The sequence below is a fragment of the Rhopalosiphum padi genome, chromosome 2 (genome assembly GCF_020882245.1).
Source record: "Rhopalosiphum padi isolate XX-2018 chromosome 2, ASM2088224v1, whole genome shotgun sequence".
Lineage (NCBI taxonomy): Eukaryota > Metazoa > Arthropoda > Insecta > Hemiptera > Aphididae > Rhopalosiphum > Rhopalosiphum padi.
Genome location: NC_083598.1, coordinates 47,431,541 through 47,546,101, shown reverse-complemented (window position 1 = coordinate 47,546,101; position 114,561 = coordinate 47,431,541). Strand labels below are relative to the sequence as shown.

At 27.1% G+C, this 114,561-nt stretch overlaps 6 protein-coding genes across 6 annotated transcripts in view; 3 read left to right on the top strand and 3 right to left on the bottom strand.

The window, feature by feature from the left end:
- The first annotated feature begins 2,231 nt into the window (after positions 1–2,231).
- LOC132918978 (uncharacterized) lies at positions 2,232–4,045 on the top strand. The gene is made up of 2 exons (XM_060980331.1): positions 2,232–2,267; positions 3,713–4,045. The coding sequence occupies exons 1-2, from the start codon at positions 2,232–2,234 to the stop codon at positions 4,043–4,045; spliced, it is 369 nt and encodes a 122-aa protein (XP_060836314.1).
- Positions 4,046–31,155: 27,110 nt separating this feature from the next.
- On the top strand, positions 31,156–47,485 carry LOC132923459 (uncharacterized). The gene is made up of 4 exons (XM_060987457.1): positions 31,156–31,459; positions 31,571–31,722; positions 42,315–42,545; positions 47,102–47,485. Exons 2-4 carry the CDS (start codon positions 31,653–31,655, stop codon positions 47,239–47,241), a joined length of 441 nt encoding a protein of 146 aa, XP_060843440.1. The 5' UTR covers positions 31,156–31,459; positions 31,571–31,652; the 3' UTR covers positions 47,242–47,485.
- A 1,176-nt stretch (positions 47,486–48,661) lies between these two features.
- Positions 48,662–84,197, bottom strand: LOC132923458 (uncharacterized). The gene is made up of 12 exons (XM_060987456.1): positions 83,829–84,197; positions 62,519–62,639; positions 60,279–62,345; positions 59,414–60,209; positions 59,166–59,352; positions 58,845–58,979; positions 58,591–58,758; positions 55,942–56,181; positions 55,728–55,865; positions 52,689–52,817; positions 51,165–51,482; positions 48,662–49,489 (listed from the first exon to the last, which is right to left on the bottom strand). Exons 2-12 carry the CDS (start codon positions 62,541–62,543, stop codon positions 49,436–49,438), a joined length of 4,257 nt encoding a protein of 1,418 aa, XP_060843439.1. The 5' UTR covers positions 62,544–62,639; positions 83,829–84,197; the 3' UTR covers positions 48,662–49,435.
- Positions 84,198–100,692: 16,495 nt separating this feature from the next.
- LOC132919355 (solute carrier family 12 member 3) lies at positions 100,693–108,909 on the bottom strand. The gene is made up of 19 exons (XM_060980916.1): positions 108,399–108,909; positions 107,317–107,592; positions 107,103–107,256; positions 106,685–107,034; positions 106,475–106,589; positions 106,251–106,387; positions 105,771–105,917; positions 105,454–105,694; positions 105,273–105,394; positions 105,049–105,184; positions 104,778–104,989; positions 104,458–104,699; positions 104,202–104,377; positions 103,710–103,842; positions 103,500–103,609; positions 103,320–103,434; positions 103,107–103,252; positions 102,942–103,053; positions 100,693–102,137 (listed from the first exon to the last, which is right to left on the bottom strand). Exons 2-19 carry the CDS (start codon positions 107,584–107,586, stop codon positions 102,002–102,004), a joined length of 3,054 nt encoding a protein of 1,017 aa, XP_060836899.1. The 5' UTR covers positions 107,587–107,592; positions 108,399–108,909; the 3' UTR covers positions 100,693–102,001.
- Positions 108,910–109,082: 173 nt separating this feature from the next.
- LOC132919358 (immediate early response 3-interacting protein 1) lies at positions 109,083–112,676 on the top strand. Its single transcript, XM_060980919.1, has 3 exons — positions 109,083–109,304; positions 109,399–109,494; positions 112,431–112,676. The coding sequence occupies exons 1-3, from the start codon at positions 109,214–109,216 to the stop codon at positions 112,484–112,486; spliced, it is 243 nt and encodes an 80-aa protein (XP_060836902.1). The 5' UTR covers positions 109,083–109,213; the 3' UTR covers positions 112,487–112,676.
- Positions 112,677–114,512: 1,836 nt separating this feature from the next.
- The window catches only part of LOC132919356 (loricrin-like), a 2,504-nt gene continuing 2,455 nt past the window's right edge, over positions 114,513–114,561 (bottom strand). The window contains exon 2 of the mRNA XM_060980917.1: positions 114,513–114,561. This exon is cut by the window's right edge and continues 1,282 nt beyond it. The gene's annotated coding sequence lies outside the window, so the exon portion shown is untranslated.

Sequence of the window (114,561 nt, the reverse complement as noted above, 5' to 3'; positions counted from 1 at the left end):
CAAATTACGAACCAGATTATAGAATAGAAAGATTGAAGAATACTTTTAAGTTACTGGTAAATGGGTATAAAATATAACATTACAAAATATAATGACGACGAGTTTATACAACTTGACTTATTAGTTATTAGTTATTATGAACTTGCACAATTTGAATCATATTTATAATTATAATGATTTACACCTAATAATATTAAATAATGATTAAATATTTTGTTAGAGTACCTATGGGCCTATGGCGCCTTTCGCGTTAAATTTTTAAAACACAATATCGCACGTATTTTATATTATTTGTATGTTATATTTAAATAACGAAAATAGGAGATATTATACCTATCAAATATTACTGCTATTAAAAAACTTTAGATTATCAACGCATATTGAATATGATCAAAGCCTAAAACCATAATCATTTGACAGTTTGACACTATAATATATATATATATATAAAAAAATTAGACCAACTACCAAGGTACCTTCTAAACCAATATACATATTTTCCAGGATGATACAATTAAAAAAATGTTACGTGCCAACTCAATCGAAATATAAATAAATATTTATCGACAGTTTTGTACAAATAAATACGTAGACACCGGACAAGTGACGACAGCAAACGTGTATAAAATGAAATCATTATTTTTTTGTAATATATATTTTACATGGGCAAATACTTATTATGTACTTTTATTTACTTTGTCTACATTTATCTGATTTTAATTAATTTTTGAAATTATTTTTTTTACCGGTCAAAAAAAAAACATCACCAGGGACATTCGTGTCACGTTTTTTTATAACCCCAAACTTCTGATATAGGGAATTCCCTAAAAATATACAATTTAAAATATTTTATACGTGTGTATTCATTCTCAAAGTAAAATTCACTAGATTGGTATGAAATATATGTTTTAGTCAGGTGTCTTGATAATATTGTCATATTAAATGTAAATTCCGATAAAAATTGCGTTTTTAAATAGTTTTTAAATAAACAGTCTGAAACATACACATAAAAACTTATAATTTATACTTTTATAGTGATACGTATTTAGCAATATTTTTTGAACGATTGGTTTTATGATTTTCCTGTCAAATAAAGATACTACCAAACACGGTTATTTCTGTAGGTATTAAATATTGATTATTATTATAATAACGCAAATTTAAAATCTAATGAATCATATTTTCATATTACTATTTTTTATAATAATTATTAGCGAAATATACTATTCGAGGATAGAACATATTCACGCCAATACTCGGTGTCAATGACCATATATTATATATAATATTATCGAGACGGGAAGTTATAACGTTTGATTAATGGTATATAATATCCAGTGACAAACTAATTATTATTGGTGAAAATGTCTGTTTCTGAAATAATTATCTTACGGGGTGGATCAAACAAGTAAATTTAGACGACTTTTGTGTACGATTTAAACAACTGTTTGAAGTAGATCTAACAATACAATTAATATACAATAAACATTAATACCGTAATAATTGTTCGAATTTCTAGGGCAGATTAAAATGCACGTATATTAATAATAATATCAACTATGATGGTAAGTATATTATATTGTTACGTTCTATAAATATGTAGGTACGTCAATTTATGACACTAACGAGGGTTGTTTTAGACGGGTGACCTAATGACATAAAAGATAAAATTGGCAAAGTAAGCGAAAAGACATAAATCCCAAGACCCTAATAATCCTACACGAAAGATTATATCTGAATAATTAACATTCAAAATTTCAAATGGAATTGTAGGAGTACAATAATATTATTACGATAATATTAATTTAAGATTGAATCAACGCGGTAATTGTTTAACATGGTTGTCTCGATTATTTCATAGTCAGTATTAGGTATATGTTATTATTAATTAATTAAACATAGCTAATTTATCTGATGAATTGTACCACAATCGAGCGTATGCCAATGTTTTAAATATTATGTTAAAAATGATAAAATACAAAATAATATGTACAATTGCTTTTCGGTTGTTACATATGGAATGTTTCTCATTAATTGGTACAATAATCTATAGATTGTTTAGTGTAATATTTATTGATTTTTTTTTACTCGGTAAACGTTTTATTCGATAAACAAGATAATACACCTACTAAAATAATTATATAATATTTGATTACAGTAAAATCAAGACGCAATCATTTGTAATCATCTCTCAGAATTCTCGATCAAGTTTTAATAAGAACAAAGCAATTATGAACGATTTGGGTGATATGAATCTAGAAGACGAGGTATTTAAGGAAATGCACTTCTATAGAAATTAATACTGTTTTCCCAAATAGTATTTTTGGATATAACCATTTGTCACAGCGATGTAATAACAAATAACTCACCTCCGTACACCGTTTTAATTAATTCCCTTATGAATAGATGTTCCGTACACATGAGTAGTTTTTACAGTGAGACAGGTCCCCAAAGCGTGAATTACTGTTTAGTATCAATAGGTATATGAAATTACTAATTTTACCAACAGAACACTCCAGTAAACTTAAATACGTCGAATTACATTGAAATTGAATAAATTAATTTTTAGTTATGAATTTAAAATTTAGTTAGGAAAGGAATGTTTTAACGACAACTGTGTCACGTTATTTATGCTTTTTATCTTGCCAAAATATTAATTTAAAGACCAAAGACGTTGAATAAACATTAACTAGTCGAATCATTTTATTATTTCAAAAACCGTGAGCACGAGGGCATGCTCATCTGTTTTTATATTTTTTACAAATCGTTCATAATACAATTATAAATACCTATCTATAAAAAATAAAACAATAAACGTTACTATATATTATTTTAGACTTGCAAATGTTTAGCAACATTTCGTGTTTTATTAGGCCTCGACGTGACCAACTATATTATATATATAACTTATAATATGTATAGTTTATTCAATCCTTTACAATACAATTTTATCAAACGTAAGTTTATAATTATAGTATACAATATTCACAAAATCACGAAATGCACATTGAACGTTTAGATTTATTCAGATAGATAATATTATAATCCATGTGACCAAGTTTATATTATATAGAATAGTGTTCCTATAATAATTATTTAACAGTGTTTCAAATTTTTTTTTCAAATACATTAAATCTATACGCTTCAGGGCAATATTTGTGCTTTAAAAAACCCAACTAAAATCATGCGAAATAGCTGTATTAATTGTAAAAACCTGAATACAAAGCTGATTGTCTGCAGATATGATATTTCTCATGCAAAAAAATAAATATGTTATAAAAGAGTATAAATTTATTAAAAATGAATTGCATTAAACTGTCACATAGCACGTTAATATTTTTGTGTAATATGTTTAGGTGCTACCAATACATATATTATAATACCTATGTATGCATGCAATGGACGCAGCTAACATGCCGTACGCGACGTATATATAATAATATAATAATTATAATATATATAGTGTCTCGTTGTTGTATTTGTTGCAATAAGTTTACAATTATTCTGACCAGGTGCCGCTGCTGGCGCAATAATTTTAATCATGTATGTGTGCACAGGTGTATGTACCTACCTGAAAGTTATAAAAATAATAACAACCTAAATATGAGCGATATTGCAAAATCTTCCGGGCACACACTATGTACATACTCCCAGATGCATATCCTACATAAATGTTATGATATGAATGATGTATGCTATATGTATTAAATAGATGATCCATATCGTGGAGATACCGGCGGCGGCAGGGGATGCAACCCTCTCGGCTTTCCTCGGACTGACAACGCTAGCGGGTCACCCGTTGGATGCTGTCGATGAGCCCGTATTGATCATGAAAAAGAACTCAATTTTCAAAGTACTTCACCGGGGATTTGGCATCCGACGAAGTGTGTACATGGTGGATGAAACGTATTACTGCCAAGTCGACGGCCCGGAGCGACATGTCTGGATTATTTATGAACGGCTACCGCGATTGGCAAAGGTCAAAAGTACAGGAACTGCGATTTTATTCGAGCTAGAACGGCATTTCTGCCGAGTGGGTCGATAGCCCGTCTCGAAAATAATCTGAATGACGGTTGACAAACAATTTGAAATAAATTTTAGAATATTTTAACATAATATGAGTCTACTGTCCATCATAGTCTCGATAATATATTATATTAATAATCAATAACATATTATTACATGTTTTTATAACATCCTCAGTCTGACACATTATTGCATTATAATATATGATATTATTTTAATTATTTTATATTGAACAAACAAAAAGCAAATCGAACTGAATACCGTGTATGAATACATTCCATGACAAATTCTATTATCTTCTTCACATTTGTTTCTGTGGAAAAATATGTAAGGTTGCCAAGAACATACCACTGCCACAGACAATAACTAAAACTATGTAGCGTGTGCCCAACGAGAAACGGCATTTACTAATAATAAAATATGCAGTAATATTATGGAAGTTTCAATTACATCATGCAACACACCGTAAAGTTCCATCGAACAAAGATTAGGTATTTAATAGAAAATATTTTAATAAGTGCATTTATAATCCAAATTGGTATTACACTTAACCGAGTTAATAAAATAGTTTTATAATTCCAGGAAAAAAACTGAACGCAAGTCCTATTTTAAGATTTTCTCAGCACATACTTACTCAAGATAAAATTAATAAAATAAATTTTAAATGTAGTTTTAATAAAATATAAAACAATTTAAAATATTTACTATCTAATCCATAATTATGTTAAAAATCATTATAGGTACTTATTTCTATGTAAATCGATTTTTTTCATAAAATTAAAACTTTGCATTCAATGTTCATTACAATATCATAAAATATTATTGTATTTAATAATAATAATAATAATAACTCGTGTTAATATAAATCTAAAGCTTCAATCATTTTGAATCTTTTGAATAATTCATGTTTCATCTTAAATCAATATTTTTTTTATTTTCAAACTACCTAAAATTAATTTATGTATGTCAATTTTCAAAACTTTTTTTTACGACCTATTTAAAATATATTTAAAAAAATAATTTATTTTGTGGTTCTGAAAATGAGTGTGTTTGTGACATTTTATTTTAATTTCACAACTAAAACTTCTAAACAAACTACATATTTTTTAAAAGAAAATAATTTATTAAACACCGATAAAATAAGTAACACTATGCTTTATAGCATACAACATTATTTAATTCGTGATACTATAATAAAAATTAATATGTATCTCTTTAGATTCTCAATGTGATAGGTATGAGTAGGTATGCGTATTAATTTCACAATGATGTGTGTTTTTTAGTTTTTATTTTTATTTCTACCTATATCTAAAATAATTTTCTAATAGAAAATATGCTTTGATCATCAACCTAGATGAAGATTTCTTGTAGCAGATTGGGTATTTGGTACATTAATAGGTCAAAATTGAAAATTCTCAACACTTTTTTTTTAATAACCGGGAAAAACTAAAAAAAAATAAGAACATAAGTTAAAATGTGAATTCTACTGTTAAAATCATCTTTTGATAGAAATCGAACTCAGAATCATTTTCCATCACATACAATGGTGTAGAATTGAATTAAAATTTTAAATATTGAATATTGTCTATTAGGTAAGTATAAAGTATAACACTAAATGACGAATTACACTAATTATTTAATATGATGTACCTACCTGTATAGTGTTAAGTCGTTAAGTGGTATAACTATAAAAATGCAAAATTGTATTTAAACAATATTTAGTTTCTATCTACAACTACGAAGACCAGGATCAAATATAATATTATACCAATGCAAACCTCTTGATTCTAAGCAATTTAAAGTTCTGTTACTCGCATACACCCTTTCGAATTAAAAATTGTAATTAAACGTGATATTTAAACTAATACATAAAGAACTATCAAATAAGTTAATCAGATAAGTCCGTCTTGAATATTAGATACTTAAAACAAGATTATGTAGAACAAATATAAAAAACATTCAATAATGTTTTTTAATACGATCGTCCTTGATATTTATTTTGTTTCAAACAACTGAACTAACTTTATATTATACCTACTGCGATATCTAAGTCATAATATTAAGAATTGTTTTTCAATAACATGATAGATAGAAATACAAGTAATTTAAAATGTATAAAATATTTTTATAAAGCAAAAATTATTTCACCACGTTTGTTAAATAAATATTTTAGAGAATACTTACCATCTATGTTATTTTACTGCAAATTTGTTTTACAGATTTTTTGTTTTATATTTCATTTTATATTTTGTTATTTATTTTTGGTGGTATAAAATTCTTACATTATTTTTTTTATAAAATATATCACGTGTATAAAAACGGTATGCATTATAGGCCGTATAGGTTAGGTTAGGTTCGGTACCCCTCATAAATTAGTTACCTATTATGTGTTTAATTACTATGCGTTTATATAATTTATATTTACTGTAGAGTTTCTACCTACATCCAATGCGTATTTTCGTCCGGTTTCTCGTATTTTAATTTATCTGTAGACCTATAATATTGAAGGTACAGAAAATTTAGAATAATACTTAACAATTATAAAACCTTTGTTTGACCATTTATAAACGCACAATATTAAGTGAATATTTCAAAGCTTAACCAACATGACACACGTTATATCATTTCCACCAACATATTGATTAAGATATAATTACTATTTTAGTTTAAATACGATGCCGGTTTATAAATAATAATTGTGTATAATACAATAATATTATATTATTAAGATTAAAAACAATGTAACAAATAATTAAATAATTTTAACTACGTGGAAATCCTTATTAAATATTCAAACGCTTGTCGTAAAAGCACAACGTAGAGTTGACTAATAATGTCATCTGTTCAAAATAAACCTTTACTCCAGTATACTGTTTTAGATGTTAACATCACGCTTCTTTCACGTCATCGTCATATTCTTGAACATAACATTACGTTATGTAAAGGTAATTAAAAATCATGAGGTTAAGAAGTTATAAGGTAATTTTAATTTGAATGACTTATTAACTTCTTATTCACCACAAAGTACTGCTTACTCTAAATAATATGTCATTTTGACACCGTTCGCGGGCGTTTAATCAAGTCTCTAAATTACACTTTTTTCGTCGAAAATTCTATTTTTAATACTTAACATCGTTCAAAATATTATTTTTAAAACTGTAGAATTTCTGTTTTACAACTTCATGTTGATTAAATATATAAGTAATAATCCAAAACATCAAATGCGCGTTCGTAAAAATAAAGTATTTTTTTTTTTACTCTGCAGCGTAGTACATATCAAAAAAAGCGTATAATTATAGAATAATAATGTACATAGGTATTTATATTTTATTTGAATATCGGAATATAAATTATGGAGCAAAAAATCGTTAGTAAAACGCCGAAAATTACAAGAGGTACCACAAGAGGTGTGTCCTGGTCAACAAACATATTTTAATATCATCGCTTAAAATATCAGTAGGAATAATAAAATGGTATTACAGTTATAACTAATAAGTAACTAAAATTTGAGGCTGTAATTAGAAAGTATCTTCTTTTATTTTTTTTAAGAGTATAGATAAACACAATAAAATAGACAAAAAAAAATAAAATACGTAAGCATAATTATATAATACCTGATAGTGCAATGTATTTTATTATTTACGTAGTACTAACTATGCAGACTGCAGAGTAAATATCTGTATAATGCAAATACTATAATAAATTAACAACGGTTTTATTAAATGGTATAAAATATTACGAGTAGTAATTTAGTGTATTAAATATGTATGATGGATTCATTGGGTTCCATTTGGTTTCTCATGATAAATATTACTTCATACAGATTCACCAATAACTAAACCATTAATCTCGTATATACGTTGGTACTACACTGCAATAATCATTATGTATAATGTGTACGATGTCGAACGATCGAGAATATATTAGTATATATAGTAATATATATACGTACCTATAGCAGGTACCCATGATGTGATAAAACGCGTTTGAGTAAAAAGTGAAAATAAATAAAATATATTCTCTAATGTTTATGAGTATATTCGAGTATGACCGAGGGGTAAGGCTGTGTACTAGAGAATCTTATTTAATGAATACAATATATTATTATACGTACATAAGAGATTTTTTCCAAGTATAAGAGCTTCCCACGCAAATTCCTCCGAGACTGACAGGTTTCAAATGCGTGGGTGCGAGTGCGTGAAAATTTCCACTCCATAATGATGATTAATTTGATAAATCAAATGAACCGTACACGGCCAAAACGATTGAAATCAATAGCACGTGGTATAGGATCAAACGACCATAGTGCAAACGGTTACTCGCGCACAGAGAAACAACGACCGCTTTAATATGCATACGTCAAAACCACGGATATGTTCAAGCCTATATTATAGTTTGATGCGCGATAAAAGGAAATCTGGTTTCACATTATTAATTTATTGACGATTAATATTAATTTATAGGTACACGTTTTATTTTTTTACGTGGGAGCGATGAACAAAATAAAAATCACCAAAGGCGTTTTATTTGTTGGAAAGTTTTAATTTTACGCAAGAATTCGGACAAACATTTTCATCTTTGAATAAATGTAAAGGAAATCGAAGCGTTTGCAAAGGTGCACGTATCAAAAATAATTTCTGAAATCTAAACCAAAGTTCAAACTTCAATTTTCATTCCAGAAATATTTAAGTATTAAATGCGTGATATAGTATGGTATCAACTAATCATCTAAAATGTCACTAATGATTAATATTTTGTCTATGTGCCACGTCTAACGATAATCTAGTGAAAATTATACATTATGTAAAAATATTTAAAGTTAGAATGAACAAAACACATTATTAAGCAAAAACTAAAAAAAAAAAAATTGCTTAGATATGTATTGACTTTTGAATAATTGTATTCAGAAAATGTCTAGGAAAGGTATGCCTGAGAATTATCTGAATTCTATACTATACCAAACTCAAATGATTATGAATTAACTACAGCATTATTATATTATGGTCTATTTTTATAGAAATGTATTAAATAATCTACATTATAAATTATATTATGACAAAAAAAAAAACAGATCAAAGTTTGGACATGTTACGGCTATCTGAAATTTGGATCGACCAATATTTAAAACAAATGCATTACAAGTTATGATTTGTTTTTATAATTGCCATTTTATTGGTAAAACAGTTTTTACAATAAAAAATAGTATTTGCTGAATATTTTGTGTAAAATGCATAATACTATAATTAAATCTAACCTTATTATATTATATACAAATAATTTACATTGTACGTATTGAAGGGATACACCCATATCTGACACGGTGTGACATGATAAATCAGTTAATGTACGCGTAGGTATATTAATTAGGGATAGGGATCGTGGAAGTTTTCCGGGAAAGCTGGAATAATGTGTAACGATATATTTTAAAGACAAATTACATTATAATATTATATTATGTCGTCCGGCTGTCGTGCTGATTATAATATTGAAAAATATGGTTTAATTAATATTTTTTTTTTTTTAAATTAAACAAAAAGAGCTAAGAACAACAACTACAGCAATTTACTTGGTTAATGGTTTAGATCGTTTTAATTGGATTATTTACATTATACGTCATCGTATTACTTTGTCTTTACATAAACCCGACAGCGTTTATTAAACAATATTAAATATTAAACACGGCTAGCACAAACGCGCATCTATACTATGCATACCTAACCTATGGGGCGATTTTGCGGTTAGGGCGATTTTTAATTTTATTTTAATATATAAAAAGCGAAATGTCACCGCGACGGTTTGTCAGCACCGCCGCCGACGTTTTAAACGCCTCGCGGCGGCAATGTCGGTCGGCCGAAAATTGTTTAAAGAATATATAATATTATAATATTTATCATAATATTTTATACTATACGTTGTACGCGAGAATAGGTCAACGATCTCCACAGCGCGACGCCGTTCGATAGTCGGACGCAAAAATGGTCGATAAAGGCGTTGGTATACAGCTGCTGCAGTATCGTCACACACACACAATCAATGGCCGTCGTTGTGTGCGATGTGTAAGTCAGTTTTGTTTCGGACACATGATATCATTACCATTAAGACCGTTCGCGCTGTAATTTGGTAAGTTTTTAATTGCCGAAAAGCCATCATTAGCAAATCCGGCCGCCGCCCGTTACACTTAAATTGCTATATCCGCGAGATAATATTATATCGCCGGATCCGTATAAGAGACTTAATAATGTAATATTATGTTCGACACCCGATGACGCGCACACATAATTTATTACACAATACGATCCGTCTGTATAGTGTTAATGTCGAGAACTCTGCGCAAACGACCTGCGGAAGTCTAATAAATCTGATTCGAATGGTTTACCGAACACAAAAACGGATCTTTTTTTTAAAACGTCATGTCGACGCGTCTCACGAACGTTTTCGAGTCGCGTAAACCTAATAACCTACGAGGGAGGAGGTTTTGATTTTACGCGCGAAACCCGGACGCAGACCTGAGCCGATTTTACTGTCCGTGAAAAATACGCTGATCAGTGATGACGGTGTCGTGTATAAATATATTATTTTACATATAGTTACTCATTATTACACGGCACACTGATATCACCCGAAATCGGTATAGACCACGACAGTTATTACAGCCGGACTCGATTTATACATCGTGTTTTTTTTCTTCTAAAAATCTCGTATTGTAATCTGAAAACGTATATGAACAAAATAATGAGTGCAGTTCGAGTGGAAAAAAATTACACGCGTTCAGATGTAATGATATATCGTCTACCGCGATCGGAAATAACGAGCTACTTTATTTGTAGTTATTATAATGTAATAGCGTTGCTGATTCCGCGGTATATAATGGTATATTATATACACCCTACACAGCGCCTATATATACGATCCACCGAAATAGGTACTATAGAGCACGGAAGAAATTACCTTAGAGGAAGTTGTCACTACCTACAACCTTATTATGTTGTATCACAAATGACAAATATTATATTAAAAGATGTTCATGTTTTATTTATACGACAGTATCTATACGGTTTAAAAATAATAATATCTGTATATTATGTATAGGCTAATTATTAATATCGCTTGCGGTTAAAATACTGAAGAATACGTATATAGATAGTAGATGCGTATACCTACTATGTGTCTGTAATATATACTATTATAGTACCCAGTGGCGTACCCAGGTATTTTCAATGGTGTGATTGGGGGAGAGAATATTATAAGTAATAAATGATAATACATTTTAATTTATTGTGGTGATCCAAAGACACAAATAAGAAGCTTTTTGGCTTTGAGTCAATAATTTATAAAATTGTAAGTATAATTATTATTTATATTTTATTTATGCATTTACCAAATTATAATAAGTACCTAGACACTTATAGTATTTATTTTTTTTATATTATAACAATTTTAAAATCTACCCTATGGATAACGGTTCGTAAAAAAAGTGTTCGCGGTCCGCCAGTTGGTGATCCCTGCTTTATGATAACTCCAATATCTAATAAGTTGTTTTCTGAAAGTCAGCAAAAAAAAAAAGTCAATAGGAGACATTTTAACCTCATTGAAAAGTGGCCAAGGCGGACGTCACTGTATAATACTATACGAGTGTATTGTGCACACAATAAATATATTATATACACACACAGATACGCAGTGTAATTGATAGTATAACATTAATGTACACTCATATTACGGGAGTGGTGTAACGATTAATGAAATACAATAAGTCTGTAGATTAGCTATTGTTTCGACATATTATTATTATTATTTTGTTAAACGAATGGTTAAAATAAAATAATAATTAAATTGAAAACACGAGTAGTTAATGTTTGTGACGTAATATTCTTATATTTGTTTTATTTTTATTAGCATTTAATTTAACGTCTGTACATACAGTTCTGAATGAAACTCACAGGAAGCAATTAAACCATAGACAATAAATATGCAAAGATCAAGAGTTATTTTACCACGTTCGCCGACAAAGCTTTAATCGCCAAAAGTGTAGACATTTTAAATACAATGTGCGCATAACATACAGTCCGTTTATTGTATTATACTATAATATTTTGAGTCAAATTAATTGTTAAATTTCACATATTGTTATCACCTACACAATAATGATGTTTACAACAACAAAAATAAAACATTATTATTAATTAAAAAGCTATTTTTCATTCTTATCTGATATTACATTTTTGGCAAATTATATTAAAACATACCAAAATAAATGTGTATGAAATTCGTAACTGGCGCGGTATAAATTAAATTAAACCGTGTCGTTAACAAGACCGATAATAGAAAGAAATACAATACAAAAGTCCAATGCTTACTTCGTTCAAATCTTTATGTTTGTTTGCATTCCTGTATAATATTATTTTAGAATGATTGACGTTGTTCTTAAAAATGACCGAAAAATTCAAAGTATCTTCTTCGAGATTTCTTCGTAGGTACAGTAGGTACTTGATAGATGTCGATCCCACCGAGATACAATTATGCGAGGAAAATATATGGTCCTTATGACACACTTACTCTTATCAATGTATATAAGACTTCGTCATAAGAAATTACGCCATACCATCAATTAGGGGGACTGTGGTTCAAAGTGGTTATATTATTTCGATGAAATAATTGACAAATGACCACACAAATATCATTCACAAACTGTGGCTATAGCCTATATTTATTAAATATGATGCACAGTGAAAAAAATCTCCCAGTCCATAGAAAAAACTCATTTGTGAAAGGATCATAATCATTCACCGTCTATATTTCTATAATGCGAGAATTTAGTAAAAAAAAAAAAAATTAAATAACCATTAATAAATATTTAACCTAAAAAAAACTTCAAATTTTGAATACATACATATTCATTTTAATTAAATTTTAATATTTTAAATAATTATTCCCTTATTCGTCACTTGACCTTCCCCAAAAATAATATCGAAAGCCCTTGACTTCAATTGATTCATTAATTAAGCCACTTGCTTCAATATTGTTTGAAATAATAGAGCTATTTATTAGTATATGTGAGAAAAAAACTTGGGCACGCACCTAATAAAGTAATAACAATTAATTATTTTCTGACAAACGTTTATGTTTGCCAACATAAATTAACAACAAATTTTACATAAACACCTTTATAATACAAATATTATACAATTGCATAGTATTAACGAACGACTTTGATGAACAAAAATTTATGTCATGGAATTACAATGTATTATGTATATGATACAAAATGTAAAGATTTGATAGACATATTTATGTATTAATAATTGTTCGGTTTCTCGAGTAACAACCGATAATGAGAATAGTATGATTTACGGCGATCTGTATAGGCAAGTTCGCGGTATCCATGCATTATTGTATGTTTAAATTTTATAAAAACCACTTAAATAAATCCTAAAATTACTTAAATATAAAAGAAAATGAAGGTTTATGTATTATAATATAAATTTAAATAATTAACTATTATTTGCACAGCTTTAAAATATTATTAGATGTTAGATAATAATTACTTTAATTAGTTTAATTAATATAATACATTCAATTTATCATGTATATCATTCACTGCAATCACATAAGAATAAAAAATTATATCAGGTATACTTTATACTGTATTGTATTTAATAAACGATTATTAAGAAATTTACAAATACGCGTCTATGAGTTCAGTGTAAAACCTATAAGTTAATATTATGACCACTCGCATAATATAATAGACCCAAAAAATATAATTACCATGCTAGGAAGTATATAATATTATGTGTATCGTATAGGTGTACCATATTATTGTTACATAAGAAACGTTTGTTATGATAAGTGGCATAAACGAATATGTTGGAATTTTTTTTTAGGCACATGTAAACTATCCCGAAAAATTTACTAAATTGCACATATCATATAGGCTCTCCGACGATATTGTTCTTGGTACGCCACTGTATCTAGTAATATAAACATAATGAAATACGCCTATAACGTATTCAATTATGCATTCTCAGGGAAACACTTTCTAGAGATATGTTATTACAATTAAAACTGTTAATATTAACTATATACTGAATCACAATCATTGACTATTTGAAAACTGCGTGTTAAACAAATAACAAAACTTATTATCTTTATATTTAAATCAATAATTCAATATAAAAATGAAGAAATAACTAAAAAACAATATAAAACCATCATTTGTTCTATTTTTATATACATTCATGATAAATCACAATATCGAAAGTAATCGAATCCTATAAAAGTATACAATATTCATTATATTCATAAAAGATTTTTATTGCTCGTTAAAATATTTGTGTAAAAGAAAAAAAACGTATAAAAATGCAAACGCTTTACGGCATGGTTTTCAATGGGCCAGTATATGATGGAGACACTGTCATATCCTTACTATAATAGCTGTTTCACAACCTTTTTCGATAATTCAATTTAGGTTTTAGTATATTGCTTGTAAAATTTTACATCTGAATAATAAAACTCGCATTTCCCCAAGCGAAAATTTTCATTTTAACGGACATGTTTGAAATGAATATATTAATTTTTATTTTCTATTTTTTCCAATATGTATTTTGGTTGATAAGATATTAAGTTTCGAGCAAAATGTGAACACAATTGATTAAGTGCACATTTCTCCTAACCGTACAAAATGTAACAGTGTTTATTCTTCTGAAAAATGCCGAAGTTATAATTACTGGAGATTTGATATTTTTACCATTAATAAGGAGGATCGATACCGATCAGACTTTTTCGAAAATATACCTATAATAATAATTTATTTTTCTAATGTATACATTTGGTGTATGATGAAATATGAAAAATAATTTGAGACTTATTTAAATTAATTATAAAATTAATGTAAGACCGTTATTTAAAATATTGACTCTCATGAGTGATGCATTTACCCTTATTTGTTTTCTTTATTATTAAAATAATTATAAAATCTGTACAGAATACCACAATAAGTATTTGTGAAGAAAGTAAAAAATAAAATAACATGGCATTACTTGATTAAGACGTTACCCAATAGTAACACATAATTTGGAGAATCTATTTTTAAATTTAATTTTAATAATATAACAAAATATATTATAGGTATGTTTTTGTTAAGAAAAAAAGTAATAGACTAGCTCGTGATATCAAATCCCCTTAAATAAAAATATTTAAAATGTAAAGTAAAAATAATATTATATACGAGGCGTAGGTAAAAGAGTAAAAAATATTGCCACTTAAGAGTAATAAAAATCGTTTTTTCAACAATTGTAACTTATTATTAATGTTTATATGTAAATAATTATTACACTCGAGAGTCCAGAGTGCTTACTGTTATATGAAGTCAGTTCCACATCAGTAATTATTTAAAAGGGGTTTCAAATAGGCAATTCATTTGGATAACTACTATAATAATATATAGAAAAACACGAGTATTCTCAGTAGGACCCAGTATTTCATTATATGAAATTAAATGAAATATTTAATAAATTATGGTAGATGATAAAAGATAGGCAGATAATATAATTCATAATATTTTAATGTACAAACTGCGTATCACCATTTTCTTTCAAAAATAAGACTTGTGTTAACAAATTATAAAACACATAAATAATTTTCAAAAGTGTTGAGGTATAACGACTTGTGTTAAAATATATTAATAACTATTTACAGTATTTTAATGTATATCATTTCATGGTTGTTATGAAATCATCATATTTTCATAATCTAAAATTGTACGGTAATACATGAACGGTAAAATATGATCAAGAGTATGATTCAACTACATGCGTTTATTATTTTGCATGATTGGCGGAAAATGGTAACGTTTTGATTAAAAACATAAAACGAATAAGTGGTTTTCATTAATTGTTTAATTTTTTTGATGAAAAATATCCATTAAATAAATGTTTCAAAGAAATAATGATTTACTTGATTATAAAGTAGGTTAATATAATAATGTAATAGTATGATAAAGGAATATAATTCTGGTTATTATTTTAATAATTTAAATAATGTATATTAATTATTCTTATGTGGTAAAACGGTACAACTGATATTAGCATACTTTATTCCCATATAATTATTATAATTTGAAACCAAAATTGAATGTAAGTAAAAATAGAAACCAAACAAAAATGTATTCAAAATATTTAAATATTTGCGATATTTATAGTTTCGACGCGATTAGGTAACTATTTTTTTTTTTATAACATAAAAATAATTATCTTAAAATATAAAAAATACCAAATATTCATAATTCAAATTTTAACTACATAAGAACAGTGTTTTTAAATTATAAGCAGGTATTGATTATTACTTATTAATTAGATTGAAATTTTGTGTACAAAAAAATAAAAATAAATAAGTTTATACTTTATATTACACGAATAGTACATCTATTAATATTGATACATGTTTCTTTATAAGTTTTTAACTAATAGAATATATAAAATAAAAATTATATTTATAATTTTAGTTTATACGTATTTAAAATTAGAATTTTGATGAAATTCATCAAAATCGAACGTAATTGCAAAGTATTTTTAGATATAAATTCAAAAACACTTTTCTTTTTATATTTAAGTTTTTAAAATTTAATAATAATAATAATTTCTCGTAAGTAGCTCATATACTGAAACCATAAAATATAATATATATAAAATACGCCATAAAGGCAATTATTTTTTTATAGACATTTTAAGTTTCCCAGTTAGTATAAGTAAATATAGATATAAATTAGATATAAGTAGTTAATATTTATATATAGTAAAGTAAAGTTGTATTATACAAAAAAGTATACCTTTTTTACAAATTTATTACATTTCCTTTGTCTATGTGCGACACTGCAGTAGCTGACGATACTTAATTATACGGCCATAATGTTGTAAGTTAAAGGTGTATAATGTATTATAAATCATAATAAATTGTGCACTTGACATAATAGAACGGACGGTAGAGACTATAGAGATTAAAGAAAGACACCGCGGTGTACCGTTTGTTCGTGAATATAATAAATTCGAAGATGAATAAATTAGTTAAAAGTAAAACTGTATTTGCGAACACTATCACCGCACCTACAAAACGTTCATACCGCGTTCGCGACTTTATAATTCGATTATGCAAACTGTCTGACGACCGACCACTGTAACCGGCTCGGTCTGTCCTTCGGTGCAGTCGTGGTAAGCGAGCACTAAAGTTCTATAGTCCGCCACGGGAGATTCGCCGACGTCAGCGGATATTACAACAAAAGCAGCAGCAATAATAATAATAATTAAATAAACTATACGAGTAATATCCATTTTTAAAATGTTCCGGTGGCTTACTCCCTGCAGTGGGGAGATACGATCACCGGCGTAACGCAAAATGCGATCGTAATAATATATTATGTTATCTAAGTACCTGCGCAGGTACATTTTGTTGAATATAATGTGTACCTATATAGAAATCATACGCCATTGCGGGGCACGATACACGACTGCAGCTGTTAAGACAAACGAGACCGAAAAATTAATTATACATTTATATATACACACACCGTAGTGCTCCGATCTACTGGCAAAAACAATTATTTTAATCCCTAGACTTAAACGCCGGGAAAGCGGTTTTAATTAAAATTCCACGTGCGAAGATCGCGCGGGCGAGGACACAGTCGCAAAGCTACTGTTGGTGGGCGGACGCCACAGGAAAAAAAAAGTTTTCACGCTGGTTCGAATTATTTATTGTCCTGCAGCTTCGACGAGATGTATTTTGATCTTGAAACTTTTTCAATCCACATTACTGCAATTTGTTTCACCGTCTTCATACCACGCAGGTTTAATTACGACTGCAATACACTATGTTTTATATTGGTAGGTAACTCCTTCTGCTTGCTAGTGGGAGGTTCCAATTAGCAGTCCACTTGTATGATATTCAGACTTGCATAGCGAAAAGCAGCGTGCTGTCATTGGTTTATTAATTATTTGGTTTATATTTCCAAAAGAGATTATACCTACCTACTTTTCGAGTACTTATTACAAAAAACTGTTATTAATATATTGTGTTCTAATTATAGATAGGTTATTTATTATATACTATACTACATTTACTTTGCTGACAAACTGGTATATCTCACATTTCGTATAATAATAATTATAATTATTATTGATTATTGAATGTTATTATAGCAATACAAAAAAAATATATATATATAATATAACATGATAGTATAATGATACTAAGAATTAAAAACATATTTTGAGCAAATGCAACTTAGCAAATGTGCGTTCATTAGAACTAATTTGGTATTTTATGGCTCTAATATTAGATTGAATGTGAAACACACATATGATGTTAGAAAACCATATCACTCAATTCACTCTAATATTATAAAGCTAGTATACAAGTGTACATATAGTGTAATTTGAACTCAATGATTTAGACAGCTTATTGGCCATTGCTGTTTCTACCAATCTTCGTCGGTACTCTTCCATAGTTGGTGGTATTTTGCAAGATTTATCGCCAAATCATAAAGATCACGAAGTAAGTAAACTACTCGATTATGAACTATTTTATAAACAATGAAGAATTTACCCCTCTCTTCTTTTTCAAACCTGAAAACTAAGACTCTTTGGATGTTTATATTAAACACAGAAAAGACAAATAAACCGAAAAAAAAAATAATGAAAATATCATCCCTACATATAGATTTCCCCTCAATACTATTGAGAAGATTGTGAGAAAATGGTGTTAGTATTGTCATTGATTATAAAATACACAAATAAACAATGATTTCAACCAAGGTGGATATATTTAACTCTGACTTAAGTGGAGTAACCGAGCTAAATGAAAAACTTAAGGAGGACATTGGCGATTATGTTCTAAAATTGGTAAATAATTCAGATTTTAGTAATTTTTACTTAAAGATATTAGCTAACACACATTGAAGTAGCAGCAGTAAATATGTCTGACGGTTTTATATCTCGACTGCTGCTGCCACAACATGAGTGAGCTTTAATACACCTATTATGAAATGTTTCTACAGTTTTTGAAAACTCGCTTTCTTTAAACATATCTAACAAGTGACATTAAAAAAAAAATTAACATTTTAATTATTAAAACTATCGTATACCAACTTTAGAAACTAAATATTTAATTACTAGTTACTACAGGATGATGTGAAGAAGAAACATATGGCCTTACAACATAAATATGACGCCATGCATATGGAAAACGAACATCTAAAACAAAAAGTTGTGAAAATCTTTGAAAATAATGGTTTTATTTCTTAAAATTCCTAAAATCCTTGAAATTCAGTGTGTAATAGCCAATATTCCTTGAAAATCATGGTGTAAGAGCCATAAATCGTTAAATATCATAGTCCAAATACTCAATATTGGTATAGTACCAATATTGTTCAAAGGTAATTATTCTTATATCGTTTAATATAAACATACATATGTGTATAAATATCACAAACCATAAACTTAAATTTTGTTCACTGTACTCGTAGGTCGTAGGTTGATCATTATATGAGATATATTTTAGTCGGTACTCTGTCCATAATAAAATACCATCACTTATATGCATATTGATTAGTTTTGTATACTATGCCTTGTATTAACTATACATATTAATTACGAATATTATTTACGTTTATATCTATATAAAAATTACTTTTAATTTGTATATAGATCTATTGAAAACTTTCAATTTTAAATAATTATGAACTATAGTATTGATAGGCAAACTGTGTCGTAAGGCAGCTCGTATAGAGTGAGCAGTCCGCTTAATTTAATATTATTTAATACTAATATATATACATTTTTGTTTATATATTTATATATCTATTAAACTGGTATGTGGGTAGTTTACATGAATTAAGCATGTGGATTTTTATAGTAATGAAAGTTATTAATCGCCTATATTATATTCATAGAAATTTTTTTTAATTTCATATACTGATTTACAGAACGAACTAACTGTAAAATATCCTGGCTGTAATTTATAGCGTAATAATTGGAAGATTTTCTTATATGTTGCAGTTAATGATATTATGAAATTCACTTAAGAAATTTATGAATATTTCTTGCAGTTTTCAAGTGCATAGGTTTAAAACTATATTATACCAGTTAAGTCGACTTTGAAAGCTTACCATAGTAACCAGGAAATAAACTTATAACTAGTTTTTAGCCCAGCGATATCGGCATTTATATCGAATCTTCTGTTTAAATTAATTTCCCATTAATAAAAAATTATGGTAATGCATACTGTAACGTTAAAAACGAAAACCACTTATTTTTTTTTACTTCATATAATTTTATTTTATGCCTTATATTATTTTATAGGCATACACTATAATAATAAAATTTTACTCATACCGTTTTTAATCTGCGTTATTTACAACAATGTGGCACAAAATTCCAACAATATTAAAAAATAGTATATACAATTAACCGATAAGAAACCTGATGCTATCCATATCTAAATTTATCATTATATTATTATACCTCAGTACCTCACTAGTCACTAGTCACTACACGTCTTTTCTATCGTCTTATTATTGTTTATTATAATATCATATTATTATGTACGAGCATGTCTATTACAACGCTGAAACAGAGTGCAACTAGTACCTATGTACACAATTTAATCGCACTACCACATACTTTAACCGAGTTTGGTCAACTTTATATTAAATCTTTAGGCTACAGCTTATATAAGTGTGCAATGATAAATAACAGTGAAATACTCGTATTTACGCGCTCGTATTTTATTACTGTATTATTACAGTATAGAGGAATATTTCAATAAGCTAAAATATATATACAGCTCTGAGAGGATCAGAAAAAAAATAAAAAAAATACAAAATACCAAAATAATTAGAATTACCTGCAATAAAATATTGTACCTAGAACCTACATAAAGATAATATTTAGTACACCGTATGCGATCATATTCATAAAAATATTATGCGATCCAATAAGTTACACGCGTGATGATTTAGGATATTTGCGCTGGTCGTACATTTAGGTATATACTACTAAATGTAGATTATTCATGTATGACGTAGGTACACGAACGCATAATGAGAATGATAATTATTATTTTGTCGACGACAAGCAGTTTTTACAAATGTTATAGTTTTAAAAGACCCACATACACAAAATGTCTTCATAAAATAGTCGTCTTACTGCAGATGGCATTTATTAATTCTTACGAAATTCAACTTATACGCGCGTTTCTATTCACCGCGGTATCACTCGAGTGTACATACCTCGGGAACGTATTTCGTCGGCGTGGAAGAATTCACATATGTATATGGTTTATTATTATTATTATTTCTGAATACCGACGTGATCATATTATTATTATTATTATATACATTAGAGTTTACAGTATACGCGCCGTTGAACTCATATTAAATATTAATGTATTGTAATTACATCGTATCGAATTGTACGTAAACAATATATTATATTATAATATTACTGTATTTGGTGGATACATTTTACGTGGCTTTGATAGTTTGATATCATAATAATAATAACGCCGCATAATAACATTACAAACGAGATAAAACCGTCTACAAAGAAATAATCGTGTTTCGTGCACACAGACACTACGCGCACTGTCACGTCGAGTGATAAGTTCCCTGGAAGACCGATGTATAGTTCCTCCACCACCAACGTACGGGACGACTGCCGCCCGTATACGCTGTTCGCTAAATAATAATAATTATAAATACATAATATTATTTTATCGTTGATATTAATCGCCGATTAAAACAAAACAACATCGAATGCGAGCTTATGCTATGCTTTTGAGACGTACTTACAATAAGTATTATAATGCGTTCCGGTCGTGTATCCCGTGGCTGTTTGTCTGTCTATCTGAAGGCGTGTTTATTATTTATCTGCAGTCTGTACTGTATAATATATACTTTGTAGACTGTAGTCATACCCGTTCAACCGCACGAAGCACTACGTCAAAAACAATAAAGGACAAAATATTATTAATGCGATCATCGTCTGCAGTGCGCGTCATCTCCTGCAACATCGTATATTATAGTTATACCACATGTGCAACGTTTCCTACAAAACGTATATTTTTCTTAGAATAATTATTAATTTTATGACGATTCTATTTCGGTTCAACAACGGTATAATCCGAAAAAATATATTTCTTAAATCGACAGATTGTTTTTTTTTTTAAAGTATTTTTAGCCGTAATTATAATATTAACGATAGGTGCGGTGATCTATTTATCATATATAGTTAATATTGTACCTACATTACGTTTTATAATTGATAAGAAAAAAACCTTTGAATCGTTTTATTTTATGCGTCGAATAGAATACGTAATTTGCTCCCAGTTCAAAGTAATATATATATATTATATTTATTAGACGTATTCGTCCAGATTAATTTGAAGGTTGTCCGGTTTGTCACCAATTATTTTGAATCGAACTAGATATCCAGTAGTATCTACAAATTGTATGCTCATTAAAATAAATGAGACGACCGTGAAATAGGTACAATATAAAGTCAAAACATGTCGGAAATGAATGTTTGTTGTGTAACATTTCGTGTATATAGAACTATAAAAAAATCTAGAAAAACGTGGGTATTATATTCGGTTTTGCGTCTTTTTATGAGTACATATTTCTAACGATAAATTATCGTGATCCTCGGGAATAATGATTTGACAATAATGCACTTCAAAATGCAAATTCGATAAGGCAGTTTTGAGTTATGCATAAACTTTTGACATTAATAAACTCACACTTGTTATGATTTATGGATTCAAAACGTAAGGTTTTTAGTAGGTATTTCATTTTTTTACTATACAATATACATATACATATATACTTATTTAGTTGATCAAAAAAAAAAAAAATATACAAACGTCAACTAAGACAAATTAATAACAACCAACGGAAATCCTTGTAATATACTAAGCAATCCCGTTATACAGGGATAATCTCTTGGGAACTGGATGTGTGATATTGTTATTTTAAATAAGAGACTGACAGTATTAAGTACGTCGTACGTATTTCACGCACATGGTAAGATGCTGAAATCGTGAATGTGAATATTATGCCGATGTTTTGCTTCTCAGACAAGTTTTAACTTTAAAATGATATATTATAATATTTAGTATTTTCTTATAATATGAGTAATATGACTAATGGCTTCTTAATTTTACTGCGTGTGATAAAAATGTCATTTATTATTATATAGTTGTAAGTCGCTGTTTTTGATTATTATTATTTAAATATACCTATTATGATATATCATTAATAAAAATTAAAAATCTTAGAATTTATTGTAATGAAAATGTAGTTATGAACACTTCGAGCAACACAAAAAAAATGTATTTCAAAATCGCAATAAGCGACTAAGTAAATTATTGTTATCAGTTAGTATACCGGCTGTACAAATATTATATTACAGTTAACGTAGTTTCGTATTATTGATGGCTGAGATATATATCAAACAAATATCTAAAAAATGGTACCCACTTAAAATATTATATTATAATAATATAATAAATGTGAGTACCACACCAATGTGATTATGACACCATGTGACATGAGTGATATGTGTATTTTAACAGTAAATATATTATACATATTATATACATTTCTTGAAATCACATACGCTATACGTTAATTGAAATTCGATCTTTGGGAATTATAAAAGGGTATTTTGTTTATAAAAAAACACCCGAGATTGTCAATCGACATTTAAAATAGGTCAATAATGTATAATAATATATACAATCACGTGTATATTGTATAACGGTTGTGTGCTTGTACAGACATTCAACACCAGTTACTTTACAATGGATAAAATTTGATATCTAAAATTATCAGAAATACAATGAAATATAATTTATATTCCATATTTTCAACCCATCAAAAAACTCGATAACCGGAGAGAATATAAAAACCAATACTTGAACTCAACACTATTTTTTAATTAAGATGTATACCAACAAGAAATAAATTTTTTTTAAAAATATAATAAAATTATTAGAAAATGTACGTGGAAAACAGTACCTAATATGCTTGGGTGTAGTATTATATTATTATTATAGCTTATTAGCGATTGCCAACACTTCATATTATTGTTATATATTTTTATCGAATCAGCAATTAAAGGATAATCTAATAAAGTGGAATGTTATGTGTATGATTTAAAATTAAAAGCTTTTGATAATCACAGCAATACGGTCATATTTTATAGAAGTCACTATTCTATATAATATTACAGGATGATTTTTTTTTTACATAAATATTTCGTCAGCCAAGATCACCGTACGTGTTACTATTAGGATTAAACGAATAGCTTATGAGCAGATTCTGCAGCAATTTTTACTATTTTAACTGTAAAGACAAAGTTTTTCAACCGTTTTTTGTATGCAATGACTTTTTTTTTTTAATTTAAATTTAACGCATGCATTATAGTGATTTATTCAATTTCCAGGTAGGTATATCTATCACTAATTAGTCACTATACAGCAAAGTGGTTATTTAAATGCCTTATTGTTTTTTGAACATGAACAGGTGTTAAATTTTTATACATTTAAAAAATATATATATCACGAGAGAATCTGAACCCCAAAATTTCCCACTTGGTATACACCCCTGTTATTTAAACTATAAATAAAATATCATTATTAAATCAAATACAATATAGCTAAATAAACACATAAAAATACAATAAAACTGATAAAAGGGTCTTTTTACAGGACTATAAGAATGGGTAGGTGTATAATACATATTATTTTATATTCTTCAAAGTATTTTAAGGATAGCAATTATAGCGTATTTGGTAAGTTCAAAAACAAGGATAAATATATTTACGAGTGCATTAATGTCTACAAAAATATCATAAACTTGGCAGAAAAATTTCATTAACAGAATGACGTAAATCTAATCTAACGTGCACTGCAATCCATAAAATAACTTCACGATACTATTACTATATTATAATTGTATGAACACAGAGTTATTACTAGTATTAGATATATAATGGTGTTACGAGTAATAATAAGTATACTATAGGTAGTAGAAGTATCCTATTTGCCTTATTAAAAAAGACAAAAAAACAAAAACGATCGCTCTTCAACATGAAAATATACGCTACTGAAGTACTGACATATATTAAATCATTCAATATAGATTGATATATTCAAGTGCTACAACAGCGATCGGAAAAAGTTTTTCTAAATCAGATCAATATACATTTATAAATAAAAATAAGCCCTTTCATACTTTTTTCGAGTATTTCGAATACTAGCTGGTTGGTTATAAGTTATCCACTTTATACCCACTATAAATTCCATTTTGTTTTTGAATATGGAAAATAAGGGAAAATAATATTATGTGGTTAAAATTATTTTAATATGAAAATATATTGATGGTTTTAATTTTTATAATTTAAAATTAAAAAAAAAAAATATAGACACAATTGTTATGGGAACTAAATAAGTAAAACATATAACCTACATTAATAATTTATAGAATGAATTTAATGGAGTTAACCATGCTAGTACGCGACAGGCAAACGCAAGTGCGATGATGTGATGTTATTGTTTATAGTATACACAATATAGCTGTATTTTCTAAATTTAATGATCCCGTAGGACCTCAGAACCCAGAGGTAACCGCCATCACCACCACTGCTTCGCGGTATGTTGATGGGTATACAAATAACACACAACACAGATTCACATAAAATAATACGAAAAGCGCATGCGTAACTCTGTATGAGAGACAGCACATAACTTATTTACGTTTATTTGTTATTGTCTACTTAGCCCCTGCCAGATTTTCCACGAAAAAATATGTTTTTTTAAACATGGGTGTTTGGGGTTTTTCACATCTACTTGTTTAGAAGGATACCAATCTGTTGCTTCCACAAAAATGTAATGCCAAAATTGCTACTTATTACCATTATATCGGTAGATGGTGCAACGAAGGCAGCGAAAGCGAGACAAAAAATAGTATTTGTGGCTTATGCGAAATGGCAATATTTCAGTCTTGGAAATTTCAGCCTTTGCCTTTGGATGTCATCCGTAACTGAACTAGCTCACTTTTCACCCTTGCTACAAAATATTATATAAGTACTGTATTTCCGAGTTGATTCATAAAAAATGTATAATATCATACGAATAGTAAATTAGTTATAAACATTTAAAGTTAAGATGAGCAGAGTAGTGAACCAACTTTTACGGTGTACTCCTATGAGTCCTATGCCACTATTCCACTCATAAAAAACTTTGACACGTATACAATCGTTAAAAATTTGATTTGTTAAACTTGATTCTACTTTAGAATATTAAATTAAAATGTGTGGTGTCATTCAAAAAAATAAGAAATTCTAAACACAAGACGATAAAATCTTATAGAAAATATAATTTTATTTTGAAAATGCTGTTTTAGAATAGAATCAAAGAAAGCTTAAGACATTCTAAAGGATATAAATTATAAATTATAAATCCAGTTAACCGGATGCATATATATATATATCAAATTTTATTTTTCCCAAAATTATAATGTTATTTATCATTATTTTTGGTTAAAAATTCTAACGTTTACATCAACAATAATGTAAATACAGTATTTTATCGAACCAAAACCATGTCTTGGTAAATATTAATACCACAATTATTGTCAATTGTCAGTTATAATATAGGTTTAACTAATAATGTTACATAATCAGATTCACAACTTTGACGCCTTAATCAGGTGGGCATTTTAAATGTAACGTTAATTGCATAAAATTAAAGTATCAACATTAGGTAACCATCAACGACAATAAGACGGACTCACTAACATAATAACTATATTATTATAAAATATATATAGTACACCATCTACACTCTACAAATCTAGTCTACAATCTACAAATGTTTAAACATGTATAAGAAAAATTAAAATTATTTGTATCGTGTATGTATATATGTATTATGCAATGTTATTATATCATACTGTAAAATCAATAAAACAGTCTAAGAAAAAAATAAGTATTTTATTTAAACATACTACGTCACCCACCGAATGAGAAAAAAACTTCTAGTAGTATCCACTATTATTTTTGTTTAGTGATAATATAATCATGTTGAAATTGAATCGGAAACTATTTGAACACGTAGCTGTTTTTGAAACTTATGAAACAGTTTTGTGCCCATTTTAAAAATGGAAAAAGAAATATCTTGATTGCAAAAATCACGAGACTAAAACTCGGGTAATAAAAATCAAACTTGTCATAAAATTATTAGAATTACATTTCGGATCAAAGGTTATGATAATGTTATACAGCGACGCTATATCTGCAAGCATAAAAGTTATAACTTATAATTATTATACAACACGCCAAGTCATTCGAAATTCAGAAATACAAACTAAATTTTTTCTATTAATATTACATCGATGTCAATGCGATATTTAACTATTGCATATGGATACTGACGTAAATATTATAATTTTGTTTAAATTGTGCACTTCCGATGCTGCAAAAATTGTTCTATGACGGTTTAATATTTATTATTAACTCACGTGCAAGCGATACTAAGACAACGAAATATTTGTTCTACGATTCAACGTACTTAGAACAAAATAAATGGTGTGATAAATGAGACAAAAGCTGACCAACTCTTAAACAAAAAAATGTTCCAAAAAGAAGAAAACTGGGGAATTTATTGAAAGATTAAATATATTATTTTCCAATGTTCACTTCATGTAAAAATAATATCGTTTTTAAATTATATTTGAAGTAATAATTAACACGCAACGTGTAATATTATAACATTATTATTGTATTTGTAGATGTAAACATTAATAATAATTAGGTTGAGGTAGGTAATATTAAGTTAAACGTGATGATTAATTCAACGTTTATCAATTAATATCATTACAACAAAGATAATTATTAAAATACATTATATACTATTGGTCCAAATAGTTACATATCCATTATATTATTATACGTATTATTAATCTGCATTAATAGCTGGTGACAACTGTGTCAAGAATACCTCGCCCATGATTATTACACTTCTGTTTCTGCAAGATAAATTCTTGAGAAACTTCGTCAAGTTTTAGTGTTAGTATTTTAATTACAAAATAATTTGACAATTTTCATGAATATGAAGAATTTAATCAACAATTTAACATAAAAGCTTTTAAGTTATTACATATAATATTGGACCAATATATTTTTGATATTTTTAAATTTCTGTAAGTTTTACTTATGCGAAATCTTGTACAAGAATTTCAAGCATTTTACTCGAATATAAACATTTTCATCAACATAATATGTATATAGAAAAAATATTAAAATAATTCGAAAAATTCAAATGCTTATATGTATATTTAATATACATATCATAAAATTAATCTTAATATTTTGAAAATTTTAATGTTTATAGAAATTGATAATAGAAATAATAATAGAAATTCAATTTTTATAGTTGGCTTTTTTTTAATTACAACAAAATAACAATGGTCGTTTCTAAAGAAATTGTTATTATTTTACAATTGAGTTTTGTTATTCGTCTACCTATAAAGTTCTAAATTCAACTGGGTTAAACTTTGAACTAGAAATTTTTTGAATGACAGCTAAATTTCATTCACTTTATCAGCACCAGAAAAAAATATTAATGTTGTCCATATTCGCTTGTCTCTATATTGACTAATGGTCGTATGCGTCAGACCTGCCGTCAGTTATACGCATGGGAAGCAATTTCTTTGATAATTCCAGGACTAAATAAGAAGCTCAATAATTTAATCATACGCGTTTAACTCGAAATCAGATACTTATTTCATCAATATTTTAACTATATTTTAACTTCATAACATTCATAAAAAAATGTTTGTGCTTAAATTTTTATTTGTACTTTCAGTAAAAAAAACTTATGAGGAATTATTACATTTTTAAGCTATCGAAATTGAAAATTGTATACATATTTAACTATAATAAATAATTCACGATTTTCAAGAATTTCAAGAATTTAGAAAACATTTTAAACTTCTAAAACTAATATTGGCTTATATACTCAACTTTTAATCCTTTAGTAAGAACCACTTATGAGAAACTTAATCCAATGCTAAGACAAAATTCAATGTTAAAGTATTTTTAATTAGAAACAAAAATTTTGCCATACAGAAATCGGAGAAATACTAAAAAAAATTAAAATATTTACAAAGTTTATTTCATGCCTAAAAATTTTAATAATGTTTCTATGTTTATTGAATTTAAAATTACAGTTAAACAAAATCGATTTAAACTAGTTTTATAAAAATTACGATTTTCTTGATTTTTTTTTTAACTATTATTTTGATTTCGTATCCAATCGTAATAATTCTAAACAACAATATTATACCATATGATTTCATAGGTCGTAACTATATCCAATACAATTTAATATTACTTGTAATTTATAGTTTAAAAATAATAACAAAGTTACTTGATGATTATTGTTTAGTTAGTCATAACTCTTATATGTATTGAAAAAAATTGATTTTCCGATATGTCACGATTGCGAATTTGTCGAAAGCTTATCCGTTATCTCGTCATAAATTATTGTATTATATTAATTGATAAATCGGTTATTTTTTGTTTTTGTTTTTCCTTAGACATCACAATAATCGAAGAAAAGAAAGTGTCAACTAGGTACATGGAATTTAGTCCCTGTACACGATTTCTCTACAAGATGAGTTTCTCTCGGCTTAACGAAAGGTTTCTCTAACCATATCAGCTTACCAAATGTTTTGAATTTACTAAGTGTGTAATGCAACGCCGACAGAACAACCACTATTTCTGTAATAATAACATAATGTATAACTACATAACGAATAGTTTACGCCGCATCGCTATTTATGCGAATAATAATATAACAGCGAGACATTTTAAAAGGACGAGACATTTTTATTTACGTTTTGTGTTTTCACGGTGGCGCGTTAAGACTATATTATTTAATTCTGTATAACCGGTCGATCGTTATTATAATTTATAATATCGTATAGTATGAAAACCGATTTCGACGAGTTTAATTCGGATGATTATGCACGATCTCTCTCCCCCCGTAGGAAAAATTAAATTATATTATAATGCGAGATAACGTGGACGGTCGGCCGAAGTCATACTCTCGGGCCGCGCATCGTAATAGGCATATTATTTTGTACAATACCGTCGGCGTCATTACTATTATTATTATTATTATTATTATTATTTGTTATATTATAACGTCGTTGTGCGGTGTAACGACCGTGATCGGTGGCCGCCCGCAGTATCCCGCAGCCACCGCGGTCCAGGAGAACACCTCCGCATGTATATATATATATCACACAACAACAGCACAACAGGTAACTCAATTATCCCGCAGCCAGCTACCCCGCACGCACACACACAACAGGTACCACGCCGACGGACAAAATATATATTATTATGTATTTATCTATTATGATATTGGCGCATCGGTTTATTTTATAGGCACTGCACTAATAATAACAATATACACGGTCTGCCGCGGCCGTCCCGAACCGGTAACGGCCCCAAACAATAACAATAATAATAATTGTTACCGTCGTTTCGCCGTAACGACGGGACGCCGCCGCGACGATAGACGCGAAGCGTCAAACACGTCATAATTTCATCGGCCGCGTCCGCCTACGCGCGACACCCCGACCTTTCGCGACGGCGGGGCACTAACCCGCCTCTGTACGTTATACAAAACTGCGGCGATATCGGCTGTTCAAAAAGCGCCGTTCGCTCGTTTCGGTCGCGCGAGATTATCGCCGCCGTCGTCTTTTCGTCACCACCGCCGTGTCATCACAACACCCGCGTATACGTATAATAACACAACCGCTGTTTTGATTATATTTCGCGGCCGTACCGCCCCCCTCCCGACGTCGAGTCTCGCGCACTTTTCCGCCCTACCCTCTCCTCACCCGGTCGTCTGGTCAGCAGCGTCTCGCGCGCCGTACACGGCCGATACGCAGCGCGTACACACGCGACGCCGCGCTCTCTCTCACACCTGCGCCGCGGGCACGCACGCGTTTTTCCGGACCGCCGCCGCCGCCGCCACCGGCACACACACACACACACACACACACCGCACCGGATAGGCCGACCGCGAACACCCGCGCTCGAGGAAAAACTCCCGCAGACGGAAAGTATATCACAGCGAGTCCGCCGACGAGGCGCAACACTCGTAATAATATTGCGGCGAGCGGCTGACGTCGTGAGACCATCACCGAATAACATCGTTTCTGCAGTTGTTATACCCACCACCTGTAGAGGCGCGCGACGGCATTCGCACACACGGCGACGACGATATCGTCATAATATAAATAACGCTCTGCCCGCGATATCCGTCGACACTTGTACAATATCGTATTGCCGTATTATATTATTAGGAGGTACACCTATTTGCGACTTGTTTTTATTATGAGCGTTAATATTGCCATATTATTGTTGTTGTTGTTGTTATTATTAATATTATTATTAAAAGTTAATAACTGTTATTATAGATTATTGTTGTATTCGTCGTCGTTACGCGCCGTCGTCATTTCGCGCCGACCGCATCATCACCGACTAACGCCGCGCGACAACATGGTACACTTGACGTTGGTCGCCAGCCTGGTTTTCGGCTTTGTCGCCGCGTCCGCCGCCGGCATCACCGGTAAGAATTCCGTATAAATATTATTATTATTTATTTTTTTTTTTTTTTTTAATAATCTCGCACGCGATGATGGATTTTCCACATCGCAGTAAAAATCGTACCCGCCATAATAACATAATATAGGTATATGAACCTCATAGGGTATATACCGTGTTTTCGTTAAACCTATAAACGTTACTGTCGTTCTGTTGAGATACGAGAACTGCACGTTGCGACATCATTAAAACTGCTTTTTAAAACATTTGTAATTAATACACACTATAATATTACACGCAACGTATTAATGAACGCTTAATTTACTTTTAAAATAGGTATATCGTTATTCCGACAAACCAAAAATAAGTAATTTTTTTTCAATACTTTTATTTTGTTTATATTTTCACTTAACAAAAATCGATCGATCACGAGTAATTTAACAGTCGAGTTTTATATAATATTCTGTACCTATTGCAATTTGAGAGTAATAATTTGTTTGCTTATTCAACTACATAAGTGTTTTTAATAATATTGAACATTGAAATATAATATTTACATAGATTTTAAAAAAAGATTCAAAAGCTATTCTAAACAATTTAGATATAACTGATGTAAGCATATAATATACTATAATCTAAATAGATATATACTCGTACATTACTTGTATGTTTCTTTGGTGATTAACTTTGCTCTCAAAGTTAGCGCAATATAGGCAATATAGCTTTGTCGGATTGGATTATTTATTGCTTTATTATTTTTTTTTATCGAATATGAAGTAATAGAAACACTTGCAATGTTTAATGATATAACTAATTTTTTAACAAAAATCATTAGGTATTATAGTTTTAATATTATTGAGTACCTATATTTATGTTTATTTGAACATGATTATTTTAGTATATATTATAACTATCATAAACACACGCTTTCAAATTATTTAACGTGAAATATTTTTAATTAATTAGAAATATGTGCATGAAACTATATTAATTAATTCTTAATTAGTAGTTATATTTAGTGGTATTATGCATAATATATTAATATAATATGTACTACGATTATATATTAGTATACAAATAAATGTTCATGTTATATCAATATGGCAATCAATTAGTTACCTGAAACTGTTGACTAATTATTATAATAATAAAATGAATGCGTCCGACATCAATAGCAAATTACACGTTGTTATAAATATTATAGTCATATAATTCATAAATTATAATAGTATCACAAATACCAAACTCTATTGATATACCTACCTAATAATCGTATAACATCGTTATTTGTTAGCAAATTTTTAAATTTTTAATGTTTCTAAATTATAATCAAACATTTCGTTTATGGCATATAACATATTTCATATTAATTGTTTAAATTAAGATGAAAATATGATTTACATCTAGAAATAGATATATTGTTTGTTTTTATTTTATTTGACCGATAAGTCAAACAAAACGAGTATAAAATTAATCTCAGTTAAATTCATAAACAAACAATTATACTTGTAATAGGAAAAAATACCATATATTGTAATAATAGACACAACTACACAAGACATCACAATTATTATTATGTTGCGAAAAAATCCAAGCGGTCGTTACTCGAACATCTATTAATTGATGTCTAACGTCGCATAATTTTTGGGCATTTACTAGAAATTCACAATATATAAATGACAATACTTATTTATTCATAATGTTCTAAATTTAAAAATATTTCTACTTTTTAATAGGTTTCGAGTGTATCACAGTATTGAGTAGGTCACTTTAATACATACCTTAAATTTTAATTCAATATAAAATTATTGCATAATACATAATATTATGATTATTAGTAGAATTGTGTGGGTGTATCAAATTCTATTTGTAAATATTTTATAATTTATTTATATTACTATTGGTTAGGTATTTATTTTTCTATGTTAGTAATACTAAAACCTATATAACAAATTGAACTTATTTTTGCTACAAATTTACGAATATTATAAAATAATTATTACCATATTGTAAATTAATATTTTTGTTATTAACTTATAAGTCAACACCAAACGGTATAAAAAGTTCGTAACTCATCGTAACACAAATAACATAAAATAAGTCTTTTAAAATATTTTAAAAGTTTTAATATGTACAGAAAATACCAATTGGTTATAATGGCAAAACGTTTAAACTAGTTTCAAGTCTCTGCGACTAATATTTATTGAATTACAACAAAATAACTAAAATTGTTAGTAGAAATATCATTATCTTTTGTTAAAATAACAATTTTGTCAACAAACAAATGTTTGGCTTAAAATATCTATGAAAAAAAAAATTATGAATTAAATGTATTTTTTGATTTTTAATTTCGATAAAAACTTTTTGTGAGGAATCTTGTACTCATAAAATTGTCAAATTTTTTTGCTTAAAAAAACAACTGACATAAATTTAATAAAAAAATAAACATTTCAAATGTCTGTAAAAATGTAAAAATGAGTCAAACAATTTTGACATTTATAATAAACATTTTACTATTTAATTATTATTATAATAATTTTTGAACTACAACAAAATTACAAAATTGATATTACGTATCTAAATATTTCTGCCTTTTAGTATTTTTTTTTCGTGTTAACAATTATTTTGAAAATTAACTATTTAAATTATGTTCCATTGAATCCCTCGCCCTTGGAGAAACTGTTGTCAATTTTATTTAGATATAATCCTAAGACCACCTCTCAAATTAACTACAACTACAAAATAATTAACGTTTTGTGGACAAATTATTTTAGTTTTTTTTAAATTTCACTTAGACACAAACTCATTAATATCAAAGTACCCATAAGATTTTGGAAATTTTTACTGAATTCTCAAAAATTGTTTTGTTAATAGTAGCTTTTAGTTAATAACTATAATATTATAAAATATACCTATTTTATATAGATAAAAATAGTAAATGTATAACGATTAACAAATCTAATTATTTGTTAAGCTTGAACTCTGCAGAAGTTATATTTAAAATTCATTATAGTATATACTATTGGTTATAATTCTGTATATCATGTTCAATTAAAGTTTTAGCAGTATAAAAAAGTAACATTACGAGTGTAAAGGTATTTTAATTATAATATTAATTTAGTTATTATAATAAGTTGAAGACTTAGTTGATGAAAGTTGTCCACAACTATATTAGTCGTGTCTCATGAATATATCAAAACTATTTTTGGAGTCACAATATTAAGATGATGCTGCACCCGCATATGTCTATATCTTACAAACATACAATATTGCTAATTTTCTTTCAGTAAAACTCATATTATGTGGTTATTTTTAATCTTAAAATATATAAATCTTAATTCATAATGTTCTTATATTTGAGTTGAAGTCAAATTGCACTAAAAATAAAAATAAAACAACAATATCAGTTCTACTGAAAGCAAATTTGCTATATTGTACGTTTGTAAGATGGAGAAAAACACATGCGTTTGTAGCATCCTCTTAATACTCAAACGCTTACTAAATCAATTTACTGTATTTGACATTTTCTACGAAGGCAAAATAAATTATAATATCAATGTAAACTGAATTTTAGTGAACATCGTCATACTCAATTAAAACCCCTGTATAATTGTATCTTGTATAAAAAAAAAATTAAACTTAATTAATTAATAATTTATGTAAAAGGTGTACCAATAACTGTATTGTTAACATCAAACGTGCCTTACACAGAATCCCAAAAGGTATTATCACAATTTATAGGACTTTTTTTCAATACCACGACTTAACCCGTTTATTAAATCCGAATGTTTGAAGATTTAAATAATGATAAAGAGTTTTTTGTCAAAGAGGTGAAGGTACTTACAACAATAATTAATATTAAATGCATAAATAACACTATCAAATAATAATTGACATCTTGATTATGGTGGATATAGTAAATTGAATTAATTTGTACCGAAAATACTGCATTTGAAAATGCAATTGTATGTTTAAAATATAATAATATAGGTATGTTAAATATTCTAAATACCTACTATTTTTAAAATACAGCAAAATAACAAAAATCATTCTTTGTTTGAATATCTATTTCATCAGAACTTTAACTTAAAATGTATAAAAAAAATTATGCTTGTATTATATATTGTTTTGAATTTTCTAGTTATATTATGTACTATGTACCTACTAATTATGAGAAAACTTGTATCAAACTTAAAATCTTTAGTTACAAAAATTAAACATTTTATACATTTTTGACTACAAAACTATTAGCAAACTTTAGTGATTTTGTATTTTTGTCAAAATAGTCGTACTTATTACCTATTTCTTTAATATTTTTCAATTGGTTATAAAAACATTTTATGAGATACCTTGTATTCAATTTTTAAACTTTTTACTAATTAACATTAAACGTGATACAAATATTTGTAACGAAACTTATAGAAGAAAACTAAAAACAACTTATTTAGAATGTCTATAAATAGCTTTAAAAAAGTTAAACTATTTAGAAAATTATACCATGTGTATAAAATAATAAAATAAACATTGCGAGTTGGAAATTCCTAGTTTTAAATGTCAATTAGATCCAATCGTATACCACAGACCACCCTCAAATTGAAAATCAAAGAGTAAAAAGTGTCTCCAAACAAAAAAAAAACACATAATTGTAAAATCAATACAATAACAATCAAGAAAATCGCTCCGTTCAGAATCTATTAACTTACAACAAACAATACATTGTTTCATTTATAATTTGATTAATCAATTTAGTTTAACAATATCTGCTTAACATATTATATATTATTATAAATACTAATAATACTAAATTAAATAAAAGTTTTTAAATGAAATTCACTATGATTTAACAAGTGTAACAGGGTCAATTCAATAAGTACATTTATATTATAATATAATTTTTCACTTGTGACCAAAAGCTTCTCTTGAAGATGTCCACGTCAATATATCAAAAGTTGGCATTTAAATATATTATATAGGTAATAATACATAAATCGTTTTATGTTTTAATCAAAAAATTTAATTATTTATTTTATGTAAACAGGAATGAACTTTTCGAAAAAAAAGTACATTTAAAGCTTAAAATATCCCTTTGTTAAAATTGATTTTTTCATGAACAATATTACATTATATTATAAAGTGGCATTAACTGTATATTATTCATATTACACTGTGAATGCCACTTTACGATAAAATATACGAATTTCAAAATCAAATACATAATATTTATAAAATAATATTGTTTTTCTAGTTATTCACGTATTCTCTTAATTTTGTTTGTTTTTTTTTTATCATACGGGACACATATATCTTTAATATATTACATCTAACTGATCTCTTCGTTTTTAAAATTTCACTATCATAATCTAAGCTTAAAAACATTTTATTCAACACTGAGATAAACATTATACTTATTCTTATACGGAAATATTTATATCAATAACTTCGGATTGAGGTTTATATGTATACAATTCTTTATTCCAAATTTTAAAACGATCAATTGTGGCTTTCAAAAATATATAATTGAATGCCTTATTAATTTCTTAGATTACCTAATGTGCTTATACAAAAAAGTATATTTATAATACATAATATAATATATTATACAAAGTAGTTGGAACTGTATTGTTTGTTGTTTTATACCAACACGTGTAAGTTATAGTTTATGTATTTTCCTAAGTCCTATTACCATTTTAATATATATAATATATATATGGATAAACGTAATAGATTATTTTCTTGGTTAATTAGAAAAGTATTTTTTATTTTTCTAATAGAAGTCAAAATTATTAGACATTTTTTTTTAAATCCTCAAGGTTAAATATTTTCCAATACGTATAAACTGACAAAAAAAAATGTTAAATATAAATCCTATGACAGCATTTTAATTTGACCTACTATAAAGTACCCAAGGCCATACTTTAAAAAAACTTTTAACAATTTCTATTAGTTATATGGTAGGTTTAAGACGATATTTTAAGAAGTATATGAAATATTTTAGAATTTTATGAGTATGAGATTTAGCTCTCGCACGACGCACACTAATGTTTATTAATGTTCACAACATAGGCATTTCATAATGTATAATAAATTTCAATTATTTTAAATGCCATGTTATAATTTAATTGTAAGTAGGTACGTATTATAAATATTTAAATCTGTTAAATTGTTATTTAAGATAGTTGGTTCGAATTACATTTGTAAGTTTTTATATTTTTTTTTGTAAACGACAATATTACATTATAATAAACAGGATGATTTATCAAGTTCCTATATGTTCCACTCTTTATCATTTAATAATGCAATATTATTAAAATTCTAATTTTTGGAATATTAAGTTTATCTATTAGTAATAGACGTAACTAGAGCCATTAAATTGAGTGGGCTCAAGCCCATAGTTAAAATTTTTAACAGAGAGAATGGGTTAAACAAGAAAATATATTAAAATTATGAATACCAAAATTTTCAATAAAGAAATACAATTTCAATAACTTGCTTGTATTCAATTCCTATTTCATTTTAGGGGGGCTTGAGAGGCTGAAGGGTGGGCTAAGCCTAAGCCCACTCAAGTCCCCCCCTATTTACGGTAATAAACTATTACCTACTCAAAAGACATAGTACTATTTAGATAACTAAAGTACTATATATTATTGAAAGTTTATATGAGCAAATTAAAATTTTTCAGATCATTTTTGTTTTGCATCTAACATATTAATATGGAGTTATATAAAAATTTGATTAATTTATTAATGATCTACTAAAATATAGTTGACTAATCAAATTGATTTATTAGATATGTAGCGATATTTTTATCTATTACTATACCCAATATTATTTGCCATCCTATTGAAAAACAAAGAAATATATATTATATACCTTATATATATAATAAAGCCATTAACCGAGACTTGCTGGAAAATAATATTAAAATAACTAATTTTATTCTCATTTAAAAGCAAAATAATTCAGTTATTACGCACAATTTAAACATTTTTTAATTACGTTTGCGAGTAAAAAGTAAAAATCCTGGTTTTTATCACCACGTTTAAATGTAGGTGAGTATGGTCAATTTCGTAATTTCGCTATTAAAACCAAATCAAAACGTGCAAAATATATTTATATACATATATTATATAATATTTACCTATTCACTACTGCGCGCGGTAGCTATGATATTTAATTTTTAGGAAAATTCGCAATTAACGTATCTACAAAAGCCGGTTAGTCTACCATTTTTTCGTTACACCGAATCATGTTAACTCGACCGAAATTCGCATCACAGTAATTGCTGCTTATATTATTTATAATAATATAATCGAAATATTTTAAAACGCGCAGTCCTTTGTTCGGCTTTATAATCAGATACCCACATCCGATTACTAACGCACAATTAAGTACATCTGCATACGCCACTATGCACAGCAATCGGACTTGGACTTGAAATTTCCACTCTGTCATTTTGAAATACCGAAATTCTTTGGCGCTTATTGTCACCCTTTATTATAAATTATATAACTAAAATCAAACAAAAGATTATAACTACTTACATCCTACACATGAATCACGAGTAGGTATACAGAATAGTACTGTACGACACTTATGCTATAATATGCATAATAATTTATAATTTTTCCTCCGCACCTACTGAAATCCCACTATATTTTTTAACGGTTAAAGCAATTTAATACAATTATTATTTGTATTATTTTACGCCTATATTATTTTATAGTATCGCTGGTAAAATAAACAATAATTACCTCTAAATGATGATTTAATAGTTTGTAGTATATTATTATAGTTAATATAGACACTGAAAGATTGGGTTGATATAATATTATTTATATTCAAAATATTTAAATTTGACTAATGAAAAAAATAGTCGATAAAAACTGATACCTATAATAGAGTACCTATTATAATTTATTATTGTCCATGATTACTTTTATTTATTTTTATTCTTATTGATTATATAATATATTTCAAAGTATTATTATATCTCAGTTATTAACACAATATGTTCTATTGATGAATTCAATTAATTAAATTTAATTAAATAAATGAATACAAAACACATTTATATTTTATTATAAATAATATAATATATAATATTTATTTTATAAACAAGGTAGTCAATAGTTGATTTTTTAATCAACAGTTAAAAAGGAATAATATTTTTACCAATTTAATTAATATTGTTTTATTTTCGTAAATACGATAAGGAACGTCTTAATAATAAGGGCTTCAAGCAATATCCCCAATTCATATATTACACTATACTGCTTTATTATCATCGTATAGATACGTTTTGATCACGCCATGTTTTAATCTGTTTTAATTAATTTATGTTACCTATTTATAAATTTCCTATTTTAACCTATCTTGAAATCATTATAACAGTAAAGATAATTCAATAAAATACAATTCAAAAGTTCAAAGCACATTAAACGTCAATTATTCAATTACTCATTGTTGGAAAATCTAAAACTGCTACAATAATACCTACGTATATTACTATCATAATATTCGTAAATAGATTCTTAATTATTCCGCCTGAGCAAGATTCCAAGTATTATGCTATCCAGTTTATTAATATTGTTTATATGTATTAAAATATATATCAATTGTCTATATTTTATAATATAGGTGTACATAAATATATATTTTAAATTATAAAACTATATATTTTCCATTAAATTTGTAGATGTTTAAGTCAGTTTTAAATTATATGAAAATCTGAAAAACTACAAAGTGTATTTATTACAATTTTCTATATTAATAATAGTGAAGATATTATGTTGTCAAAGTTAAAAAACGTAATTTATATAAGTACATCATATAATAATGTAGGTAAGTAGTATATAGAATATATATAGGTATACCTACACGTGCAGCAATAATCTGAAAGTCTAAACAAGTGACGTGTATAAATTTATCAAAATGGGGCGTAATTTTATGCTCAGCATAAATAATGATAATAATTCCATCAATATTAAGAAGCATATCTCATATAATATTACTACAAAACATAAACTCAGTTCAATAAAGGTGGCTCTAACTCTAACACATCATGCAAGAGTCTATTAACTATTAAGTTCTCTTATCTATATTATTATTGTCACTATTCTGTACTGCAATATAAAACATAGTCACTTACGTCTCGTGAGACATTTGATGCAACTATTAAATACTGAAAAGATTAACGGCAAGCAAAGAAAAAAGGTTATAAAGAAAACCATTTCCGAGTTTTTTTCATATGGAACTTTCGCTCTTAGGTACTTAAATATTCATTATTCATATCAACTAAATTATAAATTTTAATCAATATTATAGATACTAAATACAGTATTACCTACAGTCTATTTATTGAGCAGATGTAGCACCGCTTAGTTTTATTAATTTGCCTATCATTTCAAATTTTATAATAAATAGGTACGATTTTGATTTTGTATTGCCTAAATGTTAGATTGTATCAACTAAATAATGAATACAACAATCAACAGCTATAAATATAAACCATATAAACCACGCTAAAACTGAAAATAGTATATATGATAATTATTATAATAATTCATTGAGTTAGGTACTAGGGTATATCTATTAGATAACTTAATTGAGAAAATATATAGTACTGTATTGTACTTTTTTATAGTTGTTAAATGTAGATAGTTCTTATTTTTTTTTTTTTAATAGATAACAATACATTATCTCTCAGTCAATAGGTAGGTATATTAAAATTTAAAAAATAAGAAAATTCTAACAGAAAACCTTATTTATGTACCTATCGATTTAACACAATTTTTGACTTATTTATAAAACGTCATATACATGTTTTTATCTGATTTTAATTTTAAAAAAACACGTTGAAATATTTGTACATTCCTTATTAGGTTGGTTCTAGAAAATTTGATAATCTATTGACTATTAATCATACACAAATATCAAATGTGTCAATTTTATTAACTTTTATAAAAAAAATCAATCCCAAAAAATGATTTTTATATTAATAAAATATTATAATGACGTTTAGCAATTGTTAAATGCAAATACATGATAATATACTATTTACTATATATTATGCTTATTATGGAGATAAAATTGTAAATAAGTTTTATCTTTTTGTCAACTGTAACACGATTGACAATTGTTCGGATTATTCTTGTTTAATGTATATTATACTCAATTTTATAGAAATGGTTTACTAACATTAAGATGTGCACTTAACTTACATAATAAAATAACGATAACGACAAACGACAAGATTACATAAAATGTAAATTTCTTTGCAATATTCGAAACATGTAAACGCCCTAGAATATTCAACTCCCAACATCTCTATTGAAATTATGTAACTGAAAATTTTCCACTGCAACTATAATAGTATAGTGAATTTTAAATAATTTCCTTAAAAGTTTGATATATATACATTATGTTATGTACATCAATGATCTAAAACACGGATTATAATTAATCATCACTCGCCCACCTTCTTATTAATAAATTATAAACGTTTAACATTATTTAAGTAAAATTTATAATGACTTATTTCAATTTTAAATTACAATTTTTACTATACGAATGCCTTACAAATTACCACTGACGACAAGGTGTTTGTGTATGCTACAGATGACGGCACCGAAGGTTTGTCGGCGGTGGCAGCGCCCTGGGAGGACAGTCGTTTGGACGAGAGGATCTATGCCGATACGCCAAATTATTTGACGTTTCAGCTAAACAGCAAGAGATATTCCGTACCTTATCATCCGGTGGCCAGGTTGAGGGCCAGTCAAACGGCCGGTGTGGTGCTACCATACGCCATGATTGCCAACAGGAACTACGTAAACGACGATGTAAACCGATGTAATGATATAAGTAACAATCGTATTTAGTTTTATAATATAATAATATTATACGTAAGTCTTATAGGTTCTGACGATATAAGTAATTTCTACTTATACATGAACATCCCTTAATAATCCCCTCAATTCTTAAGCCCTCTCAAAATACGCCTATGCAAAGATCTACTGATGTTTGTACTTGTACCTACGGCCAATTTATTGAAAAAAATCGCAGCGAACGAATTGCGTCCCGAGATCCCTTTTCTATACTAATTGCGTCCGAAGTAAATACATTACTTCACTATCGGTATAATACAGACTTAGGACGTGTTGAATAATATATATTTTTTCAAACATCCAACGCAATACATAATTTATTAATAATTTTTGAAAACATCACTCACAATTATTAAACTTATGTTTAAATGGTCAACGATCGTTCCAAGAAAACGGCGTACAATTGAAAAACTTATACAAAAAGTATAAATTTAAAAGTACTTTTCGATACTACCTGCTACCTCATAATAATATTCTTATAAGTCTATTTCTATTTAAACCTCAAAAAAATAATAATAATAAATAATATTCTACATACGAAATATTTCTTCACGTTAATGATTAATCCATTTTTTTGACTTTTATTTTTATCAGCCCCAGGCAGATGTCTAAGTTGCCTAAGCGGAAGTTCGGAACTGGTACTAGGGAAGGAGTAAGTCCGGTGGTTTTCTGTTGCTTTCTGTAATACAATACCTTGTACTATTGTATTATTATAGATTTATACCAATACCTATAGCTTCAGGTGAATAATATGCGCATCGTACCTTTGGCTTGACGTTTATTAGGAATTGATCGGTACATATATCGTCGGTTCGGAGGTAATTAGAAATCATTACATCACTATAGGAATAACTATACCACGCACCGCATATTCTACCCAAGTATTATAACGGAATCGGTTTGTTCGATTTTCACAACTGAATTTTCGTTACACATTAGTAATGTGACATTACACTATCGCACACATAAAAAATGAAAAAAAACAGCTATTGAGTAATTGAGAATTGGACAGTTCAGGATACGAATTCTGAGAAAACCATAAATGGATATATATTTGGTATACTAATGAGTCTATGACGAAACACCAACCTTTGAATCGTTATAAAATTAGGTTCACACTTACGTTATCTGAGGTGTCGTGTTGTGTCTAAAAGTAGTTGAATTAGGCCCAATTCACGATAAATCATAGTTAATACATAAATGTACCATGGCTTTATTTAGTACGATTGACTCTGAAGAACTAACCACCTACTATACTATAAGTAGATACGTACACATAATATGCAATATGCTGGAGTGTGTCTACCAATAAATTTTGTATTAGTAAGCAACAATTTTCGTCAATATTTCTGGTATAATAAACTATTCAAATATGGAAAATATGATTATATAAATAATAATAATAACATAAACCTTCAAATTTTCGCCACAAAATTTCATCACTATATCTTTTATTTATATAATTGTTATTATTGTTTGTTATCGATTTTGACTATTTGTAGAACAACTTGGGTGGGTTACAAGAAGTATGCCTTACAGCTGCCGCTGCCTATATAATATAAAACATTGCAAATTCTTGCGAATTACTTAAAAATTATTTTTGGTGGTTTGAAGTGGTTAGTATTATGTTGGTGAGCCAAATTCAACGCCATGCAGTTCAATCAATGGATGGTTTATTAGTTTCTTTACTAAAGTTTCTGAACTAGGTACTTTAGGTATTTATATATTATATAAATATATAATTCATCACTCGTGCTTATTGCAATTTAATTGTATTATACAAATTGTAACAAACACACTCAAACACAAACACATACACACACACAAAAATGAATTCATAAGAAAAACGAAAGACTCTCAATCGTTCACTCGTGTCGTAGTCCTCATTCTATATAATGATACTACTTTTCACTTTATTCCCTGGGAAGTGGAAGGTCTCTCGAGACCTGCACGAGATTCGTTACCGTTGATATGACGTACGCCAGTATTCATCGCTGCACGCCAAACAAACAAACAGCGTTATTTCGGTACAAACAGTTTTGTTTCCTTTTCCTAAATACATAATGTATACATGTGATGAGAAATGTCAATTTTGTATGACGGAAGTAAATAACACAACGTTGACCAATCAATAACAATAAAAAATTATAGGTTTTTTTCATTATAACATTATTATACAATAATAGAAAATCCCACGTAGTGTGCATACCTAACAATCAAAATATATTCGGAATATCATGAAAATATATTATTATTCATTTCGCGTGTTCGTCGATACCCGGATTATGATATTGTTTTTAAAAACCCGTTGTTATTCAGTTCGTATTATATTGTTTATAATAATATATAATTATCACAACGTAGTAATAATAGTATTACACTGTAAACCCAATCATTTATTTATGTATTGTATTCGTTCTGTTTATTATTCAAAATTAACCACCCAAAAAATGTTTTTATGCATATTTTCAAGTCTTCGTTTGAATAATCAAATCGTTACCATCATAAATTATAATGTTTGGTAATTAAAAATCGGAAAATAAAATCATTTCAAGTAATAGTAAATATTAAAATGCCTATAAGTATTAAGTGTAAATCAAATAACAGTAATATCAACAATTGTAAATATTGCGATTGTTGTTATATTAAAAATTATACAATACGAATTGGATATCGAGCGATTTATGGCTAGTTTTATTTCGACATAATCCGTTTGAATCTGAAAAACAGTCATATACCCATATATGTTATTATAATATTATTTATATTTTATTCCTATATAAAAATATATAAACACACGTAATTATAACAATATAATTTCAAGTCCCAATCATAAAACTGAAAGGTACTAAAATTAAGCATATAGAAATAATTGTAGTGGGAATCAAATGTTTATGCGGCCATACCGAACTGTTGTAAATAATAAAATACAGTTGAATAACATTTTCATACTATTATTTCACTTATTAGTTATTATTATACATATTACAGAGTGTACATCAAATGAACTATGATAAAAATCGGTAAAAATTCAAAATACCAATAACTTAATTCATAAAAATAATAGTGAGAAAGAAATTTATCAAAACAAACCATTTTTTTACCCACAATAATTACTACCAACTTATTAAAATGCTACGAATTTTGCTTTGAGATAAAATTTTTAAAATTATTGAAGCATTTTATAAGAAGTATTTTTTAGTAATAATATAAAAAAAAAATAGAAAAACTATTATGAACATAATACAATTAAATTACATTGAATTACTCATACTATTTAAATTACCACTAACGTTTTGTGGGGGTTATCAAAAACGTAATAAATTAAAGTACGCGTGTACGGTTTTATCACGTGAAAATCGTGCAAACATAATATTTTACATTGAAAAAAAACAATTTTACTGTAAAAATAAAAATTGTTGTATATAAACGGATAAATACCACACAAAATCATTCCATTCAAGGAATAAGTTGACATTGTTTACTATATTTTATAACAGTTATGTAAGTATAATAATAATATACCATTGATATTGATCACACACCTAATTGGTTTATTTAAACATTGATGTGAATGCGCGATATTTTAAAAAAGATGAATGCAACTTCAGATAATGATTTGTATTTTTTAGAACTTTTTGTTACAATTAGGGATATTAATTGAATAAATGTAAAAAATGTCTATAAATGCACTAAAGTATACATTTAGTATTTTTTTTAAATAGCCTAAATCAAAATTTTAAAAATATTAAAAGTATGATCTTACTAAAAAAAACTCTATTTTTCTATACATATTTAATTTGAAAATAATCGAAGAACTAGTTTTACTGTATAGAATGTGTCGAATATATCTTGTCATTGAATAGATCACAATAATGGAGGTGTTTAATTTTGATTAGATGATAAATCTTTGTAAACGAAAAATAATTCTGATTGGAGATAGACTGCCTATACTGCCTAAGAATAAACCTAAAAAAACTATAAACTAGATCCAATTTTCTACCAAAAACCATACATAAATTTGAAAATTGAAGTACTTTTACTTTAACTGCTCTTAAAGGTAAAATCGAACACAATAATAATACCTAACAAGAAAAAATCTACTCGTCAGTGTTAATAACTAAATACATTCATTGTAGTTCCGCTCGTAATCTAAAAATATATGATATAAATATATATTTCATATTTTTACAAATTATACTTAAAAAAAAAATAGAAATATACTGCGTATAAAATAAAAAGTAATTACCAATGTGTTCGATAAATTATTTACTGAAATTGCAAAACTAACGTTAAATACAATAAAACAGAAAAAATTAGTATAGGAAAATCAAAAATATTAAAATATGCAACAAACAATGAAAAATTAAAGTACAATAACAATAACAATACATAAATATTGTTATTGCAATAAAATAAAAAAAAAAATTATTTTTCTACAAAATCACAACCTTAGTGTCAGATAGCACGTACGTAATACTCGTAGTATAATATTTTAATCATGTGTGTGTGTCATTGCAGTTGAACCAGTGTGGAAGCCAACTGCTGCTGAGCTATTGACTGTACTAATGAATCGCCGGAAGAATACAGACACTGGAATGGACAACACAAATTTCATGCGATTCGGCATCAGTAAAAGAACGCGTTTCTATGATAATTAAAGAGCCTTCAGCGCGTGCGCTTCTTATTTCTGTAACGGCCATTGTCGGCTATTATTATTATTATTATTATTATTATCATCATCATTATTATTATTCCAAAATAGTTTAATTGTTTTGACATTACACTTGAGCAGGAGAAAACAAAAATTATAAACAAATAATGTCAAAACTCATATTTTATCGTTTTGTTTTATTTTTTTTAGTTATTTTATTGGTTATAATAAAACATTTTTTTTTCTAAACATCTCATCACATATTATATTCGTATACACAATTATAATAAAAATAATTTAACATACCTAAATTATATTATTATATTATAATAATGTCCCTACACGTATACCACGAGTAGGTAAGTTATAATATATAATATAGAGCAGGGATGAGCAACTGGTGGCCCGTTGAGCTATATTTCAAATTACTTTATAAAAATATGAAATGTTAGAATTTTTAGTATTTTATTTTATTATATTTATAAAATGGATATAATTTTTATTGTAAAGCGTGGATATGAATTCTTATCTAGTAATGAACTATAAATGTCAATTGTAAATTTTATTGACCTTTTTTGTTTTTGTTTTCTATGTTCTCTGGCCCGTTAGATTTTCGCTTTAAAACAATTGGACCTCTAGTAGCATTGAGTGTTGCCCATCCGTGATATAGATAGTATTATACTCGTATATAATACAATATATGGGCACTGCAGTGAACAATTTTATTTATTTTTTAATTTCAAAAAAGTAAAATTCGCAATGTTTGAACAATCAGTGGAAATAATTGCTGTAGTAGTTTCTGAACACAGTAAATTAGTAGATAAAACAAAAAAATAAACAAAAATTTACAGACTGTTATCATTATTATCGTAAACATTTCGTGCGATGGGCGACTAATGAACACGTCTTATGTTTATTTTTAACACATTACGTATACCTACATAAAGGTATACATTTAAATAGATAGAAATAGAGATACTATAGAGAGAAAGTTAGAGAAATATTTAATATCTACCACATAGTATAGCTATACGTCAGTTACACATGGATGAATCGTTATTAAAAAATATACTGACGGTAAACGTATCGACAGCAGCCCTGACAGTACATAACGGAAATAAAAACTAAGGTATACGCAATAATTGGTGATTGTTGAACCGGAAATACTTTTAGTCAGTCTCCAATGACCCACAAATGCACATAGTGTTTTTACTATTCTCGGATCAAAGAAAACATTTGAGACTGCTGGTCCCCGATGAGACCGTCGCATAATCATCATAATATTATGTTATGTTACTACGTTATTTACAAAACAAAGTACGCTGTAAGAACAAGTTTTTTTTTAAACATATATAAATAATATATTTAAGTATAATAAAAAATATATATATATAATATTACGTATGTATATAATAATTAAGCGCGTATTTCACTCATTAATATATATTTATAAATATATACAATAGGTAGTAGTTATCTGTATTAATACCGACAATGCGAAAGTAAATACGTAAAGAGGAACTTTCATTATTGTTTTAAACGAATAGAAAACAAACTTAGTACACATATTATTATAAATATTATATCTTTAGATACTTTTTCGACGGTTATAACAACAATAAATCCACATAATCTACTATCACGATGTATGGTTTCAATGTAAGAAATAAACCATCGGGTTGTACAAAAAGGGAAAAAATATTGAAGTTAAAGATTTTTATATACAATCCATTTAAAGAATTCATCAAGAAATTTTCCTAAGAATTTCATTAAAGATGAGTTGTAATAAAAACAAAATCTTCAATTTACATAATTAGTATTAGGTATATACGCAATAGCTATAAAAATAAAAAGACAGAGAGTTTAATTGTTAATTATTTAACAGTATTTTTCAAAAGATCTTAAATAATATATCAATGATGAATCGTTTAGCACGAATGATCATGAATTATAATTTGCTTATCACAGAAACGCTGATTGAACTCGGAGATTATTGATCGTCCTGACTTATAATAATTTTGTTCGAAACCTACATGCGAACTTCTAAGAGTTTCATATAGTACAATGTACAAAAGAGAGTCACCATCCTATAATAATATTAACAAATAGTAATAAAAGATATAATAAAATTATCAATTACTTATGTAATAACTAACGATATAATGTGTATATATAAAAAATAAAAGATGTGTACGATGTCATTAAAACGAATCCAATACACCTCCTGATAGTTTACTTGCATACAGATTCACCACCTGAAATCATTAATAGATTCAATTAAATCATAAATTAAACAAACAACTATAAAAAGTTATTCACCAAGCATACACAGTGCATACATGCACAATGCACATACCCATTTTTATTTTATTTTTTTATTAATGAATTTTATTCTTAGAATTTTTGAAATTTTAAATAGATACACTTAAAGATCATATTTTCAAATCTTTTATAGATAATTATTAAAATTGTTGAACAGATAATTGTTTTGAAAATTAAAAAGTACCGAAATCAAAATTTGAACAAGTTATTTCTAAATTATAAAATTTAATTATGTTAACTGCTAAGAATAAAAATCCTTAAGCTACTCGTTCAAATGTTGATTTAGATTCATCAACATTTAAAAAATAAAACATCTGCCTTATAGGTAGTGTACAAAAAAAGAAAAGAATTCTATATTTTCAGCGTGAACTACTTATGAGGAATCTTGTATTCAATTTTCAAATTTTAAGTATAAAAACAACATTTTTTATGAATTTCTAAATACAAAATAATTAGATAATTTTCATGATTTTTATGAATTTAATCAAAATTCTAAATTTAAATAATCATAAAAAAATATTGTGAGTATGGATTTTTAATATTTTTCAATTGAGAAATAATTAATTTATGAGAACTCATTGAAATCGTCTTTCAATGTTGTTCATACAATTATTTTTTTATAAATTTACGCACTACTACATAATATCGCGCATCTATATTTATGGATATGATAATATTTATTGTTATATTATATGACGTACAATTGTCAATAGTGCAATAAAATAATAATTTTTGTAGAAGTATTAAATGTCGAGTGTTAACGTTCCATATAACTGTGATTGGATCAATAGGGAGTAAACACTTGTTAAAAATAATATCATACACGTTTCTACTGCAGTATATAATACGTAAATAAAGAAAATAATATTATGACTTGCAAAAAAAGATTAAGTATTATTCAAGGAACTCATCTGGGCTTGTTCGCCTCTGTGCGGGACAGTGATGGGATGTGCTATTTGTATACATTGAAAAATTGCATTTAAAAATTAAGAATATACATTATACTTGAGTAAAAACGATTCTTGGTCGTCTTAAGGATACTACACGAATGTTTTAGAACACTAATATGCTTTATTCATAAACCGGGAAAAAAGTGTTCACTAAAACAATAAAATCATTTGCATAATACTGAAATTGAAATCTATCCATCACCCGAAATGTCTTACGACATACGAGTACCTATATCCAAGAAAAATCGTACGTGGAATTTAAAATATTTTTTGGGCGCGTCACTGTGCACCACTGACCGACAGAACGTCCGAAAACCGAAATCTGGTCGTTGATATCGTTGTACACGCAAACACAAACAAGCGGTTTACGATGTTTTTTTTCGATATCAGAGTGAAAAAAAATGTATTTATTGTTTTCATACGTCTTATTTGTTAAGAATCTGAGATAGCCAATTTATGTAGCTATGGCAATGTACGAGGACAATAATACTGCGATATAACACCTGACACCTGTATATTGTACATTCTATACGTTTATTTTTGTTAAAAATGATGTATCGATATTTTATGTATCGCCGTTTAAGAGACACGTCAGGACTATCGGAGACCTGCGTCATACGCATAAAATGTATTATTTTTGATGACATTATTTGTATACCTTGTATATGAGAGAGTACTGGTCCCTGGTCTGCACCGCGCCGGCCCTGCATCGCCGGACCGCGTACACCGTTTTCGGGACGTCGACGGTCCGCGTCAGTTCAAAATCTCTGATGGCCATGTCGCACGCGATAACCGTACCTGTGCGCCCGGTGCCGGGGCTGCAGTGCACCACATGGGGCCCGCTGTTGGTCTTCATGTGCGATCTGGCCTCCATGACGAACGCCAACATTGCGTTCGGATCAGACGGCACACCTTGCACAGGCCAACCACCGTACCACAGGTGGGTCACGTCCCGCCAAAGGTTCGTCTCCAGGTTCTGTTGATGCGCGAGAAAAAGATAAATTTAATTAAAATCACATAATATGTTATATATTGCTTATAAATGTAAGTGATGGTCTGGAAACACCGAGGGTTGTAAGTGTCGAAATTATTATTGAATTCTCTTCAAATAATGCATAATATTATTGAAATATTCTGCATCCGCGTTCATTATATACTATATTATGTAATCTGAGTATTACTAATGCAAGCCTAAAATAAGGGAAAGGGGGGATTGGAGACCTTGAGAAGTTCCACTAATTGTGTACCAAATATTTATAATAGATATTATAATTATTATTATTTATTATAAATATTGTGCATAAAATAAAATACCTAATACCTTTAATCCATAAAAATAATAATTTTAAGAAAAAAATTGGAATCTGAAATTTATTTTCAAACTATTGATTACTTCTTAATTTCTTTCTTGGGATTTCATTTTATTAGTTACATATCAGGTTTTATGAACAATTGATTAATCTAATGGTTCGATAAAATTTAATGGACCTATCGAAGGCTACTAAATCATGTTAAGCGACCATTAGTTCACTATCGATTCATTAAATGTTTAGTGATTTTTCATGCTACCGGGTAGTAATATTTTATTTTACAGTTTATATATGTATATTATATGGACGATATGATACAACAATTTGTTATAATGAAAACTAGAATAATGTTGTAAATTTAATAAGCACTTCTATAAGTTATATTTAATGTTTTATATGAAAATAAAAATATAATTATAAATAATTATTTCAATGTTATGTTGGTGCTCTAAGAAATTTTTCCTAGAGGCCCTAAATATCTTATTCTAATCTTATGTATGGATGGATCTAAGAACAACAAAAAATGGGAGTGATAAAAAAATATGCACCTTTATAACAAGAAAAAATACTCGTAGTTTTAAACAGTGATGTGCATAATATTTATATTTATAAATTAATGTACACAGGCACTGTTGTCTGTTAAAGTACTAGGTATAGAGACTAAAGTATGGTTTGGCTCTTTAAGATTAATAACTACTTAATAAGAAAGAAAGTATAATATATATCTGAAAAGCATCTAAAATCCTAAGCCTTTTCACTCCCTGTATCCGACCTATACTCCGTGAAGTGTCGATGTACGATTAACATAAAATATGACTGTTATAGACTTATATTATAAAAATTATTATAATATTAATGACTTAGGTTGATACCTTTAATTGTAAATTGGATATTATGAACTTCTCTTTTACTTCACGTTTCTTCAATGTTATTTGATAATCACCAAACAATCGATGACAGTCCAAGACTTCGGAAGGCGGTAAATAGTCCGCACATCTTTCCTACATAAAGATAAAACAAATATATAAATTAAAACATAATAATATATAATGCAAAGAGTGAAAAATCTAATTATATTAAATAAAATACTTTTATATTCTTAACAACCACTAGTTATACGTTTTTGTCTATTACTATTATACTATTATTGGGTATAATAAGCTATAGTATTGATTAATTAATTTGACATGGTTTTTGTACATAAATGAGGGCACATTATAAATTTACATTCAATATCTACTGAAAAAAATCGACAATAAAACACTACTTATCTGTGTAACACAATCAACAAATAAATATAAATAAGGGCATAAACAGAACAATTAATGAGTTGTGAACAATGAAAAATGTTATGAAAATACACCAAAGAAATAAAATTAAAATATTTTTGAAATCATTTCCATTTAACTATCTCTTTGTCACAATTATATCGGCCTTAATTATTTTTGAGATATTTAAAGTATAGCTATATATATATGTGTGTGTGTATAATTAATATTACTAATAAGCCAATGCATAAATATAATGTACAAGTTGATTTTATAAATAATAATAATTTTTGTAAGCATATAGATGTTATAGTCAATATGTTTATAGATATAATAATAATATAGACTGATATAAATATATAGTATTGCAATTTTGTACATGAAAAAAAAGTATAAAAACACTCTACTTAAATATTTGCAAAAAAAAAATTTATAACAGTATAAATATACTATAAATGTCCTTGCAAATAAATCGTAATACGTCAAATAAATGTCGAATTATTTACTTTCGATTTAAAATGTACTTAGATTAATTTAATATTTAAATTACTACAATATCTATTTTTATCGCATAATGGTATAGTACACTATAATATAATTAAAGCATTTTTATGTTAATACAATTGTTGAATAAAATCTCTATGTACTATATATAGTTTAATCATCACAGTTCAAAGATAAAATTAAAAAAAAATATATCTTTATAAAACATCAAATAATTTATTGTCCAAGACAAATGAAGACGTTACATAACTAATTTATTATTATAACAAAGCCTGCTTGTTGTTTTTTCAACTATATCTTAAATGATTAAACATTTTACCATGCTTAGTGATTTTAAATAATAAAGAACTGTTTTTTTTTAATCGAATTAAACGAAAAAAATAATTTATTCAATTGAATACCATTATGAATACGAATAACATAAAAAATAATGATTATTAATTTATACAAGTATTATAGTACTTACTTTATTTATAATTATTGAATACTTAGCTACTAATGTAAAATCTATGTTATAATCGTATTTCATATATTATATATAGTTAATACTTTCGTAAATGAGTCATACTGTATTGAAATTGGTTTAGGTACTACCTATAATAGTTATTATTTTAATTTATTTTCTCCGAAAATGCAACAACAAAACACTGTTGTTATATGAAATTAAGTGCATAGGTATATCGTATAATGAAAAATATATATTTTTCATATGAAATTTTGGATAAGAAAAAACATGTATATGTGATGCCAACAATGTAATGTGAAAATACTAGAAATTTAATTAACAAATAATTATTAGATTTTAAATATTTGAATATATTTTCATTCTTAATTTGTTTGTTTATAAACTTTAGTGGCAGTCTGCAACAAATAATATATCATCAAGTATCGACAATTCACAAGTATTTCAAAACAACTTGTCTGATGTGCGATTTTGAACGGAATTTCAATGACTCAATTAATATTCATTCCATACCTACCTACTTAAATTATTTTTTAGATAATATATCATAATAGTGTAAAAATCGAAACATTTTAATTGCATGGTTATAATCGCAGATGTAGTTTTTTTATTTTATTGATGAAATTGTTTAGTTAATAAAAAAAACCTGATCGTTCTAATCGAATGGATACAAAAAACTTATAGTATTGCATAATATAATGATCTATTTTTTTGTTATTTAGAAATGTATACAGTATTATTGTATACTTAATTTCTTACAATAAATAATCAAGCATTAAGTATACATTTTTATACATAAGTAAAATAAAATTATAATTTGTTCAAGAAATATTTAAATTGTATTAATTATTGTAGCTGTAGAATTAAATATTTAGCTAAGAATTCCTATTGATAGTTGAGCTAATAACATCAGAATCTTATCATAATAGTGGATTATAATTTATTAAAACGTATTTGTTATAACATTAGCTTTTTACCGAGAACTAAATAAACATTTGTTTAAAATACAAATTTTCGCTTTAAAATAAATACGATTAATCACATCACGAGAAATATAAAATGATTTACCAAAAATCATTATTTTCATAATAAAACATACAATTTTGTTAAAATGGTAGACAAGATACCAATTAGTTTTTGTTTTATCTTTTATGATTAGAAATATGTTAATTATTTTAGATTCAATTAAAAATAAAAATAATACATATCAATAAATAAAATTCTACGAAATGTGTATGACAATAATTTAGTACGTGTATGTGGCTAACCACTGAATTATAAACATTTTTCTTTATACCTCACCATATTAATACATAAGTTCTCATATATTTTATAAAATACGTTAGAGTTTATATGTTATAATTTATACTTATACAGTGAAACTTCCATATAATGAACTTCCACAAAATATTTTTAAGACTTATGACCTTCATTGTTAATGAATTAATGAATTCTATGAAATGAATTCCTCCATATTACGAATTTTTTTTTGTTGCTTATTCGACTTCGTTATATGGAAGTTTCACTGTATTACAATATAACTTATAATATAAGTTATAATATATTATTACCAACAACGCATATTAACTTAAAAAATAATAATTTACATAAACAATCCGATATATAAATACAGTTTTGGTTTAAATTCGGCTAGACAGACTAAAGTTTTAACTTACCACTCCTTTCTCGGTCAAGCTTGTAACCATAATGATGACTCTAGTATTTTGGTCCCAAATCATTTGCCAGAAGTCGGGCACGGTTGACTGCATTGGAGCTTGACAAGCGATATAAAACTTTTCAGCACCCTTATAACCCTAAAACAGTGATCAACAATTAGAGCGTGTTTCGAATACTTACACAGCTATAATATAAGTTAAACTTTTATCATACCTTGACATAATTGGCATTTATGTAGTCCGAATTCAGTCCAGAACCACGTGGATTCAGAAGAACTCTCGTTTCTGGCATTGGTATGACATTGGCGTAACGGTTCTTTGTTTCAGCACCCGGTGGCAACTCGTCTGGTTTCACTGTGATCACTGGTATGTTGGAAAACTCCTCGTCAATCGCCGGTCGGTCTTCCGAGAAGCTCACGATCCCAGCAAAGTTCAATACGTGCGAACAAGCCGACTAAAATTAAAATACATAATTACATCAAAATCAAAACGTTCAAACAAACTTGAATAGGTACATCTTTCATAAAAATTGTAAATATACTCCATCGTCTACTATCTCGTCTACTTGACCTACTGGCTCTGCTATCTCTTCTCGCCGGTACAGTCCGACCGTACTTTTGACGGAAACAACACCAATAGCACATAATTTATACATAAAATAATATTTTTAGGAGATTGCGAAATTACAATTTAACGGTGTATCGTGTACTATATGTTAATCCGGGCGTAACAAACGTAAACTAAACTATTATTTCCAAACCGAACATGTTGTTATAATATTATTTTTATGATCACGACAATTATTATTATTTATAATATTTATAACACATCGACGAACAGTCGTTTTATCAATTGGCGACCTTTCTTTTTGACTAGCACACCGAGAAACAAACATGTCAAGGAACAAATCATACGGGAAGCGATAAAATAATTTGTGTGTTGAATGTAATATTGTGTGTATAGGATAGCATCTACAATAAGTGGGAGAGAAAACCATTTTCAACGGCGCATCATCATATAGTGTAATTGGTTTCATTAGTTCTCGTGCACGTACGACGTACGTCTCAATTATTTTCTATGGATTAATAGAACGACGACGTGGTGATAACTGGATCAGTAGACGAACATTTGAGCATGCGTTTATTCGTGTGACAATGTTTTTTTCTAAAGTTTATTATTAAATAAAACATTTTTTATATTTACATAAATATATCGATAAAAAATATAATTTAATTGACGGAAAATGAACATCGTCTATCGGTACCTACATCTTGTCATAACAATTATAACTGTAACTAGTGTAACTATATACGCGTACCGATTATAATATTATTATCATTCATGGGTGAGTTTTTTTTTCGAGAAAATTAACTGTGAATAATAATAATTATTATCGTATGTAATACCTATTATATAATTTTAACAATTTATTTGGTATAGCATCAACCAATATTAAATCTTGATATATTTTATGCGTTTTGAATTTTAAACCCATTGTAAATTATGTAGGAAGTACAACAATATTTAACAATTATAATATCCTTTATACGAAAAATAAATAAAACTTTTTATCAATTATAACTTATAAGTAGTACATTAGTACTGAAATTACACGAATAGATTAATAAAAAAACTATATAATATAGTATATTCAGTATTTTGGTAAATATAGTTTAATAAATTCAATTTTTTGTGTCACTTATGTAACTCATTCTTAATTAAGTATATCATACACTCTTGTTTTTATGTAAACATTTTTAAGAGTTTAATCCATTAATCCAATTAAGTAAATGAATAAAAATCTATTTCGTGGCGAATGAAAGTATATGCCACTTAATTATGATGTTATCAATTTAATATGATATAAAATATATAAGTGAAATATATTTTGAATAAAAAAATGTAAAATGTATGATTAAGTTAGTTTTTAATGTATTTATAGTACGTGAAATTGGTTTTGATATTCCATATTTAATAAAAAATTATATCGCAGTATAAGTAATATATCTTTATTTTATTTTTTTATCATGCGATATTTTATTATTTATGTATAATTAAGTTTGAAACGTATAAATAAAATATGAAAAACTTAAATATATTTATATTTTTATTCAAAAATGCAGAATGAATACAGAGATCATTTAATACAAATATTTTTTATTTTATTTTACAATATGGATTCTTGTAATAATATATTATTCGTATAATAGTCCTATATGAATAAAAATTAAAATAAACAAATACTTTTAACAAACCCAAAATTATGTATTCAAATTAAAAAAATGTTTTTAATATAACAAACGACCTAGTTTGAATACATGATTACAAAAATCATAATCTTGAAAATAGTTTGATTAACTTAAGTCAGTCACGTATAAATAAATTTAAACAATATTTATCATTATATGATAAAATATTTAAATATAAATATTAAATAAACTTTGGATTTTATACATAGTATTACATTTCTAAATAAAGAATGATTGTACGGATTTTAGATTTATTTATTTTAAATCGGCATAATCAGTTTTATATGGCTTTTATACCGATCTAAATTTTTAAATGAGTATCGACTATCTATCCACCAATATATTTGATAATGAAATTAGAGTAAATGTCACAAATAATATTGTATTTAGCCGATTAGATACAATAAGTGTACTCGTATAACATATAAATATTGAATATTAAAATAAAAAAATACAATTACCTATATATAGGTAATTGTTTTTTACTTAACATTAAGTTTTAACTTAAAATAATAAATCCTATAATATAGAAACTTTATGCTATCTGCCTTATTTAAAGTTCAGGAAAATATAATATTCAAAGTAAATGTGAAATGGACAAAAAAAATACTTACAGATTCGTCGAAGGCAGGATTTCCATATGATCGTTTTGACGCCCTCCGTGCGCCTTTTCTTCTAAAGCTGTTGAACACAGATATATTGTCCATACTATAGTCGTCCAATGAAACAGGAGTACACCTTTGGCCATAGTTAAATCGTTTTTGACGTTTGCGGACAATTATCTACATTTTTAATAACATTTAAATATCAATACTAGTATAAAAGCTAAGCCACAAATAGGTATAATATGAATCAAATCTGTACTCACTAAAATCAATACAAGGATGGTGCAAACGCCGGCTACACATGATAGATATATGGCAGCTTTCACTCTTGGATTTTGAGTTTCATCCTTATCGATGTCAATTTCTAGAGCTCGTTTCATAAACTTGGCTCCGATTACCTGTTAATATTTAGTTATTAATATTAGTTGTAATATTTTAATTAGTACATATATTTAAATATATCGTCAATTTTTATTATTAAAAATATTAGAATATTTTAAAATTTAAAAATAGTTTACTAGAAATAAACAAAATTCAATAAAATTGTATTATTATTTTAGAATATTATTAGAAGTATTACGTACATTTGATTTGTAATCAAATCTATGGCTGTCTAACAAGCTAATAAACTCTTCGTTCATTAACGTGTTGTAATCACCATTACTGTTTATCAAGTAAAATTCAACTTCCACCGGACTTTTTTCGTCATTAGGGTTTAAACACTGTTTCTCGACGACGTTGAGAAATCTGATTTGATTTTTCGAATTAACGCTACAAAAAGATACATTTTAAATTATAATATTTTGTACAAAACACACTGTGATTTATCTACCTCTCGGTTCCACTTTCAAACAATTTAATAATAGCATCTTTAAGTTCTTCTTTGTTTTCACATATGTCTGCCATTGTTGAGTTAATCAATACATTTAAGTATGATTGAATAATTGGTACATTAGGTGCAAAAGTAGTCTTATCCAAATCGATCACAGCTGGTTTTGGCCTTAAGGTAATCGAATTTGGTTTAGTAGTTGTTGTAGTTTGTTTAATTGGCGATAAAGTGGTAGAAGGTTGTGTAGAGGATGACATAGGCTTTATAGTTGTAGTAGGAGTCGTTATTTCAATCACTATAGGTGGAGCAATAGATGTTGTTATTCTTTGTGTAGTTGTTGGTGTTTGAGTAGTTGTAGTTGTTGTAGTGGGTTTCTGTGTAGTTGTCGTTGTTGTAGTTGTTGTTGTTGGTCTTTGAGTGGTGGTACTTGTTGAGGTGGGTTTCGGAGTCGTAGTAGTTGTTGTGGTTGTTGGTCTCGGAGTAGTTGTGGTTGTTGTTATTAGTTTTGGAGAAACTGTTGATGTTGTAGTTGTTGTTGATGTAGTGGATGTAGTCGAAGCCAACAAACTAGTAATTATAGGAACATCGTTTTCAGAAATATCAGATTCTGAAGTTGGTTCATTAACTGACATAGAACTTTGAGAAGAGGATTCGAAACTTTTTTGGCCATCATCTCCGGCATCATCGTGGCTGTCCGTTGAGTTTGATTCGAAATCTATGAAAGACGTATCGGGGGTGTTAGACCAACTAGGTGCTTGAGAAGTATTTGATATATCATTAGATGGTAGTTGAGACAATTCTGTTGATAAAATAAATATTATTAGTTTTGTGAACAACAAAAATTATTAGTATTAAGACAAAAACTTACCCGATGAGGTTTTTTCAGAAACCGCTGTTACAACTTCAGTCCCTGCAGTGGAACTAGGTATAGGATACTCGGACGAAAACTTATGTGTAAAATCAATAATTTCTTGTGAATCTTGATTGTTTATTGATTCTGTTATTTTGGTATCCAACTTAGTTTTAATACTTTCTATATAATGTTCAGTAGTAGTCGAATGATTTTGGTTATTTAAATTAATATCATGAGAAATCGAAAATTCTACATCTGAATTACTCGATTGGACTCCAGTTGTTGTCGGCATTTTATTACTATCATGATAGTCTGAATAATCAAATAAGAGTTCCGGAGCCTTACTAAATATTTCAGTAGAAGTCTGTACTATTGGTAATTTATGATCCCCTTCATTTTCAGTATTCAGTGTTGCTCCACCATAATTTAAGATATTTAATGGGTCCGACATCAATGTTGTAAATTCATCTTTTGTCACTTCTATTTTTGGTGTGATTTGTGATATAGGCATTTCAGACGGAGTAAAAATATTTTGTTTAGTTTCAGAATTATTGTTGTTTTCGAAAATTGATTTGTAAGACGTTACTAACAACAAATTAGAATTTTGCGATTCCGTGGGCGTTGTAGACGACGATGGACGCAATGTTTCAATTACTGTAGTTGCATTTTCAACATCAGGTTTTTGAGATCCATATATTTCGTACTTATTTTGATCAGTTTCACCACCAAAACCATTCATAGCAGAATCATTTCTGTTTGGTGTATGACTTGTTGATAACATTGAAATTGTATGTATTAAAGATTCCGTTGAAGTAATTTCTGGTGTTAACTGATTTATATTACTTGATTCACTTGTTGAAACGTAAATTTCAGGTATTCCTGTAAATGTTTCATTTGACTCTCCAGTGACTAATGCACTATTTGAAGTAGAAGTTGTATTTAAATTGTCTTCATTTGTTTTTTGCAATCTAGCGGACCAAGTAATGAATGGTTTAATTTTAGTAACTGATTCTTGTACACCAGTTGCATTTGAAGGTTTTTTAAATATTCTATTGGTGTTGTTTGGCGCTTTTAACGAAGCCAAAGCCCATGCTGTTGCAGTTGGTGGAATTGGCTGTTGAGATGCTGACCCTTTTGGAGTAATTACTTTAATTGGTCTCATTTTATTTAATTGTATGTTAAAAGAACTACCTTCAGTTGTATTATTATAAGTTATTATATTTTCAGGCTCCGTTACATCTGGTTCAGATGGTTTTGCTTTAATTGTAGAAGAGATTATTTTTTGTTTTAAATTTAAATTTGATCTAATTGTAGGTCTACGAGATGTTTCAGTTGAAGTTCCAAAATTTGGATGGTGAGTAGCAATTAGTGGTGGTTTTTTGAATTTTGGCCTCTGCAATTCAATTTCAGAATTATCCATAATTGTAGTAGTATCAATTAAATCATCTACTACTGAAGTCGAAACAACATCATCTTTAATGATTTGATCAATTGGTTTAACTCGAATAGGCTTTTTGTGACGTAAAGTTGTTGAAATTTCAGGAATTTCTGAAGTTCCTTGTTCATTTTGGAATCTAGTTTTACCTCTATTTGTCGTAACACCTTTTAATCCGTCCAAACGTTGTCTAGTTTTTCTCTCTCCATTATCTATGGGGTTTTTCTTCACTAAGCCCTCAAATGATGTAGTAAAATCATTATCACCACTATCAGTGATATCTTCAGACTCATCAAATTTCGTGAAGCTCGACGAAAACGAAGTTTTTATTTTATTAGTCGAGCTTCTTATAGTGGTTGGGCCTGTTTCATTGAATCTGACTGTAAATATTTCCCGGTATTCTTCATTTTCTTTAAAAGGTTTAATTATAAACTTTCGTTTTTCTATAAATTTCTCTGTGGTAGTAGCGCTATTAATTAACTCATCTTCAATTTGCTCTTCCCGAACCGTAAGGGTAGGCTTTTGCGATGTCGTAACTTCAAAATTTTGTAATTTTGAAACTTCTGATAGTATGGAATTCTTTGTTGCATTATTGGTACCAATGCCATCTTGGCATAGGACTAAGGAAATGCACGCCCAAATCCAAACTAAAACATTACGAATTTTATTTTATTATCTATTAATTTATTATCACTACTTGGATATACGAGTTAAAAAATAAATAAGATCAAACCATCGTAATGTATATTTTCTATGATTAATATTTTACCAGTAAAAATAATTATAAAACTTAAATAGTAATATAAATATATATTATTACCTATCCACTCCGAATGAAACTTCATCTATGTAGTTGAATTGCAAAAGTATCCAACAGGGGACATTGTTTAATACCGATAGTCATCTTTAACAAAGTTTGTTGTTGGGAAACATTCTTGTACCTGAAAATTAAAAATAATTTATTAGATTTTTCTTATTTTAAAACCATGACAGCATAGAACAACATTAAAAAATTAATTCAAAAATGTAATTTAATTTATCATTAAAAATATGCAGGACGCAAGTGTTCAACTATAAAGCAATAAGTAACTAAAAACTGTTTCGTGAAGATAATATTATAATATACATATTATATATTATTTAAACAAATATTTATAAAATATTATAATAAAAAAATATATCATAAAACTGCTGTAAATCAAAACGACTCAACGAAATTTATTTTAACCAAACCTATAGGTATAGCTGATTTATAAAAAATATACATATTAACATCATATAATATAATTAGTAAAAATAAGACCTTGTGATAAAAAAAATACATTTTAACAAAAATTATTCACTTAAAATATATATCGGAAATAAAACAGTCCAAAATAATAATAAAAACTGTTTCAATGCTATTCAATTGACCCTGGTTAACACATTAGTCAAACGTCCGCAATTCAAATCATGCAACACATTGCCGGAAGCTTACACGCCTCCTTTTGTTAAATTTTATCATAAATGTACTGATCGTATAAAATGTTAACGATGAAATTAGACGAGATACATATTAATGTTATTATACCCACAAATATCTGTGATATTATATTTAAAACTATTTGTTTTTGAATATCTTATTTAAATGAACTATTTACATAACATAATATAATAACTATTATTAAAAATACGCACATAATAATAATATCTATACGTTTTCAAAGTGGCTGTTTAATATTTTCCAATATATCAAGGTAATCCATACTAGTACATTAATTTATTATTTAAAATGTTCACTTTTAACTAGGTACGTCCTGAAAACAAAATATTCAAATTAATGTTTTGTTTGGCCGTAATTTTATTTGATTCACATTATTTTTATTGCCTTAATCGTTAATTTAATGATAAAATATGTGTTAAAGCATTTTACTTAAATAAATTAATAACCTACTCAACTTTAATTATTTCTTAAATGAGTTTGAGTTAATACCTTTAATACTTTTTTTAATACCTTTTAGTTGAATCTAATTGTTCTTAAAATATTTATGCCTACCTTTATAATGTAAAATGCATTATACAATTATTTTCTTTTAATGATATAATAATTAAAACATAATGAGTCCATCTGTCAGTCTAGTACTCTAGCCTCGTTGATTCGTCATCGTACCAGTATTATTCATGATTCATGAATATGTACACATACAAGCGAAACATTCGAACCGAAAAAAGTAGGGTTATCCAATGGTAGATCCAGAAGAATTCTCTGATTTTTAGAGCGTAAAGAGAAAAATAATTGTTTGCAACTGGACTACGAGAGTATTCGTCGGAGATACTCTCCCAAACACTTTAAAATGATATAAATCAATAAATGTCAAAGCAAATGAACATGATCGGAATGCGACTTTTTTATCTTTTAATAATAGCAGTCAATAGTATTATTGTATTCAAAAACGTTTCAATGTTACTAGTGTAATAGTGATATAGAAATATGTTCGCGAGGATGTATACCTACGTGTAAATTCAAATGTATCTGGGTACAATTTATATTAACATTTTTTCACTAGTATACAAAACTAAAGTATAATGGCAGTTAGAAATTAAATAAACCCTTTGTCGTTCTTGATTTCTTCACATTATTTATTTGACTGAAATGTTAACATCATTCGCATCTGTATAATATATTGTAATATTATTTCATAAATACTATTAGTGATATAGTCATAATGTGTTTTATTTCAATCTTCTATTACGTGTTTAGCAACTATAATTGTAAATATAAAATATTTTGTACAGCTTGGAAGTATATATTGAGATATATTATTATATTTCATAATACATGGTATAAAATGGCTTGACATTGGCCAAGTATCATATTATAATAGATACCTATCACACGTGTACCAAGTATTAACATTAGTATTCTTGAGATAAACTCTTCGTCGATGACAAAACACGCCATAATTCATAGTTTTTTTTTTCTATTGTTCGGGTAACTCCACATTAAGTCTTTAGTTTTATCATTTGCATGAATAAAATAAACAACCTTAAATTTTATTTAGACTCAAAATATAATCATTTTTTTTTATAAAACATTAAAACGTCTTATGGTATGTCTGATTTAGTTGGTATAATATTAAAATAAAAACAAATTAAAAACTAGATATTGTAGACAATTAGGTCCTAGAATACTTTAACTGAAATCATAGCACACCCATAGCCAATTTTATAAGTGATAATATCATACTACATTTTCTACAACGCTAAAAAAAAAGGAAACGCTGTACAAATATATTATTATAATAATAATTGTATCGTTCGTTAATTATATATTCATGTACGTCATACTCGTATAATTCAATAGATCATTTAAATTTTATTATTTATACACATAATGCATATAATTATAATTTGCTGACATTTTTTACAGGATAATTTACTATTTATAAACACAAATTAAATTATTTACTAGCAGCTTACTTAAATTAATATTATCAAGTCGCAACATGTATATACGATACCCATACCTACGTTTTTATAAATAATATAATACGTATAGCAGAACACATCCATTACAATATTATAAATCACAATTATCCATTAAAATGTATAAGTATTTCACAAAAATATGCGATGTTTATCACGTAAAATAAAATAATTTAGTAATATTAAAACATTTTAAGGGTTTATCATGTCGACGTGCCTGTAACAACACGCGTATGTGGTTCTAATAGCAGAGCTATGTCGCGAAAAATTATACCTATTTTATTTTTAATGAACTAAGCAGAAGGAATCAAAATATCGACTGATAGCTAATAACCTTTTTAAAGTACCTATGTTATATTATCAGTACCTAATACAGAAATAAAATATTTACAAGTTACAAGTATATACTTTTAAAATATGTATCTATTTAATACCTATATTATGTACTATAATACTGTATAATGTACTTTATGACTGTACCGAGTATTAGTATAATTTACTGAAAACTTCTAACTTAATCAGTTAACTTGTAAACTAACTGTAAAGACTATATAATATGAAATAGTAAATAAAATATACCATAAACAACGTGTATATTGTAATTACTAATGAAATAGTACGATAATTATAAAATACTTATGCTTCACATCGATTTTTGAGGATTACTATACGTGTGTGTGATGGCACACAATGAATAACTCACAACACGGTCGCTAAGGAAAGTCCGAATACTGCATAAGGCGTACGCCAAACACTCGATAGTAATAAACTAATAAAATACCTTCAAAGGTTTCAATACGAAGGTTTTCACAGTGTATTTTTTTTTTAAATTATTTTAATACTATTATACTAAATATTATTAATGTAAATGTTAGCGATGAGACGCGATATGTTTTCCGCACATAATTTGCCGTCATAGTAGCGCAACCATGAATTTCCTATTGAAAAAAATAATAATATAATTTAATATTTTGCTTAGATGTTTTTATTTCTTACACATTATATAATAATATATATTAAAACTATTATTTTGTTGTTAACATTATGATTACTATTTACATAAAACTATAAAATGTATAATTCAGTATGATCACCTATACGAATAATCAAATATAATTCAAGAGAAGCAGGGGCAGACCTAATACATGAACCAATGATTGCACTGTCGGACTAATAATATATAACAAATGTTAAAACATATATTTTTATTTATTATCAAAATAGAAAATTAACTTTTGTTTTCGTACCGAACCGTTTAAGATAAACTATTGTCTATTGCGCACATGGCACATCACACTCACGCGATAACATTTCCTCAGTTAAACGTTTTAATATAATAATTACACCTTAAAGACGTGTTCACGGCACGCGTTCCCAAGTGTGTGAGAACGACCTTGAGTGCTGCACACATGTAAAACACCAGCAATGAATGCATTCTACTCGAGCAATCCGCACCGGTGTACCGGTACCTTACTAGTTGCTGGTGAGAACATAAACCGTCAAGGGCAGCGACATTTTTAACCCAAACGAACAAATCTTGGAATATGCCACCGTTGCCGTATCGTGGCTGCTGGGTAACGGGTAATTTCATAGTATATTAAACGGCGTGGGAGTAAATATAGGTTTCATACAAGCGAAACTAAACCGTGTACAAAACAATGAGTTGCAGCTGGTATCTTCTAGTTAAATAACACGACGTAATGATGTCGCGTCAAAGTATATAATATACCTGTTGTATATAATAAGTATACAAGTATATAAAGTTAGGTTGAAGCGAGGACAGATTAACATAATATCTGCAAAAAGACATGTTTTTCGAGAATTAAATTATTAAGATTAGGTATTAATTTTATAATTTTAACTCTTAGAGACTAGAGTTAGAGGTATACCTTACTTAATTAATTTTTAATTTTTGTGTTCCACATAATATATAAAAATACGTTTATACTCAAAAACATTTTTAAAATAGCCATTTTTGTTCATTTTTGATAATAATTGTTTTTGTGAAAACATTAAATTAAAAAAAATAGTTTTGTTAACATTACCTATATTAATTTAATTTAAAACATCAACGAAATAGTAAGATGTATACAAATTGTTTTGTAATTACAACAGCTTGAAAAACTTATTTATGTAAAATTAAATTATTAATTATGGATCAATATAATAATATAATATCATAATATTATTATAATATGCACATTAAAGGATAATATAGTATCTTAATACTTTTTGTGCATTAGATTTCTAAATAAACTTTAATTTCATAAAGGTAAAAAAAAATACATAAAATGCTTAATAAATATAGAAATTTTATTTTCTAAATTTTGAATTCAATAACATTTGACGAGTTAAAAGATCATAAGTTGTATTTAAAACAAACAAAAGACATTTTAGAAATCATATTTAAAATGTATTCATTTGATTGATTAGGCACTAATAACCTTTAATCCAACCCCCAGGAACTTTTATATAGGTATATAATATACATATCCAAAGTATTTACAGCTTTTTTATTTAATTCAACACTGTTTCATCATAGTCTCCTGAAGATTTCAATACATTAATAAACCAATATTTAAATCGCAACGACCCCGGTATAATAGGCATAGCTCCAGGTACATAATTATACTTCCTCTCTCTCTCTCTTTCACTATATTTATACATTATTAATTATGTATATAAATATAAATGTGTGCACTTTGCAGTATATATCTATTTATCTATCCCAATTTTGGGTGACGGTGGCGTTACGGTCGCAAGTAAAAAAATATGACAATTTACAACGGTAATAACTGCGCACACAATACATTTAATTATACGTAATTGTAATTGACTTTCGACTTTAACAATAATTTTTTTTTTCTTGGTAAAATCATCAAAATTCAATATTGAAAAGTGCAAATATTAGAGAACGGAACGCATATTTTATTATAATAATTTACACAAGATAATCCTATTATAATATTATCAACCGGAGCAACGATATGACGACGTAGTCTATTCAGCGGCGGCAGTATAGGTGTATACCTGCCGGATGACCCACTTTCATCTTCTTAAGACCTAACAATAATAATAACACACAAGAACGACGCTCGTAGGCCAAACTATTCGCGTTTGACTCTTATTATAGTTTCTAAACACATATCGAATACGGATATTCTCGCTTCGGTGTCTTATATTTTGTCGGGTGGACAAACGCATATACGATATTGTTGTACTGCGAAAATAATTCACTAATTCAAGCTAGTAAAATACAACATCCGTCACATTCAACAGTCGTTTTGCCTTTTTGTATGTATAAAATATGTACATAATAAGTACAAATGACGAACATTTATCAGTTATCAGTATTATCATGATACAAAACCATACACGCGTAATACCAGATTTTATTAGTAAATGACTATTGACTAATATAACAAACCACAAATTAATTTGATATATACGATATTACTCGTATTACTGGTAACATTGGTAACCCCACTTATGACTTATCTTTTCTATCAATATCGGAATATTCAGTTTTCTTAGCCATATTTTATATTACCTCAATAAAAAGCACACAACTATTGTCAAGCTTACTACTTAATAATAAAATTTAAATGAACCTACGAATATTACAAATATGCATTAAACATTATTACATTAGCTAGTAAAGCTTATCTATAAAACCCTGTCGTTACGTTGTTCATAATATATTGCCCATGAATTGTTTTCGAAACAAATTAGTAAACAAAAATGATATAGAACAAATAATGTTTTGCATAACACTAGAATAAAGTCGTAAAATGAGCATCTGCTAAATTTACGATTTTAGATAATGTAGGGCATATTATTTTTGTACATTAGGCAACTATTGATATCGTTAAATTTGTCTAGATATGTAAAAACACATTGTAAAATAGACAGAAAACAGAAAACTTTAAACAAACAAATATTTAAAATTTATGATAATAATAAAATTATATTCAAATTTATCGTAAAAATTAATTTATATTCTAAAATAATAATAAACTAATATAATATTACATAATATCGATTCCTTAAAAAATATGTTTTTTTTCCTAACAACAGTATTATAATGGTATTTTTTTACAGATAAAAATAAAAATTATAAATTCAAATGTAAATACCTATTTAAAATAACATTATTATTAAAATAACCTATTTCAAAATATATTATTGCCCTTCCCTATAAATAATTCCCTATATATTATAATCAAAGAAATTACCACGATTTAATACCAATTATTTCATAATTTGTTAATAAATACTAAATAAATTCTTAAGAATTACAATTTACAAATGTTAAAAAACTAAAAAGTACAATACAAGCATATCTATAAAACAAGCATGTAATACTAAAAATAGTAACTAACCGTGGCTAATATACCAAGCATAAAATCAATGAATATTTCAACAGTAATAAAATAGGTTATCTATATAAATATACCTATGCGTAGTATACTGTTTATTTTTTCAAATGAAATAAATGAAAAAAAATACATTCAAAATATACTTCAAAATAGAACAAATTCAAAAATTAGAAGAATAAAAAACATGGTAAAATATTCTGGAGTAATAATCTAAGGGAGTCGAAGCTACCACGTTTTTATAACAAAACCTTGACTCACAAGAAAAATTATCACGCCTCGTGAAATATACATTTTGATCTTTTTTTTTTTATTTTAAATATGAAGAATTTATATAGGTCGGATTAGATTCTAATTTTTATAACTCTATTTCAATTTAAACATCTACAATATATTATACATTTTTGTGAATTTTATAATTAATTGTTCTCACGTTTTTTTAAAGTAAATTCAGAAAATCAAAATTATATGTAAACTGAATTATTTTTTGTCTTTCAAATAATACTAATATGAAAATAAATTACTTTTAAAAAAATATTTAAAAACATTCCATGAAATGTACATACTTGTGATACATGTTGACAGATCGTCTCCGCTCAGAATTATTTTTCATGTACAATGATATCATTGAATTCAAATTGAATACATCCATTACAGTGACTCATTCGATGTTTAATATACAGCTGAGTGGTACCCACTTATACCTACCTTATAATATTATATAAGTTATATTATATTATATTATTATTTTTTTATACATTGATTCCTGCATGGACATAACTTTTAAGCCATGTTCACCATAGATAAAAATTTTCTAACGAAGCCCTCTACTAGCTAAGTATCTAGTCATTTTTGTTTAAATCTCAAGCCCGACCGAAATATTTTTATACAACAAACGTTAAATTTAAACTGAAACAAGTAAACAAATAACTAGTTTGAGTTTCATAAAATTCGATAAAGCGTAAAACTCGTTTTAGTTTTTATAATAATTTAACCTTGATAAATATTAAAATCACAACGAAATAAATAAATATAAATATATATGTATGAAATTTTATAATTAGTATTTTAAAACCAAGTAAAATAAAACACATCTAACTTTATTGTCGATTTAATTACAAGCTATGCTGTTCAATATATATTAAACTGAGGATTGACGTCAATAACCGGGGAATGTCTACATTTACAACATTTACCAATTTTTAGGTAAATTACGTCATTTACCGGGGAATAACGATATTTACCACGTTAACATTATTAACCGTAACATATATGTATATATTATAGTTGTAACACGTGCCATATAAGAAAACATATGCACATGCTCAAAATCTAATTTTTTTATAGGTAGTTATAGTATCCATTATATGAATATAGAACATAACATAATAGAAGTGTATGTAAGTAATGTTATGACATGAAAATTGTGAATTGTGTCTCTATATAGGTACACAAATATAATATGTATGAAAAGCGACCCTTCACAATCGTGTATTGTTTAACAGGTAAGACTATTATTCAATATCTATCATTTATAGGTAGGTAACTATTTCTCAATAAAATTACGCAAGAGTGCAGGATCGATTAATATAATATATGTAGGTATACACAAGTTATGCAAAATATCTAAACAGTGTAATAGTTATTGTTAGCAATTGGTTTATACTTATATAGGTACTACATAAGTTTTTTTAATATAATATGTAAATCCGTAAAGGCATGAAAGTGAGATTATATTTTTGTATTAAACCTGTAAGAATAATCAATGAAACGTGTATTTTTTGGTGACACATAACTGTCTTGGAATTTGGTTATAATTTGTTTTAATTAAACAACGAAACTTGCAAAATTATAATTTCAATTATCGAAATATATTTGTAAAATATTTATATTATAATAATAATATATTGTTTAACTTATCCTCAGTTATCATATATTTTTTTTACCATTGCACTATAAATAATATGTTTAAAAAAAATAAGCAATACCTATTGTGAATGAAACAAAGTAATTATAATAAGCCTGTTATCTCTTAGTGTGATGACAATTTTACGGAATCCATTTACTCGTGTTCTATACACATAACAAAAATAATATAATGAAATACCTACGTTTGTCGAATACCTAAACAAAATAAAAAAAGACAATATAATAAAAGGACAAAAGAAATGACCGTGGCAAAGCATATAATCGTAACTACCTACATGACTACATACATAAAGGGTGAAACAAAATATTATACCTTCAAGATATTATATACCTAAGACGGGTTTCAATGTTAGATAGAAGTTAAAATAGAATATTTTACGGGAAGGATTTTTTTAAGGGGGCGTTACATACATGGTAAAAAAACAGGTCCACGTCACAGCTCGATGACCTATAAACAAAGACTAAAACTATATTTTGATATTATTAAGTATTAGTATTACACACCATCAAGCCTCAATTCACAAATACCTACTCACGTAACATTTCAGTATATAATATAAGATAACAGGCATATTTTACAATAATATATACCATACGAATAAATCATTTAAAATATAAATATGAAAAAAAAAATTAATAAACAATATTTTATACGTAAATATTTATGATTATGACATTACAAAAACGGTGAAACCCAATATTTGTTCCGTAGCGCCGAACGTAAAGGAAAATCAGTATAGAATAGTTCCGATTTTGTGGTTAGGATAAATAGGATTACAAGATATTATTTTTTATTGGGGTATATCTAATTCTCTGATGTTTGAAATTTAATTAACTTTTTTAGTCATGATTTTAAACAATAATAAAAGAATTAACTACTCACTAAAAATTAATTAAAAAAAAAACTAAATGTACATTTTTGAATTATACTAAATTGCAAAATGAACATAATTAAGTTATTATTCAATTTGAATGTGATGATATTTTTGAAATGTCTTGATTTTTGATCGAAAAAATTATTTATTTATTGAACAATTATTTCTTTTGATTCTAATTGACCAACTGTTTTATACGGGAAATGTCCATGTTTTAAAAGTATATCCCGATGTTTCGTTTATAAAAATATGTTTACATTTTCGTGTTTAGAAAAATATGAAAAGAAAATTACAGTTATTCAACGTATTAATATCATTATATATATACTAAAAAAAAGTCTTCTTTATTAATTATGCGCTGAACTATATTTTTAAAGAATTTTTTATTCATAAAAGAATGATATTATGACGTTATTTAATTAAATATAAATGTTTTAGTTAGATAAATAAAAAAAAAAAATATGGTGGTGAATGGTAATCTTAAATAAATCATCATCATTGAATAATATACAATTTGTTTTATGCAAATTTTTGTACATTTTGGAACTTTTTAGTTAATATTTTAAAGCATGTAACATATTTTTAGTGCATAGAATTCACTCTCTTTATTACTTATAACTCACTATAAACCAATTATTTTAAAACATTATTTAAACCCAAAAATAAATTGTGATACACCGCCACACCGATAATATAGGTAGTAAATATTTTTTTAAATGTTTTCATAAATGATACTAAATATTCATTTAAAATATTAATTTTACTATTAAATTAGCTACAAACTAGTTGTGTTCCAAAGATATATAAGAAAAAATGTCTAATCGGAATTGCGACCCGAGTTTTTTCGTGTCATAACCGAGTTTTGGCACGATTAATTTTTACCCACATCCTAATATTATTTTCCTTCAATAATAACGACAATCAAAAGTTATAATATACAAATATAATAATAATAAAAAAAAACATTTATTAGAAATACTTCGAAACATATAGAAGAAAATCAAATTGACAAACTAATAAATAAAAATAATATCATATACGTGTTTATCAGTGCCATAGTATTAATTAAAAATATCTTATACATATAATCCCTAAAACATATCACTACTAGCTCTTAATCACTTAGATTTAGCTTATAATTAATCTCTCCCTACTGTTCTTTTTTAATGTAGCACTATCCTTATAAATATATTGTAAATATCTGTTCATAACTTAACTGTAACTAAAAGCCATGGATGCCGGGTTTATTTTTTTTTTAGATCAATAATAAAAAAAAATAACCCTATAAATATGATGATTGATGAATAATTTTTATATATTGACTTCTATTAAACAATAACAAAAAATAGTATTACAATATAGCCAAGGGAAAAGGGTGCGTATTACACGTGTATACAATTTTAAGCATTCCATGCAACACTTAAAACACTAAACAAAGAATTCTTATTAGGTATACAAAAAAATGTATATTTTATTTCGTAACCGTAACCAATAGTTAAGTACATTACTAATGATCTGTTAATATTAGTATCCTATATTAAAATTTTAATTTGCACATAAAGTACTCATTTGTTCCACCATTTTTTTTAATCTAAACACTAGCGCCAAGTTTTCCAAAATGTTAAGCAAAAAAACTATACTTTGAACTAAAACAATTCAAATATAAGTATAGAATACATAATTATATTTTCTTTAGTACCTACTAAAAAATGGTGGAAAAAATGAGAACTTTATGTGCAAATTAAAATTTTAATATAGAACATTGATATTAAAAGATCACACTTACCGATCGAGTAATACAATTGCATGAGTGCTCGGTGGTGGTGGGCATGTCCTATTAACTATAGCATGCATAACGAATAACATTTAGATATCTATAAGCTATAATAAAAATTATTCGAGTTATAAATAGCTAAATACATTTACAAGTTAGGTGTTTGTGAAAAATTATCTACTCCACGAGTTTGTGGGAAATGTTTGGACGCCACATGTATTCGTTCTCTGACGCCTATGCATATAAAATAACAAAATAAAATATAATAAAAAACTAACACATAATATAATAAAATAAAATTACCTATATAATCAGATATGTGTAATAGAAAGATATTAAAATAAATTGAACTATTTAATTTTAATTTGAAAAACATTTCATAAAATAAAATTGTCTAAAATAATTACATTTCGTAAATAAATAGTTATTTTAAAAAATAAAAATTATGTTTATTAAACAAAATAAAAATTGATAGTGCGTATTGGTTTATATGGGTTTACAACATTCACTTAAGTGTGGTTAAAATAAGGGGACTGAGCCCTTACGTTCTCTAACCCCCGAATATAGAGAATATGCAATTTCAATAAGAATGAGCTATTAAAGTTTGTTGTAATTTTTAGTTTTAAAAATTTTCAAGGACACATTCTACGCATAGTGCGATCGATATTTTAGCAGGGAGCATGATATGAGTCTAATCTAACTTCTACATGAATACGATATTAATGTCCATGACTATAAGGAATTTTAATAACTAATTTCCTTGTAACAAATTTGCACATTAGGTACACCGTATACATCAGACATATGAGAGGTAGAATGCCAAGACAGCGTTGCAAATGGGAAACGTGGGAAACTGTTGACAACCATAAAGGTTATATTACGACACGGATTACGGGCCCATTATGAAAATATTATATTAATACAATTTTCTAACGCATATCTATTTAAACGATTCAACTAGATGAGAGAATGGAAATTTATTTAATAACCACGTAAAATCTGCTAAGTAATATAACTATAAAAATTGTCCAGAAATAGTTTACTAATAAAAAAAAATTATTAAAATTATTTCCATAACATATGACTGTCTATCAAAGTGAAAGTGAAACAATAAATCGACTTATGAGCAATAACGGCACGTGCGGAACATTAGCTTTATTCACTCGGTGTGTTTATTACAATTTGAATATCAACGTGACAAAATATAATAGTATATTATATATAATATTATAGAGCAGTTTAGATTTAGAAATAACATATATGATTTATCTCCTATGATTTATAACCAACAGCAATATTTTTATATAGATTCTTAGTATTATATAATTAAATTAAAGCTACTACATTATTAAGTCTTCAGAAAACTATTTTTATTTGTAAAACAAGGAAAGGCGCAACTAAAAAGATGCACAGAAGACTTGTGCATCCTCAACTTTAAAATGTGCACCGTTAGTTATAATAAAATTTTTTATTAAAATTTAACTATTTTGAAGTAAATATAACCAAAAATAGATTAAATAATTATATAATAATTTCAAAAATTAATTACAAATAAAGATTATATCATAAAGTACACAATGTATTACAACCAACCTTAATTTAAAATAATATATATGTACTTAAATATTTTTACTTTAATTATTTGGAAGATTTAGTTTTAATTTTTACTTTATAATTAATTATACTAATATATATTTTTACTTTTATCAAGATAACAATTAATAATATGCAACAAAAATACGTTCATCACTTCAAAAAATACTATAATATTATGCTTACTATTCAAGAATATTATATTACATTAATGAATATTATATAATAATAAATAAATAAATAGTTTGTATTTAATTTCCTGTTATTCTAATTATTACTTGAATATACAGCTGCATAACGCTGTGAAGACTAGAAGTCAATAACTAGAGACTAAAGACTAAGACTAGAGGTCAATAACTCAAGAGAGGATAAAAAAATATTGAAATACTTAATATAATCTAATGTTGAAGTTGAATCTAAAAATGGGATCGAAAATATGGGATCTACTTAAAATAGTTAAGGGTTCTGATTTTATAAACATTTTTATGTTTATTCTATACTATATTTTTATAACTTTATGTAATATTGTATGAAATATTTTCCTATGACCCTATAAAAATAAAATTAAAAAATGTAAGATGAAGGATGAAGAAAATAATAAAACTAGCCGTCATGAACCAGAATGTAATATGTGACGATATATTATATTATTTTCCGTCGGACCCATACGCCGAAACATGTTTTGCACGTGCGCGTTCAAGACGTCAACTAGAGTTTGAACAAATTGTACGAGAATGAGACTAATTGAATTAAATGAATAATATGGCCTTGTATTGCAATTATTTATTTATTGACTTCAAAAGATTAGTCCGTAAATTAACCTCACCCATACTAAAACGAAGAAGCCTTTGAAACTGTCAACAATTATTATATATACCGCAATGGGGTGAATAAGTTAAATACCATTTCACAAGGCTCTCCAAGACGTTTTTAGGTAACGTGATTTCTGAATAATACTCAATACCTTCCTCTATTATAATAATTAATGGTTTTTAATATTTTTTGTATTGGCACCAACAATTACTACATATGACGAGTTTACGAAATTAGACTAAAATGTATTGTGATTTTCTAATTTTGTTTGGTACTTATTGAAGTTTAACTAAGGTCAAAATAACGTTGAAACAGATATAACTGTCGAAACCATTAAAATACGGAACTATATCACAAAACCGAGAATTAGCGTGTTTGATAAATTAATTACGGTTAATTATTCGGTAAACATCGATCGCTCATTCCGACGTATATTTGAATTTCCATAAAATATATAGGTATATAAAAAAAAACACTAAAACTCGCTCAGGGTGAAAAACATAATATATTATACCTACTCAACAAATTTCTCCGACGATTGCGACAAAACCAGACGTAATACGTATACACTCCGCGACTAATTAATCGCTTGACTTTCATTTATGCATAAGAAAAACGTACAATTCTTTAAAAAAAAAAAAATACACCTAACGGATTTCAATTGTTGCTGATGTTTTTGAAAATTCTAAAGAACCTATAGTGAACCTACATAGTGCACATTTCCATAATGTGTAGATACATACGTAAAATTCTACGTAAAATCGTTATATATTTGCGCGCATGTTATAAATAAAATAATACGATTGAGTTCTAATGTTAGTATTTATTATAGTATTATTATTTTTGCATTTATTATGAAACTTACTTTAGTTATAATATACAAACATTATAATATTATACAAAGTTTTAACTTTTAAATTAATAATATTAATCGTGTCTCGTGGAAAAATGTATTCCTTTTTTTATATATATTTTAAGTACCTACTCAAAATATAATCAAAGTAAAATAAGTAATTACAATATAAATATACATTTTTATAGTATTATATTATGTTATTAAAAATCAACAGTAAACAATTTAATAAAGAAACTGAAAAAATAACTAGTTTAACAATGTTATTTGACTGATTTCAATAGATTAAAAAATAATTATTATCTTCAAAAAGTATTTCATATAATATCTATATAAGATTAATGAATGTATTTTAATTTTAAATAATTCTTATTCGAATTAAACTATGAACTCTTTGGCACTTAAACTCTTTTTTTTATCATTTAGTTACATGATAATGGTAATATAAATTTATTTAAAAAGCATCAAAATTGTGTTTTATTAAAATCATGTCTAGTATTACACAAAAATAATATACAATTTATAGTTAGATACCTATTCACTATCTAAGATAGCATACCTTCAGTAGTCTTTTATATAATTGCCATCACTTGATATTTTTAGTTATTAGTTCAGCCAAGCATTCGTTCTTGAAGACTTGAAACCCATCATTTTACAGTTAAGTTAATCATTATATTCGTTCCGATTGTGAAATACCAAGTACCGCAATATTAAGCATTGTACGTCACGAAACCAACAAGGTCTCTGTTGTTAAAAAATCGATCGTCTAGTTTTGGAAAACAAATCGTTATTTGTTTCATTTTCATATACACCATACCATAAACATTTTATAATTTTAGTAACAGAATATAACATGGTAATATTATTTATAAATTAAAATTATGAAATAAATATTGAAACCGAGTCCCTTTATTTCTAAAATATTGTACTACATCAAATTATATTATTTCAGCATCAGATAGGTAAGCTATTTTTTTATGGTTTTTTTTCTATTGTTTAATGTATTTATTCGAATATTCAACTCTTTGTTAATTTTTTTACTATTCAGTGAACACATTTCTTTTCGAATAATTTGGTACGTATCATATTTATCACAATTGCACGATCCATAATATTATTTTAAGGCTAAAATGGTTCATCCGAAACAAATAATGGTACAAATACTTTTAACATATGGTTAATTAAAAACTAACACATAATAGTACATGGATAATAAATATTTAAAACTTAAATCTGTCCTAAATAATCTATTTCTACCTTGAGCGAATGATTATATTATACAGACTCTCTGATTTGGTTTAATGATAAGAAAACAGAACAAACGCCTTCACGCTCTGCCACAACAAATGTCCTTCGTGTCGTTCTTAATAATGAACGTAGTATAATGGTATATATGTGACTATACGCTATAGTCTCTAAAAAAAACTTCTAACGTTAACTATTTTCTATAGGTATACTTTAAAATTAAAATAAAATTGATCGCTAAATCTGCCTTAAAATCAGTAATTTAATGATAATAATATATTTTACTAATAAGTATATGCTGTTACAACTAGGTAAGTATTTTAAGTATTTTCGAGTATACAAACTAAGTAATATCTTTAACAATACGCGTGTAAGTAATAAAGTAATATGATTTTCATTAAAACCAAATACATAAACCTTTACTTATAATAATATTGATAGGTAATTTAATGGATATTGAACTAACTGTCCAAAAGACCGATAAGTCACATAGTTACATATGACACATTCTGTTATTAGTTAGATACATTTTTAAATGTTAAAAGCATACATAATGTATTATAATTGCTGATAAACTATTTGTTATGAAATTGACCATAATATGCACTCGTAAATTCAAAATATTATAAAAACAAAAATAACCAATAAAAATGTTATACTATTATATTTAAAAGTATAATACCTACATGGTTTAATTTGAAGAATACGTTATAATTATTATGACTTATTATTTTTTAAATAAACATTTTAATTTATAAGCTACCCATTTTTTGATTATTAAATGTGTTCTTTATACATATTTAAGGCAAAAATGAAAATTAAGAAAACATGCAGTTTACAAAACACCTACCTCCTTATTTTATAATAATGTTGATCTAAAATCCAGATAAAAACCCACGATTGTTCAATTAGCCATTTTAAATGTCAGTACAAATATAATAAGAACCTTATTATAAGTTTTATGAATATAAGCACTATAATAGTATAATTATTATGTACTTATATTTTGTCAATAAACACAAATAGTTACACATTTATATTTGGTAGTTTAAGAACGACATAAACCATTAGGTACGTTATCGATTACCTTTTGTTAAATAGAAATACCATATACAATGTTAACTGCAGTTTAAAATAATAAAAATAATAATAATCCTATTAAAAATCATATAAATCAGAAGGTCGTGTAAGTAACAAGGGAATTGATAAAGACGATACCAATATTCTTTTTACTTCGTTCTACACTTCTAAGTACCTACATAACATGTAAAAAACAATAGTAATCGAATACACTACCAAATAATTTATATAAAAATGACAAATAGTCTATAAAATATAGACATAATATACGATATATAACTATAGTTATTTTTATTTATTTATTAGACCGTTACATTAGTTAAATTGTTTATAAGATTCATTATAAATATATATGTTAACGTTTTATCAGAACAATAGTCAGATATCTACGTAACATGACGTCGAAGACATTACAGTTGAGGCATTTTAAAAGACCATTCCGTATCGAAAATCGTATTACGTGATGTCAGTTATACTAAATAATATATCTCTTCTAAAAAGTAGACGCAATTACATTATAAAAAATTGTATGTATACATAGAGGCATAGCGCTATCAGACAAATCGTGTTTAGATATATTGAAAATATTTATTTTAAATAAAAACAATTTCAAAAATAAGTAGTAAATACATTTCATATTGATTAACTAAATAGTAAATAGTATAATGGTATATATAATATCCTGCGTATTATATATTTTTAATTGACTTAAAATAAATTAAGTCAGTAATCTATGTTTTATACATTGACTAGATAGGTATTGTTGCAATTAATTCATTCAACAATAATTGTTGAACATTTAAATCGTTAATGGAACATCATGTTTACTATACCATTATAGTTGATACATACAATATACTATATACTCTAAAATTTTTCTAAAGTTAAAGGTCAAAATATATCTGGTTTTTTTCTGCATGCCATTAAATTATAAAAATATAATACACGAATAAATAAATAAAATGAGAAAAAAATTATAGAATTTAGAATATTGGCCATCGCGTCATCTTCGTCTAATATATTAGGTATCTACGTTTTTAACTAACATACAATTTTTTTTTTCTGGAAAACGTTAACGATAATGAAAAGTGCTTACATTGTGATTTTATTATTTAACACCTAAGTGTTTTAATTTTTCACCTGCCACGAATATGCCATATATGCTATGAGTAGTAAATATATATAATATATTATTTAGTAGTTTCATTATTGAGAAGTTCAAATAGTTCAATGAATTATGATATCAAGGTCTTAACAAATTTGCCAATTTAATTCTAACCTTCTTTTCATACTCTTAAAAATCATATAATACATAATATGATATATATATATATATCCGCATACAATAAACTAGGTATAGTCTATAATAATAATTTACTTTCTTCTGGAATTACAACAGAATCGAATAATGAATGTTTTATTATTTTTATTTTTATCTTTTATCTAACGTATAATAGGTTTAAGACAAATCCTCAAACAAAGCACATAAAAGTATCAGAATCAAGGTTAGTAAATGAAAAATGTATTATTTTTTTCTGTTTATAGAACGTTTTGATTATTATTATAAATATCAACAATTTGTAAATATCTATAGACTGTAGTACTATAAGGAAAAGATTATAATTATATGTATTCCTAAAAATGTACTAAATAATAAAAATAAGAAATTTAATTTTACATATCCTAATCAAATTTATTTTATGTATTGTATAAATTGAATATAGTAAATAATAAAATAAATTAAAAATTCTCCTTTCATCTTAAAAATAAGATGCATTGCATTTATATTATAATTTTATCAACATTTTTAAAGTAACAAATATATTTTATTGTACAAGTTCCTTCCAATACCAACCAATTGTATTAGGTATTATTATAATTTTTTTTAGTACATAGCAATCAATATAAATAAATAATTGATAATAATAAATGTTTAATAAATTATTAACTAAATTATGATATTTTGGACTATGGTAATAATAAATGCTAATTTAATTTTTAATCCATTATTACGTATTACTATACATACGTATATAAATTATAAATAATATATTACAATATATCCCTATATATTATGTTATGTAACCTGTAAGATTTACGATTCGCTGATAATCAACATAATAAAATATAACGATTAGACTGAGAGTGTTTTTGTGATAAGACTATAATCTATATATTGTTTCTATACATGAGCAAATTGCACGGATATTCTCTAATATGGGGAAGTAGATTTCTTTTGAGTTTCGCTTCTGCATTGTCATGCAGTTTTTAATTCTATTCAATCTTTCTTTCTTTATAGTTTGTATGTTTTGTTTTAATATATCATTATATATCACATAGAATAATTTGCCTGACAGCCAAATATACTTATCCGGCGGTAATGACAATGCAAAATTTAATACGCATAAGTTTCTGTTACTTTTCGAAGTTAATGGACTGTTTTAGAGAGTCTATTTGGTGTTATACCTACAGTATTATAATTTCTGTAATATAAATCGGATTCCATAATCATGTTTCCGTTATTTTATAAACAGCTGATCATACTGACGATTTACAAAACTTAGGAAACGCCGAGGGAAACGTATATTATACTTATTATAAAAATTATAATATCAATAACATTAAAAATTTTTTTTTTAACATTTACAAATATGATTATTAATTTCATAATTTACTTATATAGTACCTAATTTATAGTTCATAAACCTATAAGTTTAAAGATTAAAATATAAATACAATTAACAGTAGTGTCGAAGCCTGCAGGACTTTAAAATGGAGGAGGACAATCCTAAAATACTAAAAAATTAACAATAATAACAGTTCACTTTTATATTAAGTTGATACAACCGATGGGGGGGGGGGGGGTACGCGCCACTGATAAACAGAGTAAATTAACTTAACTATAAGTAGGCAATATTCATCATTAAACATTTAATGTTAGAACATGAAATTTTAAAAAGATTAAAATATTGATGAAAAATTGAAAAAATCGTCAAATTAAACCTATCCTGAATACTGATTTAATTTAATCGATTATCGTGGTGCACATAGGCACACAGCTAGCAGTCGTTCAAGTCACCAGATTAAAGTTTCCGGAACGAAAACAACAGGAAGATATATAGGTAACCTATGTCTAATCATTACATTAATCATTATCGTTACTCACGGGAATATTATTATAATATAATATAAACGCCGTCATATATCTAACAAGACGACCTCGACGGACTAATGAATAGGAAAACACACATCGATTAATATTATTTTGTTCTGTAGGTGCCTATAAAATATTATGTACATCTACATAAAAATATATTATTTTAAACGAATTACGGTATTTATATGCACTCTAGTATTATTTTATCGGATCTTAAGTGAATGGAAAACTATTAGAATGGTAAGAAAATTTTGACAATAGCGAACATTTCAAAGTCTGCATAATAATATAAATACACTTTAAGATCAATGAATAACGTCAAATATAACAAAACTATAATGATACAGTGTTCTAACGGAGTTGTACACATGGATGACAGACTAAGCTATATAACTACGTCAGAGTATCCGATCGAAACTTTCACATGGCGGCGGCAGGTACGATAATTATTGGCGGCGGTGGTTACGCGCTATTACGTTATATACATATACATATATTATACTATATAGTGTATCGTCGTGACACAGAAATATTCGCGACATATAACGACGATAACAATGAAAAACATCGAGGTGTAGTGTTCTTGGGAATCGCAAGAAAGTGAATTTCCAGTCGTGGGACCTGATCACCACCGCCGCCACCCTCTGACGGTATCGCACAGACATTGTTATCGTGTAAACTGTGTAGACTGTATGTCTGAAAACGCATATGTACAATAGGTACATCAATATTGGCCAATCACGGTGTGTGTGCTGACTCAAATCGTGCATCCCGTCCGGAATAAACGCCAACAGCGACTTACAAGCTACAATATTATTAAACTATAAGTAGGTATGATATGCAGCGACTACTACACTACTATAAGACTGTTATTACTTATTATAACTAAGACACGTAGTTAAACTGATTTATTAGCTATTACTACGGTAATGGTTATAATTATTATTATATTACGACCAACAAGACATACCCATTATAATTGCCGACGACCGTCTGTCCAGCCATAGATCCAACACACACACATACTGCAGTCTTGCATGACGTATTCCATGTAGATCGCGTGTCCTATATATCGCCGTGCGGAGCGCGTGCTCCGTTCGCGAGTCGCGACGTCCCGATTATCCAGTGACGCGGAGTTGTAGCAAAAAAGTTACGGAAACGAAAAGAAATTCAAAAAAATAATAATGATAAATACGTTGCCAGTAGTACGAGCCGAACGCGCGACGACGACGACGAGCGCGATATCAAACACACGTTACACAGTATGAGCGACCAGTACGGTCGTTTCTTCACTACTGAACCGCTTACCGCGCACGGACCGTGGTGGCGCGGCGGACCAAACAGTCCTCCGGTTACGCCGCCGCCTTCGCTGCCTCCACCGACGGGGACAGGTCGTTGCCGCCACCGGCTGATCGTCGAACGCGGCCGATCGTGGCCGATCGTCGTCGGATTGTCACGCTTTCACGACGTGTCAACACACGCAGCGTATATATAGGTACATACGCTGAATCAACGCAAATACGCGGTAACTACGGTGTGTCGGCCGTCGCTCGCCGCGGGGACGGCGGCATGACACGGGGTTCCTTTGCACATCCTCCGCTGATCAATCGTACCCTGTAGTTTTCCACTGTATACGTCCCAACAAAAAATAATAAAAAATGCGTTTTAAGCGTTTTTGCTATTGCTGGTTTTATATTCATCGATTGTGGCTATATGTTACAATCTGTAGAAAGATTGACACACTCACTATTCAATAATAATATTATAACCGTAAACGAATATTATAAATGTTATTATAATGTATTATTGTTAAAAGTCCCGTACATAATAATATATTACTTTATTATTATTATATTGTTTTCATTGTCCGGTCGAAATGTTTAGAGGAGAAAAATCGAAGAAAATGTGAATAATTATTGTCTAAAAACGCGTGAATCCAATCTATTTCGTTTTCCTATGTACTAACCGTATATAATACAATAGCTGTTATATGCAGACCTACGTGTGATGTGGTGTATGTATGCCTGTATACGTGAAAATGACAGCGGAAGTAACTACACAATGTAATGTTTATAGGTATAATAATACGGGCGATAATGTGTCAAAAACCGTATTTTCACTCTGGTAAATGTTTAAAAAAAAAAATAAAATTAAAACACAAAGCACCGGTTGACGCGTGGTACGGCGCGTGCGGTGTGTCTGCAGGTATGCCGTGAAATAGAAAATATTATTTTTATTTTAACATCTAAATCGCATCCATAATTTAAAAATTATAAGTTAGGCTCCGGAGACTACGCCCCGATAATAATATTATATACACTGATATGCATACAATTTTCTTTTCTTTTTTGACGTTTTATAAAACGGCGTAGTGAGTATAGTGACAATTTATGTAGATATCACGCGTCAATCTATATGTTTAATTAGGTATAAAGTATACGGTATACTCATATATATATATATATATCAACATCTCGGACGTTATCTGCCGTTTGGAATTTTCAATTTTTCAATTTTTTTACTCATCGTGACTTTTACATTTAAACATCATTTTTACACTTTCCAATGCATTGTATACCCGATTATATATAGTTATACTAATTGAATTATTCTTGTGAAATTGACATAAAGCATACGCAAAAGTATAATTACTTATAGCATACAATAATGAACTAAAATATTACTTAGTCACATAAATTATAAACATCTATATTCTATATCTATACAGTAGGTATATAATTAATATGGTAGGTATAAGCATACAAAATACATTTAGTATTGTTATTACTTTCATAATCACCTGTGATCTGCATATTCATGAATAGTGAATATTTATTAATAATATGGAAAATGTGCAATAAAAAGAAAATCTATGTACGATACAATATTTAATAATATCTAAACATAACTCTGTTTATTATGATTTATGCTTCTATGGTATTTAAAAAAATCTAATATACAGGAAAGATTAAAAAATGTTTGATAATCCAAAAATGTGTAGGTTTTTGAGTTTTAAATTTTTAAATGAAGGTGGAGCAATGAATACATTATTTATTTAGTTTAACAATAATGTGTGTGTCATTTTTTTGTGAGTCATTACTTTTTGATGCAGTGAAATGTCTTCAAAATTCTAGTTTGAGCGTGGTTTTTGGTGGATAATTGAATCTAATTGGTATTTTGGGAGGTAATTAATATTTAGAAAGTGAACTTCAAATACTTAATAAAATAATAAAATTGTGGAAAATAAAAATAAATTACGAACATACCTACTTATGATAAGATACAGTCCATATATGCTATACAGCAGTGCGATTTTCCTGGTTTTGTTAATATTAAATTTTACTTAACAGATGAGATGAAGAATCATCTACAATAATGTGTATAATATTTCGTATAATTTACTTGGAAATTGTTGAGGTTTATTTTTGTAGGGTTCTATAACTTCTATGATATAATTTTAAGAGCCAATATTAAGAGGCAAAGAATCTGTGACTATTTTATACGTGCAAGGTGTTACTAGGTGTTTATGTACAAATCTATATTACTTATTATATAAGTATGCAATATGCCTATATTATAATAATATTAAGTACCTATCTAATTATGTAAATACAATTAACTTTGTAAAAAAAAAAGTATGAAATTGTATAATATACCTATTATGCTTGTACAGTACTGTATAACTGTTACAAGGAACCTACACTAGTAAAAATGCACCAGGTAATTACTAATTTATGTGCGTCTTACCTTGACGACGAGTCAGTAAGACACCCGAAGTGTAATCCTAGGAAAACTGACGACACGTTTCGTCGGATCGGAGGTGATGAAACTCATAAAACACGTAAGTATACAAGATTCGTTTCACTCAACGCAAAAAATGTGGTAGCACTACTAACACTACATATATCGGTATACTAAAACGAACTAGCAGACGCCTGGTGCTAAAAATTTATAGGTACCTAAGTAATAACCATAGACCTTATTTTCAAGTATAAGGTCTTTTGTAACAACATTAATATCTAATAATGCGTATACTTATGTAGTTATGTACTATGGTTTACGTTTCTCGTGATCAAGTAAACCACTATTTTTTCAGTTGGTCGCCGACTGTTTTACCACGAAGGGGGACTGTTTTATAGTTAGGAATTTCGCTAGAATATGTCGCCCGGTATAAGAATTTATTTAGGATCTGACGGTACGGATTTTTGTCCCGCTATAATGTATAAACAATAATATGTTATGATGTACCATTATGGCATTATACCGGATGAGTTCGACGCCCTCCAGTCTCCCAGAAATTGTCGACGGGGACGCTTCTGAGTTTATATCGTAAATCTTTGTGCAAATATATATTTTTATGTAGTTAATTACAGCATAATAATATTATTACATATTTAATTTCAGTGTACACTACGTCACTACATAATGCATGGTGTATAATAATGTACATAAATAAATATTATGTAATTACATGACGTATAAATTATACGATTGCGTTTTGAAAAAATGTGGATTATGTTATGTCCATATCAATGTCAAATAATATAATTGTTACAATTAAATGTCAAATATTATAGTTGCTTGTTATGATAAGCAAATTATTATAAATAATTATTAATATTCCCAAAGTGCACTTGTGGCTCACTGCACATGTTTATATTAAACTTTTATGTTGGAATAAAAAATAAAATTAGTTATTGGCTGTATTATATAAACTTGTTTATATGTAATTTCACATAAAAAGCTGAATAAATAAGAAAAAAAAATTTAATGAACTGCCTACTCGTATAATGTTTGGTCGAAATAATAAAGGTGTCAATATAATATTAATAACTGTATTGTTTTACGATATTTTTTTATATACTAATTTATGGTAAATGCTAACTAAACCTATTGTCACATAATGTAATCACATAGACAAATATTATATTATACTTATATAATATAATGTGAGCATTGAATAATTCAAATAATGTTCATAAATATACTCTACACAGTCTGATTGGTTTTTTTTAATTTACTTAAAGGCTGTTATATCTACTGAAAATAATACTATACAATAGGCAATATCACATCACAATAAGCAATATCGTAACCTTAATCAAAAGATTCACAACAACTATAGTTTGCAGACTTGAATAAAGCCGAATAATAACATGCCTTAAGAAATAATATAACCTATCTGTCTAAATCAATGACTTCGAAAACTAATTATAGTTTTTATTTTAAATCCTTGGATCTTTTGGAAGAAAGCATTTTATTCATCAAAACCAATGATCTTATAGTGTCTACTATATATAATGTTATTTAGAATTTACTTAATTTATAATACATTTTAAAATTTAATTTTCATTACAAGTTAAATAATTATTTTTTATTGACAATAAATTGCAAATTAAATAGAAATCCTAGCAATGCATTACAAAAAAGAATATTTCAAATAACTGTTTCTTGTAAAACTGTATACCTAATGATTAGGAGTACAAAACGGAGAATTTATGAGTTTGGAGATGACCGGGAGAACATATCAAACAGATATAAAAAATATAATAGATGGGTATTACTATTTATAATTGTGAAAAACTTTAACCTTAACCAATTGATATTTCAATACATTATTGTTTATTATACAGAATGATTCACCAACCTTTAATTGTTTCCTTTAATCATGAATTTATTCAAATTTTAATTTTTGAATTTTTAAATGTACCCAAAAACTGAATTTTTAAATTCTTACATATTTTTATACTAGCTACTTAAGGAGTGTGTTGTGGTGATACAAACTTCTGTTGATCAAATGAGAACCCCCTCTCTTACTGTAAATTATTTAATGGATAATTTTCTTGAAAATATCATCCTACAAGATAACCATGGCAATCTATATACCAATACATATACACATATAAATATTTAAAAGAAACTGTGACAGTTTTATTCGTGTTTCACAGTTTAATATTACTTGATATATGTATTTAAAAATAATTGGTTTCAAAACAAATTCTACATAGAACATACTATTATAAGCTATTATAGAGGAGAAATTCAACGTAAATATAGTAAACGTTTTCAACCAATATCAATTGCGTATTTATGTATATTTAATAACTATGATCATTACAAATATCATATTATTAGTAACTTTTATACAATAATTGTCAGCGTAATATCATAATAGGTACCTTCACTTACAAGTTACAAGTCGCAGACATACACTTAATCAGTTTTTAATTTACAAGCACTCATTCTGTCTTTCTCTTGATGAAATATTCACATACAAAAATGAATTACCTTTGTTTTTGTTTCAATCAATTTATTATTGTATTGTTTTATCAGATTGTATCAGTTTTCAGGTAATAATTTTTCTGATATTCCGAAATTCTTACTTTATACGGTTTCAATGTAAGAAAGAATTTTCTTATTGTACCATACATAATTTTATTATCTGTAAAAGGGTTACAGTAACAACCATAAATTAATTTGATGTAATGTATCTATACAATGGTCAATGACATGATAATATTAATAATATTATGACTAGGTACTCATTACATAAAAATAGCGACATATTGTCATTTATATACGCTGTGATTAATAATCTGAATTATATCTATAGACTTTTAGCAAAATATAGAATTTATCCGAGGAATAAAATTACAAGACATTTGGGAAAATCGCACGAATATAATATAGTAATATATTTCTCATGATTCTGTGTATACCATTCTCATGCTAGTAATTACTGCACACAAAGTGAGAGAATTTAGCTTCGTACATTATCGCCATGACTTGTGCGCATTTTATGGATTATATAATAATAAGCACAGTTAAATATAATAGCGTAGACGACGAACACTATTACTGCAGAGTGCAGACGATCTAATAATAAGCATAATAAGTACAACCTTTCAAGTTTTGAAGCTATTCGGCTATTTAGAATAATAGGACGGAATGGGAAATCGTGCGGACCATTAAGTCCGATCACAATAAGATCTTATGCCACAGCACGTGCCGTATACAATGTCCACATCTTCGTTTAGTATACAAAAAATATATACTAGACAAATATTTTGAATCATCATCTTTGAAGTGGATATTATGTTAGAACTTTAAGCTCATAAAACATTAATGTTATAACTCAATATTATAAAGTAATAAGTCAAGTCCATTTAGTACGTTTCGTCAGTAAACGAAAAAATTAACAATGTTAATCATATTTAGGTACAGTGGCGCCAATGTCAGTTTCAAATTATTGTTAAAAATCAAATCTAATACAGGAGGAGCCGGAAAACAATTATTAATTTGCTGCACTAAAATATAGGACAATTGCATGTACTTATATCCAAATGTCTAATATGATCGTATACCTACCTACCTATATTTTATGAACTATATATCATTTTTATTCACCATGGCACCAGTGCACCACCCACCTGCCCCACCGAAATTATAGGTATTGAATCTACAATACCTATACATATATAATATGATCCGCGGCACCACTGAGTATCTCAAAAAATGTTTTTTAAGTAAAACAGTAAAATATCATTATTCATCGATCTGTGTTAGATTGAAATCACACATAATCTAATCTACACGTATTGGTAAAACTTTTTATTTAAAAATATTATTTTTTAAGTCATGAAATGAACTCTTAGATGAAGCATTTATTTATATTGATACAAATTTATATACTCGAACAAAGTGCTTAAACAATTAATACGAGGTTTCTCATAAGTTGTATTTAATGGAATTGAAAAAAAATGAGTTTACATGCCTACTTATGTTTTTTAAACGTCTGATGTTAAAATTTCTACGAATGTAATCAAAATTACGAAAAAATTTAAAACTCAAATTTTAACGAAATTGGATATTCAAACGAAAATCAACGGTTTTAGTTATTATGTTGTTTTATAAAAAAAAATATATATCACAGTATAAATGTGTATTTTTTTGTAATGCGCTGATAATAAGAAAAACAATTATATTACAAACTGTAAACAATCATTATCCATCAATGATAATATACAAAATATTATGCAAATGTAAATTTAAAAAATTAAATAATATGTAAATTAGAATTATATAAGCACAAATATATGATTTAAAAAATTATATGATAAAATATATATGTATTATTATTGACTTATAAGTCACACTCATATGATAAGCCATTGAATATACATATACTATTATACGTATATTGTATATAATAACGATTTATCTAAAAAATATTAATTATAGAAACTTGAATCATTCAATCATTCCATAATATTAATCATATAATATCATATTCTACATACAAGTTTTCAAAATATTTAGACTACTCTTTAGTCTTTTTTCCAAGAACATTATAATAATAATTGTTCGTTAGTTTTTCCTAATTATTTTGAAAATTATAACAGTTAAAAATTACACACAAAATGAATATGATCATAATCATGTTTATTGTTAATGGAAGTGAATATAATAAATTAAAAGGTAAGTAACTAAAATATAATTATTTTACTTTGCAGATAGCATTCAACCGGTAAATCATTAGCTTAATTATTTTTATTTGGTGATAACTTAGATACTTTTTTTTAAATTTCTAAATTAGATTTATGATACTTTTAGAGTAGGTATATAAATACTTCAATATATTTATTATTTTATCTTTACATTGTTGCTTAATATATTGTAAAACCTTAGGTGATTGCCAATAATGCATTTTTGTTCAGATTAAACTTATAACGTGGTAACAACTATACTACAGACGTACAGTCGTACTACACTATATAAAAGACACTTAATTTGAAAATATTTCATAAAATCAGAGAATAAAATACTGTTATATCTGACAAAATATCTATGTATATTTGTTCTTGTTATTTGCCTTAAAATGATAAAGCATCCGGTGTTTTTTATTTTACCAGTCCCCGTGACCGGTATGTATAGGTATAAAATATATATATTATTATTATTGCTACTGGCCATCTTGAAATATTGCAGCATTTAATTTATCTCGGTAGATATCCTTTACAATATAAACCATATTTATTTTATTGCCAACTTTTAAGAAATCGTTATTGCAGACTTCTGTGTATAGACACAACGTTCTAAAAACTAGAATACTTCAATGCTTGCATAATGCGTTTTATTACACGTAAATACGCAACACTGTAGTCCGCAGATACTCGCTGCAGTGATTCTGTGAACACAATAATGCATGTATCATATAAATAGATATGTATTCTTATATTTTATATATACACACGCATAATGCATATATAGGTAGGTACTATACTTATTATACTAAACTTGCCTATTACGTAAAGAAAACGTCCTAACATCCTAGTGAGAAAAACAGTGAAATCGCGTTTTGTTACTTTTTTTTTAATGTTTCACGATGTTACTATTGTGTACCTACCGTTATAAACTATAATAGTATAATATTATACAGAATATTATCCCAAATGACACGTTCGAGCTGCATGTAATATAATAACTATATTATAGACGAATAGATAAAATACTAAGAGATTACACTATATTGTATATAGGTTCTAATGGTTGTGTTTACATATATACACACACGTACCTTTACACAAAACTGTATTTTTTATAGTTTCTAAACAATTTTTATTATAATATTATGTCTATAGTGTTCACATAGGTATCTGATTTATGAAACTGTTAAAATGTGTGCCTGTAGCAATAATGTGATATGTCCATGTATATTACATATTATAAAATATAATAAAATAAATAATTTCCATGTTAAATTGAAATAGAAAAATTAGTTTCGGAATAGAAAGGTAGCGTATTTCTATTAGATATTTCATTAATTTTTGACCATATTATTATAAATGATTAAGTTCTGATTAATTCATAATAATATCGTAGTTTACATGCAGCTATCTTTAATGATAGTAATGACTATAACAATATTCGTACGAATGTTAAAATTATATATAATATACAATGAAAAATGTATTTTTAGACCATAGTAAAAGAGGGAGGTTATTAATCACGTATTATACTTAAAAAAACTGCACTATATGATATCTGTATTATACCCACGAAATTAAAAAAATATATTTTAGGTAAATGGTACTTATACAGAGAAGTAAGATTTATATTAGATGAAAATGACCCAGATGCAAACGAACGAGTACTAATATTTGCCAACAATACGGCATTATTTTTATTAGCAAATTCCAATACTTGGTTTATAAACAGGAATTATGAGCTTACGCCTGAATATTTGAAAAAACTCTATGTATTTTGAGTTCAAAAAAATTCAAATTTTGTTGCAGCTGTTTATTGTGTTCTCGACCACGAAACACTACTATATACATATGAATATTTTCGTTGTATTGTAATAAAGAAATGTGAAAAACTAGAGAAATATCCAGATCTATTTTTTTTAAATATGGATTTTGAATTAAATGGCTTAGCAGGCATATTACGATAATAGCTATATATTCATTAACTATTATTTGGTTATTATTTAATTTTTAAATTTTTAATTTAGCGTAAAAGCACTAAAACCCAATCGAAATATTTTATATATTATTTGCATTTTTTTTTTACAATAGAGTAACTATTTAAGCAAGTAATAATTCTATTTTGTATTTTATAAAAATTAAAAAATACTCCTACCTAATTCAATGATGGGAATAATTGTATCTAAATAATTATTCAGAAAAAATGTGTAATTGAAATTATAAAAATAGTTTGGATGAATTTTACACAATCATCGATTATTTTCAAACATAATTATTCGAATAAAAAACAATTTAAATATTATAATTAATAATTATACGATTAATTTCCAATCATAATTCTTATGTACGTATTAATGTATTCTAGTATAATTTATATTGATAATGAAATGTAACAAACTATCAAATTAAATTTTTGAATAAAGGGTTATTTTAAAATTTAATTTAAAAACGTTGTAATATGTATATTAATATATTTTGTTAATATTATTTATTTTCAGTTTTGTTTTTATTACTGAATATTTACTAGTATTTTGTATTTATTATTGTCGCAATTACCTATTACGAAATTAAATGACAATATATTATAATATACTTCCTTGTATTTTAGTTCTATACATGCTTTGTTCATAATTGTTTTGAAATTTTGAATTTAATCGGAAAAAAATAAGATTTATAACCATTAAAATACAAAGCTAACTATTGTTTTTAATATTTGCTTGTTAAAATTACGAATCACATTTTTTTATTTTACTAATTGTTTTTAATATGTTCAATTTTTAATAAAATAAAATAACAGATAAATATTCGAATATTTATATTTAAACATTAATTGAATAATTTTTTATTTAAATAATTGTAAAAAAAAACCATCCAAAAAATGTTTTATTCGAATAAACTTTATCTCAATAACCTTCTAAATATATTTTATTTGAACAAAACGCCCTACCCTGCAATCTATGTATTTTTTATTAAAATATAGTATACGATAATTATGTTATTATTGTGATTAATATGAATCAACAGGAATATATTTTGTTTTATAACCCTATCGCACAATTATTACTATAATATGTTGTTAAAATAATAAACTAAATATTATGTAGAAATAATATCATTTTAATCCCGATCGGGATCGACTCTAGTCGATAACTGAACAGGTGAACAATGAATCATGAAACACAATCGATAATAAACGCACTGTTTAACTACATAAACCTAACCAACCTACCCACCCCGATTATCTACTAGTGGGCATTATAGGTACTTACTCAATGTAATAATCGTAATAACTAATAAGTATGTACCACTATTTACTATTTCCAATGCACTACTACACTTTTATCTGTGATATTATTATGTGTGTGTGTGTGTGTGTATTTGCATACATCGACGGATAAACGAATAGAATTATTAAATACCATTGATTTTATAACATATTTTGTATATAAAATCAATGACCTAACCACAGATACAACCTATATAGCTAATAGCTATATATATATATATATATATAAAGGTAGGAATATTTAAATTGTTTTGTTCTGTATTCTGTGATAATAATGTAACTGTATTATTGTATAGATCAATATCTTATAATCTATGTAGTTACGCATTAATATTCGTCATGATAATATCATTGGTATGGGTGGTACAGTACTGACTTCTCACTAGAAATGAACGTAAATGACAAATATACCTGTATATTATCGTCATTTTCAGTCGATGATTCATTTAGCAATATTTCCCAGCCTTATTGTTAAATCATCATTAATAACGAATTAACGACTGTCACATATGATAGGCCCGTTGTGCATAGACTACTGAATAGAACATGCTTGACGAGGCATTATTATTAAACTGCAGATTTTTTAAAGTTATCAATAAATATAGGTACTTCTACTTGTTAAAAATATATTATTATAATAAATTAATAAAAATATAGTAGATAGTAGTATGTATAGGGTATGACGGGTATGTTGTATGTAATTTGAAGTATCATATTTGTGTCTAACAATAAATAATAATCAATAATCAATTTAATTAATTTGTGTAATATAACCCCATGTTCAGAGTTCAGATGTAAAAAAAGCTATAGCCATAAAATGTATATTTTAATATTTACAATGGGTAATTGGTTTTTGTGACATTCAAGTAGTTACCATAAACTACAACTTACTGTCTTCCTACCGGTATTGAAAATAACACTTATATTATCCTAATTCCTAATATTGACAAAGAATATAATGCATACATAATAATTGACAATTATGATTAAGTATTAAACTACATTTTAGATAGGATTGTACAAATAACTTTTTTTTTTAATAAAATTAATTAATTAACGTTTTCATCATTTAAAACAGTGTTCTTTTGTTTTATACATACATTATAATAATTCTAAAAATTTTTATTTCTTAAAAATACATGTATTTGTTTTATATAATCCAAATTATTTAAACTTAATTCAATAATTCCCAACTAATAATTAATAGATAATTTATATTATTAATACAATTTAAAATATTATTTGCAATTTAAACTTTAACATTTTTTAGGTATTTAGTGAGGGTATTTAGTAGTTATGTGAAAAAAATGTGTTTATATTCTACAAAATGATTGGTTTTGGCCACTTTATTATAAGTGCAATATTGTAATATCTACACCACGATGTAAGATACCTATAGGTACCTAGCTGTATAGCTATATTCTATGTATATAAAAATATATATATTGTAAATCGTGAATTCGTGATCTACACACATTTATATAAAATAATGATAGCTATAATCGTATGATTTTATAAGCTTAAAGAAATCGTTTTAAAAGTTTACGTACAAAATAATTTAGATAAACCAATATTGTTTAAAAGTTTTAAGCTCTCAAACAGCTTAAAACACATATCAACTTTGCATTCATGATACACACCACCTACCTATTTTCTTTATCTATTTGTCGCCTTGTCGGTAAATATATTTTTATTGGATGTATTAATTTGCGGTTTGGTTATGTATAAAGTGCATCGTTACGAATGGGTATACCATATAATATTTTTTATTTGGGTCACCGCTCACCACAGATCCACAATGTTTAAAGCCAAGTGTACCTACGCAACTGTTACACGGCCCCTGTGCATTCTACCGTCGTGACTCGTGGGTCTTGGCGTGTTACAATATTGAAGTATAATATTGTTATTATTGTATTCGGTTAATGCGCCCGGACGATAGAGGCAACGCAATCTACCACTATAATTTTGAATATATAAACGCGGTAAATGGCGAGGCCGTTTAATTTTTAACTAATTAATATATTTAAAATATCCAATTCCGTGGTATTTCCAGATCTCCAATATTGATCCGTGCTTAGTTAGTGACCTAACATATGTTCCTGGAAATTATCCGAGACTGATCACTGCAGATTAAAATTAATTGATGCCGTGATCTAGCTACTTACTAATGGTAACCAAAGGTAAAAAAGATACCTATATATAGTAGCAATGGTTCCGATGTCATCTGACTCGTTTGAAATACTTAGACAAATGTCTATACAGTAGTATAAGTTGTATACCCATCACCAGAGATTTACTAACTCTCTTTTTACAACAAATTTAAGCAAAAAGTAAATTTCCTAGTCTCTTGAGACATGATAGTTCAAAGCCTGATTTTCACCAATTTCAAGCCCGAGATGTCTACAACCCACCTACTTAAATTACTTATGTTAGGTATTTCTCACAGTGAACGGCGCCGCTGCCTATACCATTAGAACGATTCACTATCTTATTTATATTAATTTATGTTATGTTCGTAAAGTCTTAGGGTGCTGTGTTCTAAAAAAAAAAAAAAATAATGATTCATCAGTTTTATAATTAAGTTAATTAAAAATCTTAAATTAATCTTACAACATAATACATGTATGACGTATGTGGTTTACTTCTTCCTTGCGAATTGCTTAATAAATTATTAAAACTCACGTGCCGCGTGCATTATAGTATTATTATTACGATTACGTCTATAGTCATTATACAGGTATAGCTGGTATAGGTAGAAAATTGTCTAGATTTCATTAGTCAGCATACATATTACAAAATATACTTCCTCTTCCTATTTGCTCTAACGAGGATGAGAAAATGGAAGGTGGTATTGAAATGACTAATGAAGTAGGCAGTGAGCCAGTAAGACACTAAGCACTGGGGAGTATATTTTGTAAATCATTGACATGTGAATATGTGATCGTTATTTACTGCAGTCGACGACATTGCTTTGGGAGTTTATGTAAAATAAATATTATGTAAAAGCTAACCGTGTAATGATAAAAATAATAACACAATAACCAATTAATAATATACTGTTACCATAACAACGAAATAAGTAGGTAAAATCCAAACAAATACCTCTTCGGTCATAAGGTGGGTATATTTAGCATTGGCTGATATAGCCGATATAGGTCACATAGATGCCTGCAACCATGTAATTATAAAAGACAATAAATGGACATTTCCCCCATGTATTTTAAAAGTTTACTATTTATCATATATAATATGAAATTATTTTTTCCCTATAATAGTGTCTACTTTTTCTAAACACAGAAATCCAAATAATTCCATAATATTATAGTGTATATTTTAAACAATACAAATTACTATTAAAATAAAAAGTATATAGTTTAAAACTCAATGCAATTGTAGTTGTAAAACGGTATTAGGTAGGTATCACTGAAATCTAAAATTGTGTCTAAAATCCCAATTAATTGCTTAGTCTATACTCTATAATCTATATGTCTGACTATTAAGAAAACAATCTTATACAATCTTACAACGCCATGACCATTGAGTGAAGCTTTTATTTAAAAACTTATCAAAATAGTTGAGAATTTAGTATTGGTTTATAGGTGAACTCGTCAAGTCGAAAATAAATGGAAACGTTTCAAAGAAAAAAAATTATAATTATTTTTGTGGTCATGAATAAAATACAAATTCTTAAAATAGACAGAGTTGGTTCAAAAATTGTTTTTAATGACTATAAATGTAAACAAAAAAGCTATATATTATGTCATATTATGTAAAGGTATATTATAATAAAAAAAAAAAACAAATAAACAAATAATAATATAACGTTCAAATGGATTAACTTCGTTGTATAGAAATAGAAATAGCTATGAAAAATTCAAAATTAAGATACTCTCTATTAAGTAGACAGACGCCGGAAGTCCCTTACGGTAAGGAGTTAAATGTGGCATTACGAATTCGCTTAAACTCAGCTAGAACGATGTAAATTTGTAAATTGAAAAACGCGCGTATCATACGGAACCATACGACATAGGTGTGGTTATGAAAACAGGTCCAATGTAGCTTAAAACGCGCATTGTTGAACTCGTAAAAACTGCGGTTGTGCATCCTATTTAGTATTTTGGCGGCATACAAATTAGTTATAAATTGTGTATCCCACTCCCGTCACAATCCAACCAAGAAAAAGCGAATGTTGTATAAACGAAAAACGAACATCATTGCACGTGTCACAGATTATTATTATTTATAACCCACAATGTAGAGATTCTTCGTCTTTAATGTCGTAGAAATCTCTCCATCGTATAACAAATTTACTATAACTGTTATAGTATTATCATAGTACAATATTATTTCAATTTATAATGCGCCACAACTCGTAGCGACATAGCCCGTGTCCAAATATTATGTACACACGTCATGATATCATCTTAAACGTATTTAGGTATCAAGAGGATTTAAACAGTTTACCCGAGTAAAACGAATAACTACGACATATCATAACATAATAACATGTACCTATATATTATATGCTTTTACACACATGTATACCAAAGTTAAACCATATAGCCATATAGGCTATTCCCATGACGTCTCGTCTGCGTATAAGTTAAAAAAAAATATTCGTGTATCATATCTATGCGGAGAGAAAAAACCATGACAATGCCACACAGCGGTTGGATGGCAGAAACGTAATAATAATAGATAGTATAGGCATGTTATAGGTTTATATGAAAAGAAAATCGCCACGAGGCAAATCGTCGAATAATACCGTAGTTGGGCCCAGTACTACATTATATGATAATATCACAATAGTAGACTAATTCGCCGAGACGTGATGTTATTACGATATAGGACGCACAAAGTATTTTTTACCAATTATTATTACAGCAACAAAACCGTTACGGTTTCGCGATATGTTGTGCGTGTATGTGTGTATCAAAATACCATCCATTAAGAATCCTTGCATTAGAAAATTAATAAAATGTATTGTATATTCATATACCAATATTATACATTGTTGTATTACTTAGGAAATTTATTAATCCGGTAGAAATTGAAAAATAGAATCATAGGTATCATAGGTAGTGATAAAATTATGACAAGTAACACTTTAACTATAATATTTGTTTTAAAATAATATGTAGAATAAGGCGATTGAAAAACCATTAAAAATAAACAATATTTAAACAATTAATAGCCTTTTTTTTAAATAAAAACTAACATGCTTAAAAATTGTATTTTTTTTTTTGTTTGATAGATGCAATAATTTTAAATCGCATAAAAGTTTCCCATCAACAAATAATTTTAAATTATGTAATAATTCTCAGTAATAAACTAGTAACAAAAAAAAAATAATTAAAAAACAAGCTTAATTTGTTTTCATTAAATATAGTAATTACTATTTACTACTATGTTTGAGTTTGAAAATTAATAAGTATTATTTATTATTACAATATTATGTAAGTGTATTTTTCTAAATTTTAAATTATTATTTTATTATAAAAATAATTAAATAATAAATTAAAATAAATAAAAAGCAATTTAATATTTTAGTTATTTTTATGTGGAAACTTAAATTTATTTAAAACAAATATTATAAAAAAGTGTGCAATAGGTGTTTTAGGCAATAGCAAACTGGCTGAAAAGTGGAACATATATTATTATACATAATTTCGGATATAAAAATTTAAAATTAAATCATTAAATTAATAAATACCTAATAAACTAAATATAAATATTTATTTGTAAACACAATATAATATTATATATATATATATATATATATTGAGAAAAAAATATTCCAATATATTTCTAAAATAAGTCTTTTTTATTGCTAGATTATCACTTAGATAATAACTATGTATAGTTTACTTATACTATGTTTTATAAAAAATATATTTCTACTAAAATATATAAATTTTATTAGCACAATAAATTATGTTCTCAAGTATATTTAAATGATTTTTTGAGCACATATTGAGCATAATGTTGGTAAAGGCCACAATGAAATAACCAAAAAATTATATAAACTGAATTCATTCGTGGATTAATCACAGACATATCAATTCTAATAATATTAATAAGTTTTATTATACATATTATAATATGTTTTAAACTACACTGTAAATTTTATACAGATTCATAAAATGTGTAATGCTAGTAAGTTGACAAAGTAGGTAAAATTTTGTTTCCATAGTATGACTAGAATACATCCAATGTCTAAACAATTTTAAAACTCAGTAATACAGTAATAACTGACAGTAAAATATTTTTTCATTCAAATAATAAAGGTATAACCACATTACTGTGGCCTTGGAAATGTTCAAAAAATAAATAATAATACAAAATTATGGCCAATTAATCATTATATTAGACGTTGATTAGTTTTAATATTAAACTTTATTTACAGTAGTTCATCAGAGATTTTATGGCGAGCAAATTTTATAAATGTTTAAATATAATGCATATACAGATAAAAATTAAACACGTTTTGTTATGTTGTATATTTATGTCTTTAAGAAAAATAATAATAAAGTAATAATAACAAAAAAAATGCATAGTAAATATATTTGGTCCTGGATATTTCAATTCTTAAATAATGATTTTTATGTCAGTAAATATCAACTATAATTAATTTATAAAAATATAAGATCTTAACACACAAAAATTATAAATTCAGATCTGATTATAAAAAAGTTATCATTTTTTTAATTGTTTATAGAACAAATTTCCACAGAAAAACATAATTTAGGAGAAATTATCAAAACCAAAGATAAATTTAAATTTCAATAGACAGATGTTTCATTTAAAATTAAAATTAAATAATTGATATGTTGACTAAAATCAGTGTTATTAAATTACAAAAATATAAATTATATATCAGAAAACCAAAAATGAATACTATGCATCAATTACTTAAAATGATTCAAGTACGTCAAGTATATTAAGTATAATAAATTAAAATTTTTATGCATACATACATACATACATATATATATTATGTATATACATATGTATGTATATATGTATAACATTTCAATGAGATTCTTAAAAAAATAAAAATTAATTGTGCAAAATGTGTTTAATTTATAGCAAGTACCTGTGTTTTTGATTTAATTAATTACAATTTTATAAAATTATATAACACAAAATAAATTAATGAAATATAAAAATTGTATACAAAGAAGACCTTATAGATTTAAAAATATAAGAAATTAGTAAAAAAAAAAAACTTATTTTCTGATAAAAATATAATAAAACGTGATAGTGGCAATAAGTCATATTAAATTGTTGTTTTTCAATTTACTTAAATATTATTATTTAACATCACTTTACCGGTATTTAAAAGAGGAACAGTACTTGAGCGTAAGATGCTTAGGAATAAAATGTAAGTACAGAGTTTTGGTTGCCCCGCACTAAAAGAAATGGAGGCATACCTTGTGTTAATGTCTCTAACCAGGACATATACAAAGATGCTGGTACTACATTTTTTCTGGGCATTGGTAAAGTCCTATAAACAAATATAATCAATAATTATATAATATAGTATGATCTTATAGTTTTAGTATGTGTGTTGTTTATTAATATAAAAAAATAAATATAAATGTTAGTTTAAGTATTGAATTGGTTATTTTATGAAACATTGAAAAATTATAGGTAATTATTATAAAATTAATATTTAAATTATACCAAGAGATACAAGTATGCACAAACCAAAATTAGTTGTTTTCTACCACACTACTATCCATAATAATTTATTGACAAATGAGGATGAACAATAGAGCAGAGTGGGTTAAAAATAATAATAGAAAATAAATATTATGTGTTGTTAACAAATAAAATGATTATCACATTCAATAATTTGTGTACAAAATTTGGAATAACAAGTAAAAGAAAACACAGATTCATTAAATGCAAAATATAAATGTTACAAATTACTTGGAATTTATCATGGTTGTTTTTAAAAATACAAGATATATAAAACAAATATGAAAAAAATGTAGCATTTATTGGAAAAATAATGTACTGCTGTATAATACAGAATATCAAACATGCATTTATATTTGGTATTTGTATTTTTATTGTATATTTTAACTCATATCAAATTGTTATAAGTAATATGGAATTTATAAACTACCCATTTATGTCATATAACAAAATTATTCAATTCTTTAACTATAATTTATAATAAACAATGCGATGCCTTTATATATTTCTAATATCAAAATATATAAAAATACATTGCATCAGTAAACAAGACCAATACATTTTGGCCATCGCTATTACTAAATTATTCCAATGTTAGACTACTTACATTACAATTAAATTGGCTTCCTGTGAATTTTCTAAAAGTAGCTCTCTTAACCGAAGATGGCGGTTTGTTTTTTCTTTCATTGCTGTTAACTCTGACTCTTTTATACCATCATCTAGAAAAGTCAACTTATAAAACATAATCTAATTGATTTTTTTAATTACATACTTTCACTGTTTGGTCCTTTAGGTTTATAACTTTTAATCAATGCATCATAAAAAGCTAATGTTTCTTCATGTGGTTTCCTCATAAGATCTGTTATTACTAACAAGTCTGAATAATCAATACGAAATTTGGCTAACAAACTAGCAATACTGCAAGAGACCATACATTAAAATAACACATAATAATAAATTATTGAATAATTAAAAATTGTTTTACCTTCTTTGTTCAAATTCCAATTGATCTTTTTTATTAGCAATTGTAAATACTCTCAATTTACAAGATGACCAATTACCTCTTGTGCTTAAGATATATGGTAAAAGTAATGTAAGGCCTTAATTAAATAAATTAAATTATTAATTAACAATATTATAAAATATAACAAGCACAGTAATTTACCTCCATCATCGTATAACCACCAAACATCAATTGAACCTTTCTTTTGTTTACGTTGAAACCGGGTGATCTCATTCATAGTGTCTTTGGGTAAATCATAACCATCAGTTCCTCTATAATAAAACATATATACATTTTATATAAATTTGTTTAAAATTATTTAATACTTATTACTTGAATTGAATTTTAATTTTATTATTCCTAAGAACTTACTTGACAATATTGACTTTTTGATTTTTATTTAATTTTGGTTGATCAACTTTATCATCAGTAGACTGTTTATTAAATGAGGTAGATGTTTCTTTGTTTAATAATTCATTTTCTTCATCACTGTCATTTTTATCAGCTGTAAAAGATAATGAACTAGGTATAAACTATAAATATTAGATTAAGTTTAAGAGAAAATATGTACATGAATTACAAAATATTAAAAACCTAATAAATCAATTAATCACGATTTCATGAAAATCATATAAAAATTAATTTTCATACTAACTAAATTTATATTAAAAACCCCCTCCAAGCATTTAATAACTAATACATTAATTATTTTTTTTAAATGCAAAACATTAAAAAATCAATACTTGACAAAATCGAATTTTTCAATATTCTCTAAAATAAAGCCAAGGTTAATCAAAATACAAATCAATAAAAAGCAAAAATAGTTACTGCAGTGCATTCTTAAAAACAAAACTTGATACTTACTAACAGTAGACATTGACTGTGATCTACTATGTAAAAATGGTTCTTCTGATAGATATGACGCTTTACGGTTTACCATCATATCAAGCTGCATTTCATCAATGAGAATTGAATTTGAAAAATTTAGACCAGATTTTACACGCAATATACATACAGCCATATGAATATCTAAAGCTTTACTAAAATATTACAAAGTAATTGATGATTAATTATAAATTAACTAAAAATAACAGTTTATATTAATTTTCCTAGTACATACTGTAACACATTGAAGTACATATTTAAATCTTGAGAACTACACTTGAACCAATTGCTCTTATAACCTAACATAACAATATTTGGTTTCAATTTGCCTAATCCAACTGTTTGCATTAAACTTTTTGCACCATCATCAAAATTAGTACCATCTATTTGTACATAAAATCCTTTAATTTTGTGGTAACATAACCAATTTATGGCACGTTTTGAATAAACTTCAAGTAACTTTTGTGAGGATGGAGCCTAACAATTTTAAATAATAAAAAAAGTTTGTTTAAAACGTAATTAGTTTCAATATTTTAACTTAATAAATAAACATACTTTGATAATATTTCCGCATACAAGTAATGACAAATTTTTTGTAATGAGATGTGCAAAATCAATTAAGGATGGTCTAGCAGATGCCATTCCAGTAAGTACAAGTAGTTGAGGTCTAAAGTTTTTGACATGATCTTCCACCCTGATAAGATTGTGAACAGCCATTAGGGCTTGCTTGTAAGTTTGAGCTTGAGTACTTGTACCCCAATTGACATCTAAAATAATGAATTTCTAAGTATTTGAATACTTTTTATTTCTAAATCAATAAAATTACCTGGTTTTTGATATGATACTATTAAGTACAAGGCTAATATAGCTGCTAACGTCACCAGTGCTGTTCCCCAGCTAATGACAAACATCAATACTACACATAACATTGAACCTCCTAAACTTAACCACATATTATACAACTAAAATGAAAATAAAAATGTTTAAATTAAAATAATTCGTTAATTTCATTAAATTATAATGAAAAATTAATAATTATAATTACTTTACCTTAAAAGTAGGACGCCATCCAATTGGTTTAACTAATGATGCATGAAATGTACTGAAATTGATCAATGCATAAACACTGAGAAATATATTTGATATTGATGGTAATATTGCATTCAAGTCACCTATAAGTACCAAATGCATTATTATCAATGGAATATACAAATTATATAATGTATAGTACCAGGAAGGATAAACAGCAAAACAATTATTGTAGTCAAAATATCAGCTCTTATTGGCTCTCCTGATTTATTACTAAATCCAAACCATGTAAGATTATTGTAAAGTCTATCATTGCATAACATTTGAAATACTTTTGGAGCGGCTAAAAATGAAGAAAATGAGGCTGTTAATGTTGAGGCCAAGATACATGCGTATACTAATGGGCTAAAAAATGCTATAAGTCCAATAGTCCGATTGACTGCCTAAAAATTGTTATCAAAATAAAATAAACAATACATTTAAAAAATATTTTACTTTTAAATAGACTTATAAACTTACATAGTGTTTATAATCATCAAAATTAGACTTATAATGTGGATCTTGGTCTATAAATGTAGAACCAACCAAAATTGCTATACTAATATAGACGGAAGAGGAAATAAAAATAGATGTTAAAGACCCTCTTGGTATTGCTCTTAATGAATCCTAGATAACAAATAAAAAAACATAAAATTAATAATAAAAAAAATGTATTTCTGCTATAATGCTCTAATTTACTTTGTCTCAAAAATGATTACTAATGGTTTATAATATACTAAGACTTATTATACAAAATTTCAAAAAACTTATTTATTCAAGTATAGATATAATTATAAAAAGATTGAGTAGTTTAAAATAGTTTCTATACTTAAAATAGTTCAGTTGATGTTGACAGAGAATAGATTAAGACATGAAAGTATTCAGTTATTTTATACTTAAATAAAAAATGGTTTTATACATAATAGTTTATCAAAAAAATTAAAAAACAATTAAAATTACCTTTAATTCGCCTGATTTATTTGTTCCCGCTAAAAATCCAGATACTGCAGGAAAAAATATACTAAAACCATACCAAAAACTTTTACACCAATCTTCAAAAGTTTCATTCTTAAATATATTATTATTAATTGCATCCCCTAAAAAAAAAAAAGTATTAAATATAAATTATTGGTCATGTGGTATTAACACTATACTAAGTTTTTACTATTATTAATTTTTCTTACAGCTAAAACCAATGAAACCTTCATTTCTTTCGGTTTTACTCTTTGGTCCATAAATAGCTCCTACAAATACATCTAAAATGGCTACAATCATAAGTACTAAAACGGCTGCATGTACCTAATTTTTTTTAAAAACAACAAAAAAATGGTAAATTAATAATACATAATACAATATTTTACATAAGTAACAATGTTACATTGTATTTTACTAACCTGAATTCGTGACCGAATGCCACCTAATGTTGCACATAGCAATGCAGCTGTTAAACAGATTCCAAGAAGTCTCATATCTTGTACTTCACCGTCCAATATAGATAAATTAAACGAGTTCATTAGAATCTGCACCATTTCACAAAATCCTACCGTATGCATTGCACATGCAGCAGACAATGCTATAGAATAGATTACACCAATGCAAGCACCAAATTCTGGACCAAGAGAACGAGATATCATAAAGTAAGTACCACCTTCTTTCAATACACCGTTTGTACTAATTGCTGACATAGATAAGGCTGTTATAGTTGTAATAGCACCACCAAACAATATTATAACAATTCCTGAAACTGATTGTTTTTGTTTAATTTTTAAAATTTTCATTGCAGTCAATAAAAAAAAAATAAAGTTATATTACATAAACCAGTAGTACAAACAACCCATGCTACTCTTAAAAATAACATGAGACCCCATATTTGTACCAGGTTACGGATAAGAACTCCTTTAATCCACCCTTGTTCATGTTTCTTCTTTGTTGGTCTACTAGGTTCATTTTCTTGAGCTTCCATATTCTAAAACAACAAAATGTATTATAAAATGATAAGTAATTTTGATGAAGAAAATAAACATACTTTTTCAGCCAAATCACAATTATGTAGTTCATCCAAAGTAGGTCTGCACGCAACGTGTACTGACATAATATTTCTGTAGTTATCTAATCTTGGTAATGCTTCACGAGTCAGTTGCCGAAAACTTTTATATTTGTTATCATCCGATGAAGCACTGTCCAATCGCATCCTTTGAGGGGTTGTTTCAGAATCCACCAATTTTACTTGAAACCTAGTGCGTTTCGTATCTGAAACGACACTTTTCAACTCAACTTCATTTGATTCAGAATCCATTTTTATCTAAAAAAAAAAATTATAAATGTTAATATATTAAACAATAATTAACTCATATAGGTAAATGCTTCGATAAATGCATAATTAAATATATCAAGTAGATACCAATTACATTTTTCAATAGTCAATTGCCTATTTATTTGCCTCAGACTTAAACTAAATGAGTAAGAAATGACATAAAATATAATTAATATCATATTACCTACCAACTGATTATTTATTTTTCAAATTATATTTATTCATCATTGGCAAAATATTTAAAATCTTTACTACTTATTTGCAATATACAATAAATAATTTATTTATTCTTGACATATTAGTAAATTTAAAATGCATACAAAAGAAATAATTCAATTGAAATAATACTAAATCAATTGATTGCAGTCGTTAATAAAAATAGGTCATCACCTATTAAATTCTCAACAGGCTAAATTAATCAAGTCAATATATCATGCACATAACTTAATTATTCTTAGACGTATAATAAAACAAAAATTCAATGAAATGCAGTCAATTAAAAACTAATAAAACACTAATAGACACACTGACAGCAAGATTAAACTTTGCAATGGAACATCTAAATTTTATATTGAAAACAGCAGCCCGACAATCGATAAGAATAGAGTAAAACATTTTTTTATGAGTCACAATACTAAACAATGGAATGTACCTCAACACATTATATATCACCACATAAACGCTGTAAAGTGGATATGATGTCAGGCTTTGGAAACTGGTAGAACACGGACGTGCAACTAATTCGAATGTAAAAGCTGTCATCCATCACTGGCGAAAAACAAACAACAATTTACCTGATTGAGGAGCGTAGCAGTTAGACGACCACAAGGAACAATTTCTTCTGGCAAAATTCCGTCGTAAAATCTCGCGGTGTTGGACGATGAAGTGAGCTCAACAACGTCGCAACATCGCCTCACTCTATGTGGTGCACGTGCGGCGGTGACGATTAGATCGGTCGGATAATTCGGAGCAGCGGGCGCGCACACGCTTGCACTACGTACACGAGCGGCATGCCGGGCACATTATTCTGTAGTTCTCGAGCGAAAAATAAAATAAAAATACGAAACCGTCGACACAGCGACGGACACGACTTGCACTTCACACCCGACCGGCGTTCAGACGACGGGGCCGACAAAAAGAGCAATGACGAAACGATATGATTAAAAAGTACTTAACGTTATAAATGTATTTCCCTCGTCATTATTACCTGTAGGTACTAGGTATGCGTAAAAGTGTACCTAATGTTTTTTACTCGAAAAACGAAAATCCCGACCCCGACGTCCGTCACTTCATAGTCGTAGACAGTAATTTCGTCGTTATCATGTCTCGGTCTGCAAACGCTATGCCTGGTATGTAGGTTAGAACGCGATACCGATAAGCGGTCGTACGAGCATGGAAGAAATTTGCCCGCCATTTATTTCAAAATATGTTCCGTCGTCGTCGATTACACCGATAACAGAACATCGGACACGTAGGGTGATAACGCTCGCGATTTCAATGGTTTAATCAGACTCCGACAACGGGATTCGGGATTTCGAATTGTTTTTCCGGTAATTTCTGCGTCGGTATAACATTTTCCGGCTGTCCCGTCCGGTGACGTGCTGCAGATATGGGGTTTTCGTTGTGGACCCTGCTTGAGGCCTCGCTGTTGTGTCTGAACGCCATATGCATCCTGAACGAAGAAAGAGTTCTGGCCAAGTGTAAGTAGTACCTATTCGCCAGATCGGCGACCCGTTGTTGATCCATATTATTATGTCTTATTAATTATTTACACGACGGGTTTTTTTTTTTTAGACGGCTGGTCCACGGTGAACCGAGAGTTTGAGGACATGCCAACCACAAAAACACAGATCCTGTCACTCATGAAGTCTATCCGTACAGTCGTTAAATGTAAGTACCTACCACCGATAGCCTCACTTAGTAAATATCTATAGTTTTAAATTAAATCGGGGTGAATAATACACATTGAAAACTCCATTACGTTATGAAATATATTATTACCATTAATTGGATGTACATATTTTATAAATATTATTATGTAATAAAATATTCAATATAATACCTACTTTATAACTTTTAGTATTGTTGAACTATTTAAAATATTAACTAGGTACTGAAAAATTTACTTTTGTATTGTTTTTACAAAATTAATGGATTCTCATCAATGAGCTTACTCATCAAGTACCTATTACCTACTATAAAATTTAGAATAAGTGGTTCAGTGTAATTTACTTAATTTAAAACAACTTGGTAGCATTTTATTATTATTATTATATTTTTTCGTAGTTGTATACCACCTCTAAAATTGAAAAATAAGGTGTTATTTATTTTATTTAAACAACTTGGTATTTTTTTAAATGTATTTTATAGGTGATTTTTTATTTTTTAAACTAAATTATTTATTACCATATGAATATTATTTATAATAATTAACTTTATAAAGCTTTTATTCTGTATACAATTATCTTTGTACTTCTTTAATTTTTTATTGTATATTTATTCATTTTATATTGATCTCCTCTTATACTAGTCATATTCTGATAAAGTGATAACTATCTATTTATATTACTTCTATATAATAAAGATGCAAAATAAAATTGTTATTTAAATTAATTTATATAACAATATTTTATTGTCAGCTTACCATTCATTTTAATTTATTTATTTATTTATTCTGAATACATTTTAAAATTATTTTTAACAAAATTTAAATACTTGTATTTAAATTATACAAAGAAATGAGTGTTATCAATTTCTCATAAAAATAAATAGTAACATATTAAATATAAAAAAAATCAGATAAAAATTTGGAAAAAAATTGACTATAAAAAAACATATTTTAACTGTTTTGGGCCAATGTGTTATTATCTCTAAAAATCTTCAGAGAATTGATTGTAAATTTTTTGTATTAGGTATGATTTAGGTATATAGATTTGTAAAAATTAAAAAAAATACTTATATTAATTGTTTTCTAATATTTTGTGATTATTTGTAAAATACATTATTTTAAAAGTATTTTTAAAGGACAGAGCATCCTACTATTGTATAAGAAAATTAAATTAATTTTTTTATTTTATTGAAATATATCTACAATCTATACATATTTTGTACAATGAGTAGGTTTGATAAGTGACAAATAAAAGTAGTTAACATGAATTGTGAGATTAGGGACAATACCCAGTAGTAAGGGTAACACCCTATTAAATTATTTTTTTTAAATTTAAATTTTATAGACAGAATAATTTATATTTTTGGACTTTTTGTTTGGGATTCATAATTATTAATAGTAAAGTAATAAAAAAAAACTCCCAAGATTATTCTGTTTGTTAAGTTCACCCTAAACCTTAAAAATAATTTTCTTTGATCGGTAATATTGATCAGTGATTGTATATTTATAACTAAATTTATTGTTACATACAAAATAAAAACATGTATAATGTATTAATGCTTAAATTTAGACTAGTTGAGACCTACACTACACATCAGATTGTATTAAGGCGTTAAATATAGGCACACAGGTTGTCCATAGTCATTATCTTTATTCATGAGTTATGACTGTATATGATTAGGTAGTAATTAACCAGTATGCAGCGAATCTAATACTGAGTGCATAATATATAATATTATTATTATTATTATTATTGTAAACAAATATTATACATGTGTAACACCGATTCGAAAAACCCCGAGATGTAAAGCACTACTTATTTTAAATCGAAATTTGTCACTCTTAGGTACCTCCTCTAACAAACACGGTTGTAGTAAAATATTCTATTATTAATTTAAAAATAAAATATTAGTGTCTTATAAAACGTTTGACCATGATGTACCTATAAAAAAACAACAATTATTTTTTTTTGATTTTCAAATACTTTTACAATTATTAGAAAATTAGTAACACAATAATTATTAATTTGTCTTTAAAAACTTGGTATTTACATTTTCCTCCTTTAGATCCCCTCCCCCCATTCCATATTCCATTTAATATATATCATCCAGTATTTAAACTGCATTATAATTAAATAATACCTGTTCAATATTATCCTATAATTAGTATAATTATTTTAATAAATGTTATATTAGTTGTTTCTTTTTGAGTTTGTTGACCTGATTATTATACTGGACCGAGTTATGTTACTGTAGATTACAATCCGTATTAGATGCCGAGGATATATGGTTCACTATCAAAATGTATTATACTATATAACAGTTTTTAATTAATATGATACTTTTCTCTGCTAACGTAATTGCCTTCGTTATAAGTATAGTACAGTAAATATATTCGTTGATATACGGTATACGTACGATTTTATATAATGTAGCCCCGTATTGTAAGCCTTTATTTCATAATAAAATATTAAAAAACAAAAATCCATATCATATTATTATAGCCATCATAATGTAACATTGTAATTTGACGAAAAATGTTTTTCAAATTAGGTCATCGCAAAATTAAGTTTTATGTGAATTAACTTATATGCGTTGGACTATGTATATTATATATTGTTGTACATTATTGCCTATAGGTAGAGTACAATTCTGTGAATGTATTATACTCCTTAGGTCATAGATGCGTTGTAGTCTTGTAGACGTAACTACATGTTATATAATGCAAATGGTTAATATTTCCGTGACTATTTCCACAGTTTTAATTTTAAAAACAAATTACTTTCATTTCGTCGTACGCGTAGTTTCTTGCAAGTATACAAGTTTGTTGAAACATTATACCTATATGTTTACCCTTGTTAGACATTATTGAAGAAATAGCCTTATCTATTTAATAAACTTAAAATATATATATGTATATAATTACAATTTTGTTTCAGATCCTCTCATAATTTTCAATCTGCTGATCATACTTGTCAAGAGTCTTACAGGATAATAAAAATTCAATTCGTTTACAATGAAATTATGTTGTTTATATTTCGTGTAACTTGTTATTTGTAAGGTTAAAATTCTAAATACTACACTTATTTATTATTTTATATTTGTACCTATGTGAATGTTGTACAATGTGTGTATCAAAGCATATACCATCTTTTCATAAATAAATTACTTTGTTAAAAAAAAAAGGATTCGTCTCATTTGTTTTCCAATTTGATACCGTGAACACCTTACTGCGTACTTCCCACCACATACTCGCGTGTGTTTAAGCCGAGTCCTATACCTAATTTATTGTCGTTGGGCCGGATCGGAACAAAAAAAAAACAAATCTATAAATAAATAGGTAAATAGTGTCCGTCGCGAAACTATGCACGCGCGAGTTTTATTTCGCAACATACATTACTTAGCCGTGGTAATATATATATATACAGGAGGCACCTATAACTATCTACATAGGTATATATATAAATATATCAGCTATAATCGTAATTATTATGCACGTGTTCGCGTTGAACAGATTGGTTATTAACGATTAGAAACGCTGCTAAAACCACTCCGGTGCGTGGTGTGGCAACAATTCGCATTGCTCGTGTACTCATACGCGCGGTAACGGCTATATGAAGGTATTGGTGTACTGTGCCTAAGTCTGCACCTATCTACCTGTACGTCATGTTGTTATATGGTTACTGCTGCTATACATTATATTGTGTACAGCCGCCTAATTTAATTTGCAATTTAAAAATCCGCCTTCAACGTGTATATTATATGATATAGTTGTGACAACTAACTATACAAAAAGTACGCTTTATGGCTACAGATAATTTATATGTATAGCAAGAATGTGTGTATATCAGCTACCGAATACCACGTGATTATGATTACCTTTTATTATATTCACGATAAAAACGTCGTCTGAATTTCTCAATTTTTCGTCCTGTTTTTGGCCGAGTCCCCAGGAAACCTTGGCCACACGTTTGTAAACAGCAAAGCGGTAAGAATAATTGAATCTACACTTTCGTGGTACTATGAACATTTACCAACCGGCAATACATAGCTATTGCTTATCCTACGTAGATACGTAGTGATGGAGATAGGGACACATTGACGGGTCTTTATTGTTGTGTAACATATTTTATAATATTGTAATCTAAAACCCAATTTAAGTGTGGACCGCGAAGTTTTTGCCGTTTTAAATTCTCGATAATATTTACTACTTATACATATTATAATAATTTTTCAATAATCGGTGCTGAGATTTTATTTTTAAAAAATTACCAACGTTTGCAATTCAATAATACCCAGGAATGTAATCTGTATAATGTGTGTGTACTATATGTGTATATGTTGTTTTAATGTACCTATACATTAAATTTATATCTGAGCCACGCACGTCGCACGAAAATGACCTCCGATTTTAAGTACAAACTTTTTTGATAAATTACAATTTTTACACATATTACCTCGACATTCGTGTAGAACGAGATACGGAATACTATTAATGTGAAAGAGCTATACTCTTTATGACTTTCATATTTTATTATACAGTATCGTTAAAATATCATGTAATAAAGCTAAAAAAACGTACAGCTGCTGTCGAAAGATGTGTGAAGAAAATATACGAAAGTGTAAGACAGTACCTATACTTCCAGAGTTTTTTTTACATACCTACACGTGTGTACATTCATCCTTGCATTATTACAGCAATGGATTACTAAATACCTAAATAGGTAACCAATATACGCGACAACATAATATTATAGGCTTATTATATACCTAACTTTTAAAATAATTCTTGACTCGATGTTTACGACTGCGCATCATTTGCCTAATCACGTGATCAATCATTGTATATGGGTGCAATAAATTAGACCTAATTACACCTAAATATAGGTACAAAACCCCATAACTCAGCTATAGCAAAACGATGATGTATAACTTTTACAAATTGCCTACAGAGCTCGTAATATACTGTATACGCGTAAATTATGAGAAATAATATAAAGAATAAATAAAAAAACATGATATTTTATAAAAAATAGATTTTTTTTATCTCTCTTATTTTGACCGTGTTGT

Excerpts from the sequence above, each read along its gene's own strand:
- LOC132919358 (XM_060980919.1), top strand. The coding sequence starts at position 109,214 with ATGGGGTTTTCGTTGTGGACCCTGCTTGAGGCCTCGCTGTTGTGTCTG. Across the intron at positions 109,305-109,398 it reads AGAAAGAGTTCTGGCCAAGT|ACGGCTGGTCCACGGTGAAC; the intron begins GTAAGTAGTACC and ends TTTTTTTTTTAG. Across the intron at positions 109,495-112,430 it reads TATCCGTACAGTCGTTAAAT|ATCCTCTCATAATTTTCAAT; the intron begins GTAAGTACCTAC and ends ATTTTGTTTCAG.
- LOC132923459 (XM_060987457.1), top strand. The coding sequence starts at position 31,653 with ATGGTACACTTGACGTTGGTCGCCAGCCTGGTTTTCGGCTTTGTCGCC. Across the intron at positions 31,723-42,314 it reads GTCCGCCGCCGGCATCACCG|ATGACGGCACCGAAGGTTTG; the intron begins GTAAGAATTCCG and ends TGTATGCTACAG. Across the intron at positions 42,546-47,101 it reads AAACGACGATGTAAACCGAT|TTGAACCAGTGTGGAAGCCA; the intron begins GTAATGATATAA and ends GTGTCATTGCAG.
- LOC132919355 (XM_060980916.1), bottom strand. The coding sequence starts at position 107,586 with ATGGATTCTGAATCAAATGAAGTTGAGTTGAAAAGTGTCGTTTCAGAT. Across the intron at positions 106,388-106,474 it reads AGGTTTCATTGGTTTTAGCT|GGGATGCAATTAATAATAAT; the intron begins GTAAGAAAAATT and ends TTTTTTTTTTAG. Across the intron at positions 103,843-104,201 it reads ACAGTCAATGTCTACTGTTA|CTGATAAAAATGACAGTGAT; the intron begins GTAAGTATCAAG and ends TATCTTTTACAG.
- LOC132918978 (XM_060980331.1), top strand. The coding sequence starts at position 2,232 with ATGAACGATTTGGGTGATATGAATCTAGAAGACGAG. Across the intron at positions 2,268-3,712 it reads ATATGAATCTAGAAGACGAG|ATGATCCATATCGTGGAGAT; the intron begins GTATTTAAGGAA and ends TGTATTAAATAG.
- LOC132923458 (XM_060987456.1), bottom strand. The coding sequence starts at position 62,543 with ATGAAGTTTCATTCGGAGTGGATAG. Across the intron at positions 58,759-58,844 it reads CCATCCTTGTATTGATTTTA|ATAATTGTCCGCAAACGTCA; the intron begins GTGAGTACAGAT and ends TTAAAAATGTAG. Across the intron at positions 51,483-52,688 it reads TATCCAATTTACAATTAAAG|AACCTGGAGACGAACCTTTG; the intron begins GTATCAACCTAA and ends GCGCATCAACAG.